The following is a 138069-nucleotide window of genomic DNA, read 5'->3' on the forward strand; positions in this document are numbered from 1 at the left end:
CCAGTAGCATGTATGCTTGGGATTTTCTCCTAGTGCTATCCCTGGAAATCAACATGCAGCATGCAATACTTGGAGACAGAGAGACAAGAAAAAAGAGAGAGAGGCTCACACAAACTGTTCATATGATCCAAAACTAAACTGATAAAAGCTATTGTACATGAAAACACTATATTAAGCCACATCTTATCAACTAATCTTCTGAGTAAACAGATCAAGCCCCATTAAGCAGACCTTTTTTTAATATATATAGCTGAACGTCCACTGTAGCTTTCATTGAATCTAAGATTTTGGTAAGGATTTGGTAACACTTGTAGTATGCAAAATGGAGACTCATATGGACAACACAAGAAACACACATCTTTCCTTGTCAGTTTGACTCTAGTTATAAGTTGGGTAAACTGACATGGAAAGACGTCCCTAATGTCAGGCATTGTATGGAGATTGTATGGTGATTTAAATGGACCCAGGTTTGATTCAAAAGCTAAAGGGCTACTTCTACCAGGCATAAAACTACTTTGTTACGATAAAAAAGTTTATACCTACTTACAGCCAGACTTACATTACACTTAAAGTGAGTTGATATCTACTGTCATTACATAAGTTACATTATAACACATTAAATGTACAGTAAATGTAAATAAACCATATCAGGGGACTTAATCTACTTCCACTTTGTTTCACTATGACTATAATACCGACCTAAAGCCAAACTCAATTGACACTACATGAGAGGGGAAGTACCTACCTACAGTCAGACTTTAGTTACACTTGCACTGCACTGGCGGCCTGGGAATGAGAATGAGTGTTAATGACAGAGGGAGAGGTGGATGGAGGGAACATGGAGAACAGAGAAGAAGTACAAATATTCAGACCAGATTTTTACCCCAAAATAAAGTTTTTCTGGCAAGTCTATACTACATTATACTTCTTTGCAACTGAAAACGCCTAGTAAGGACCCTGACACTAAACGGTAATAGAATGTTTTGATGTTTTTTTTACTGAATTACATGATCACATCTTAAAGTTGTCTAGGGCATTTCAGGATCACATGTCAATATTCATCAAAAGTTCCCTACAGTATGTAAGTGTCATGCTTGTATTGTGTAGAATTACAAGGAACATAGGTACTGTACTGTACATGCCTCATAGATCCTTAATACCAAGTCTATTCTGGACTCATGGCCTCGTATTGTATATTATACTTACATGAGATAAATACAGTGCATTCGGAATGTATTCAGACCCCTTGACTTTATCCACATTTTGTTAAGTTACAGCCGTATTCTAAAATGGATTAAATTGTTTTTTTCCCTCATCAATCAGTATGAAAATGTATGCACTCACTAACTGTAAGTCGCTCTGGATAAGAGCGTCTACTAAATGACTAAAATGTAAAATGTACACACACTACCCCATAATGACAAAGCAAAAACAGGTTCTTATAAACATTTGCAAATGTATTCAAAATAAAAACGGAAATATCACATTTACATAAGTATTCAGACCCTTTATTCAGTACTTTGTTGAAGCACCTTTGGCAGCGATTACAGCCTTGAGTCTTCTTGGTTATGATGCTACAAGCTTGGCACACTTGTCTTTGGAGAGTTTCTCCCATTCTCTGCAGATCCTCTCAAGCTCTGTCAGGTTGGATTGGGAGCGTCGCTGCACAGCTATTTACAGGTCTCTCCAGAGATGTTCGATCGGGTTCAAGCCTGGGTTCTGGCTGGGCCACTCAAGGACATTCAGAGACTTGGCTGTGTGCTTAGGGTCGTTGTCCTGTTGGAAGGGGAACCTTCTCCCCAGTCTGAGGTCCTGAGCGCTCTGGAGCAGGTTTTCATCAAGGATCGCTCTGTACTTTGCCCTGTTCATCTTTCCCTCGATCCTGACTAGTTTCCCAGTCCCTGCTGCTGAAAAACAGCCCCACAGCATGATGCTGCCACCACCATGCTTCACCGTAGGGATTGTGCCAGGTTTCCTCCAGACGTGACGCTTGGCATTCAGGCCAAAGAGTTCAATCTTGGTTTCATCAGACCAGAGAATCTTGTTTCTCATGGTCTGAGAGTCCTTTAAGTGTCCTTTGGAAAACTCCAAGTGGGCTGTCTTGTGCCTTTTACTGAGGAGTGGGTTCCGTCTGGCCACTCTACCACAAAGGCCTGATTGATGGAGTGCTGCAGAGATGGTTGTCCTTCTGGAAGGTTCTCCCATCTCCACAAAGGGACTCTGGAGCTCTGTCAGATTGACCATCCGGTCACCTCCCTGACCAAGGCCCTTTTCTCCCGATTGCTCAGTTTGGCCGGGCGGCCAGCTCTAGGAAGAGTCTTGGTGGTTCCAAACTTCTTCCATTTAAGAATGATGGAGGCCACTGTGTTCTTGGGGACCTTCAATGCTGCAGAACGTTTTTGGTAACCTTCCCCAGATCTGTGCCTCGACACAATCCTGTCTCGGAGCTCTATGGACAATTTGGTTTTTGTTCTGACATGCACTGTCAACTGTGGGACCTTATATAGACAGGTGTGTGCTTTCCAAATCATGTCCAATCAATTGAATTTAACACAGGTCGACTCCAATCAAGTAGTAGAAACATCTCAAGGATGATCAATGGAAACAGGTGGCACCTGAGCTCAATTTCGAGTCTCATAGCAAAGGGTCTGAATACTTATGTAAATAAGGTATTTCATTTTTTATTATTATTTTTTATAAATGTGCATACATTTCTACAAACCTGTTTTTGCTTTGTCATTATAGGGTATTGTGTGTAGATTGATGAGGAATTTTTATTTATTTAATCAATTTTAGATTAAGGCTGTAACGTAAGAAAATGTGGAAAAAGGGAAGAGGTCTGAATACTTTCCGAAGGCACTGTAGGTTGTTAAAGATGGTGTGGGTTTGTATTACCCATAATTAGATATATTGATCTGTTCTTGCAACATAACACAAGCCACAATGTGCTCAGCACTTGCCTAGGATGTTTTTGGGGAAAACACACCATATATTATGCTGACTTGTTACCCATATCTAGGTCATACTGTGTGTGCGTCAGCTATCCTCCTCCTACTCTCCAAGGAGATATATATTGTACAATTTATACATGCCATATATTTCTAATATTAGATTGGGTAAAAAGCTGTCATGGGTGAAAATATTAGCAGTGTTGTTATGGAGAGACATGAGTAACAGTGATATTTGACATAGAGAATAAGATGCATTTATGAAAACAAACAATTCATTTTTCATACATTCACATTTGAAAAATATTTTCAGAGAACAATGAATTAGGACAGGATGAAATTGACAGGTAACAGATAAAAAATAAAATAAAATAAAGATCTGCCTATTAGACGTGGCTTCATATTGAGGAGATTCTTGTTAAATGTTCCATCCGAAAGACAATGACTAATGGAAACCATTTGTCCGTGCAATAATCATACAATACTTTCTATTAGAAACTCCTGCAGTGACGTGCTGTTTACACAGTACACATATGTACAAACAGGACTATCTATCCTTAGTTAGAATATGTACAGTGGGGAAAAAAAGTATTTAGTCAGCCACCAATTGTGCAAGTTCTCCCACTTAAAAAGATGAGAGAGGCCTGTAATTTTCATCATAGGTACACGTCAACTATGACAGAAAAAAAATGAGAAAAAAAAATCCAGAAAATCACATTGTAGGATTTTTTATGAATTTATTTGCAAATTATGGTGGAAAATAAGTATTTGGTCAATAACAAAAGTTTCTCAATACTTTGTTATATACCCTTTGTTGGCAATGACACAGGTCAAACGTTTTCTGTAAGTTTTCACAAGGTTTTCACACACTGTTGCTGGTATTTTGGCCCATTCCTCCATGCTGATCTCCACTAGAGCAGTGATGTTTTGGGGCTGTCGCTGGGCAACACGGACTTTCAACTCCCTCCAAAGATTTTCTATGGGGTTGAGATCTGGAGACTGGCTAGGCCACTCCAGGACCTTGAAATGCTTCTTACGAAGCCACTCCTTCGTTGCCCGGGCGGTGTGTTTGGGATCATTGTCATGCTGAAAGACCCAGTCACGTTTCATCTTCAATGCCCTTGCTGATGGAAGGAGGTTTTCACTCAAAATCTCACGATACATGGCCCCATTCATTCTTTCTTTTACACGGATCAGTCGTCCTGGTCCCTTTGCAGAAAAACAGCCCCAAAGTATGATGTTTCCACCCCCATGCTTCACAGTAGGTATGGTGTTCTTTGGATGCAACTCAGCATTCTTTGTCCTCCAAACACGACGAGTTGAGTTTTTACCAAAAAGTTATATTTTGGTTTCATCTGACCATATGACATTCTCCCAATCCTCTTCTGGATCATCCAAATGCACTCTAGCAAACTTCAGACGGGCCTGGACATGTACTGGCTTAAGCAGGGGGACACGTCTGGCACTGCAGGATTTGAGTCCCTGGCGGCGTAGTGTGTTACTGATGGTAGGCTTTGTTACTTTGGTCCCAGCTCTCTGCAGGTCATTCACTAGGTCCCCCCGTGTGGTTCTGGGATTTTTGCTCACCGTTCTTGTGATCATTTTGACCCCACAGGGTGAGATCTTGCGTAGAGCCCCAGATCGAGGGAGATTATCAGTGGTCTTGTATGTCTTCCATTTCCTAATAATTGCTCCCACAGTTGATTTCTTCAAACCAAGCTGCTTACCTATTGCAGATTCAGTCTTCCCAGCCTGGTGCAGGTCTACAATTTTGTTTCTGGTGTCCTTTGACAGCTCTTTGGCCATAGTGGAGTTTGGAGTGTGACTGTTTGAGGTTGTGGACAGGTGTCTTTTATACTGATAACAAGTTCAAACAGGTGCCATTAATACAGGTAACGAGTGGAGGACAGAGGAGCCTCTTAAAGAAGAAGTTACAGGTCTGTGAGAGCCAGAAATCCTGCTTGTTTGTAGGTGACCAAATACTTATTTTCCACCATCATTTGCAAATAAATTCATTAAAAATCCTACAATGTGATTTTCTGGAAAAAAAAATCTCATTTTGTCTGTCATAGTTGACGTGTACCTATGATGAAAATTACAGGCCTCTCTCATCTTTTTAAGTGGGAGAACTTGCACAATTGGTGGCTGACTAAATACTTTTTTTCCCCACTGTAAATGTAAATGTAAAACAGGCATCGAAGAGAAAAGAGGAAAAAAAAGAGAGTAAAAAGAGAAAAAGTGAGAAAATCCCTGTTTATACCTGGTGCTAACATGCGTCCTTTGTCCTGATCCTGTCCACATTCTGATTGTGCCCACATATTAGCAGTTGGATCTACACATAGTATTAAAAAGTGTCTCTTACCCATCCATCCATCCACTGTGTCCATTATGACCAGATTTTTCTGTATGCAAATTATTTGACAGCTATTTTTTCAAAATACTATTTTTTCATTTATTTTAAGACAAATATTTATGCAATAAGTCAATGGTGCCTTAATATAACCTTATTCTAAACATATTTTCTGAAGGTCAAAGGTTTTTTGATTACTTAATGAATTTCAATTGAAACTAAGACTGAAATGCAATCAGATCCACACTGTGGATGTAACTTTTATTAAAATATTTGTTGTATTATTTATTGTATTATTTATTTTCAAATAAAAATACAATTTTATATATTTATTATTTATTTATGTATTTAATTTAATTAAATGAACCCAATTATTAAAAGAAGCATAGGTGATGGGAAGATTGAGAGGAGGGAAGGTAGATAGACAGTCTAAAGACAGACAGACTACAAAGCACACCAACATGTAGAGAAAAAAGTAACTGACATCTCACACCTGACACAGAAACAACAAAAACACACTAAAATGAACTCTAATTGACAATGGTCCTTGACAGACATTAAACACACCAAAATCAACTAATAGAATCTAGAGAAATAAATACATAAATTAACAGAAATCTCAGAGAGACACAAAACAATACACACATATATACACACAAGACAGAAATTAATCCACACACATATAGGCCATGTCCGAATACCCGTACTTGAGTTCTAATTATTAGGCTATTTGGGTATGCGAAAATAGAAAGTTTTATAGTATGTGAAATCAAAAAAATGTAGTATGCCCTAAATGCCAAGATGTACCACTCATTTCAGCTTTTCATCTAGTTACTAGATTCTAGTAGCATTCAATGCACACTATAGTGGAAGAGAACCGTCTTTTCAGACCACGTTTGACAACAGCTGATAATTCGATAAGGGGATGTGCTGCACCAAAATGAACGCATGGTGGGGAACAAGCGTGGTTGCATATTAGATGACTCCTTCTCAGTATGGATGAGCCTAATATGTTGATAGCTGTTGCTTACTGCATACGTTTTTACTTAACAGTATGTCTAAATAGTATGTAGTACGATTAGTACAAAGTGTGACGTTTTAGTAAGTAGTACTCAAGACAGATTTCTGACCTGGCCATAGACACAAACACATACACATAGAGAGAGAGGGAGAGGGTAAAGAGAAAGAAAGAAAGAAAGAAAGAAAGAAAGAAAGAAAGAAAGAAAGAAAGAAAGAAAGAAAGAAAGAAAGAAAGAAAGAAAGAAAGAAAGAAAGAAAGATAGATAGAAAGAAAGAAAGAAAGAAAGAAAGAAAGAAAGAAAGAAAGAAAGAAAGAAAGAAAGAAAGAAAGAAAGAAAGAAAGAAAGAAAGAAAGAAAAAAATAGAAGGAAAAAAATGAACAGATGAGAGGACAGTATTGAGGAGGAAAGGGGGGAGGAAAGGGAACGATTGCGAGTGAGCAATCAAAGAGGTAATTGACCCTTTGACCTTATTGAACCATGCATATTGCATTTTGGGCGGAGGAGGTCAAATGGACAAGTATCATATAGAGAGACTTAAAATACTACTAAAATAACTTAAGAAAGGACTGCATATACAAAGATCTAAGAAAGAAACCGTGTAAAAAGCACACAATACCAGTATGAGAGCACAATAGGGAATCCCACTTTCAAACCAAAAAGGGAACACATCGTTAAGCCATTATTATTTTCAGCTGGGGCAATTATGGCCATCAAACCTCCAGTTATTTTACAGTGTCCCCTTTGGGTTTCTTTACCTCATTCCTATCCGTTTGGCATTCAATTAGATTTTTGGTCAATATGAGATTGAATGGCAATGCTGCTCGGAGGCATTATATTTTTGTTCAGCTTCACTCGGATGCAATGATATTCCATTACTATCAAATGTTACATGTTTCAGGTTACAGAGGGAGGTCAAGTTTCTGTGATCCTCGAATCCCCCTACAGATACCAATATTTTCAGCAATGCTGAGAGCTGAAGGTTGGCATATAGAATTGGCACAAATATCGTAAAGTGTTCTGGGAGTTAAAGTGTTATAGCTTTCCCCCCACCAAACGCTTGTACCGTGATAATGAGAGGAGGATTCATTCAGTAAACATTGAATGTCATCCTAACACCCTCTAGTGCTTCTGGCTTCCTGCTTAAAATGGCCTCCTTTTTGGTTTTAAAGAGGGATTTGCAGCGTTAAGTTTAAGTTTTATACACAAAATGAACTGTTGAAAACACACAACACCAAAGCAGTCAGGGGCTTCCAAGAGAAGAGTTCAACAGCTCAAGGCTCGCTTACCTTAGATAGCACGTAGCCACTTGTAAGTCAATCAGTCTGTCATAGTGTCTGTCTGGCAGTGTGATGTCAGAGTCAGTCAGTGAGTCAGTATTTCAGTGTTTCAGTCACCAAGTGCAGCTAACTACACTCTTAGAAAAAGGGTTCCAAAAGGGTTATTCGGCTGTCCCCATAGGAGAACCCTTTTGGGTTCCAGGTAGAACCATCTGTGGAAAGGGTTCTACCTGGAACCAAAAAGGGTTCTTCAAAGGGTTCTCCTATGGGGACAGAGTGTACTCGGGTCACTACAGTACAGACAAGAAGTCCCATCTGACCTTTTTAACTACACTAGGCACTGAAAGCACACATTTTGAAGTCTAGGGAATAGTGTTTTCGAAACACGACACACTTATAACAAAACATTTTGTCAATCAGCATTGCGTTGATGTTAGTTAGTCGCATTTGACTATCAATGTGAGGACCGTACAATGTTGAGGAGAGCCATATGATGATATGGCTGAAAATGTTGTTCCCAGCAAGGCATGTATCGTAAGGTACTATTCCCGTGACCTCGGAGGCTCCGCTGACACCACTGACCATTGACCCTTGAAAGATGGCCACTGTACAACATCGCATTCAAAATGATCCATTATGTAAGCTCTAAATATAGCTAGAATATGTACATATCATATCATGAAAGAAATCTGTGAGACTCTGGAAATTTCGCACCGGTGCAAAGGGTGATTTCTTCAAAGAGCGATGTGTCTTTTGTTATCTGTCAGGGTGAATGTCAGTGAGGTAGAGAGGGCACCAGTGACACAAAAAAGAACACAGTAAAAGCCACACACGACAACAACACAAACACAAACACAACACTCGGACGGCATTGAGAGTAGGACAGATATACAGTGTAACGTGTAAGAATGAATAAGCCCACATACAAACGCGTGATATGACACAACCTGAAGAGAGAGACAGCAACACAGAGCACATCAGACAACACGTGACCCGTTGTTCCTGTTAAGTGTTACAGGGCTACTTCAGTGCAGCTGCCGCACGCGGCACACGTCGCCACACACGTACACACACAAATCGCACAGACCACACAGTCTCTCAAATACACAGCCTGGTACACACACAGTATCTTACACTATACATCCTACATATATGATCCTCTTATTTCATGATATGACTTTTGTTACTCTTTGTACATTTATGGGCAAATGTTTGGTGTATGTATATGACCAGTTCTTCTAAGAATGTCATTGAGTTTATAATTCATGGGATGGAATTGTGGTGCATTGGGCTGAGGTTAGGTTAACAATGAAAAAAGAAAGATCAGGTTATTCTGAATAATAGATTATTCTGATTGGATGATACTCTGAGCAATACAATGCAATTGGGCCTTGATATACAAATCACAGTTTTACCCAACCTTAGCTCAATAGCTTGGTGTTGTTGTTCCCTACCTATCTATTCCCTTACGGAAAGAACACATGAATTTTCATGTGATCACATGTGGTCTTATGTGAAGTTAATGTGATAACGTGACAATATGTGAAGAAACATGTGATAACATAAAACTACACATTTGAAATCATGTGGTTTTTCTGTAAGGGTTGATTTCACTATTTGAACTTACCTCCATTCACACAGAGGGCAATTCATGGGGGATACTTAAACTTTACCAAACATTCTGTACAGACCCAACAAAGTGAACACAGTTAGTACTAGTTGTGATTTGCAGTCATGCATAGTGTACTGTATGTGAGAGTGTGAGTGTGTTCTGTGTCCAAGTGTGTCTTTGGGTGGTATGTTTGAGTGTCAACTGCCAACATGCAATGTCATGTACATGAGAGAACCTAAAATGTTTGGCTGACGGAATAGGTAAAAAAAAAAATATGGTACCGCTAACGGGGTACCATTTTGGGTCACCATGATTTTAAGGTGTTACCTCTTGGCCTATGGTTTGATCCAGGAAGAGGTGGAGTTTGCATTGAGGTCCTGCTGTAGCAGAGACCCTTCCAGCTTATACCATTCCTCAGCCAAAGGGGAGTCTGGGCTGGCTGCCAGGCCTGCTGCCTCTAGTTTAGTGTCAACAGTGGCGTCGAGAGTTTGGGAGGAGTGTAAAGGAGAAGTGTTTGGTGCAGGTTTGGTGGTGGTTGTTGTAGGTGGTAAAAAAGGTTTGTTGCAGCCGTAAAGAAATGGATCGAGGTATTGCGTTTCAGAATCAGCACAAGAGTGTACATGGGGTAAGCAGGGGTAAATAAGGTGCGTTTCGAAGAGGAAAGGAAAGGAGGAGGGAAAAGAATGGGGATATGGAATCAAAGATGGGGGACAAGGAAAGGGGGTGGGTGGACAGGGCATGAAGTGGGAGTCAGCCACACAAGGGGAAGGAGGGGAGCCAGGAGAGAGAGAGAGAGAGAGAGAGAGAGAGAGAGAGAGAGAGAGAGAGAGAGAGAGAGAGAGAGAGAGAGAGAGAGAGAGAGAGAGAGAGAGAGAGAGAGAGAGAGAGAGAGAGAAGGTGGGGGGACAGGGCATCAAGTGGGAGTCAGCCAAACAAGGGGGAGGAGGGGAGCCAGGAGAGAGAGAGATAGAGAGAGGGAGAGAGAGAAAGAAACAGAAGTGACAAGAGGTAAATTAATGCATGGTCAACTATCTTGAGTACAAGAGACAGAGAAAGAGAGAGGATGAGCGTGAGAGATGATGAGGAGACAGAAATAAATACAAAGGACAAAATGGAGGATGAAAATTTGAGGCAGTGAAAGAAAGAGAGAGGGACAGAAAATACAGACAGGAAGAAAGAAAAGGTGAGACCAAGTGTGATGGAAGTGCACAAAGGTGAAGAGGTGGAAAAATACAGGCCAGAGCAGAGAAAAGCAGAAGAGTAAAGATCTTGTAGGTGGGTGTTGTTGTGTCCTGTCAGAACCTAGTGTTTGGAACCTCCCTGTCACACAAACATGGCTCTTCCCATGATGCTCTTGGCCATTGCTTGTGTCTGTCTGCTTGTTCTCTGTAACTACCCACAAATCAGTTCCCATATGTGCTGTATTTGATCATGTATACATCATTTGTGTACATATTTGTCCCCTGTGCACCTGCCCTATTGGCATCTTCTATATGCAGAGAATCTTTATCTGTATCAGTGCTTGTGCCTTATGGCATCTTGTGTGTAGCTCTGTTGACGTATGTGGTATATGTGGTTACGGTTCTGTCCCCTGTGGGAGTGACGTACCTTTCCGCACATTCCCATCTGTGGCGCGGAATTCCCTGGTGTTGAGCAGGAAGCAAGCGCGGTCCTGCTGGTAGCGTTCCCGGGTTACTCCGGTGCCCCCTCGCCCCGCGGGGCTCCGCTCGTCCGGGCTCAGCACCTGGTCGATGGTAGGGCAGTCCTCGTTCGCCAGGGCCGCAGTGGCCGCGTCACCGTTCTGCTTGGAATCTTTCGGAAAAGAAGGAGAGATGGGGAAAGGGGGCGGGAAGCAGAGTAAAGGAGACGGAAGGAAGAGGAGAGTAGGATAAAAGTGATGTATCTGGATAGTGGAGGAGGAAGGTTGTGATGGGAGACTGATTCCATATCCACACTAGCATACCACTTAGGATGCATGTCCATTACATTGCTTTATTCGACATAATATGTTAGTACGGACATTGGAACATAGTCCGAGGGGAGGAGTTGCATACTTGGTGATTCAATCGGCCCAATCAGAGAGCTTGCTGTTGCGAGCTGAGGGACTTTGATCGGCTGCTATATCGAAGGTTTTGGCATGGCACCTTGGCCCAACGATACAGAAATCATGAATCCCCAGTCTCCCATCACTGGAAAAAAGAATGTAAGAAAATAGCCAAAGGAATGGGGGGGAGGTGTTACTGCAAGCTACTGATCACAATGTAATACTGCAGATGAGATACATAAGCAGAGACAGATTCAGTAAAATGATGTATTGTGTATTTATTCCTTGTGTTATTATTTCTATTTTTTTCTCTCTGCATTGTTGGGAAGGGCCCGTAAGTAAGCATTTCACTGTTAGCCTACACCTGTTGTTTACGAAGCATGTGACAAATAACATTTGATTTGATTTGACTATGATATGTAATTGATCATGGCAAAGGTGTCAAAGGTCATGTCTATACAGGCTTAGCTAGACAGCATGGTCTACTAAAAACTGGTCATAGTAATAGATGAGGTGGGGTTGCGGGTGTGAGTTGATGCCGCAGTGTGACTGAGGCTTATATCCTCAGACCACAGGAGGTTGGTGGCACCTTAACTGGGAAGGACAGGCTCTTGGTAATGGCTGGAGCGGAATGAGTGATTTCCATGTGTTTGATGCCATTCCATTCGCTCCTTTCCAGCCATTATTATGAGCCGTCCTCCCTCAGCAGCCTCAACTGTCTCAGACACAGCTGTCAAATCTGATCTCAGATGAGTTCCTGCTCAACAACTTACTAACAACCTACAGCAAAATTCTCAACAAAAGAGAGCGTGAAAGACTGTAAGAGAGTGGTAGGGTACTATAGGCGCTTATGCAATAAAACATAATTATTATAATTACTATTATTATTATATTATTATATTATATATTATTATTATTATATTATTATTATTGCTGACACACTGATGATTTCTCAAGGGCTACAAAACACACGTGATCTATTGTCATGTGTGGACATTGGGTTCATGAAAAAGGAAGTACTGTAAGCATTACATACTAAGTACTACACTTCAGTAAAGAAAAAAAAAATGGTCGGACATTTGTAGTGTAATCTAAACCATTGAACCAAACGTAAGCATATTGGTCTGTTGCGAACAGATCCAAATCGGTAAATTTTTTATGTACTGTGTTTGTTCTACACAGGCAGATGGAGGCCTCTCGGCAAATGTGGACTCCCCAGTTGATCATAAATTACCTATAAGTTCTGATGGGCTAGCTATCTCTCAAGGGCAGATTCAGAATCAGCACCCCCCCTCTCCCCCTTCCCCCCCCCAAACTATCCCTATCAGGGACAGAGGCACTCTAAACCCCCACTCACACCCCATGGATCTGCAGGACTGTACTATTACTGAGATTACTGAGTCCCTGTAACTAGCTGTCAGATAACATTCTGATTCCTAAGTCTTATACAGCCCAGAATCCTCCACTTACTGTGCAAATCCCTGTTCTAAATTTGATTGGATATCTGTCAATGCTAAACTGTAAAGTTTGACAACCTCTTTGCCAAAAATACAATTTTTGACGGAGTAATTTGTGTTCTACGCCCTTGGGGAGGCTAGTGGTGGAATGCCCAGATGCTCAGCAAAGCTCCATGTTGATGAACTCGTGCAGATCTTACAAGTCAAGGTCGAAGACAGTTTGTTAACTTGCAGTCTGTCTCTTAAAATATGGTCCTGAAGAATGAAAATAGAAATGTCTCACCTCGGTTGATTTCTATGATCTCCTCTTGTGCAAGGGGGCAGTCGAAGCCTCCGGACCCGATCACCTCGCCGAGTACATTACCCAGGATCCTATGGGGCGAGGCGGTGGCCATGGCGAGGGCGTCAGGCTTGCAGTAGTTGGGCGAGCCTGGCATGGTGGGCCGGGGGATGTGCTTGCCCTTCTTTTTGGGCAGCTTCTGCTTAGCCATGGCCAGTGAGTAGTACATGCCAAAGTTGTTGACGATGACGGGAACAGGCATGGCGATGGTCAGTACCCCTGCCAGGGCACACAGCGCGCCCACCAGCATCCCCGACCACGTCTCAGGGTACATGTCCCCGTAGCCCAGAGTGGTCATGGTGACCACGGCCCACCAGAAGCCGATGGGGATGTTCTTGAAGTTTGTGTGTTTGGCGGCCGTAGGGTCGTCAGGGTCGGCGCCGATGCGCTCGGCGTAGTAGATCATGGTGGCGAAGATGAGCACTCCGAGAGCGAGGAAGATGATGAGCAGGAGGAACTCGTTGGTGCTGGCGCGGAGCGTGTGGCCCAGGACGCGAAGCCCCACAAAGTGGCGGGTCAGCTTGAAGATACGCAGGATGCGGACGAAGCGGACTACGCGCAGGAAGCCCAACACGTCCTTGGCGGCTTTGGAGGACAGGCCGCTCAGCCCCACCTCCAGGTAGAAAGGCATGATGGCAATGAAGTCGATGATGTTGAGGGTGCTCCTGAAGAACTCGACCTTGTCCGGGCAGAAGACCACGCGTGCCATCACCTCAATGGTGAACCAGATGACGCACATGCCCTCCACGTACGTAAGCCAGCTGTCGGTCACCACCTCGTAGACGATTACCTCGCGTGTCACGTTTCCCTCCGTCACGTTCTCCGTCTTGTTGTAGATGGTGTTGAAGGCCTCGTGCGTCTCCATGCAGAAGGTGGAGATGGAGATGAGGATGAACAGGAGGGAGAGGAACGCGCAGTACTGGAGGAGAAGAACAGAACGAACCAGAGAGAGGAGGGACAGAGAGAGCAGGGGAAAGGCAGGAAGACAGAAGGCAAAGGGAAAAAAATGAAGATAGAGTGAGAAAAGAGAGAGGAAGGAGAGAAGGGTTAAAGCCATATACAAACAACATAGCTAGCTAAACAGATGGTGTGTTGCTCAACAGTTAGTCAGCCCCTACAGGACACTGCATGGCATTACTCAGTCAGATGAGATCATGAGCCCAGATTATTAAACCTGACTAGACACCTAAATGGGATAATTGTTGACCTTGAGGGTGACTGCAGGGTCAAACTGGACCAAGCACTGAGGGATACTCTATCTGACACTTAGAAAAAAAGGCTGCAACGGTCATCGGCATGACAGCCCAAGGAGAAGTGGTGGAAAAAAATAGAAAACCTGGAGCCACATGTCATAAACCTGCAGAATGTAGGAAAGGGGGAGGGGACCTGGCTGGAATGAGAATACAGACTACTACTGTCTCATTGGCGCAGCACGGACACAGAGAAAAGGGCAAGAAAATAAAGTGATGGAGAAAGAGAGAGTTGTAAACGATAAAAGCTGATGAATTATAAATATCCATGTATCTCAGAGTGCACTGAATAGGTTTCAAAATCAGGATGGGACATGTGCTCACCCCCTCATACTGAATGTTCAACATAAAGGGTCTGAAACATGTGGCACTGAGCCTGTTTGTGGCCCAGCATGATGAAATGTGATCCCAACTTATGCTCCAATAACTAGCCAGTCTGATTATTTGAAAATATGTAATGTTGGGGAAATAACAATTCGCACATTAGTCAAAGTATTATACACAAAGTAAAAGGACTGACAGCCCTATTGTACATTATGTATTGACCAACATTTGGACCCTTACAACTACTATATTAATCATACAGTGGAAATCCCTAAAGCCCAAAGTGCTTGAGATGGCACTCTATTTTATCACCAACATAATCCATTACACTCCAGTGCAAGTTAACCGTAATGGGGAGCCAATACTCCCCATTAAGTCATGTTATTAACCCCCTACTTTTCAAAAAGTCTGTGAATGCAGAGTTACTTGCAAGAAACAACATTGCTAAAACATTATCATCCTCCAATTAACACACTTGATATTGTTGGGTTCTACCTTGAAATATACTTACTCCTGTTACTATATTGGACCTTATTGATTTTGTTATATGCATAATGAATGTACAGTATATGTTATGTGTCAATTAATGGTGAAGAGGAACTTCGTGTATGGAATTTTACTATCAGAGAAAAGGGACAGTCCAAAGTCTATTGAGTAAGGTGAACATATGGTCACTTGTAACCATCATGGAGAAGTGACCGAATGAAGAGGAACTGCTTCCAGACCGCTCGACCGTAAAGACAACAGTGCAACATTTAGGCAGTTTTAGGAAACAGATGGACAGTTCTGAGAAGTCATACGTCTAACCTTGTCATGACAGTTAAATGCCTGTTTGATCATGTGCAAAGTGTGTTTGCAGCTAAAGTATCCAGTGGCTTGAATAAACTTGGTTTGAGCTTTTTCTAGTCGTCCGTTTTGAGTTTTTACTCTGTTTGTCCAGAACCTAACACCATACTGTATTCCTTATACTACCACTACCACTATAATTGTGCTACTGTATAAACAGGGTTTCCCAAACTCAGTCCTCAGGACCCCAAGGGGTGCACGTTTAGTTTTTTGCCCTAGCGCTACACAGCTGATTCAAATAATCAACTAAACTGATCATTTGAATCAGCTGTGTAGTGCTAGGGCAAAAACCAAAACGTGCACCCCTTGGGGTCCCAAGTTTTGTAAACGCTGGTATAAAGCATTGTGAGAATGGTACCTGAGTAAATATCAAGTATAATGCACGGCATGGGTGCTAAAACCTGGTGCTTATGTATTAACAATTGATCAATTCAGACAGCACAACAGGAGTACAATCAGCCAGAGACTTCATGTCAATCAAAGTCCAACAAGACATTAAGCTGAATATTATCCTCTCGAAGGGTTCATTTGAGATATCCAAACTGCCAGGCTTAGCTTCAAACTCTATTAATAGAGTGAACTAATTGCACAAATGTATTATGGGTTGCCCTATAACTAAACAACAACATTCAGTCAATAACCATAGTCATGTAACCATATCTGGTTAGAGTGGTCCTAGTGGTCCTGTGTGGCTCAGTTGGTAAGAGTGTGGTGTTAGCAACGCAAAAAAATGTATGCAGGCAATGTCATTTTATTCGCTTTGGATAAAAGCATCTGTTAAATGATGTTCAGATACTGTCTTTCAGCTTGGGGATGGAAGTTAAACATTAGCCGCAAGCCTAAATAAGATGGATTCTCTGGACCATTTTGACAAAATGACATCCTACACACCACTGCCAAGAAAGCAATGGGATACACTAAAAAGCACTGAGTGTCATTAGTACTGTTTGGACACTGCTTCCCTTTCTCTCTGATTCTGGAGAATACCTCCATCTACAAACAGAACTATGTCCATATACTACAGCCTAGCTCATTTTTTCCCAAAACTTTCTCTGTCCTACGGGTGAATTTCTTGGACAGAGAGCAAAAACAAACAAAAAAATTGGCAAAGTTATAAGAGTGTCCGGGCGCTGAGACATGCAGTCTGCCCAGACTGCTTCTTGTAAAGAGATGGTGACTCAGTTTTGAAAAAGGGAGTCGCTTTATTTCCTTAACCGTGCTCCCTTTTTCTCACTAAAAGTATTCAAATGTGATATTTCAGGGTTTAAAAAAAATATAAATTAGCAAAAATGTCTAAAACCCAGTTTTTGCTTTGTCATTATGGGGTATTGTATGTAGATTGATGAGGGGAAAAAACGATTTAATCCATTTAAGATCAAGGCTGTAACGTAACAAAATGTGGAAAAAGTAAAGGGTTCTGAATACTTTCCGAATGCACTGTATGCTGTCTGTGTAGTCTGTACGTGTCCTGTTTGTCTGACTGACTGTGCTATACAAGTGAAGCTCATTACACTGGACCATTCAAATGTTCCTGAGTCAATTACACTGGACCATTCAAATGTTCCTGAGTCAATTACACTGGACCATTCAAATGTTCCTGAGTCAATTACACTGGACCATTCAAATGTTCCTGAGTCAATTACACTGGACCATTCAAATGTTCCTGAGTCAATTACACTGGACCATTCAAATGTTCCTGAGTCAATTACACTGGACAGATAATACTATGGTTGTGCATGGCCAGTAGCGTCATCTTTTCCAATGACATTCTTACAGTTACATGGCCTGCTGTTTATTTATAGACCCAGTATATATACTTTGTGCATTATCAAATAAATAATAAAACACAGATATGGCCGGAGGAAGAATAAAAAGGGATAAATTCATACTTGAGTGGAGCCCATCTACCTTACATCAAATGCCTGAGTGCAAATCTGCAAATACTGTACTATGCGTGTCTCCTATGTGTATTTTCTCTGATGTTCACATTTTTAATATATATATTTAGAACAGCATATATAGAAAGCTCATGAAACGGAAAAATGGAGGTGAAGGGCCATGTATTTTCTTTCTCATTGGGTCAATTTTTCATTATTACTCTCTTACTTCTCAACACCTATTGCAAGAGCCCTCTCTCCTTCTCTTTCTCTGTGAAAATCTTTTACTGCAGTGGGCTAAATCAGGGTCACACAGAGTGATTCTTGGTAGTCTTAAACAAATCTACTTTGAAACAAAAGTATACACCTCACACACATGGCTATGGGCTTACAAAAAAGAAGACACCTGTACCATGTCAGATATAGAGTTGAAATGTATAGAATTTTGAGTTTGCATCCCAGTATTACCCTTTATATGCATCACAGAAGACTGAAATATAACAAAACAGTTGGACATAGAAACATTGAATTTTCGGCAGTTTTTAAAAAATAATGTTGATTAATTATAAAATTATGAAAAATATTAATAACATTCCACCCATGAGGCCACTAGGTCATTTGACTGCAAGAAAGGGCTACACCTTTTTTTCACTGAACTCAAATCAATCCACATATAGAATCAGAAGATACATTACTGTACAGTGTACATAGAGAAAATCTGAAGAAAAGGAACTCAAGTAATGTTCTGTATATTAGAGATTAGCTGAAAGGCAGTAGCATCTCACAGTAGCGAGTGAACTTCTTGGAAAGCCATAAAACATAAAGGATATGCCAGTATCGCTGCGTTTGATTGGCACAGCAGTAGTAACAGATTACCATATAGGCAGACCATATGGATGGAGAGAAATGTGTATATTGTTTCTATGTCCCGAGTGGGGATCTGAAATGCAAGGCTTCCTGGTGTTCTTGAACCTTACACAGCCTGTGAAAGAGCAGTCTGGGATGGGTAACATTGAACACACCAATTCATTCAGGATGGGACCCAAGCAACAATAGTATTTGTATTCATCCCCCATTTCTCTCCATCCTCTTCTCTTCCTTTTCTCTCCCTCTTTACTCCTCTGCCATGTTTCTCTACACTGTCTGACCTACTTTTTCCAGATTGCTGCAGTGCTCTCCCCCTCTATAACATGCATACACACACAAACACACACAAACACGCGCACACACACGTACGGAGAGCTGTATTTCTCAAACATCTCCACCCGCCGCCCCCCATCGCATGGAACTAGGAGGAACCAGTGGGACCTGCACACAGCGCTCTCTCATTGGATGAGGACCGTACACACAGCACAGGTACTGAGCAGATTAGAGAGTTTTCATTTGATGGTGTTGGTGGTGGTGATGATGGTGGAGGCAAGATTTTCCTCTTGTTGGACGATAAACGTGATTCTGATTCTGAGATGATGATGGTGGTGATGATGATGATGGTGATGAGGATGGTGACGATGACGATGATGATGATGATGGTGATGACGAGGATGGTGAGGATGGTGATGACAATGATGATGATGGTGATGATGAGGATGGTGAGGATGGTGATGACAATGATGATGATGATGATGATGAATCTGGTGATGGTTGTTAGCAATACTACAGTCACCATCATAATCACGTATATGGAAAACATTACACAGTAGATTTACCATCAAGGTATACTAGCCTTGCCTGAGAAGCATTTTCCTTCTCGGATTGTTTGTCTCTTTATGTCCCTCTCTACTAATCTCTCTCATACACACACATGCACACAGTACACTTGGCTACACACACCACCCAAAAAAGCCTAACACAGTAAAACGGTAGTTAGGGAAAAAAGTATTTGATCCCCTGCTGATTTTGTACGTTTGCCCACTGACAAAGAAATGATCAGTCTATAATTTTAATGGTAGGTTTATTTGAACAGTGAGAGACAGAATAACAACAACAAAATCCAGAAAAACGCATGTCAAAAATGTTATGAATTGATTTGCATTTTAATGAGGGAAATAAGTATTTGACCCTTCTGCAAAACATGACTTAGTACTTGGTGGCAAAACCCTTGTTGGCAATCACAGAGGTCAGACATTTCTTGTAGTTGGCCACCAGGTTTGCACACATCTCAGGAGGGATTTTGTCCCACTCCTCTTTGCAGATCTTCTCCAAGTCATTAAGGTTTCGAGGCTGACGTTTGGCAACTCGAACCTTCAGCTCCCTCCACAGATTTTCTATGGGATTAAGGTCTGGAGACTGGCTAGGCCACTCCAGGACCTTAATGTGCTTCTTATTGAGCCACTCCTTTGTTGCCTTGGCCGTGTGTTTTGGGTCATTGTCATGCTGGAATACCCATCCATGACCCATTTTCAATGCCCTGGCTGAGGGAAGGAGGTTCTCACCCAAGATTTGACGGTACATGGCCCTGTCCATCATCCCTTTGATGCGGTGAAGTTGTCCTGTCTCCTTAGCAGAAAAACACGCACAAAGCATAATGTTTCCACCTCCATGTTTGACGGTGGGGATGGTGTTCTTGGGATCATAGGCAGCATTCCTCCTCCTCCAAACACGGCGAGTTGAGTTGATGCCAAAGAGCTCCATTTTGGTCTCATCTGACCACAACACTTTCACCCAGTTCTCCTCTGAACCATTCAGATGTTCATTGGCAAACTTCAGATGGGCATGTATTTGTGCTTTCTTGAGCAGGGGGACCTTGCGGGTGCTGCAGGATTTCAGACCTTCATGGCGTAGTGTGTTACCAATTGTTTTCTTGGTGACTATGGTCCCAGCTGCCTTGAGATCATTGACAAGATCCTCCCGTGTAGTTCTGGGCTGATTCCTCACCGTTCTCATGATCATTGCAACTCCACGAGGTGAGATCTTGCATGGAGCCCCAGGCCGAGGGAGATTGACAGTTATTTTGTGTTTCTTCCATTTGCGAATAATCGCACCAACTGTTGTCACCTTCTCACCAAGCTGCTTGGCGATGGTCTTGTAGCCCTTTCCAGCCTTGTGTAGGTCTACAATCTTGTCCCTGACATCCTTGGAGAGCTCTTTGGTCTTGGCCATGGTGGAGAGTTTGGAATCTGATTGATTGATTGCTTCTGTGGACAGGTGTCTTTTATACAGGTAACAAGCTCCCTTTAAGAGTGTGCTCCTAATCTCAGCTCGTTACCTGTATAAAAGACACCTGGGTGCCAGAAATCTTTCTGATTGAGAGGGGGTCAAATACTTATTTCCCTCATTAAAATGCAAATCAATTTATAACATTTTTGACATGCGTTTTTCTGGATTTTTTTGTTGTTATTCTGTCTCTCACTGTTCAAATAAACCTACCATTAAAATTATAGACTGATAATTTCTTTGTCAGTGGGCAAACGTACAAAATCAGCAGGGGATCAAATACTTTTTTCCCTCACTGTAGGCTGCACAGGTGGGGAGACAGAGGGGGGCAGACAAAATGGAGGGAGCGGGGGAACCAGTTGACGTAACAAGGACAGGAGAACATGAGAGGGGGGTTAAGAGGATATACATGGAATAGAGGACAACAAAGGATAAAACCATGACCAAAACACGCAAGATAAATGGATGCGTTACCAGAGGACAATAGCGGACAATCTGAACATTCTCTTGCGCCTGTACCACTTAAGCCGGGCAGGACGTGTTAGTGTAGGGTTAGGCTAGTATAAAGATAGTGCAGGGCTAGCATAGGTGAGGCTAGGCATTGGTCCAGGGCTAGGCTAGGCTAACCAGGCCTAGCGCAGGGGTAAGTTAGGCATCGGACAGCGCTAGGCTAGTGCAAAGGCTAGGATAGGATAGGCTAGGAATTAGTGCAGGCTAATGTAGGATACTGCCGCTCATCAGACTGATAATACTGGTGTGACCTGTCTATGTCAACCCAAGAGGGGAAAGAGAGAGAGAGAGGGAGAGAGAGAGGGAGAGAGAGAGAGAGAGAGAGAGAGAGAGAGGATAGCAAGCTAAATAACTGCATCGCAGTACTTGAGGCGTCACTACAGACCCGGATTCGATCCCAGGCTGTGTCACAGCCAGCCGTGACTGGGAGACCCATGAGGCGGCGCATAATTGGCCCGGCATCGTCCGGGTTGGGGGAGGGTTTGGCCGGCCGGGATTGCCTTGTCCCATCGCGCTGTGGCAGGCCTGCAAGCTGACTTCAGTAGCAAGCTGGACGGTGTTTCCTCTGACACATTGGTGTGGCTGGCTTCTGGGTTAAGCGAGCATTGTGTCACAAAGCAGCGCGGCTTGGCAGGGTCGTGTTTCAGAGGACGCATGGCTCTCGACCTTCACCTCTCCCGAGTCCGTAGGGGAGTTGCAGCGATGGAACAAGACTTTAACTACCAATTGGTGGGGTAAAAGTACACAACAACAAAATAAATCATAGGCAGGCCATAGTGGTAAAAAAAAAAACATGCAACACCAGGGAAGACAGGAAAATACAGAAAGAAAAAGAGGGAGGTTGGTTGACCAATTTCCTGTATAGCCTACGCCACAATTGTTTAAAAGGTAATGGGGTCTATTACAATACATAAATCCTATAGTAGTAACGTATGCCTTGAACAATTTTTTTACCACAACCAAAATAAATATAGCGAAATATTTCAAGGTCAAACAAAGGTTAGTATACTATGCAACAACCTGAACGTGTTTATAGTAAAGTTATACACTACAGTATACTGTATGTCATATAAACTAAGGTCGGATTTAAATAGTGTAAAAGCAACGCGTTTATCAGTCGTTTTGAAAAACGTGGTGTAAAACTTACACTGTCACAGTAGTAGCTGTATCAACTATAACGCTCATACCGTAGTAATAGTATACATTAGCAATGCATCATTTCCTCAATGAAGAAAATGTAGATCTGTACACCAGATCAATAGATAAATCCATCACTTCAGTCAATCCAGACTACATATAGTATGTTGTGCAGGTATTCTATTGTGCTTGTGGAGTGAAATGTACTGTACTTGAAGCTATTCATCAAGTGTGTATCTATGTAGGTTTAGGTGTGTGTGTGTGTGTGTGTGTGTGTGTGTGTGTGTGTGTGTGTGTGTGTGTGTGTGTGTGTGTGTGTGTGTGTGTGTGTGTGTGTGTGTGTGTGTGTGTGTGTGTGTGTGTGTGTGTAGCAGAAAAAGACTACAGCCTATGGGTGAGGAGGAGGAAGGTGTGTGCAACACTCGCAGATCGCAGATAGAGACTGGTAGCTACATGAACACTGCATTGAGGTAACCGTGAAGGATGGGCAGAGGGAGGAGAGAGAGATGGAGAGAGAGAATGGGAGAGGAGAAGAGAAGGAATAGAGTAGGAGTGGAATATGAAAGGCGGAGTAGCACTTCACACTTATTTATCTGCAGAGGCTCTTTCTCTCTGTCGTCTGCCTCATCCTTCCCTCTTCTTCTTCTCTCCTCATCCTTCTCTCTTCTTCTTCTCTCCTCATCCCTCTCTCTTCTTCTTCTCTCCTCATCCCTCTCTTTACTGCATCATAATGACATGGACCAAGGCATCCCCTTGATAGAGTGGAGGAAAGGAGTGGGGGTGGAGGATTCTGGACAGAACAGAAAGTCCATGCGGGACTCACACAGCAATCTATGGACGGACATTGAGAGAGCACAGTGAATTAGTATACTATGATCTACGGTTCCCTGTGGGAGTAGCACGTTATATACAGTGCATGTATGTAGTCCAATGACCTTCAAGCCTCAATAGAGTCTCTCTGCAAGGTCTGGAATTAGATTGGGAAAGAGCATCAACATAAATTGAAGACAGAGAGAGACGGAGAGTTAGAGAGAGAGAGACAGAGAGCGAGAGAAAGCGAGAGAGAGAGAGAGACAGAGAGAGACAGAGAGCTAGAGAGAGAGAGAGAGAGAGAGAGAGGGTGACAGAGAGAGACAGAGAGAGAGAGAGAGCGAGAGGCAGACAGACAGACAGACAGAGAGAGACAGAGAGAAAGCGAGAGAGAGAGAGAGAGAGAGAGAGAGAGAGAGAGAGAGAGAGAGACAGAGAGCTAGAAAGAGAGAGAGAGAGAGAGAGAGAGAGAGAGAGAGAGAGAGAGAGAGAGAGAGAGAGGGGAGAGAGAGAGAGAGAGAGAGAGAGAGAGAGAGAGAGAGAGAGAGAGAGAGAGAGAGACAGAGAGAGAGAGACAAATGAGAAATTGACAATGAAAAAGAGAAAGTGTTCGAGGGCGTTTATGAGAGAGATGTGATTGTGTGGGGGCAAATGGCTGTAACGAAGAAAAGAAAGGGTGGGTGAGAGAGAGGGAGAAAAAAAAGGGAAATGGTTAAATCAACCATTTCCCCAGTCAAGAGAGCGGGTGAGAAAAGAGGGGTGAATGACTGAGTCAAGCCAAGAACGATGAAGGAGTGAGTGACGGACAGAGAGAGAGGGAGAAAGAGATAGAAAAGAGAGACAGAAAGAGTGAACGAACGAACTAAGGAGTAAATTAATGAAGGTAAGGGATATACTCAGAGAGACTGGGGAGAGATAGGCAAGAGCCCATAGCTGTTAGCCGTTTTGCATTCAGCGCGTGTGGTGCTTTTTTAACGGGATCCTAGTGGCAGTGTTTACTGCGGCACAATCCAGAAGAGCTTTATCATTACAGTATTACCAGGGCCTGCCTGTGTCACCATGACAACCACTGCTTTAGCTAGACCTTCTTTCCTTTCAGCACGAAGGACAGGGATCAACAGCCAAATACTGCTCCTCCACTGCCTCACATGGCTGTGTTTTAGGAAGTGAGACTATTTGGGCTGGACAATCATGTCAAATGAACGTAAAAGTGATAAATTGATGAATTTTGAATGACCTTGAGTGTACAATAGATAAATGACTTAAATGAACATATCACCTGTGTTCCATTATTAACATAACACTGTGTTCCATTATTATGATATTGGATCATTGTTACTACGGTATAACTACCATCAATTAGATTTAGTGTGAGACCTTTTTTTCAGAGCACAGCATATCGGCAATGACACAACTGCAGTCGGCTATGATATCCGCTCGTCAAGGGCAACTTGTTACGATGGGTTACATTTTAGGGAAAGGAAAGGAGGATACCTAGTCAGTTGTACAACTAAATGCATTCAACTGAAATGTGTCTTCCACATTTAACCCAACCCCTCTGAATCAGAGAGGTGCGGGAGGCTACCCCAAGCAGTTGTTGTTGCTTTTACACCAAGAAGGTACTTCATATAACTCTTCATTTAAGGTTTCAGTCATACGCTCTTAAGATAATACATGAATCACTTGGCAGGTAGCTTAGCGGTTAAGGGCGTTGGGCCGGTAACCGCAAGGTTGCTGGTTTGAATCCCTGAGCTGGAAAAATCTGCCGTTCTGCCCTTGAGCACCATTCATAAGTCAGTATTACTGTCTTGCTCATGGGCAGAACAGCATATTTTTCCACCTTGCTGGCTCGGGAATTCAAACCAGCAACCTTTCGGTTACTGGCCCAACGCTCTTGCTAGGCTACCTGCCAAGTGATTAATTTATTAGGGAGTTATATGAAGTACCTTCTTGGTGTAAAAGCTTTGACTTTGGGTTTAACCTTGAGTCGGTGACAAGGATTTGAGTTAGACCAAGCGCATCATCATCATAATCATCATTATTATTATTAAAATATTATTCTTCATCATCATTACTAAAGTAACTGCTTAACAGCACGTTTTAAATTGGTCTTTCTATTTCAACCAGAGATTGAACAGAACCCCTTATTAATTTCTTGCCATTCAAGTGTTCCGACCAGCATAATAATGTTCTGAACCCAAAAAACTACAGGTTCATATAGTTCCTTATCGTAAAAATGTTTACCCGTGAAATCAACGTCGTTTTTACATTCAGCGTATTCATTTACTCCACCATTTAGACAGACAGAGCAGCTTGCTATGGAGTTATTTACACGTTTGATTGGTCAGATAAGTGCAGGCGTGACATGCGACTGAAATTTCAAAGGTGGGGAGAGAGTGGTGGACATGGAGGGGGTTTGGCTTGAAGCACTGAACATCATGACATGATGTGAATTGGAGTGTGTTTAGGCTATTACTTGCATCATAACTTCACTGACTTACGAATTATACACTAGACATTAGGAATACTTATTGAACAAAAAATACAATTATTAACTGGTTCTCGGAACACTAGAGATCACTTTCGTTCCCAGTTCTGTTTCCGATCCCACCCCCCCCCCCCCCACCCCCCCACACACAAAAAAAAAAATTCTGGTTTTCAATTCTGTTTCCCGCACCGGTTCCTTTCCCTGATTTCAGCTATGTAAAATTAAGGTATAACCTTACAAAACTTCTCACTTATTTTATGCTGAACAATGGACTGATGGGACTAGCACACGGTGAGTGTGAGAACTCAGCACCGTATGGTGAGGTAGTGTGTGAAATGGACAGAACCTGAAAGAGGGACAGAAAAAGAAGAGAGATAGAAAGGTGTGAGTTATTTTTTTCACCATGTTATTTGAATTAGAATTAGGAATTCTCACAGTAGATTTTAGTAACTCTGACTTCCCAAACCCAAGGTTTCTTAACAGTGTTATCATATAGGAGTTAAGAAATACAGTTGAAGTCTGAAGTTTACATACACCTTAGCCAAATACATTTAAGATCCGTTTTTTCACAATTGCTGACATTTAATCCTAGTAAAAATTCCCTGTTTTAGGTCAGTTAGGATCACCACTTTATTTTAAGAATCTGAAATGTCAGAATAACAGTAGAGAGAATTATTTCTTTCAGCTTTTATTTCTTTCATCACATTCCCAGTGGGTCAGAAGTTTACATACACTCAATTAGTATTTGGTAGCATTGCCTTTAAATTGTTTAACTTGGGTGAAACGTTTCGGGTAGCCTTCCACAAGCTTCCCACAATAAGTTGAGTGAATTTTGGCCCATTCCTCCTGACAGAGCTGGTGTAACTGAGTCAGGTTTGTAGGCCTCCTTGCTCACACACGCTTTTTCAGTTATGCCCACAATTTTCTATAGAATTGAGGTCAGGGCTTTGTGATGGCCACTCCAATACCTTGACTTTGTTGTCCTTAAGCCCTTTTGCCACAACTTTGGAAGTATGCTTGGGGTCATTGTCCATTTGGAAGACCCATTTGCGACCAAGCTTTAACTTCCTGACTGATGTCTTGAGATGTTGCTTCAATATATCCACATAATTTTCCTTCCTCATGATGCCATCTATGTTGTGAAGTGCACCAGTCCCTCCTGCAGCAAAGCACCCCCACAGCATGATGCTGCCACCCCCGTGCTTCACGGTTGGGATGGTGTTCTTCGGCTTGCAAGCCCCCCTTTTTTCTTTTTCCTCCAAACATAACGATGGTCATTATGGCCAAACAGTTATATTTTTGTTTCATCAGACCAGAGGACATTTCTCCAAAAAGTATGATCTTTGTCCCCATGTGCATTTGCAAACCGTACTCTGTCTTTTTTATGACGGTTTTGGAGCAGTGGCTTCTTCCTTGCCAAGCGGCCTTTCAGGTTATGTCGATATAGGACTTGTTTTACTGTGGATATAGATACTATTGTGCCTGTTTCCTCCAGCATCTTCACAAGGTCCTTTGCTGTTGTTCTGGGATTGATTTGCACTTTTCGCACCAAAGTACGTTCATCTCTAGGAGACAGAACGCGTCTCCTTCCTGAGCGTTATGACGGCTGCGTGGTCCCATGGTGTTTATACTTGCGTACTATTGTTTGTACAGATGAACGTGGTACCTTCAGGCGTTTGGAAATTGCTCCCAAGGATGAACCAGACTTGTGGAGGTCTACCATTTTTTTCTGAGGTCTTGGCTGATTTCTTTAGATTTTCCTTGATGTCAAGCAAAGAGGCACTGAGTTTGAAGGTAGGCCTTGAAATACATCCACAGGTACACCTCCAATTGACTCAAATTATGTCAATTAGCCTATCAGAACCTTCTAAAGGTCCTCTGTAGCTCAGCTGGTAGAGCACGGCGCTTGTAACGCCAAGGTAGTGGGTTCGATCCCCGGGACCACCCATACACAAAAATGTATGCACGCATGACTGTAAGTCGCTTTGGATAAAAGCGTCTGCTAAATGGCATATAATTATAAAGCCATGACATAATTTTCTGGAATTTTCCAAGCTGTTTAAAGGCACAGTCAACTTCTGACCCACTGGAATTGTGATACAGTGAATTATAAGTGAAATAATCTGTCTGTAAACAATTGTTTGAAAACTTTACTTGTGTCATGCACAAAGTAGATGTCCTAACTGACTTGCCAAAACTATAGTTTGTTAACAAGAAATGTGTGGAGTGGTTGAAAAACGAGTTTTAATGACTCCAACCTAAGTGTATTTAAACTTCCGACATCAAGTGTATATATTCAAGGTTTATTTCAATTGTACACATTTGCAGATAAAAGCTGAATTGCAGCATGCATATGCCTACATAAGTAAGTAAGTAAGTAAATAAAATAAAATAAAACATAAAAAATTTAAGTTAATGGTATTTTAGATCTAGTATACAATATTATGGCCATTCAGCATTAAGCAAGTTAAAGGCCCAGTGCAGTCAAAATGCAGTTTTTCTTGTGTTTTTTATCATATTGTACAACAGCTGATGTAAAATATTGTGAACTAGCACTGTAAAAGTGTGAAGAAAATGGATCAGTGTTATTTCATGATAGTTGCTGGTTGAAAATACAGTCTACACAGGACCTTCTAATCAGCAGGTTTGAAGGGGAGGGCGTTTCGGCTTTCCATGGTGACATCACCATGCGGTACATTGGTTAATAAGACCAATAACAAATAGAGTTACATACTTCTCTGCCAATAACAGCTAGTTTTCAGTTTTCTCTTCCCCACTCAGACTACTCCCAGACAATCCTAGCAAAATTCTTGCTTGAGAATTTTCTGTTGTTGCTAAAAAGCCATTATTGCCCATTTTAATGGTACTCTATTACAGTAAGGTATTTAATTCTTACCCAGAAAGGATTTGGTATTGATATAAAAACGGCTGCATTGGCCCTTATGCTTGCTTCAGTGTGACAGTCCATGAAATATGTCAATGAACATCATTGTAAGACACCAAATTATTACTTGTTCTACATTTAGCAATCACCAAGAAGCTTGTTATAGATATTATTAGTGTGCACTTTTCTCAATACCACAACGAAAGCAAACTTTCAAGCGCATTTATTCATTTGAATAGTAAATTAGCAAGAATGACAAAGTACCATAGCTCCTCAATACAAAGAGACAGGAAACCATAGACACGAGATCTGGCTACGTTCCAACATCCACACTAGCCACTTACCACTTAGAATGCATGCCAGATACATCTATTAACTGGAAGGCACACATTTGTTGTGTTGGTAAAACGCTGTAGTAAGCACAAAAACAAACTTCCCATTGGGTTTCATTCTACAGTGATATTGGAACGTAGCCAGAGACCACTCTGCCGCTAACCACACCCCCACCACCCCCGCCTCTCACTTTGGCGCTAAGGGGGATCAGGTGACAGCTACTTGAGGAGAAGTGAGGGAAAACGCAAGGCGAAGCAGCACCAGATACATATACTGGAGGAGGTGTGGAGGAAGGAACACCGGCCAAGTCAGCACCCCAGGGAGACTAGACCGGATAAGGGGAGAGGTGGGTAGGGAAGAACCTGGTGCACCAGAGCCAAGAAGACCCAGCGGTGGAGCGAGACAAACTGGAGCTCTAGACAGGGGTCACCCAACACGGGACACTGCGGGACAATGATGTGCATGGGGCTGGAGGGGTAAGGTGTGATTGAGCTGCATGGGTGTGTGTATGTGGCGCCTTGCGTACACACGTGAGTGCATGTCTGTTTCGTAAGTGTGTGTGTGTGTGTTTCTACATGCGTGTGTGTCCTACATGTGTGTGTGTACGTGTACTGTATATGTACTGTACATTAGAGACACACACCAAGGACGTGAGTAGAGAGAGAGAAGTAGACAGGATGGAAGCCACAGGATGTTACTAAAACCTAAGTCCTCTCACATGCTACAGTCTTAGAAAAAAGGGTTCCAAAAGGGTTCTTCAGCTGTCCCCATCGGAGAACCCTTTTTAGTTCCAGGTATAACCCTTTTGGGTTCCATGGAGAACCCTTTTGGGTTCCATGGAGAACCCTCTGTGGAAAGGGTTCTACATAGAACCCATAAAGGTTCTACCTGGAACCAAAAATAGTTATTCAAAGGGTTCTCCTATGGGGACAGCCGAAGAACTCTGTTAGGTTCTAGATAGCACCTTTTTTTCTAATAGTGTACCTTCTGCTATTTGGTCAAATGACTGAATCCTGGAGCACACTATTTTATTCACCACATGTCCATTTCATTTTCCACTGTGGTCCTGTCCAATGTGTTGCACTTTCCTCCTCCCCCTGTCTGCTTTGTATTCGATCCAGATCACTGCAGCGGACGATGTGTCGTTTGTCCTTGCGACACAACCCCCCTTGCCCCCTTGTCCCCCCCTCTCTTGTCCCAGCCCACCTCTCCCCACATCCTCCTGCTTACATTGTCTGAAAGCCTGAGCGATAGTCTGATTCAGAGGGGTTAGGTTCATTTCGGTTGAATGCAATCAGTTGTGCAACTGAATAGGTATCCCTCTTTCTCTTTTCTTAGTTTGGCAAAGCTGTCCCTGTTCTATAAACTGTGATGACTGAGTGCCTGCCTGTCTGCCTGTCACTCCCTCTCTTTATCCCCCCCCTTCTCTCTCTCTCTCTCTCTCTCTCTCTCTCTCTCTCTCTCTCTCTCTCTCTCTCTCTCTCTGTCACTGCTATCTCTATATCTCTCTCTGTCCTTAATCTAACTGAGGGCATTGTGATGAAAAAAACTGCTTTGTAAGAGAAACAGGAAAGACATGGGGCACACAGACAGACTGCAGATTCCCGCGGTTTACGAGCCACCAAGGACATTTCAGAGATCTAACCAGCATCAACCCACTCACTCGCCACCCCTAACTTTACCTGCCAAAGTTAAAAATAGGTGAATAATAATGTCCTCGTAGAGCTACCTATTGCCTACATTGTGAGGACACTCAGATTTGTGCATTGTGAGGACCTTGAGCCATTTAAACAGTGTTCCATCTGAGACCTTACATTTCAAATCCTTCTGGGGACATTTTAATAAACCCCTTCGATATGACATAATATTACATATTCTCTTAAACCGTTCATTCACTGGTGCTTTCAAACGTTCGCTCACTCGCTCGCTCTTCCCTTTCCAGTGACTTACAGGGTGGAACCATCGTGAGGTAGCAGATGGTCACACAGGAATTGTTCCAGTGTCGCACCCTCCCCACCAATGTCATTATTTTCCCATTGGAATGAGCAGTGATCCAGCATGACTGTTTAAGTGCCACAGGGCACAGGGAGCTACAGCGGAGCCGAACGTCACACGTTGTCAAACCAGGCATACTCACTCACAAACCTTATACCAGATGCACATAACCCTGCCGCGCGGAACTCACAACAACTCACGAGATGCTCTAGGACTAGTGTTTTAGAGCAGTCTATTTTTTTAATGATCTATTTTCAATCAAACATAAACTGTAGGCTATGTAATACTTAAAGGTACAATCTGCTATATTTACTGCTGTTCAATGGTCATTTCAATTGAAAACATACCATCATATATATGTACTCACTCCAACTATCAGTCCTTGCATCCATAGCTCCATCTATGAATTTGAGAGTGGTTACATTCCTCCAGCCCCATACCTCAGCTTTATGGCAAATCAAGGTGACATGGGGATGGGATACAGATGAATATGTCTCCGATATATTGGATGGATGTGTGTCTGTATTTGTATTTATGTGTGTGTGTGTGTGGATGTGTGTCTTTTCAGTGCATGGATGTAACACAATTAAGGGCTGGATTCAATCCGTAATGCAGAAGTATCGCGAAAAATCTGGTTACGGCGCGATTGAAATTTAAAGGCAATGTTCCCGCGTTCGCTGAGACTTCATTCATGGTAAACACTGCATATGTCAGCTCAATCGGAAATTACCTTTACATTTTAACGCCGATCTTCCATGATACTTCCACGATACGGATTGAATCCAGCCCTAATATACCTCGTATAAAAGCCAACAGGTCCACTCTCTGAGATTTTAACATTATGGGCTCGATTTAAACCGTAGCGCTGAAGACATTTTTTTAAATTTATTTTTTACATTTTTTGTCATTTAGCAGACGCTATTGTCCAGAGTGACTTACAGTAGTGAGTGCATACATTTTTGTACTGGTCCCCCAGTACAAAAATGCTACAACGCGGTAGAAATATAAAGGCAATGTTAACGCGTTCGCGGAAACTGCATTCACGGTAAACGCTGCACATGTCGGCTCAATCTAAAATTGACTCAGAGTGCCAGATAATTGCTACGATTTAATAGATCGTCTAAAGAACACCAACAGTTTTTAGTTTTTAGGCATTTAGGCTAATTGTTCCATTCTTCTCCATTCAAATTGCAGGTCCAGCAAATGGTTTATGTGCACCCTGCTATCCATTCTACTAGTTTATATGCATAGCTGTGGAAAAAAAAGTTGATGTGGAGCTCTGTGTTTAATGTTCTGATGTATGTGTGTGTAGCTACAGTGTACTGGTTAATGTGCATAGGTGAGTACAGTGTAAAAACGATAATGTGAAGTGCTGTATACAATGTAGCTTACTGACTTATTACGTACAGTGAGGGAAAAAAGTATTTGATCCCCTGCTGATTTTGTATGTTTGCCCGCTGACAAAGACATGATCAGTCTATAATTTTAATGGTAGGTTTATTTGAACAGTGAGAGACAGAATAACAACATAGAAATCCAGAAAAATGCATGTCAAAAATGTTATAAATGGATTTGCATTTTAATGAGGGAAATAAGTATTTGACCCCTCTGCAAAACATGACTTAGTACTTGGTGGCAAAACCCTTGTTGGCAATCACAGAGGTCAGACGTTTCTTGTAGTTGGCCACCAGGTTTGCACACATCTCAGGAGGGATTTTGTCCCACTCCTCTTTGCAGATCTTCTCCAAGTCATTAAGGTTTCGAGCCTGACGTTTGGCAACTCAAACCTCCCTCCACAGATTTTCTATGGGATTAAGGTCTGGAGACTGGCTAGGCCACTCCAGGACCTTAATGTGCTTCTTCTTGAGCCACTCCTTTGTTGCCTTGGCCGTGTGTTTTGGGTCATTGTCCTGCTGGAATACCCATCCACGACCCATTTTCAATGCCCTGGCTGAGGGAAGGAGGTTCTCACCCAAGATTTGACGGTACATGGCCCTGTCCATCGTCCCTTTGATGCGGTGAAGTTGTCCTGTCCCCTTAGCAGAAAAACACCCCCAAAGCATAATGTTTCCACCTCCATGTTTGACGGTGGGGATGGTGTTCTTGGGGTCATAGGCAGCATTCCTCCTCCTCCAAACACGGCGAGTTGAGTTGATGCCAAAGAGCTCGATTTTGGTCTCATCTGACCACAACACATTCACCCAGTTCTCCTCTGAATCATTCAGATGTTCATTGGCAAACTTCAGACGGGCCTGTATATGTGCTTTCTTGAGCAGGGGGACCTTGTGGGTGCTGCAGGATTTCAGTCCTTCACGGCGTAGTGTGTTATCAATTGTTTTCTTGGTGACTATGGTCCCAGCTGCCTTGTGATCATTGACAAGATCCTCCCGTGTAGTTCTGGGCTGATTCCTCACCGTTCTCATGATCATTGCAACTCCACGAGATGAGATCTTGCATGGAGCCCCAGGCCGAGGGAGATTGACAGTTATTTTGTGTTTCTTCTATTTGCGAATAATCGCACCAACTGTTGTCACCTTCTGACCAAGCTGCTTGGCGATGGTCTTGTAGCCCATTCCAGCCTTGTGTAGGTCTACAATCTTGTCCCTGACATCCTTGGAGAGCTCTTTGGTCTTGGCCATGGTGGAGAGTTTGGAATCTGATTGATTGATTGCTTCTGTGGACAGGTGTCTTTTATACAGGTAACAAGCTGAGATTAGGAGCACTCCCTTTAAGAGTGTGCTCCTAATCTCAGCTCGTTACCTGTATAAAAGACACCTGGGAGCCAGAAATCTTTCTGATTGAGAGGGGGTCAAATACTTATTTCCCTCATTAAAATGCAAATCAATGTATAACATTTCTGACATGCGTTTTTCTGGATTTTTTTGTTGTCATTCTGTCTCTCACTGTTCAAATAAACCTACCATTAAAATTATAGACTGACCATTTCTTTGTCAGTGGGCAAACTTACAAAATCAGCAGGGGATCAAATACTTTTTTCCCTCACTGTACATAGTGTGGGTGTGTACCTTCATTGTACTGGTTTATGTGCAAAGCGCTACACATTGTACTCCATGGTTTATTTGCATAGCTTAGTACAGTGGAAAAAGGTTTATGTGGACTCTGGTGGACTCTTATGTGGACTCTGAGTAAGTGATGTCTATGCTGTAGGTGTGTAACTACAGTGTGCTGGTTAATGTGCACTGACATTTACAGTGTAAAGGTTTATGGGCAGAGGTGTGTACTATGATTCATGATTTATGTGTACTTCATACTGCAGGCTGGTACAGAGTAATGGTAAATTAAGAGGTGTACGGGTCATGTTTTATGTGAACAGTGTAAAGGTGAATAAACAGTAGGAAGGTTTATGGGGAAAGTGTTAAGGTTAATGTGTTGAAGTGTGTGCAGATAAATTTTTTTTGCATGTATACAGGTGTGTACAGTGTTCAGGTATATAATCTAGTTCTAGTCGACTTAAGGTGCACTGTCTAAAGAGGTAAGCACTGCATCTATTTTCTGTCAAGTGTTTTCCCTGCCATTGAATAAGCGGGGCAGGCCATCCAGCCTAGCTTTTCAGCCCCCCATCTAAGATAATGTGGTTTCTATTGGCTTCTGTCCTTGAGGTTGCTTTGACTTAAATAATAGGATGGGGAAAGACTGGTTCTGCACCGAACACAACAGTATATATAGGTGTGTACAGTACTGAGTACTCTCTCTACCTCCCTGCCTCTCTCCCGTCTTTTGACTGGATTGTCCCCCATTGAAGGGATTCAGCTTAGCACCACTGTAACCTGTTCTGGCACCACCCGAACTCTCCAGCCTCGCCGGTGTCCAAACTGATTTCAGTTTGAGAAGTGCGATGGCGGAAAGTAACAAGGGGTTACAACTACGCCCCAACTAATTAACTGGCTGCACATAGTGTCGTTCTGAAAGGCTGAGGCAGGCCAATAAAGAAAGGGTGGAGAGAAATAGGGAGGAGGAGGACAGAGGGGGGGGGGAAAGAGGTTGTGAGGGAGGAAGGAAGTTATAGGGAATGGATGATGAAGGCCAGGAGGGAGGGATGGATGGGGGAGGGAGGGACGGAGGTAGGGAGGTTATGAGGGCGGTTGGGAGGGAGCGAGGGAGTGGGGGGCACTCCTGCAACAAGGTATTGTCATCACAAAATAGTTTATATGGTGTGAAACATAATACTTATTAGGATAGAACAGTTAAAGGTTGAAAAACAAAGACAATTCTTTTTTTCAAAGCACGTTTACAGTTTACAGTCAGTTTACAGTAATCGCGTGATTGTTGTGTCCACTTCTCTCCTTTGGCCTGATATCATCCACTAAAACAGCAACAACAGACAGAGATAGTATTACATTGACTCTACTCTAAATAGAGGGGTTCGGATTGCCGGGTTGATACAAACAATACAATATAATACCTCGTCAGGGAAAATAGAGACTGAACACGATGGTTTTCCCAAACACGTGCACCGAAAAAGGGAAGTTGGCTAATCGTTAGTCATGCCCTTCCCATGAATCCTCTCGTGACACGCCGTGTACCGTAATAAACTTGCTTAGCACTGAGAGTGGCTCCTAAATGAACAACCCTGTTCACCTGGCAGCCAAACAGTTGGCGTGGTGTCATGGCTATTTTCGGCATCAACCTGTTTGGTGTAAGCATTGTTTATATCAAATGGTCGTACGGGCCAGATCATATTCTGCAAGCAACAACCTGCCAAGAGACAATGGGATTAAAGACTCGTCTCCTTGCTACTCTCATTCTATTTTTAGAGGGATTTCATAGGGGGAAAAGCAAGAATGAACGTGAGAGGCCTTCGTTACAATCAGGTTTTGAATGAACACACTGGAGTATCAATCATAGTGTAGTGGAAGGTTAAGGATACTTATTTTATATTTTAAGAAACATATGTCCCAGTGCAGGTGATGATATTACTTAGAGATAAACCCTCCGCAGGTTGCCTTTGTAGTGTGTAGTGGTTTGCTGAATGTAACACTTTAAGGGGTGGTTTCCCGGACACAGATTAAGCCTGGTCCAGGACTAAAAAGCGTTCTCAATTGAGATTCTCTTAGTCCAGGACTAAGCTTAATCTGTGTCCGGGGAACCACCCATTAAAGTGTTACATTCAGCAAACCACTACACACTACAAAGGCAACCTGCGGAGGGTTTATCTCTAAGTAATATCATCACCTGCACTGGGACATTAATGGTGTGGTGGAAAGCTTTGAGTTTGACACATTAAGGACAAGTCATACAAACTATTCTTATGGTGAGAACCACATTATGATCTTGAGTGAGTGGTTCCCCTTTACTGAAAGAAACATTGGCTCTGGAGCCCCTTGATGATGTTGATGGTGATGTAATGGAGAGGACATCAGGAGTCCTTGGGGATCTCCTCCAATCACAAAGAAGCAAGGAGAGGAGAAGAACGAGATCCCACCATGATTGGCTGGGAGGCTCACCATGATTGGCTGACTCTCAGACAATCCACGGTCACCTACAGCACATTTCGCAACAAACCCAGACTGCACAGAGTAGGAGGTGGAGTTGCTTCAGGGCAAAATGGTGCGAAAAAACTCTCACAAGAATAAATGAGAACTGACCCAGTAAGAAATAGAGAGCCCACAAGCAGTCTACGCTAAAAGAAGACAGAAGGATGTTATTGTACATGCTGCGTGTGAAGTACGAGTACTTTCAGATTCTACGCCAATTTGGAAATCTACACCAATTATATTTTATTTGAAAACCTCCACTTCCGTCCCAAACATACCATCCGCTCATTCACTCCTTTGAAAATTCAAGCTTCCAAGTCTCAAGGTACCCAAAAAACGAACGCATTGTCCCAGCACCGGTAATGCAAATGTCACCCAAACCCTGCCCCAAGCATTTTGTCCAATAACTACTGTTCTATTTATAGGAACCCCTGTTGATAGGCTACCTTGTTATTTTCTGGTCAGCACAGTGTTTTCTACCCAGATACACCCTGTTCTGGTGCTGCGCTGGGTCACATTTGTGTTTATGACAGCAACGTTGCGCTCCGACACTGAACACAGTGGAAAAGAACAGCAAACAATGAACCACAAGACATGACCTTCAGGGGGTCTGAACACTCAACCAGGACGCAATGCTGCCCCAACAACACTGATACAGCCAACACAGTCACGTTCAATCATACTGTATTTGTGAGGCTTGAGAGAGGGCATCAGACAAGGCCTACTGAGCCGAACCAAGTTGTAGTGAGCTGGCCTGATTTTGCATCAAGCATTGTTGAATCGTGCTAAAAAGGACAATGTGATAGGAAAATATACGAGCCAGCATAGTTTGGGTTGGGTGGGCACGATAATGTGAAAAAGGTATGGGTGAGGTTCAAAATGTATATCATGTGCGTTATAAACAACATATGATATATGCCAGTAGATACGTTACTGACAGACAATCATACCATTCCACTGTAGAGGAAGAAAATAACTGGATGTCTCTATGAATCTCATAAGTGATGGTTTTTTTTGTAGCCCTTTCCTGCACTCAAATGACCTAGTGGCCTCATGGGTGGAATGTTATTAATATTTTTCATAATTTCATAATTAATCAACATTATTTCAGAAAACCCACCTAAAATCCGGTGTTTCTTTATCAAATGGTTTTGTTATTTTTCAGTCTTCTGTGATGTATATAAAGTGTAATATTGGGATGCAAAATCAAATTTTTAAACATTTCAACACTATATCTGACATGGTACAGGTGTTTCCTTTTTTTAAAGTCCATAACCATGTGTGTGAGGTGTATACTTTTGTTTCAAATTAGACACGTTTAAGACTACCAAGAAACACTCTGTGTGACCCGGTTTTAGCCCACTGTAGTAAAAGGTTAAATGGACCTGGTTCAAGTGATTTCTTGAATGAACAGGAAAAGGATCAAATATGTTCTATTCTATTCTGTTCTACTATATGTTCTTGTCTCAGTAGAGCAGGCACAAATATATGCCATGGTGATAGAACTGTAATACCATATCATAGTAAAGCATGTTCACCGCTTATAGTAAGTCCATGCCTCACCTTGTCTACTTTCAATTAATAGCCCAGGCTTTTATTTGCTTCAATCACCGAACTAGAGCTGGGACGATAAACCGAAAATTATCGCCACCAACCATACCGGTATCTTGCTGATATCGTTCATTACAATAAGTAGCCTATACTAGAGGAATGTGAAGTTTGAAATGAAATAAGTTTGCTAATATGGGTGATTGTTAATAGGAAAACAGAAAGGAAAACGTTGCACACTGCTGCTCATGCTCCCAGGTGATATTTATTTATAACAATGTTCGACCCTTAGGTCTTCATCAGGAAATGATTGTTGATAGGACAATAGATGGCTACAAACAGTAGTAGTTTAAAGGTTAATTTTTTTAAACTGTGGTGCACATTCATGTTATAAACTTAACGTCCTATTTATCATTATCGCATCAATTCAGGCAATTTACCCCAATATGGATTTTTGTCCATATCGCCCAGCTATACACAACCGGTGCTTATTGGAGCCAGGCCTCTATTTCCTTAATGCACACAGCTTTTGCTCAATTAAATGTTGAAAAGACTACCACACTGTTTATTGTGACCAGTATGACCAGTATGAACATAATAACAAATCCATTGCAGATCAGACTTGCAAAGACTAGGCTGCTTATCATACACCCCCGATTTCATGCTTCAGCACCATTCTCTCACTCCTTGCGCCTCTTGTATGCATCGTAGATGAGCCTACCATGTCAAACCACACTGCTGTCTCATTCATGGCAATGATGTTGCTCTCCTTAATCTTCTTTTGCACAATCTTTATGGTACTCACTGAAGTTCACTTGTAAACAACTCATTTAGACCTGCCGTTTATTTGAAAAAGGCGTTTATTTGCTGAAATGTGTGCCGATTCACGGCTATTAAAAGGGACAGGTGACTATTTGAGATTCAGCGTTTAATTTTAGTTTTACGCTATTAGAATATCTATAAACACTGCATTCCGTAGAAATCTATTGTGTATACATTACCACTATTCCATTGACCAACTTGATTGACAAGCAATACAATCTAATTAGACCACAAATGATTCCAATCGTTAAAACACAGGTTCATAAACATATCAATATCTCCTTTGTTGTTACAATTTGTTGTTGAAAATGAGTTAACTGGACAAATTGTGACAAAACAATACCGTTAACAAGAATTCTATTGAGGTTATATCGAGTTGGGATCAAGGAATGTCAATTATGTGATGACACCGTGATTAATCGCACTGTGAAACTCAATCTCGAGCCATTAGGGATCAATAGAAGATGCTAAGTAGAATAACACATCACATCTAAACAGAGCCATATGCCTTCAATATTCAAACGAGTGGTAAAATATTCATATAAAATCACTTAAAAACAAAGCCTTCATTCATATTTAAACATCTTTACATTTTAGAGGGGGCGAGAAGAAATACTGAATTGAAATGCAGACAAAAAGAGAAGATAATCAATCAAATATCGAGGCAGATTGTATTGCTAGAGCCTTCATTGAGGATGGAAGATAAATCCAGCACACACACACACACACACACACACACACACACACACACACACACACACACACACACACACATACACACACACACACACACACACACACACACACACACACACACACACACACACACACACACACACACACACACACACACACACACACAAACACACACACAAACACACACACCTCCTAACGTCTACTTCTCTCCAGTGCTTCCCCCATCTCTGTCTCTGCCCTCCTCCCACTATATCTCTCCTTCCTCTCTCTCTCTCTACCCCTCTCTTTCTCTATCCCTGTACCTATGTATTCCCTCTCCATCTCTGCTGCTCCACCTTTCCCTCTTTCATCCTCCCCTCTCTCTTTCCGGTGCTCCCCCTCCTTTCTTTCCCTGTGTCTACTGCAGCAGAAAAGGCAGCACAGACAGCAGCGTGTGTGTGTGTGTGTGTGTGTGTGTGTGTGTGTGTGTGTGTGTGTGTGTGTGTGTGTGTGTGTGTGTGTGTGTGTGTGTGTGTGTGTGTGTGTGTGTGTGTGTGTGTGTGTGTGGCGCTACGGTATATCCATGTGCCACATGCACTCATGAGCAATAAAAAAAACTGCATGTTGAATGGTAGTATGAATAATGGCTCTGATCACAACATTGATCGCTGATCATATGTAGCTCCGTAAGTTTAAGCATGTCACCCACATCTTCCGGTTTAAGAAACCCGGGAGTGCCGGTCGGGAATCCATCCCATTCATGTGGTCTCCGCCATCGGCGAGGGCGCCCAATAGCGAGGCACTTCCTGTTACCCTACATTAAAGCCAATGTGGCCAAAGGGAAAGATCAGGTGACCCAATCCAGATTATATATCTATCTAACCCTGACACACAGCTCTTCCTGTGGTGAGACCAGATACTGGACGTGGACAGCTGAGTTGTTTCTACAGCCAGGTTTGACTGTACTAGAGAGAGAGATGCAGTGTGTGTAGGATAGGGTGTGTGTGTGTGGGGGGGGGGGGGGGGGGGGGGGGGGGCATGTATGTAGCTGCCTGGCTACATACATGCATACAGTGTGTATGTGCCTAAAGAGGAGTGTTTTTGCAGTGTAATCAACCAGGAAATGTGTCCTGTACTCAACATCAATAGGAGTGTGCATGATTTTTACCATATGCATGATTTTAACATCTTTATACACAAAGCAAACTATATGGCCAGCTAATTAGGCATAGCCTACATGTTATTTCCTAAGGGCATGTGTGGATAAAGAAACATAGCCTATTCGATCCAATTATTCAATCCATACATCTTCATCAAAACCCTGTATCATGGGGAAAATAGAAGATCATTATTCTTGTTACCCGTATATTATGCTATGTGTGACTTCTGCACTATCAAAGAGAATCAATCATCAAACAGTAAAAGCATTTTTACATTCCGCACCTCAGCTCTCGTTACTATTCGCTTGAGAACCAACTGATTCGAAACGAACGCAGCTTCTAGGAAATGGTTCTGAAAAGCGTGCGTAAAGGGGCTTTATCATAGCCTCGGACTGTAATGTGGGACAGATAAGCTAGCCAAAAAAGAGAATCACCAAGGGCAAATGGGGAAAAACGAAAAGAGGACTTGTTTTATGTTCAAGTTTCAAGGTCGGGTTAAGGCTCAAATGAGCGCACAATAAATAAATGAAATACAGCATGCTTAGGCGCATCGACACAAACAGGCTAATGAATCATGTTTGAGTAGGCTCCCGGAGGGAGACGGAGAAAATAGTGCGCTTGGATGCAGGTATGGGACCTGTTACACCAGGCTAAAATATCTAGACAATATTAATATGAAAACATTAATTTGGAGAATTATGATTAAAATATATATGTTAGCAATATCACTGGCAACTCATTGATTTGGCAGCACCCTCATTACGAAACAATATCAACACGTAGGCTAGTTTATAGTCTACAATCTGAAATTAACATAGGAGCCATACCATCTTTCATTTTTTCACATGCTATCACAATTAATTATTCAGTATCCTTGAGTCAATATCCTGCCGTTTAACACAAGCAAACTGTCAAGGAAGTCATAGCCTACCGAAGTGACCTGCTCAATTATGATGGCTTATTGAACGAAAATCTAAGGTAGCATTATTCATGACAACTATGGTTGATCAAGGGAAGCTCATTTTATAAACTTTCAACAACTTATTGCGACTCAGATTTTAGTGGTCAAAGTTGGAATGACAAATGAAATATGACATTTAAAGCAATCAAATATAAAAAAGAGTCACTCACCCGGGCATATTTTGAGGAATAGGGGTCTTCAAAAAGGGCCCACATTCTGGGCCGCCAGATTTCCCACCAAGTCTTTTTCCTTCCGTCCTCATGCAAGCACAGTCTTTTCATGTCCCCATCTGCGCCTCCTGGTAGCGCTGGGTCGTCTTCTGGCAACTCCGGTTCGGGATTCTCAAAGCTGTCCAACGCCTCCTCTGCGTCCCTGTGCTGCCGGTAATTCATCCAGCAACAAGCTTCCACGTCCGTCTCATCGATGCCCCAGAATGCCAGCTCCTCTTCGAACAGCGGACCGCACACATCGTTCGGACAGTGCAACTTCCCTGTGCGGTAATAGTTGAGGATGAATGAAAAGACGGAAGGGTGGCGATCGAAGAAGAACTCGTCGTTTTTGTGGTCGTAATCGAAGTTGCTAAAGGCGTCCGGTTCGGTAAGCCAAGATAAGCGAGTACCGGGCAACGTTTTTAGGGTGCTTCGATAGGTTTCATGCCGCACCCCCCCGCAGTTTATCACGATTTTCTCGCTTTCCGACGGACAAGTCATGTCTGCAGTGTAACATGCTTTGTTGGACGACTTGTTCCCACCTTTGCGCCCTTTGAAAGAGGAGACGCAGACCGAACTGAGCATAGAAGAACTGGGGGAGGGAGAGGAGGAGAGAAAACGGAGGGAGGAGGAGGGAGGAGGAGTCTGCGGGGAGAGAAAGGGAAATCATTTTAGCAAAAAGGAAAGGTATCTATGTATAAAATATGAACATTAGTAATAGTAATAGTCTACAGTTATGCTATAATTCCTCATGTAATGTGCATAGAGTGTAGTAAATGACCTTGCAGCAGGTGCATTTGGCTGTAAGAAAGATTTCAATAGATAAAACAGGTTGCCTGTAAAGTTGGTTTATCAAGGCTGTTCAGATAAGCAGTATTCACCAGAAGACAGTAGAGATGTAGGCCTAGTTTGTATTCAGTCACTAACATACAGTAATACATGAGTGAAATGCGGGGAATGTCACATGTTTGATTCAACATTGATGATACTGTTGTTGTTGTTGTTTTTTAAACACTTAAAGTGGTAGGCTGAAATATGAGAATAATAAGATGAGTTTAAAGCAAGGCAAAAACGGAGACTACGGGACTACTGCTTGAACGTTAAAAATACATGTTGTGTTATGAATGTGCTATAAGCAAAATATCTTCCATTTCATATTTCAGCGCCTAGTATCACACTTATTCGACTGGTTCCATTTTGTGCCTCATGCTGCTGCTGTTACTGTAAGATTATGTGCACTGTACATGATACCAAAATGATTCTAATTTCTCCCAATTCATTGATATAGTATCTCTAATTAGGCCACTAAAGACACACACAGAGCCAACCCCATACCCTCCACTGCTATCTGCTTGCCTCGGTACCCAATAGCAGTGAGAGAGAGGAGCGGGAGGGAGCTTGTGTGTGTGTGTGTGTGTGTGTCACTGGGGAGAGAGAGAGGGAGAGCATCCAAGGAGGAATGAGAACCAGAGAAAGAGTGAAAGCGAGAGAGAGAGAGAGAAATTGAAGGAGGTATAACGTAACAAATCAGGGATACGTCTCGCTCCTTCGCTTCTCCTTTCTCTCCTCCCTAATGCTTTTCTGACGTTAGGTGACACAGCATTCAATACGTGCGTGTGTGTGTTAATTGCTTCCCAGGAGTGCAGTGTCCATACTAATGTTAGATCGACTCAATCAGTCTGCTACAGGCACCATGCTTCCCTCTAGCCCTCTACTGCTTTTACATTCAACTGAAGTGTGGCTATGTCATGCTGTTCCATAGTTTCTTATGCATTGTATGTGTCTGTGTGTGTGTACGTGTGTGTCCGTGTGTGTACGTGTGTCTGTGTCTGTGTCTGTGTCTGTGTCTGTGTCTGTGTGTGTGTCTGTGTCTGTGTCTGTGTGTGTGTGTGTGTGTGTCTGTGTGTGTGTGTGTGTGTGTGTGTGTGTGTGTGTGTGTGTGTGTGTGTGTGTGTGTGTGTGTAAGAGAGAGGGGGAGAGAGAAAGATAGAGAGGAGTGGGGAGTGAGAGACAGATCAGAAATCAGCTTTTTAATGGAGTGATCTGAAAGGACAGAAATAATCTAGATCGGGAAAAACAAGTGATGCTCAACAAATACCTGAGGACGGGAAAGCTAGAGGGAATGGAAGAGAGAGAGAGAGAGAGAGAGAGAGAGAGAGAGAGAGAGAGAGAGAGAGAGAGAGAGAGAGAGAGAGAGAGAGAGAGAGAGAGAGAGAGAGAGAGAGAGAGAGAGAGAGGGGGGGGGGGGGTAGGGAGAGAGAGATGATGAGAGCCAGAGAGAGAGAGAGAGAGATAAAGCCAGAGAGAGACAGAGAGAGATAGATTGAGAGGCAGGGAGAGAGGGAGAGAGAGACAGAGGGAGAGCGGGAGAGACAGACAGCGAGAGAGAGAGAGAGGGAATGAGAGCCAGGCAGAGGGAGAGAGAGACAGCGAGAGAGAGAGAGAGAGAGAGAGAGAGAGAGAGAGAGAGAGAGAGAGAGAGAGAGAGAGAGAGAGAGAGAGAGAGAGAGAGAGAGAGAGAGAGAGAGAGAGAGAGAGAGAGAGAGAGGATGAGAGCCAGGCAGAGGGAGAGAGAGACAGCGAGAGAGAGAGAGAGAGAGAGAGAGAGAGAGAGGATGAGACCCAGTCAGAGGAGAGAGAGAGAGAGAGAGGATGAGAGCCAGGCAGAGAGAGAGAGTGCGCTATAAAAGTGAATGAATTCCACTGCAGTAAAAGCCAGAATTATTTGCTTTCTCTCCTTCCCCTCGCTAGGTCAGCACGTCCCCATTGCAGTGTATTGTCAGTGTAGAGTCCTTTTGCTTCTGAAAAGGAGGCGTTCTTCAATGCAAAACCTCTGCATACTGTGTACCGTAAGTATGTTGTTTACCTCCTTTTCTATTCTATTGGAATACGCCCCTTTCCTCCCCCTCTACCTCGTCCTACCCCCTCTCCAGCGCTCTCTCAATCTCTAGCCCTCCCTTCCCCTCTCTTGTGCTCTCTCTCTCTCCCTTGTTAACTCGATCTCATATTCCGCATAAGGGGCTCACATTTCATTCAAGGGGAATCTTGACTTCAGTTTCCTCCTCCTCTCACACTCTCTCTTTCCTTTCTCAGTGTCCCTCTCTCATCCCATCTCTGCACGCTTCATCTCTTTTCCTTATTTTTTACTGCATTTTACTTGAGCGTTCTCGTTCTTCCTCACTCTTACTTTCCTTCCCCCCTTTTTTACAAGTGTCCCCTCATTTTGTTATTTCTTTCTCAAAGTAAGCTTCTCTCACTTTGCTCTTTAATATTTTATCACCTGTTCGTTTTTAGACTTTTTCTCAAACCATTTACATTTAGCTTAATGCATTTTCTTCTCTTCAACAACATTGTCAATGTCTTGTCTTCAGCATGTATGTATACTTTCTCAACCGCACAAACAACTTTTAAGACATTTCCAAAGTGCATCTTTAACTTGGAACATATTTTCAATACTCTTTTCTATTTGGACTGTTTTCTGCTAATTTCTTTCTAGTTTTGTGTTTTGTATGAAACATTATCTATATATGAAGATTCCAGAATTCAAGAGAGCCTCCACTCAGGTAAGGTTTACCAACTATCAGAGGCTGCTGCATGGGATGGACTGGCGTCATATGGGACAGAGATAAGCACAGGTCTGAGAACAGTACTTAGAGGGATTTGAGACAGACAGGACATTATATACTTAAGGGACACTGATTTGGGGACAGTTGATGTATGTATACATCACATAACTCTAATAATAAGTAGTAGTAGAGTAATAAAGTAACAGAGTAGGTAAGACAGGATTCCAGTTCCTTAGTCTTGACTGCCCAAGTAAAACTTGGCAGTAGTCTTCACTGCAGTACTCCTGATATTGCTTGCTCAACAAAAAATGCCAGGAGCACTTTGAATTTAGGAACACTGCAATATCATATCAGTGTTTGTTTGTTTTGTTTACTGCATGTCTTGCAGTTGGAAATGAACTATTTCAAATGACGATGTAAAGATAAAGGAGAGTTGAAGCAAAAAAGAAAGAGAAATGAAATAACTTGAAATAGCTTATTTTGACAAATGAGCCTGAAAAGAAACCCAGTAATGAGTTCTAACCAATGGTCAGCTTAGAACTGAGGAAGATTCCAGCAGAGAAGCGCTTGTATTGTTAAGTAAGCGATCAGATGTCAGCACCATGGACAGCAGCACTGCATGGGATGGGATAGAGTCTCTACTGCACCCACAGGGGGGGAAATAGAGAATCTTAAACTATCTGCATGGAATAGATAGACCCATGTATTGTTGAGGGATCGCATTTTAGCACCATGGACAGCAGACACTGCTGTTTTCCTATGCATGGGACGGGATAGGGGTTCTAGTTGACTCTAGTGCACCCAAAGTCCAAGGGGGGAAACAACATTTTTTTAAACTATCTGCATAGATAGACCAATGTGTTGTTGAGGGATACAATTTCAGCACCATGGACAGCAGACACTTCTGTTTTCCTATGCATGGGACGGAATAGTGGCTCTACTGCACCCAAACCCCAAGGTAGGGAGAGTATAAATCTTGAACTATCTGCGTAGTCCAAGGTATTATTGAGAGATCACATTTCAGCACCATGGACAGCGGACACTGCTGTTTCCTACGCATGGGATCGGATAGGGACTCTACTCAACTATAGTACACCCAAAGTCCAAGGGGGGAATAAAGAATCTTGAACTATCTGCATAGAGCAATGATTACTTTTTAAATCCCTATTCCTCAAAATGCAGTAACATTTTTTTTACTTTATGTAGAGTTGGGGTTTATTTGGTTACTATTTGGTCATAATTAATAGCCTACATGAACAACAGCAAGTATTCAACATTGCTAAATGCTAAACCCTATCCAGCCAATATGTTTTCTCCGCAATAGAACCATATAGGGAGAATATATTGCTTTTAGCATTGTAATTAAAGTAATGTAACCATTCAAGAGAATGAATGACAGAATAGAATGCAACTTTACTAGAATATCAATAAACCCGTCCTGTGGAAGTGAGTACCTACTTTTAAACATTATAAGTACTTGAGATAATTGCTCAATGCTCATTTTCAAAGGAACATGTATATACTAGGTCTGGGCTTAGTGTTAACAAGATAATTGGGTGCCTTTGGGTGAGTTTCGTCTCAAGATGCTGGCCAGTGTTTGGAGCGCAGTATTGAAGTAGCTACGCACATCTCAACTGCTAAAACAAGGGGGCTATGGGGAGGAAGGAAAGAGCGCGTTAAGGTGTAAAATGGAGGAAGAAGAACTTGTGTTTGGATGGGGAGAGAAAAGCGAGGGAGAGAGAAGGACAGACAACAAAATTGAGAGAAAGAGTGATACAGATGAAAGTGATCAAGTGTTAAGCGAAGGAGGAACCGTACCCCCTCTTTCTCTCTCTCAGAGCTATACCCGCCCTGACCACCATGTCCTGCGCTCCACAGCTACTGCTCCCCTTCACAAACGCACACACACACACACACACAGGCTCACCTGGCTGTGTGTGAGCGCTGCATACAAAAACAATCCAAAATATTAGGAAAACAATTGAAGGGAAAAACACTGCTTAATCATAATGAACTTGGAATGAGAGAGAAGGGGAGGTCAACCATAAGGTAAAAATGGAGAGAAAGAAAGAGGTAGAGAAAGAGAGAGTGCTCTGCTCGTGCACGATGGCTGCACTGACGCTAATATATATTAGCAGAAACACTGCAGCAAGAGGGGGAGGGAGCGCGGGATTATGGGCCGCATCGACTGTGAGGTACCAGCAGAAAGGAACAGGGGGAGGGGAGGAGAGTGTGAAAGAGAGGGAGAACAGAGCGCAAAGGAGAGAAGCAGGGAGGAATTTGGTAGGAGTGCTGACTGCACGGAACATGCGAATCGTGGCTGGCGGAAAAAGCAAAACCCTTTCCCAATTCACAGAGAGAGAGAGAGAGAGAGAGCAAGAGAGATAGAAGGAGGAGGAGGGGGATGGTAGAAAAAGGAATGGAAGGAGAGGAAAGGGAAAGTGAGGATAAGGCATGGGGAGGTAGAGCTGGCGTGAGAGGGAGGGATGGATGGAGGAGAGAGAGGGATGAATGGAAGAGAATTCTATGAACAATGATGGGAAACATGAAAGACAGGCAATAAAAAGAGGGAATGAGAGAGAGATGATAAAGGGGATGAGAAGAGCGGAGGATGAGAAGAGCGGAGGATGAGGGAGAGGAGGAGGAGGAGAGAAAAGGTGATGAGATAGAAGAGGGAGCAATCTTGCAGGGGTTTGGTAATGCCTGTAAAGCACCTGAATGGAAGTGAGGGAGGAAAGGGGGGGGGGGGGGGGGGGGGGGAACAACATTTAGAGGTGATATACAGCAGGGTGGGAGGAGGGGGGTGACAGACAGAGTGCATTAAGGGAGGGAGGGAGGGAGGGAGGGAGGGAGGGAGGGAGGGAGGGACAATGAGGGGAGAGTAAGACAGACATGTATGTGTACAGCTATGCTGAAGTGCAAGGGAGAAGGTGGGCTGTGGGCTGGTGTATGTGGATTTTCTTTCTCCATCTCCTCATCAAATGATGTACCACAAGGTTTCTCGCTGTTCCCTCTCTACATCTTTACCCTCCCCCACTTTTCCATCTCCCCCACTCTCTCTCTCTCTCTCTCTCTCTCTCACCTTCCCTCCACCCTCTCTCTCTATTCCTTTCCCTCACACTCCCCAGTACTGGTGAGACACCATCAGGAGAAACAGAGGCACTGCAGCAAGAGGAAAGTACTGCAGTCACCTCCCCTTTTAGTGCAGTGTCACCGTATGATGTCCTCTCCCTCCGACTGTCTTTGTGTTTAATGGTGGAACTCTACATTCTGCTATTCTACTATCAGAAGCAAGAGAGAGGTGTGTGGGTAGTATTTGGGGGAAACATGAGAGCAGTGATAGTATGAATGAATGTGTAAGGACAAGAAAGCAGGTGGGGGAGAGAGAGGGATGTGAGCAGACAGAGAGAGAGACAGAGAGAGAGAGATACAGAGAGACACAGAGAGAGAGAGAGAGCAAGAGAGAGAGAGTGAGACAGAGAGAGTAATATACACTTAGAAAAAATGAGTCTTTGACAGGGACAAGGGCTATGGATGAAAGAAAAAAAGGTTTATTTGTTGGGTGAAAAGATACAGGGACAAGCCAAAGAACCCTTTATCGTTTAAGGTAGAACCTTTATCAAAGAGAATACAATGGGCCACTGGATTAGCAAAGAAACACAAAGCCAAGGTACACTGAGACAAGGGCTTTGTAAGGAATAATCAAGCTAGTTTATACCAACGACCAATTCCCTAACCAACTGTGCATAAAAAAATACAATCAATTAACCGCGCATGAGGGAAATGGACTCTGGGAAATCTCCCAGAGGCCCCAGCTTATCTACCCAGCGATACCAGTGCAGCAACCTCGGGGGTGTGCCACTCATGACCAATCCCCATATAGAACCACAGCATCCGAGGGCCCCCAAACCCCTGGGGCAGTGGTTCTAGTGCATATTGATAAAACTAAAACACCCTCCAAAGGATAACTCCTCTCCAACCCTTCAGGCTTTGTTTTGGAATGAAAGACTCCATTTTGAAAGGCACCCTGAACAGTGGTTATCTATCTCCTTTTTAGCAGGCTGGAAATGAATTATTAATATATGAGCTTGATTCAGGAATAGACCCAGGAACAAAGGACGGAGAAGCTGAAATAGAGGATTGGACATTTAGAAACAGAGCTGAGCAAAGCCCTTTGGGTGCTGAGCCAAATGTCCTTCAGAAAGGGTGTGGTGACTTAGTCATGTGTGGGAGGTTCGACGTAAACAAACAAGCAGTAATAGCAGCAATTAGAGAATCAGCACTATTCAAGCGGACAGCATCGGAATCCAAATTCGGAAGTCCAAACTCTGCATTAAGATGGTGCTGACCAAATGTCCTTCAGATATAGTGCTGCCCAAAGCTAGGGGTCAAGTCTACAATGTCTAGCCCATAGAAATATAATCTAGCCTTCTGTAGTGCCTTAATAACTGTGTCACAAATAATTCTGTCACTAGTTCCTCATTGTGTACTTTGTATTGTTTGCGGCTCTTTGTGAAGCAGGGCTCCCTTGCAAAAGATACATTGGTCTCAATGGGACTTCCCTGCATAAGTAAAGGTTAAATCAAATAAATAACGGCAAGGTCTAGTGGGTGGCAGTCAGACACCTTTAGCATCCCATAGCAAATGTGTAGGGACTAGGGAGTAAGAATACCGAAGCATTCTATAAAGGACGTTATAGCACCCCTTGGTGGGTAAGAGGATAACACACCAGTAACAGTCCAAAGCCTTGGTCATGTTCAGTAGGCTCGAAACTGAAGAAAATGCTCTGAAACTGAGAAAAACTGGGTGGTACTATCTGAACGTATCCAATAAGAAACACTTGTCTTCGTTTCCCTACGGTGTGCCCCAATGAACACAACCCAGGTGTGACAGAGAGAATAGGGAGAAAGATACAGTACTATCACCAGCTTAACCAATAACCGTCGTCATTTCGCAAGTGCTTTTATCCAAAGCAACTTACAGAACTGTGGACATTGACGGTGACATGTATATTCTGTATATTTGGCCCATGCAGGAATAAAACCCACAAGTGTTGTCAGCTCCATGCACTTACAAACCCACTGAGCCATTGTCTCACTAACCCACTGCTCAAAAACAAGGGATACTATTGGAGGATCATGTGAACCGGAGTCATATCCAACCAAAACATTAAATGACCCCCCCCCCCCCCCCCCACATGCTAAGAAATTAGTATCCTGACCATAGAGCTTGAACATTGAACCCTATACCTCATCTGTCCCTCACGTCATTAAATCTGGTCCGTTCTTAATTAATGACACTGGCCTTCATGGCTCATCACAACCATTAGAAGCTTAAAGTGGGACACAGTGTGAGTCACATTTAGGGATGGAATGAGGAGTAGTACATTACCGCTCGGAGCACTGGGTCTGTATTTAAAAAATGTCTGGGAGTAGGAGTGCTGATCTAGGATTATGTCCCCCCCCCCCGTCCATATAAATTGTATTAATTATGGTTTAAAAGGCCAAACTGATCCTACATCAGCACTACTACTCTGAGGCTCTTAATGAATATGGGCCCTGACCTTTGAACCGGCTGATGATTATAGGCTACTAAAGAGAGGGGAGGTGAAATAATTAGAAATGAGATGTGAAGTGTAACCATTGAAGTCAGGGATGGGAAAAGCGGTAAAGGAGTAAAGTAGCGAGAAGTTAACGGAGAGAATTATGGGAGAGAAATTTCACATGTTAAGAGTTAAAGGTGAGGGGTAAAGTCATGATTTAATGAAAACGAGATAGATTTGAGTTAGGAGGAGATATGTGGGGTTATGTGATGGTTTCGGGATTGAGTTAGAGAGACATTTGAGATAGATTTGGGTCATGTTCATTAGGCACCAAATGGCAGAAAACTACCTGGATTTGTCCAGTGAGAAACCCACATTTTCTGTTGTGAATGAACACGACCCCGGTTAGAGCTGGAGATGAGACATATGTAGGAGGGGTGAAGAAATGTGGGAAAGATGGAGGTCTATGGTTTAAGTCGGATATAGATAAGAGTTGAAGAGGTTGTTAGTGATAACATAGCCTAGAGTAATAGATGTAATAAGATGTAATAACACAGTTAGTTTATGGATTATACTTCTGGTCTGTTATGTACTGTTGGATCTATTATCTATCCGCCTAGTATATTTATTAAAAATTGTATAACAGAGTATATAAATTGGGTATACCAAGTTATACAGTATTATACCAAGTTGTATATATACCAATATAAACCTTTGATGCATGTTGTCACATCTGAAACGGTGCGTTTCTTCTAAAAGTAGAATACGTTTTTCTGGGTTATCCTGTATATCTATAAATAGATACAGCTGTAGTTTGATAATACATGGGAGAAAAGCAGAGGAAGCAACAAGAAGAGGCCAGAAAGTGCATAAGTCAGATGGTAGCCTAAGCACAAAAAGAGCCTACATATGCTCATGGATCAAAGAGAGCGAAATGCAGAACTGAGGACAGACTTTGTGCACACAAAAATAATGGAGTGAAATGTGGATGGATCGTTGGCTAGTCAACTTGACAAAATGATCAACTATTGATGATGTGACAGGATAGGACAAAGAGTGTTTAAAGAAGAGAGAGCATCTAGTCTAGACATCAAACTGCCACTATCGACTTCCTGTATTAGGTGGTCCCTTAGATGCCTTCCACATCCCCCCCCCCCCTCCCCCCCCCCCTCCCCCCCTCCCCCCAACAGAGCTATATCAAACCTCCATTTCAAGCCTTGACACTTCCCCTGTGCTGCCCATTTATACATGCACACACACTGAATGAAACACACACTCAAACACACTGGACAGACAGGCACACCCACACTCAGACAAACACACATCCCTTTAAGAGACATGTAACTATAAAGACCTACTTACTGGTCTAGGTGGGGAAACGCCCACCCCATATGTGCAATGTTAGGTTTTATAATATGACATATATCAAAGTGTAAGTAAGAGTGTGGGCTATATAACACTATGACCAAGGTAGCTGAATATGAATATGATAACCCAATAGAGAGCTTTATGTTTATCTATTTGAACACATAGTACTGATGTATTGATTGCTCACCTTATTATTGAATAAAAACACCCCTCGTTTGCATTAGGTCTGACAGTGGAGAAAACAATACTTGTTGAACGTAGACTCTTTGCCTTTATTTTGGCCTGTAAGGCTAGATGATTTGTTAATAAATCGTGTTTAATATATGACATCAATTCACAAATACACACACACGATCAATACTCACTTGCTTTTGGTTCAGGTTCGTTTCGTGTGCCTGCGTGCGTGCAAGAACACGCACATTAACCCACAAGATCAATCAAAATGTAGTTTTCTTTGTAAGATCGTTTTTTGTATGATTTCAGAGAAAATATCCATGCAGTGTCTTGTCGGCTTTCAGACGACAGCGTCTCTTTCCGAATAATAATAATGAGACAAAATAGGAGTGCCTGTTGTTGAAAATGACGTTTAGTTATCGTTATTGTCGCTTATTACCTCTACCTAAGAAAACTGTCTCAGGCTATTTTTTCTCGATTTCGATGCCCCTCTCCCACCTCTGTTATTGCCAAAAAATAATTCCCAGTCTTTCCTATAGTGCCTCTACGCTTCTACGCGCAGGGTGTAGCTACCATTCAATTCTTTCTATATCTCCCCCTCCCAATGTCACAATGGAGATATTGTATAGCCTGTAGACAACTCCTCTCCCTATTTCTTCGCGCGCACGTTTCCCTGTCTCTGTCTCTCTGTTTGCTTGGAAGAGCGTCACCTTCTGCACTGTTTTTTTCCCCCTTCTATATGACACATGTGGGCGGATTAGAGAATACGGGAGAGGGTTGGGGGGACCCAAATTAATATAGAGGCTAATTTGTGATATGATTACAATTACCTTTCTTTGAAAAAAAATTTAACCAAGAAGAAAACAATGGGCTCACGACTATGAAAGCTTTCTTGTAAATAGGCCTATAGCCGAAAAGTATCCTGTATTTTACATTTTACTCACACACACATACACATGTTCGCTGGAACGAACACACACACAGCCTTTTGACTACAGGTCCCCATCCTTGAATCAAGCATAGCTGACATCACAACAGTCGTGATATGAGGGAGGAAAGTGTATAGCTGAAAGCCGCACGAAGACCATGGAGAAAGAAAGAGAGGTAAGGGGGAGTGGAGGGGGATCTAAAAAAGGAAACATATAACCTACAGTAGTTTATTACATAACAGCACAATAACACTGAATGTCTCTGATTAGAATTGAATATATTTTATTTGTATTATCCTATAGGTTTTGTCAATACTGTAAACTAACCTATGAATTTCTAAATGCTTTTGAAAATGTATGAATCAATGATATCTTAATAAAACGTGTTTACTCCCTCTCTTTGATTGGCATATTATATATCCTATTTACCTACAGAGTATGTGACTAATTCAAAGTTGTGTTATATCATTTAGGTACAGTATACACTTGACTTCTTGGCATAAGTAGACTGTAAAATATAAGTATGCAAAATCTATGACACATCCTACCCATTGGCACACCTCATAACCAGAAGAAAACGTTTTCTGCATCAAATATCTCACCTGGTTGCATTTGGTTACAGTTCAACTAATTGAACAATGTATATAAACATTGAAGGACCTATCTACAATATATTTTCTGATGTGTTATGGGTGGAGAATACACTTGTTCATCTCTCTGTCAGCATCTCAAAGGTATGCTGAATGGCACTGCAGAAATATTATTGAAATAAATCTATCATCCATGCTTCTCTGCTCTACTTGACTACTGTCACCATGAGGGCTGATACCATTCGATGTGATTCAACCACTGTATCTGTGGAGGACTGTCTACGATGAGCGATATACCATCTGGCTCATGGAGACACCATCTGGCCAAGTTAAGCACTGCATGTAGATGTGGACTGAAGCAAAACGTTTGTCACATCATGGTTGATACATACAGTATGTGGATGATACTTCAGACAGTGTTTATAGCGGATGAGGGACCTCATGTCCCCATACGGAGGACCATAACTTGGGTGCTGAAGACCTCAGATCGGCCAGCACAATGTATTTGGTTTCTAGTATAATAGAATAGAATATAATTATATCATTTATATTCTATAAATCTATTCTATTCCATTTGGTTCTATTCTATGTTAATCTAATCTATTAGTATCTGATCTGTTACATTATATTTGATTCAATTATTTTCTATACTGTTATATTCTATCATAATGTTCCCAAGTGTAAATAACAGGCATGATATTCAATCAATCAATCAATCAAATTTTATTTATAAAGCCCTTTTTTCATCAGTAGATGTCACAAAGTGCTATACAGAAACCCAGCCTAAAACCCCAAACAGCAAGCAATGCAGATTTAGAAGCACGGTGGCTAGGAAAAACTCCCTAGAAAGGCAGAAACCTAGGAAAAGACCTAGAGAGGAACCAGGCTCTGAGAGGTGGCCAGTCCCCTTATGGCTGTGCCGGGTGGAGATTATAACAGTAGATGGCCATTAAGGCCAGATTTTTCTCCAAGATGTTCAAACGTTCATAGATGACCAGCAGGGTAAAATAATAATCACAGTGGTTGTAGAGGTTGCAATAGGTCAGTACATCAGGAGTAAATGTCACTTGGCTTTTCATAGCCGGGCATTTAGAGGTTGAAATAGCAGGTGCGGTAGAGAGAGAGAGTTGAAAACAGCAGGTCTGGGACAAGATAGCACGTCCGGTGAACAGGTCAGGGTTTCATAGCTGCAGGCAGAAGAGTGGAAACTGGAGCAGCAGCACGACCAGGTGGACTGGGGACAGCAAGGAGTCATCAGGCCAGATAGTCCTGAGGAATGGTCCTAGGGCTCACGTCCTCCGGGATGGGAGGGAGAGAGGAAGGGAGAGAGAATTAGAGGGAGCATACTTAAATTCACACAGGACACCGGATAAGACAGGAGAATAACTCCAGATATAACAGACTGACCCTAGCCCCCCGGCACATAGACTATTGCAGCATATAATAATAATATAATATGCCATTTAGCAGACGCTTTTATCCAAAGCGACTTACAGTCATGCGTGCATACATTTTTGTGTATGGGTGGTCCCGGGGATCGAACCCACTACCTTGGCGTTACAAGCGCCGTGCTCTACCAGCTGAGCTACAGAGGACCATGATAGCATAGATGCTATCATGAATAAAGCAATGCTTTGGGCTGAATTCTGTTTATCGTGTAAAGTACATTTTGGAGAGGACCAACAAGCTGATGAAGAAAGCTGTGAAGTATTGCTCTTATTAAAGACCAAAAAACGATTACAGTGCCTATCATAAGTATTCACCCCCTTAGACTTCTTCACATATTTTTGGGTTACAGTTACAAAGTGGGATTAAAATGGATTTAATTGGGATTTTACTCTGTTATGGCAAATTGGAGGATGGGAATCTGAACAAAATAAAAATCATGAAAAATAAAACACTAATATATCTTAATTAGATAGATATTGGGATATTGGGACCCATTTCATCCAGAAAGTTATACTTTTGACTCATCTGTCCATAGAACATTCTTTCAAGCCTTGATGAACATCCAGGTGCTTCCAGGTGCTTTTAGGGCAAACTTGAGTCAACCTTTAGGACGAGATCGGTCCCATTATGTCAGACTGGGGTGATGTGTATGCGGCAGTGAAGTCAAGCGCAGGACACAGAGGATCAGGAATGACTACTTTACTTCCAGTAATACGCACAAAAACAAAAGTCTCCAACACTAGAGGAGTAACACGCGGAGTGCGTAAAATAACGAGCTAGCAATGCCAAACATACGACAGGACAAAAGGACAATAACACACAAAGGCAAACATAAAACAAGGGAACTTATATGTTACATAATCAATACAAAATAAGAAACAGGTGTACAAACTAGCCAACACAAGACACACACCAAAACATCGATCGGCAGTAGCTAGTACTCCGTGGACGACGAACGCCGAAGCCTGCCCGAGCAAGGAGGAGGAGCAGCCTCGGCGGCATCCGTGACAGTACCCCCCCCTTGACGCGCGGCTCCAGCCGTGCGCCGACCCCGGCCTCGGGGATGGCCAGGAGGATGCGGAGCAGGGTGAGTGGGATGACTCCGGTGGAACTCCGTCAGGAGGGAGGGATCTAAGATGTCCCTCCTAGGCACCCAGCACCGTTCCTCCGGACCGTACCCCTCCCACTCCACGAGATACTGCAGACCCCCCAGCCGACGTCTCGAATCCACGATGGACCGGACTGAGTACGCCGGAGCCCCCTCGATGTCCAGTGGGGGCGGAGGAGTCTCCCGTATCTCATTGTCCTGGAGTGGACCAGATACCACCGGCCTGAGGAGAGACACATGGAACGAGGGGTTAATGCGATAATCATTAGGCAGTTGTAATCTGTAACATACCTCGTTCAATCTCCTCAGGACTTTAAATGGCCCCACAAACCGCCGACCCAGCTTCCGGCAGGGCAGGCGAAGGGGCAGGTTTCGAGTCGAGAGCCAGACTCGATCTCCAGGTGCAGACACTGGACCCTCACTGCGGTGGCGATCGGCGCTCGCCTTCTGCCTACGGATAGCCCGCTGCAGATGGACATGCGCAGCGTTCCATGTCTCCTCCGAGCGTCGAAACCATTCATCCACCGCAGGAGCCTCGATCTGGCTCTGATGCCATGGTGCCAGAACCGGCTGATACCCCAACACACACTGGAAAGGGGTCAGATTCGTAGATGAGTGGTGAAGGGAGTTCTGAGCAACTTCTGCCCAGGGGATATACCCCGACCACTCCTCCTGCCGGTCCTGGCAATAAGACCTCAGAAACCTACCCACATCCTGGTTCACTCTCTCCACCTGCCCATTACTCTCAGGGTGGAAACCCGAGGTAAGGCTAACCGAGACCCCCAAGCGTTCCATGAACGCCCTCCAGACTCTAGAGGTGAACTGGGGACCCCGATCAGACACTATATCCTCAGGTACCCCGTAGTGCCGGAAGATGTGGGTAAACAAGGCCTTTGCAGTCTGTAGGGCAGTAGGGAGACCCGGCATTGGGATGAGACGACAGGCCTTAGAGAACCGATCCACAACGACCAGAATAGTGGTATTCCCCTGGGAGGGGGGAAGGTCCGTAACAAAGTCTACCGATAGGTGAGACCACGGCCGTTGTGGAACGGGTAGGGGTTGTAACTTCCCCCTGGGCAAGTGTCTAGGCGCCTTACACTGAGCGCACACCGAGCAGGAAGAGACATAAACCCTCACGTCCTTAGCCAATGTTGGCCACCAGTACTTCTCACTAAGGCAGTGCACTGTCCGGCCAATACCAGGATGTCCAGAGGAGGGTGACATATGAGCCCAATAAATTAGTCGATCACGAATCTCGAGTGGCACGTACTTCCGCCCCGCTGGACACTCTGGAGGAGTAGGGTCGGTACGTAACGCCCGCTCGATCTCCGCATCGACCTCCCACACCACCGGTGCCACCAGACAAGACTCCGGCAGTATGGGAGTGGGCTCAATGGACCTCTCCTCTGTGTCATATCGCCGGGACAGGGCGTCTGCCTTAACGTTCTGTGACCCTGGTATGTAGGTGAGCTTAAAAACAAACCGGGCCAGAAACATGGCCCACCTAGCCTGACGAGGGTTCAGTCTCCTAGCTGCCCGGATGTACTGCTGCACCTCCTTAACCGTGGTGGGAGTCTGCCAATTACGCACGGCTGAAACGCGGTCAACCTCCATCTCCACCCCTGACGCGGACAACCGATGGCCCAGGAAGAAGATGGACTCCTGGAAAAACAGGCATTTCTCTGCCTTCACATACAAGTCATGCTCCAACAGCCTACCCAACACCCGACGCACCAGGGCCACATGCTCGGCTCGTGTAGAAGAGTATACTAGAATGTCGTCAATATACACCACTACACCCTGCCCATGCAAATCCCGGAAGATCTCGTCCACAAATGATTGGAAGACTGAAGGAGCATTCATTAACCCGTATGGCATGACGAGATACTCATAGTGACCCGAGGTGGTACTAAATGCTGTTTTCCATTCATCTCCCTCCCTAATGCGCACCAGGTTGTAGGCGCTCCTGAGATCCAATTTTGTGAAGAAGCCCGCTCCGTGTAATGACTCCATCATACTCGCAATCAGAGGGAGAGGATAACTGTATTTAACAGTGATCTGATTGAGACTACGGTAATCAATACACGGGCGCAAACCTCCATCCTTCTTCTTCACAAAAAAGAAACTAGAGGACGCAGGAAAGTGGAGGGCCGTATGTATCCCTGTCTCAGAGACTCGGCGATGTATGTCTCCATCGCCGCCGTCTCCTCTTGAGACAGAGGATACACATGACTGCGCGGAAGTGCAGCACCTGCCTGGAGGTCTATCGCACAATCCCCCTGTCTATGAGGTGGCAATCTGTCACGATCGTCGAACACAGAGGACCAAGGCGCAGCGTGGAATGCGAACATACTTTTATTTTAATTACCAACACGAACAAAACGATAACGTGACGTCCTTGGTTACAAACACTAACCATACACGGAACAAGATCCCACAAACACTGTGGCAAAACAGGCTACCTAAGTATGGTTCCCAATCAGAGACAACAAGCAACATCTGATTCACGTTGCCTCTGATTGAGAACCACAACGGCCAACATAGAAACAAATGAACTAGATAAACAACCTAGCACACAAAACACATAGAAACAACCCACCCTGGCTCAACATAACAGAGTCCCAGAGCCAGGGCGTGACACAATTGCGTCGCCCTCTTCTTACTGAACACGAGTGCCAAATCATCATACTCAGGAGGAATGTGCAGTGCGGGCATTTGGTTCGGACTTTCCACCGTGGTCTTGGTGAGAAGGCAACAACTGTTGGCGCAATTATTAGAAAATTGAAGAAGTTCAAGATGACGGTCAATCACCCTCGGTCTGGGGCTCCATGCAAGATCTCACCTCGTGGGGCATCAATGATCATGAGGAAGGTGAGGGATCAGCCCAGAACGACACGGCAGGACCTGGTCAATGACCTGAAGAGAGCTGGGACCACAGTCTCAAAGAAAACCATTAGTAACACACTACGCCGTCATGGATTAAAATCCTGCAGCGCACGCAAGGTCCCCCTGCTCAAGCCAGCGCATGTCCAGGCCCGTCTGAAGTTTGCCAATGACCATCTGGATGATCCAGAGGAGGAATGGGAGAAGGTCATGTGGTCTGATGAGACAAAAATAGAGCTTTTTGGTCTAAACTCCACTCGCCGTGTTTGGAGGAAGAACAAGGCTGAGTACAACCCCAAGAACACCATCCCAACCGTGAAGCATGGAGGTGGAAACATCATTCTTTGGGGATGCTTTTCTGCAAAGGGGACAGGACGACTGCACCGTATTGAGGGGAGGATGGATGGGGCCATGTATCGCGAGATCTTGGCCAACAACCTCCTTCCCTCAGTAAGAGCATTGAAGATGGGTCGTGGCTGGGTCTTCCAGCATGACAACGACCCAAAACATACAGCCAGGGCAACTAAGGAGTGGCTCCGTAAGAAGCATCTCAAGGTCCTGGAGTGGCCTAGCCAGTCTCCAGACCTGAACCCAATAGAAAATCTTTGGAGGGAGCTGAAAGTCCGTATTGCCCCGCGACAGCCCCGAAACCTGAAGGATCTGGAGAAGGTCTGTATGGAGGAGTGGGCCAAAATCCCTGCTGCAGTGTGTGCAAAGCTGGTCAAGACCTACAGGAAACATATGATCTCTGTAATTGCAAACAAAGGTTTCTGTACCAAATATTAAGTTCTGCTTTTCTGATGTATCAAATTCTTATGTCATGCAATAAAATGCAAATTAATTACTTAAAAATCATACAATGTGATTTTCTGGATTTTTGTTTTAGATTCCGTCTCTCACAGTTGAAGTGTACCTATGATAAAAAATTACAGACCTCTACATGCTTTGTAAGTAGGAAAACCTGCAAAATTGGCAGTTTATAAAATACTTGTTCTCCCCACTGTACATGCCCGTCTGATGTTTGCCAATGAACATCTGAATGATTCAGAGGAGAACTGGGTGAAAGTGTTGTGGTCAGATGAGACCAAAATTGAGCTCTTTGGCATCAACTCAACTCGCCGTGTTTGGAGGAGGAGGAATGCTGCCTATGACCCCAAGAACACCATCCCCACTGTCAAACATGGAGGTGGAATCATTATGCTTTGGGGGTGTTTTTCTGCTAAGGGGACAGGACAACTTCACCGCATCAAAGGGACTATGGACAGGGCTATGTACCGTCAAATCTTGGGTGAGAACCTCCTTCCCTCAGCCAGGGCATTGAAAATGGGTTGTGGATGGGTATTCCAGCATGACAATGACCCAAAACACCCGGCCAAGGCAACAAAGGAGTGGCTCAATAAGAAGCACATTAAGGTCCTGGAGTGGCCTAGCCAGTCTCCAGACCTTAATTCCATAGAAAATCTGTGGAGAGAGCTGAAGGTTCGAGTTGCCAAAAGTCAGCCTTGAAACCTTAATGACTTGGAGAAGATCTGCAAAGAGGAGTGGGACAAAATCCCTCCTGAGATGTGTGCAAACCTGGTGGCCAACTAAAAGAAACGTCTGACCTCTGTGATTGCCAACAAGGGTTTTGCCATCAAGTACTAAGTAATGTTTTGCAGAGGGGTCAAATACTTATTTCCCTCATTAAAATGCAAATCAATTTATAACATTTTTGACATGCGTGTTTCTGGATTTGAATCACTGTTCAAATAAACCTACCATTAAAATTATAGACTGATCATTTCTTTGTCATTGGGCAAACGTACAAAATCAACAGGGATCAAATACTTTTTTCCCTCACTGTATAGTGTATTTGCTCCTTAGAAATAAATTATTGTAATTGAAAATAATCCATAGGATTTACTACACTCCTACCGGAATGCATGTAATGCACCCAGAAATGTGTGTCTCTGTTGGAGATTTTTTTTAAACTATAAAAATACAATCCCTATTACATATGCTGTGGTCATGTGACAAACTGACACCATTTTGGGATTATGTCTGTGCTACCAAATCCTTGTGTCTAGGAATTTATAACCATCCATCTCCATGATTATGCATGTTGGGAAATGTAAAGATTGGTGACCAATATCAAAGAACGTTTTGTAACTTAGGTCTAATTGCTGCAAATAAATGTATAGCTATCAATTGGAACTATGTAGTTACATTCCATTAGATTCTGTGTTTTATCAAATTAACCACAAAAAAAAGACGTTTAAGCAGTTCTTCCTACTTAACCAGAGTCAGATGAACTCATGGATACCATTTTTATGTCTCTGCGTGCAGTTTGGAGGAAGTTGAAGGTAGCTTAACGTTAGCTTAGCGCAATTGCTGGAATTTCAGTTATGGATCAAGGTGACCCTTAGGCCTATACAGTATTTAGTCAGCCACCAATTGTGCAAGTTCTCCCACTTAAAAAGATGAGAGAGGCCTGTAATTTTCATCATAGGTACACGTCAACTATGACAGACAAATTGAGAAAAAAAAATCCAGAAAATCACATTGTAGGATTTTTGATGAATTTATTTGCAAATTATGGTGGAAAATTAGTATTTGGTCACCTACAAACAAGCAAGATTTCTGGCTCTCACAGACCTGTAACTTCTTATTTAAGAGGGTCCTCTGTCCTCCACTCGTTACCTGTATTAATGGCACCTGTTTGAACTTGTTATCAGTATAAAAGACACCTGTCCACAACCTCAAACAGTCACACTTCAAACTCCACTTTGGCCAAGACCAAAGAGCTGTCAAAGGACACCAGAAACAAAATTGTAGACCTGCACCAGGCTGGGAAGACTGAATCTGCAATAGGTAAGCAGCTTGGTTTGAAGAAATCAACTGTGGGAGCAATTATTAGGAAATGGAAGACATACAAGACCACAGATAATCTCCCTCGATCTGGGGCTCCACGCAAGATCTCACACCGTGAGGTCAAAATGATCACAAGAACGGTGAGCAAAAATCCCAGAACCACACGGGGGGACCTAGTGAATGACCTGCAGAGAGCTGGGACCAAAGTAACAAAGCCTACCATCAGTAACACACTACGCCGCCAGGGACTCAAATCCTGCAGTGCAAGACGTGTCCCCCTGCTTAAGCCAGTGCATGTCCAGGCCCGTCTGAAGTTTGCTAGAGTGCATTTGGATGATCCAGAAGAGGATTGGGAGAATGTCATATGGTCAGATGAAACCAAAATAGAACTTTTTGGTAAAAACTCAACTCGTCGTGTTTGGAGGACAAAGAATGCTGAGTTGCATCCAAAGAACACCATACCTACTGTGAAGCATGGGGGTGGAAACATCATGCTTTGGGGCTGTTTTTCTGCAAAGGGACCAGGACGACTGATCCGTGTAAAGGAAAGAATGAATGGGGCCATGTATCGTGAGATTTTGAGTGAAAACCTCCTTCCATCAGCAAGGGCATTGAAGATGAAACGTGGCTGGGTCTTTCAGCATGACAATGATCCCAAACACATCGCCCGGGCAACGAAGGAGTGGCTTCGTAAGAAGCATTTCAAGGTCCTGGAGTGGCCTAGACAGTCTCCAGATCTCAACCCCATAGAAAATCTTTGGAGGGAGTTGAAAGTCCGTGTTGCCCAGCGACAGCCCCAAAACATCACTGCTCTAGAGGAGATCTGCATGGAGGAATGGGCCAAAATACCAGCAACAGTGTGTGAAAACCTTGTGAAGACTTACAGAAAACGTTTGACCTGTGTCGTTGCCAACAAAGGGTATATAACAAAGTATTGAGAAACTTTTGTTATTGACCAAATACTTATTTTCCACCATAATTTGCAAATAAATTCATAAAAAATCCTACAATGTGATTTTCTGGATTTTTCTTTCTCATTTTGTCTGTCATAGTTGACGTGTACCTATGATGAAAATGACAGGCCTCCCTCATCTTTTTAAGTGGGAGAACTTGCACAATTGGTGGCTGACTAAATACTTTTTTTCCCCACTGTATATATTAGGCACATTTTTTTAAAGGCCCTGTGCAGATAAAATTCAGTTTTTCCTGTGTTTTATACCAGTGTTATTTCCTGATAGTTGCTGGTAAAAAATACAATCTACACAGGACCTTCTAATCAGCAGGTTTGCATGGGCGAGAGATTCGACTTTCCATGGTGACATCACCATGCAGTAAATTGGTAATAGCCCAATAACAAAGAATAACAGCTAGAACAGCTAGTTTTCCATGTCCCCTCCCCACTCAGACCACTCCCAGACATTCCTAGCGAAATTCTTGCTTGAGAAATAGATTTTTTTGCTAAAAAGCTATTTTTGCCCATTTTAATGGAAATCTATTACAGTAGCTAGGTTTCCATCTAACTGGTGACAGATTGTAATGCAAATGGTCTAAAATCTGCATAAAGAAATGTGCAGTTACATTCCACCAAACGGACCTTTTGCAGATAAAAATATGTGCGTGATGACGTAGTGCCCACAAAATTTACTTTTTCACTTAAGTTTTCATGTACCATCGCATTTTTAACTCTACGGATAGTTTTGTCCCAAAAAAAACTGTTGCGTTATATAGTACATGTGCCTACTCTAGTGTTGGTGCGTGCGCCCTAGCCAACAGCTCGCAGATACTGTGTTGGTGCGGGTAGGCTGTGTGGGTAGGCTAGTGTACACGATGAGATTATTATAGATATGAGCGAGAATATTTTTAATTATCAAACCAGCATCGATCATCATGTCACCAGAATAAGACCCTCGATATTTATTGGAAAGGAGCATCAAGATCACGTGCACTTCACCACCCTGTGAAGTTCATCATAACTTATTTCATTTGTAGCCTAATAAACTGCATGGTTTCCTGAGTCTTATTGGGAGGACCACACACCATGTCATCGCGTGACTCCAAGTTAACTTCGATATCATGGTTATTATATCAATATTTGGCATTAAGGCGAATCCACCGCCATTTTTCGCATAATACATTTTACTGACACAAAAAGATCCCAACATGTCGAACAAACAAATGATCTGTCAGAATTTATAACATTGTACCGAAACTTCCTGTATCCATCACGTCTGTTGTGATTTTTTTTATACAGTAAAAACTGTGGATGGAAATGTGGTGGGTAAGGTACTTAATTGTTACCCAGAAATTATTAGATGTTAATATAAAAACATCTGCACTGGGCCTTTAACCAAGCATTTCTGAGGGTATCATGCATACCTTAATAAGGTAGGCTACTGGTCAATATTTGAGTATGTAGTTATATTAGGCCATCTAATGAAAACAATGAGCTAATAATATAAGATTTACGGTATTGGAACTTTTTGAGATTCATAATGCAGGTGATTTATGTGTCTTTGTAATGAAATGGCAGGGGCCAAATCTGATCCAGACCTTTAGGTGGCATATATAGACCCCTTTCTGTGTTTGCAAACATTGCCGCATGAGGGCGATACGCGCAAGTTGGTGGCAGAACAAGGGGGAGTTCTTAAAGAACGGCAGCAGAAGAAAGCTTCTATTTACATTTGCTTATGAGTGCATTTCACACTACTTTTGGATTAGAATAAAATTTTAAGGCTCGTCTGAATGTCCTGCTTAATATAATGTTTGTGTCATCATCGCAAATCAACTGCATTATACTTTAAAAAACACTTCAACTTCAACCAGTAAAATGGTTATTTGGCTAGTTTTTGCTACAGCCTATATCAATGAGCGTTCTAGCTAACAAATGCTGCATCCAAAATAGTTATTTTTGCAAAGATCACAACCAAATATAATCTTAGGGACTGTTCAAGCAAGAATCAAAACATAATTGTAAGCGTATGAGAACCCAAAAAAGTTATTTTGTTTAGGAGTAATATAAACGTAAATCTAGGCTATGTTGAATGGGCGCAGATGGCGATGGCTTTCTTACTGCCGCCAAGAGTTGCGCGCATCAGTGCATGATGTCAGTGTGCCATGTACTGGAAAAGGGTCTATACCCACTCAAAAGGGTGAGGCATGCTACATCTCATTATTACATATTGATATTAGTTTGATTTATTGAGAGGAAAATGATAAGGTTTGCCATACTTTCCTTTAAATTTGATATTCTGAATTTGGGAATACAATATATTTTTTCTAGTGGTGTAAAGTAACTAAGTAAAGAAAGTATGTACTTTTTACTCCCATTATACATTTTCCCTGACACCCAAAAGTACTCGTTACATTTCAAATGCTCAGGCAGGACATTAATATGGTCCAGTTCACGCACCTATCAATATACCGCGTTGTCATCCGTACGGCCTCTGATCTGGTGGACTCACTAAAAAGAAATACTGCATTTGTAAATTAAGTGTTGGAGTGTGCCCCTGGCAGTCCGTAAATGTAAAAAACAAGAAAATCATGTCATCTGCTTTGTTTGATATAAGGAATTTGATGTATAGCATTTACTTTTACTTAAGTATGACAAATTAGTACTTTTTCCACCACTGTACTTAAGTACATTTAAAACCAGATACGTATAAACTTTTACTCAAATGTTATTTTACTGGGTGACTTTTACTTGAGTCATTTTCTATTAACGTATCTTTACTTTTACTCAAGTATGACAATTGAGTACTTTTTCTACCACTGATTTTATCAATACATTATTTTCAGAGTCTGTAAATACTGCACATTTGTAGCAAAAGCTTCTCGAGCCCTCCAGCCCATAGATGGCAGTGTAGCAATTGGGTGTACCCCTTTTAATTGGTTTACAGACCATGTCCACCAATGAAGAAGATTTACTTCCTTCATCCCACCCGTTAGAGACGTCTGGAAACTGTGTATCAGGATTTTGTGCCCATTTACACAGATGGTTCAAAAGATCCAAGTACAGGACATACTGGGTCAGCATTTGTAGTGCAGGAATGTGGGGTGGAAGTAAGGAGACATATTACAGATCATCTGGCTGTATATACGGCGGAGCTGATGGCCATACTGTTGGCCTTGCAGTGGGTGGAGGAAGTCAAACAAGACATAGTAGTTATATGCTCTGATTCATGTGCAGTGTTAATGAGTCTCCAGTCCTTTAGCTCACGTAGCAGACAAGACCTGCTTTATGAGGTGCTACAAACCCATGGCAGGATTAAACAGATGGGTATTCAGATAAGATTTACTTGGGTCCCAGCCCCTGTGGGGGTGGAAGGGAACGAGGCAGTAGATGAACAGGCTAAACAAGCACTTAGTAGTGGGGATGTTGATGTTGAAGTTTCAATAAGCAAGGCAGAGGCAAAAATACTGATATATACAGTGATGGTGCAGAGATGGCAGGAGCAGTGGAATAGAGATAATAAGGGAAGGCATTTATTTCAAGTACAGAGGAAAGTCGGGGAGGGGAGGACGGCAGGAAGGGACAGAAGAGAGGAGGCTATTTTTACAAGATTAAGGGTGGGACACAGCCAGTTGAATAAGATATTAAATGTGATAGGAAAGCATCCATCAGGAAAGTGTGATTATTGTCAGGAAATAGCAGTATCAGAGGGAAAGAGAGAGGATGAGATCTAGTATGAGGGAGAAGTGGATACAGGAAATGAGTTTAAAGAGTGTATTGAGTAGAACGTCATTAGATATAGTCTCAAATATTGTATCTATTTTAAGAGAAACGGGGCTGGCAGGTAGGATTTAGTTTCCCCCTGTCTCTGGCCCACACTCCAGTACAGTAGGTGGCGGTAATGCACCATAACGTTGGATGCCAACCGCCAATAAATCCCACTGAAGAAGAAGAATCCCACCAGTTTTTCATTGTTTACAATCGTTCTGTGCAATGAAACGTGTGTCTTTGATGCTTAAAGTGACTGAAATGTGACATTTTAGGACTTAGCTAAGTAGCTAGCTAGTCGGAATGTTCTAATTCCCTGCCGAGCATCGCATCCAAGACGGGTTATTTATCTGCAAACATTTGTTTGTTAGTCTAGCCTTGACATGGCTTTTGCTCCCGCTGTGTGGTTAGCTGCTCAAGCAGAACTCTACGAAGATGACGAAGAGGCCGAGGCAAACAACTTCCCCGAGCCACAGAAAAACTACTTGGGTGATTACGATGATGATTCTTTATTTGAGAGGTTTCATTTAACTAGACCTTGCATAAGTTTCATCACGGATTGCGTCAGGCTCCGAATGAAAGCCACGCTCCAGCAAATGAATGGACCTTCTGTCGATGAAATGGTGATAGTGGCACTGGACTACTACGTAAATGGTATTTTGTCGACCAAAGTCGTAGATATGATTCAAATGGAGCAAATGGAGATTCACGAAGTCATCAACAATGTCTCCAAAGTGTTGTCAGGTATGGTCAGAGAGTTTATCACTTTCCCGGCGAATGGTGAGGAACGAGCAAATGTGGCGCATGAGATCAAGAAAATATGCGGGATTCCGACCTCCATGGGCTTGGTGGGATGCATGCATATCAAGGTGAGACCCCCTCAGCACGACAAGGATGCTTTTCGGAACACAATGGATAACCACACCGTCATGACCCAAGTCATATGCGACTGTGAAGGGAATTTCATGAGTGTTGAAAACTGCTGTGTTGGCAGCACACCAGAGCAAACCATTTGGGATATGTCGGATATTTCCCAGCAACTAAAGCATGGAGCACACGGGACGCATTGGATCATTGGTAAGCTAATTCTACACAGGAATAAGTTTTATACATTTCTTATGACTAGAAATACTGTGCAGACCCACTAGCCACCCCAGTTATGGCTAAGGGTCTCCTGGTCTTGGAGTGCTATTAGGTGTGCATGCTGTTGTTTCAGCCCAATACTAACACCTGTTTTAAACAATCAACTAGCTGAATCAGGTAAGTTGGTGTTGGTCTTGAACAGTTCTGAGTGAGTTTGACCAAAAACAGTGGTCTAACTTTAGGTGGGTCACTCAGTCACAGTGTAAAAAAGTCTGTCGTGATTCACCAATGTTCATACTTGCCACTTTTTTGATCCCACAAAGCTGGAAAAGGCTATGCGTTGAGCAGACACCTCCTGACGGCCGTTTCGCCAGCCAAAGAGAAGGCAGATCGGCGGTTCAATGCAGCCCACGGCATGATCCACTCGGTCCTCCAGAGGACCATCACCTTGGTCAAGAGGCGCTTCAGGTGCCTGGCCAATCTGGGCCACGTGCAGCAGAACAGTCTGGACAAGAAGGCTGAGATCATCAAGGCCTGCTGCGTCCTGCATAACATCGCTAAGAAGTTTTCGGTGCCTGCGCTCAACGATACCGTGCTGGAGACCATGCACCCGGCCGAGAATCACCAGGTGCCGGTGGTGGAGGTGCCTAGCTACGCCGAGAAATCCAGAGCCGCCATTATCGGCATTTATTTCTCGCATTCCTCCGGGAATGACGGCGTTTCAGACTGAGGATGGTGAAAATGTTTATAAAATGGTTGTTGACGGTTGGGTTTAATAGGGGGATGGTTTGGCCTCTTATTATAACAGTATTTGTGAAAATGGGTGCTACTGGATTGACAATTTTTGTTTTTTACGCTTTGTGATACATGAAAACCAAGTGACAATACTTTGGATTGATCTATTTACATGTTTTTATACATTGTCAATAAATGTCAAGTAAAAATCTAATCCTCCATGAATCATTTCAATTGCAATTTTGAAATTGATAGGCTATAACTGAAATGTATTGAAAACACAAGCAGCATTGAGTATTCTAACACAATGATAAAAAACCAAAGTACATAGGTTAATGTGAAGTGTGCTGAATTCTCCTGATTATATCCAGTGAATGATTACATACAATATAGGCTAAAACATTATGTACATGTGATGTGAAAATATTTAAATAAAAAATCTCAACATACAGAAGAAATTAGCAAGAGATTGCCATTGTTTGTCAGATGTTATCTTGGGCTCATAGATGGGCCTCTTAACCACAAAGACTAAACTTTTTTTTAATCAATCACATTGGTGCAATTTTCACAACTCAAAACAGATCATCAAAAACTCTTAAGCACATTTTCAATTGACTGAGTACAACAAACATTGTTCACTGCACCAAATCACTCTTAATTTGGATACATATTCAATCTACACTGAACAAAAATATAAACATGTAAAGTGTTGGTCCCATGTTTCATGAGCTGAAATAAAAAATCCCAGAAATGTTCCTTACCCACAAAAGTCTTATTTCTCTCAAATGCTGTGCACAAATTTGTTTACATCCGTTAGTGAGCATTTCTCCTTTGCCAAGATAATCCATCCACCTGACGGGTGGCATATCAAGAAGCTGATTAAACAGCATGATCATTACACAGGTGCACCTTGTGCTGGGGACAATAAAAGGTCACTTGGCACAATTGGCCCAGGGTAGGGGAGGGAATGGCCGGCAGGGATGTAGCTCAGTTGATAGAGCATGGCGTTTGCAACGCCAGGGTTGTGGGTTCGTTTCCCACGGGGGGCCAGTATAAAAAAATATGTATTCACTAACTGTAAGTCGCTCTGGATAAGAGCGTCTGCTAAATGACTAAAATGTAAATGTAAAATGTGGGGGGGTGCTTTTTCCCTCATTCTGATTGGTTGGGCCTGGCTCCCCAGTGGGTGGGCCTGGCTGCACCCCTGCCCAGTCATGTGAAATCCAAAGATTAGGGCCTAATGAATTTATTTCAATTGACTGATTTCCTTATATGAACTGTAACGCCGTAAAATTGTGGCATGTTGCTTTTATATATCTGCTTTCCGAAATTTAAAATTCACTTTACTTTTGATAGATTTTCTTGTCATTTGTTAACAATACAATTAACTCAATAAAACTGCTCAAAACTAATAACCACTGAACCAAAATTATGTAGTGCCTAGTTACATTTACATATGAGTTATTTAGCAGACGCTCTTATCCAGAGCGACTTACAGGAGCAATTAGGGTTAAATGCCTTGCTCAAGGGCAGATCGACAGATATTTTTACCTCATAAATGTATCAATTTGATGTTGGAAGGTAAAAACAAATTATATATGGATGTGGCTGTAAATACTTCATCATCATCCTCCATCAGCCAGTGTGCTTCAAAGGACAAAGTGGAAAGAGTCACTATGTGCTACCATTTGGAGTTATAGTGTAGTGTACCATGCACTGCTGAAATACCTGGGTTGTATATAACATATTCCACTCATCTGAATTTCAGCTTACAGCTTTCACTGTAAACGGATGAATTTCAAGCAGAGAGACAGGCGATACTGTATCAATCACGTAGAAAAGGTGATCTTGTTCAATGTTGCATGGGGCAGAAATGGGATACAACAATGTGCTACGTTTTTACAGTAGCCAACTGCTTTACAATACCCTTATTTCTGATGATTTGTCCTACGTATGTACTGTATAAGGATAATTAAACTAAGACTTATATATTTCTCAACATCCTCACAACCTACCATTGGATACAAATCATAAAAATAATTGTGCATGTCAAGTAGTCATACTATATGAAACATTATATTTACATCTATTATTCTTTCTATTCAGCACTTCAAAAAGAACAGTTTTGAAATGTGTATCTTGCATTTTTTGCTATTGGATTTAATTGTAGTTAAAATGACAAAATGGTGAGCCTATCATTATCTGATGTATTAGTGACTAAACTGACTAAACGGTATTTCACGGAAAACATTGATTTTGCATGAATGACTCGGGTGAAAGATGTGTGAAACCCCATTGAATGCACAATCAAAGGTTCTGAACATAAGATAGGGGGCATTACAATTGTTATCAGTTTAGAGTTTTGTACTTCGAGAATTTTGAAAATATACCATTTACATCTGAAAAATGTGCCAAAGTGAATGAAAAAACGAACTCACAGCAGACAATCCATGGCCTTATCTTAAGACCTTTGGATTGCCAGCTTGAAACTCCCTCAGTGCTGTGGCGTTGGCGTAGATCAGGTCCGAGTTCTCATACAGGGCCTCTTGTATCATCTTCTCTTTGGGCTCCAGAGAATCCATGATGCATTGGTGCAGGAAAATATACTGCGACTGAAAGAATGTAAATGGCAATGATAAGCCACAAATATAGCCTCATAAGTCATGTATACATTTTTTAAATCAAACCTTTAGTCATTATACCCAAAGAGGGCGGGGCTGTGTGCTACACCACTGCTTATAACTATAAGTTAAGTATAACTATAAGAAATCTAAGATGTGTCAAATAAATGATATCCAGCTCAGGCCTCCAGCTATGCATTTGGTTTGCTAACTTGCTAGCTAAGTGGCTAGATGTCAAGATCAAGCTTCTTGGTTACAGCAGATACATTCAATCCCCTCCTGGATCAACATCCTTGTTGCCTAAATTGTTTTGTGCACATTCGGTAATACCATATACCCCGGTATGGTACAGAAACGGTATGACGGTATGAAAATCTAGATATCGCCCAACCCTAATCAATAGATATTGCCATGTTTTAGGGTAGTATCTGGTGTGAATGTGGTGATCGTCTGCATTAGGCTAACTCAGACCTTACCTCTGTCTGAACCATGAGCGGTCGACTCAGCCTCATCTTGTGCAAAAAGGCAGCGATGCCCACCGCCTTCTCCCTCTCCAGTTGTTGTAGCATCACGTCCAGAGCAATGATGGTGCCCGTCCTCCCCACCCCAGCACTGAGAAACAGGGAGATTAATATAAACATAACGTTTACAGATAGAGCACAGAATAATCCAGTTCAAGGAAGAGACAACCTAAAACTAGGCCTATACTTCTATAAGGAAAATTGCACTGTCACCACCAGTCATTGTACACACACCTCACTTGTTGGTTAACGGTGCGTTCTTGGAACACCTCAATAGGGTTGCCACATTGTACATCCCTATTTAGCATTTTTCTCTGTATAAAGTAATGGCTGGGTGTTGTCAGTACTGTAACATTACCTGCAGTGCACCACAGTGGGTCCGGTGTTCTCACGGCTCTCTATGTGCTGTCGGACCAGCCCTCTGAACTGGATCAGAGCCGCCGTTCCCTCTGGGACTCCGTGGTCGGGCCAGGCCGTGAAGTGGAAGTGTTTCACAGGGCGTTCCTCGGATGTGTCCTTCTGGAAGACAGAAGTATTTACAGTTGAATTCGGAAGTTTACATACACTTAGGTTGGAGTCATTAAAACACGTTTTTCAACCACTCCACAAATTTCTTGTTAACAAACTATAGTTTTGGCAAGTCGGTTAGGACAACTACTTTGTGCATGACACAAGTCATTTTTCCAACAATTGTTTACAGACAGATTATTTAACTTATAATTCACTGTATCACAATTCCAGGGGGTCAGAAGTTTACATACACTAAGTTGACTGTGCCTTTAAACAGCTTGGAAAATTCCAGAAAATGATGTCATGGCTTTAGAGCAGGGGTGTCAAACGTCCGTGAAAAAATAAAAAATAATAATAATAATAATAATAATTTTGTAAAGTATAAAAATGCGCTGCAATTTTTCAATAAAATAAACTGCTGTTCCAATTGCGTCCACTGGATGGCGCAATAGCAATTGTGTTAAGCAAGCAAACTGTTTATACCGGGGCAGAGCAAGTAGGTCAAGCACGTGCAGCCAATGAGCTACTTTGTTTTGCCCGCGATATTTATTATGGCTTCTACTTTTAACATTATGTGCTTTGGCACCCTCATTGCCCCAATATGTCTCTGTCAAAAAAGAGAAAAGTGGACGCAGAGTGCAGAGTGTTCCAAGAAAAATGGTCATCCTATTTATTCACGGAATTGAATGGGAAAGCTGTATGTTTGGTGTGTTCAGAGCATGTTGCAGTGCTGAAAGAATATAACCTTCGTCGCCACTATGTGAGTCTTCATGCCGACAAATATGACAACTTTCAAGGACAGCGGAGATGAGAGAAGGTGAATGAACTGTTGGCGGGTCTGAAGAAACAGCAGTCTGTGTTTACTCACAGCCGAGACATCAGTGACGCTGCAGTGAAAGCTAGCTACCTCATTGCTAATGAAATCGCAGTTGCTTCAAAACCATTTAGTGAGGGTGAATTTGTAAAAACATGCATGATGAAGGCAGCGGAGATCGTGTGCCCTGAAAAGCGGCAGGCTTTTGCAAATATCAGCCTGACAAGAAACACAGTTGCAGACAGGATTTCCGATCTTTCAGTGGATTTGGACAGCCAGTTGAAGCAAAAAGTAAAGTCATTTATTGCGTTTTCGGTTGCAATTGATGAAAGCACGGACATTACAGATGTTGCACAACTGGCCATTTTCATCCGCGGAGTTGATGACACATTGACCGTCACCGAGGAGTTCGTGGAGTTGGTGCCGATGACAGATACAACGACAGCAGCTGATATTTTTACCGCACTCGTCGGCGCGCTGGACAGGGTCGGAGTGGACTGGTCCCGCGCTGTCAGCCTGGCTACAGATGGTGCGCCCTCAATGATCGGGAAAAAAGCAGGCGTTGTGACAAAGTTCAGAGAGAAAGTGCAATCTGCAAATGGAGGACGTGATTTTTTGACTTTTCACTGTATTTTGCACCAGGAGGCTTTGTGTTGCAAGTCATTAAAGATGGATAACGTCATGAAGGTGGTCATCCAAACTGTTAATTTCATCCGATCCAGAAGCCTGAATCACCGTCAGTTTGACAGCCTTCTCAGAGAGAAAGACCACATCTATGGCCTGCCATACCACACTGAGGTAAGATGGTTAAGCCGAGGTGCTGTGCTGAGGCGTTTCTTTGATTTACGAGAAGAAATTGAACAGTTCATGGAAGAAAAGGGCAAACCAGTGTTAGAATTTCATTCCGCAGAATGGATGCAGGACCTTGCATTTATGGTGGATGTTACAGAGCACCTGAATAACTTGAACAAACAGCTGCAAGGGCGCAACAAAGTTGTCACGCAGTATTATGACAGCATACGTTCTTTCAAGTTGAAGCTGTCATTGTGGGAGACGCAACTTGCCGGTGGTGATGCAGCTCACTTCCCCTGTCTGAAAAACGTGTGCGCGACCCAACATGTGGCAGACATGAAGCGGTTCAAAGATAAAATAACGGGACTGTTACGGGAGTTTGAGCAACGCTTTCAGATTTATGTTTATATGTTTTTATGTTGATGTGCTATTGTTTTTAATTGTTTTTATTTTATTTGTATATTTAACCTATTCTTGACTCTGTGGTTCTTGCACTTGTTTGGGGAACAGGATTTCATTATTTTTATCTACATTTCTGCCTGAGAAATGACACCCTGATATAGTTCTGTGATCTGTGATATACTTCTGTGAATCACTGAGGCATTGTGTGTTTGTGTGTTCTTTGTCCTCAGAACTTTCAAATAACTTGAGGTGTTTTATGATTAATAGTGATGTTGTGCTTTTGGACACTGTCCTCAGGCTCCAGCTTTATGTTTATATGTTTTTATGTTGATATGCTATTGTTTTTAATTGTTTTTATTTTATTTGTATATTTAACCTATTCTTGACTCTGTGGTTCTTGCACTTGTTTGGGGAACAGGATTTCATTATTTTTATCTACATTTCTGCCTGAGAAATGACACCCTGATATAGTTCTGTGATCTGTGAAACAGTTCTGTTAATCACTGAGGCAATGTGTGTTTGTGTGTTCTTTGTCCTCAGAACTTTCAAATAACTTGAGGTGTTTTATGATTAATAGTGATGTTGTGCTTTTGGACACTGTCCTCAGGCTCCAGCTTTATGTTTATATGTTTTTATGTTGATGTGCTATTGTTTTTAATTGATTTTATTTTATTTGTATATTTAACCTATTCTTGACTCTGTGGTTCTTGCACTTGTTTGGGGAACAGGATTTCATTATTTTTATCTACATTTCTGCCTGAGAAATTACACCCTGATATAGTTCTGTGATCTGTGAAACAGTTCTGTTAATCACTGAGGCATTGTGCGTTTGTGTGTTCTTTGTCCTCAGAACTTTCAAATAACTTGACGTGTTTTATGATTAATAGTGATGTTGTGCTTGTACTATTTTGGACACACTGTCCTCAGGCTCCAGCTTTATGTTGTATGTTGATCGTATTAAAACAAAGAAAACAATCTGAAGTTGTTGTTTTTAAGTTATATATACCATGATTTTTCCAGTCCGGCCCACTTGGGAATAGATTTTCCTGAGCTAAAATGAGTTTGACACCCCTGGTTTAGAGGCCTCTGATAGGCTAATTGACATCATTTGAGTCAATTGGAGGTATACCTGTAGATGTATTTCAAGGCCTACCTTCAAACTCAGTGCCTCTTTGCTTGACATCATGGGAAAATCAAAAGAAATCAGCCAAGACCTCAGAAAAAAAATTGTAGACCTCCACAAGTCTGGTTCATCCTTGGGAGCAATTTCCAAACGCCTGAAGGTACCACGTTCATCTGTACAAACAATAGTACGCAACTATAAACACCATGGGACCACGCAGCCGTCATACCACTCAGGAAGGAGACGCGGTCTGTCTCCTACAGATGAACGTACTTTGGTGCGAAAAGTGAAAATCAATCCCAGAACAACAGCAAAGGACCTTGTGAAGATGCTGGAGGAAACGGTTACAAAAGTATCTATATCCACAGTAAAACGAGTCCTATATCGACATAACCTGAAAGGCCGCTCAGCAAGGAAGAAGCCACTGCTCCAAAACCACCATAAAAAAGCCAGACTACGATTTGCAACTGCACATGGGGACAAAGATCGTACTTTTTGGAGAAATGTCCTCTGGACTGATGAAACAAAAATAGAACTGTTTGGCCATAATGACCATCGTTACGTTTGGAGGAAAAAGGGGGGGCTTGCAAGCCAAAGAACACCATCCCAACCGTGAAGCACGGGGGTGGCAGCATCATGCCATGGGGGTGCTTTGCTGCAGGAGGGACTGGGGCACTTCACAAAATAGATGGCATCATGAGGAAGGAAAATTATGTGGATATATTGAAGCAACATCTCAAGACATCAATCAGGAAGTTAAAGTTTGGTCGCAAATGGGTCTTCCAAATGGAGAATGACCCCAAGCATACTTCCAAAGTTGTGGCAAAATGGCTTAAGGACAACAAAGTAAAGGTATTGGAGTGGCCATCACAAAGCCCTGACCTCAATCCTATAGAACATTTGTGGGCAGAACTGAAAAAGCATGTGCGAGCAAGGAGGCCTACAAACCTGACTCAGTTACACCAGCTCTGTCAGGACGAATGGGTCAAAATTCACCCAACTTATTGTGGGAATCTTGTGGAAGGCTACCCAAAACGTTTGACCCAAGTTAAACAATTTAAAGGCAATGCTACCAAATACTAATAGAGTGTATGTAAACTTCTGACCCACTGGGAATGTGATGAAATAAATAAAAGCTGAAATAAGTCATTCTCTCTACTATTATTCTGACATTTCACATTCTTAAAATAAAGTGGTGATCCTAACTGACCTAAGACAGGGAATTTTTACTAGGATTAAATGTCAGGAATTGTGAAAAACTGAGTTTAAATGTATTTGGCTAAGGTGTATGTAAACTTCCGACTTCAACTGTGATGTCTGCTAAATGACTCAAATGTAATGTAAATGTAGATGCAGAGGCGACATTCACACAGGTAGTAAGCAGAGCATGCACTGAAAACCTTGTCCAGGGTGGTGATCAGTAGGGAGAAAACATTTTGAAACAGAGTACTACCGAAAGGAACAATCTGATCTTCTCCAATAAGATCAGAGATTTTCATTTTTTGTAGCAGAAAGTTCTGCAACTGTGTGCCCTACTGAACACGATGACCCAGGTTCCATAAGTAGAACAAGCACTATACTTACATTTTTCACTACAAACTCCCGCAGTGTCCAGTTGGTTTCCCTCTTCTCGGACCGGACTGTTACCAACAGGTCTCCGTACAGGCAAGGGGTGTAGTCCAAAGGCCAGTACTGCTCACATTTACTCTAGGGAGACACAGACAGAATAGGTCAATGTATCTATATAAATACAGTACATAGAATCTAATCTGTCAAATTGCCATGTTCTGAGGGTCTTCGCCCGTTCTAGTGATTCTATTTCTATGACTGTTTATCTGTGATGTCACCACATTCTCCACACACCCAATGCAAAGCAAACACATTAACTCGGACTCCAACAGGACTCACCCTCCCTCCTTCGGTGCAGTTGGTTACCATGACCACACCCTTTACCCTTTGCTCCCAGATCATTCTCCAGAAGTCGTTGACGGTGGTGGGCAGGGGACCCTGTGCAGCGATGTACTGTCTGCTGTTACCGTAGCCCTGCGACAAAAAGCATCAGGGTTAACAAAACACACCTATTCTATTTATAGTCATTTTTAATGCCTCAGATGTGTAAACATTTATAGGTGTAAGAAGTTCCTCTAAGGCATCATATGATTCAGCGATATTGTAACGTGACACTAGAATATTATTACATTATGACATTTTATAACTTACATAAAGGGTTGTGTGGCGATGTATTGAAGAACGTGTACCGGCAAATAACTTAAAGTTGACCTTTGTTTCAAGCCAAGCCTTTACCGTAAGTGGGCCTTTTACAGTAGGCTATCAAGGTTCAGATCAGTATAGTAGATAATTCTAGTACTGATCTACTTACTGCAGTCAGAGTAAGAATACCTATATAGGATATCTAGGACTGATATGGACATTGCTCTTTATTAGGAAATCAGTGACTGACATGCTGCTGTACCTACAGGCATGTAATTGGCATTTACGTAGTCAGAGCTCATGTTTTGGTTTAGCTTGGTTAGCTTCACCCGACACCAGTCATCTGGAGAGAGAGAGAAAGGATTTAAAACGCTTGATGATTTAACAACTTCACTTTGAGGATTATAACCATTTAAAACTATAACCTCTAACTGTATAAAATCTGCAAGTGGGGTGATTAAGCCAAAACTCCGCCTGGAATCTGAGGGATATCTGATCCACCCTATTATACTTGGTCAATTGGCTGACACAAAGTTAAATTATTGCAATAACAAGTGGTGACGTCAATTCAACAACTGTATGTTGTTCATATGTGCAGAAATAGCAGCCAGAATACACTTACATGGCAGTACATTGGTGAAGCGGTTCTTGTTCTTGTTCTCCTCCAGAAGGGCTGCTTTTCTAGTCTGCTCTGTGCCAACAGGGATGAAGTCCTGCATAGAGATATAAACCATAGATCATAATGTAAAGAAAAACTCATTTATGTTTACATACTCAGAAGGGTCAGCTAAAGGCTTATGAACAGACAAACGGATGGATGACAAAGATGACAAAATAATTACAAGATGACAAAATAAAAACACAGGGAATACAACGTTGGACGATCGCCCAACTACTTTGCATTACCAACACCATGATGAAAACAAACAGAGAAAGCATGTTATCCTTATAGCTACCTCATACTCCTCACTGAATCCTCTGTTCGTGTCAGCGCTCATTCTGTGGAAGTGGTCTGGAAACTTCCCCATGGGAATAGCTCTGGGAAAAGAGAAGATAGTAAGTTCTCAGTTGAATAGTTCAAAGTCGTTACGGTTATTAACAGCTGTGATGTCGAATGCACGTGTCATTGGCCTTGCTATACATAGTTGCTAAAGGGTTGAGTTTAAGGCTAAACCTGACTCGTAAATACTGAAAATGAACTGTATACTGTACATACTTTAATTTATTGCTGGCTAGTTTGGATTCCACAAACAACGACTTGGGCCGGCTATTGGAAAAGGAAAAAGAAAAGCATTGATTATTGATTCCAAATGGTTTCCCTATCTAACACCATTGTGAAGGCAGCAGCACCAACCTGAACATGTCTGGCTTCTGACGCCATATGAAGAAAACCAGACAAACCAGAAGGCAGAGTAGCAGCACAGCCATGACTGACCCTGCAATGACCCCTATAGGGAAGAAACCTGGGCTTAGTATGAGAGTTTAGGGCATGACATGTTAATAAATAGGTTATAGGCCTACTTCTAAACATGTAAGAGTAATCATCATAATAACAATGGTCTGTTCTTCCACGGATACTGAGCAACATAAGCCTACTGACCAACACACATTTAGTATCAAAATATCATATAAAACAAGATATAAAAGCTCTCCATTTTGAATACAGGAAGCAGGTGAGATCCCATGGTTTTCTGCCAGCAGAAGGCATGGCAGCTATATCACATCATGCTGTGTGTAGATACTGTTATCGGTGGTAATACAGATATCATTGACCAATCGTTGAACCTTTTAACATGAGTTAAAGATAAATGCCAGGCTCACTCACCTCTTGGGTCTGTATTACAGCTGAAAGAGACAGCCTTACTCATCCGAGGCCCAGAGATTAATGCCAAAGACACTGGATAGGTCTGGGCAGGTTGAACCCCATCGATGTCTGCCTTCATCACACACATTCCCTTCACCGTCTGAGGGCTTTTCCCAGTCACATTCACCTCCACACTTGTCCATATTCCCTCCGGCACATCCCAGGCCAGAGAGAAAGCGTAGCCACCAGACAAATAGTCACATCTTGGACTTATCAGCGCTGGAGGAACTGATTAAAACAAAAAAGGAAGATGTCACATTAACTCCCTGCTAAAGTCACTATCCTACAGGTGTACCATAATAAATCAATGCTAGACTACTAATATAATTAGTGGAAAAGTGGACTAAACAAAATAGGTCACCTTGACAAAGTAAAAGACTGACTCACCCACAGTCTCCATGTGTTCACACATAAGAAGTTTTTTAGAATCCTGTCTAAACCAAAGAGTCACGTTGTAAACTGCGCCAGGGTAAAGGTGAATGAATGACAGATTGCCATTGTTAGGTCTGACGTGTTCTCCAGTTTGACTTCCATTATTTGCCTGTCCATAGGAGACTTCACTGGACTGGAGCACAGTCTGAATGGATGAGTTGGTGACCTCCCAGTGTAAAGCAGAACAAAATATTTCTGCAGGGAAAAGCAAGGGACTTCTGTTAATAGCTTTCACATTTAAGGATTCAATTATGTTTTTATGTGTGAAATGAGTGTGTTATTCAGGCAATACTTTTGCTGAGTTTAGATTCAACCCTTCTAAATAGTATATAAAACTCTAGACCACTATCCAAATAAAGTGGGACCAACTTGAAGAGCTAACTATCACTGTAGCCACATAAAACAACTGATTGGATAATTGTAGGGTAAGAACTGTGAGATTGTAATTGGAAATCAAGGTAAAAAAATCACATTTACTTGTTACTGTGAAGTTGCTTTCTCCACTGCTCTTGATGCCTTCAAACACAGTGAAGAGGGTGAAGGCATATCTTTTCCCAGCATCGAGAGATGAAACTTGATGTGTCACTGTTTCTCCTAATTTATTAATTGGTATATTTCCCTTATCGCCGAACTGCAGCACATAACTGGAGACTCCATTCGCCGGCTTTTTCCACTCCAGAGTTATGCTGGTCTCAGTGCGGTCTGACTCTGTTACAGTCACAGCCTCAACATTGAGGGGAGCTAATACAGAGAGACAGAGAGAAGACACATAACCAATCAACACAGTCAATGGACCACTTCAAAAATGACTACTGTACATGTCTGATTTTATACAATCCCAATAACTATTCAGTATCAGACGATTCCAGAGTTATAATGCATGAATCCAAATCTAAAATGTCAATATTTTATTTAATCAAAATATTTGTGTGAAGATAAACCATATATATTTTTTAAGGCTATAGATATATCAGTATTTAATGTATCTCACACGAGTGATCCATGAAAATACTAAAAGACAATCCAGTATCACCCCCCCCCCCCCCCCCAAAAAAAAAAACAACAACAACAACTTACCAGTGACTGCAGATAATTTACTTCCATCAATACTCCTGACACCTTCAAACAAAGTGAAGAGAGTGAACTCATATTTTGTCCCAGCAGTGAGAGGTGATACTATGTATGTAACTATTTCACTTTTATCAGATACAAGGATGATAGTATTAGTCCCAGTGGTGTTCTGCAGTTCATAAGTGATCCCTGTTCCATTCACTTTGTTCCACTGCAAAGTTATACTGGTCTCATTTTGCCCTGTCACATTGACACCATCTACACTGAGGGGACCTAAGATAGAAAGACAGGAAGATAACAATGACAATTAATGGATCACAATGTATTTATAATGTATTCACAATGTATTCACAATGTATTTACAATGAATTCACAATGTATTTACAATGTATTTACAATGTATTTACAATGTATTCACAATGTATTTACAATGTATTTACAATGTATTCACAATGCATTCACAACTCATGTCACTCACTTTGTAGATTTTAGAAAGTGTAGATGTAATGTTATCTAAGACATCATTAGCATGATATTATATGCCATTTAGGAGACGCTTTTATCCAAAGCGACTTACAGTCATGAGTGCATACATTGACATAATATAGAGTCATTTAAGCATGCAAGAAATAACACAGAATCCATTCTTAGGACACTCACGGGTGACTGCGATGAAATTGTATGCTCTGCTTGGTACTTCTTTGAACATAGTGAAGAGAGTGAAGTTGTATTCTGTCCCAGCAGTGAGAGGGGAGACTGTGTATGTCACTGTTCCATTTCCATCAGATACAGGGATGGTAGTATTAGACCCATTGTTGAACTTCAGTTCATAAGTGATCCCTGTTCCATTCACTTTGTTCCACTGCAAAGTTATACTGGTCTCATTTTGCCCTGTCACATTGACACCATCTACACTGAGGGGACCTAAGATAGAAAGACAGGAAGATAACAATGACAATTAATGGATCACAATGTATTTACAATGTATTTACAATGCATTCACAATGTATTTACATACATTGTAAATACATTGTGAATACATTGTAAATACATTGTGAATACATTGTGAATACATTGTAAATACATTGTAAATACATTGTGAATTCATTGTAAATACATTGTGAATACATTGTAAATACATTGTAAATACATTGTGAATACATTGTGAATACATTGTAAATACATTGTGAATACATTGTGAATACATTGTAAATACATTGTGAATACATTATAAATACATTGTATATACATTGTGAATTCATTGTAAATACATTTTATTTACAATTAATTCACAATGTATTTACAATGAATTCACAATGCATTCACAACTCATGTCACTCACTTTGTAGATTTTAGAAAGTGTAGATGTAATGTTATCTAAGACATCATTAGCATGATATTATATGCCATTTAGCAGATGCTTTTATCCAAAGCGACTTACAGTCATGAGTGCATACATTGACATAATATAGAGTCATTTAAGCATGCAAGAAATAACACAGAATCCATTCTTAGGACACTCACGGGTGACTGCGATGAAATTGTATGCTCTGCTTGGTACTTCTTTGAACATAGTGAAGAGAGTGAAGTTGTATTCTGTCCCAGCAGTGAGAGGGGAGACTGTGTATGTCACTGTTCCATTTCCATCAGATACAGGGTTGGTAGTATTAGACCCATTGCTGAACTTCAGTTCATAAGTGATCCCTGTTCCATTCACTTCGTTCCACTGCAAAGTTATACTGGTCTCATTTTGCCCTATCACACTGACATTTCCTACATTGGCGGGAGCTGAGACACAAAACAGAAAAATTCAGTCAGTAAAATGTTAGCTACCGGTATGGGAGCTGAAAAATAAGTAGAGAGGCAAATCAAATATGACCCTTCAACCAGTATGCAAATGTTTCACTGTACAGGTACAGTATGCACTTTCATATATTAACAGCTTAAAGACATACAGTTGAAGTCGGAAGTTTACATACACCTTAGCCAAATACATTTAAACTCAGTTTTTCACAATTCCTGACATTTCATCCTAGTAAAAATTCCCTGTCTTATGTCAGTTAGGATCACCACTTTATTTTAAGAATGTGAAATGTCAGAATAATAGTAGAGAGAATGATTTATTTCAGCTTTTATTTCTTTCATCACATTCCCAGTGGGTCAGAAGTTTACATACACTCAATTAGTATTTGGTAGCATTGCCTTTAAATTGTGTAACTTGGGTCAAACGTTTCGGGTAGCCTTCCACAAGCTTCCCACAATAAGTTGGGTGAATTTTGGCCAATTCCTCCTGACAGAGCTGGTGTAACTGAATCAGGTTTGTAGGCCTCCTTGCTCGCACATGCCTTTTCAGTTCTGCCCACAAGTTTTCTATAGGACTGAGGTCAGGGCTTTGTGATGGCCACTCCAATACATTGACTTTGTTGTCCTTAAGCCATTTTGCCACAACTTTGGAAGTATGCTTGGGGTCTGTCACGCCCTGACATAGAGTTCGCTAGTTGGTTTGGTCAGGGTGTGAGGATCTATGTAATGTGTATATCTATGTGTAGATCTAGTATGTTTAGATCTATGTTGGCCGGGTGTGTTTCCCAATCAGAGGCAGCTGTCGATCGTTGTCTCTGATTGGGGATCATACTTAGGTAGCCATTTTGCCTACCTATGTTGTGGGATCTTGACTCTTGTTTGGCTTGTAGCCATTGTGAGCTTCACGTTATGTTGCTTTTGTTGTTTTGTCGTGTGTTAACTTAGTGAATAAACATGTATGCATTCCACGCTGCACCTTGGTCCAATCCTGTACTCAACGAACGTGACAGGGTCCGTAGTCTGGCTTTTTTATGGCGGTTTTGGAGCAGTGGCTTCTTCCTTGCTGAGCAGCCTTTCAGGTTATGTCGATATAGGACTCGTTTTACTGTGGATATAGATACTTTTGTACCTGTTTCCTCCAGCATCTTCACAAGGCCCTTTGCTGTTTTTCTGGGATTGATTTGCACTTTTCGCACCAAAGTACGTTAATCTCTAGGAGACAGAACGCGTCTCCTTCCTGAGTGGTATGACGGCTGCGTGGTCCCATGATGTTTATACTTGCGTATGTGACAGGTTAAAGGAAATATTCATAGCCTGTTATACACTAAAAAGTATCAGTAAGTTCACTGTATGTGAGGATCTTAAAATATCTAAGGTTAAAAAGATCATGCATTCAGTACTAGTTCATAGAGATTGATAAAATTCATATAATTGTGTTAAAAGGTTAAAATCCGTCAAGTGTACAAAGGGTAAAAATTGGAAGAGGAATGTGTAAACGTTATATTGATTACTTTATTTTGTGGTGCCTAATTTAAGGGTAAAAGTGTTAATCTGTGATCTACTAAATGCTCTTAATCTATGAGCCTGAGATCGATTGCTCTGGTCTCCACCCAAGTTCCCGGGGAAATCGTGGTCTTTTCCTCATTTCACTAAAGTTTTCAGTGAGGAAACATAACTGCATCGCTCTCGTGATTATTTCTCCCCTTTTTCAGGGGCGTAACATTTTGGAGGCTCCGCTGAGATAGCTGCTCAGATGTCCGGTTTCCACATCCTGGTCGCTGAATTCCGAGCCAGCTAAATCCCCACATAACAACCCAGGCAGGCTGTAGTGAGGAAAGTGTTGCTGTTCGAGGGGAGCTGGAAGTTGGTGGTTAAGTACGTGTCAACTGAGGCCATTGAGAGACCATCAGAGACAGTAAGGACCATCTAATTCAGAGTCAACTCCTGCACAGTAAAAGTTCCTCCTGTCAACATGACAACCTCCTTGGAAGAACTACAGGAAGAGGTAGTAGGAGAATTGCACACCCTGACTAAAGACAAGTTACTAGACATATGTGATTTCCTTGACATAACAGGCGAACAGAGAAGAGATGTTCAAGACAAATCCCACATATCATTGATGACTCACATTATGATTTTCCTTGAAAGAGAGGAAGTTGCAGAGTTAGAAGATGGCGGCATGTCGGAATTGTTGCTACTTAAAGACAAAATGACAGAGATGATCAGTGGCATAGATAACAAAACAGGGCAAACTGACCATGATATTGAAACAGCCGGAACACATCACAGAATAGAGGAACTGAGAACTGTAACCCCAAAACTAGGGGTGGGAACTGAGCAGAGTACTGCAGCCAAAGCCAGTGATTCTCTGCACCAGCCCCAACCCCCTGCCCATCTTCAGGGGAGCATGCAGCTCTCACCCAGTGCACAGCCCGGCTCATACTGGCGCAAAGAGTTAAACATTTCTGGTCAGATAGGTGAACCGGGCCAGAAAGATAAACTGACTTTTTCCAGCCTTGCTCATCAGATTGAGAATGGACTTAACAGAGGCTATCCTGAGGTAGAAATAGTAGATGCAGTAATCAGGGCTATTTCTCCAGGCTCACAGCTACGTAGCTACTCGGAAGGTAAACCTCAGCTAACTCTTCCCACACTTAGATGCATCCTGCGTTCCCACTTCCAAGAGAAGAGTGCAACAGAGCTTTACAAACAGCTAGCTTCAGAAGCACAGCATAGCAAGGAGACCCCTCAAAGCTTCCTGATGCGCGTCTTAGATTTGAGGCAGAAAGTACTATTTGCATCCCAGGACTCAGAATCAGGGCTTAAGTATGACCCTGCTCTAGTCCAGCGCATGTGTTTACACACAGTCCTTACAGGTCTCCAGAGTAACAGTATCAGGACAGACATGCAACCTCTCCTGCTAGATAGCAAAACATCAGATGAGGTTTTGCTAGAGAAACTTAACATTGCTTGTGCTAATGAGATAGAAAGACGAAACAAAAAGCGGTTAAATGCCCCACAGCCTGCTACAACTGTAAGTGTAGTCCAGTTAGAAGATACGCCATCTGCAAAGTGTCCTGTGAAGGAAGCCAAAGCTAAGATACCTGCAGAACTGTTAACAGAGTTAGCTGAACTTAAGACAGGTGTAGCTTCCCTAAAAGGTCTCAGTGCAGAGATTGCTCAGATTAAGGAGACATTACAGCAACCTGTGTTTCAGTCACCGCCTTATGCCTATGCCCCATCTCCAATTAGGAGGCCAGATAGGGACCCCCAGCCACCTGTTTCCCAGCAGCAGTATTACAGCAACTACAGTCAGCCCCAAGCACCTGACCCTGCGCAGCATCAATATGCACCTAACCTGTATACCAACCGCTCTGCTCAAGCTCCAAGGAGGTGTTTTGTCTGCCAGCAGGCCAGAACAGATGCACGCTGCACACACTGCCTCCGATGTGGGAGTGGAGAACATTTTCAAGCTGGATGTAAAATCCGGGGAGTCAGACCATCAAAAGAGGCCACTTTAAACGGGGAAGGGTTACCGCTGAGGGACGAGTGTTAACCGTAGCTACCATAAAGTCCCAGAAATGTGCAAATTGTGCCAGACAAGATTCATTTGAGAACCTGAAACATTGTTCATCATGTAAAGAGACACTGTACTGTTCCAAAGGATGTCAAAACCAACATTGGACTAAAGATAAGGAAAAATGCACTCACCTGAAAATTGACTCTACCAGTGAAAAGTTTTCCTGTACAAAGGAAAATGCCCACTCTTTACCATCCCTAGCTCAAGTTTGCCACCCCCATAAGGTCACCTCGCTAGTCGGCAGACAGTGCCTTGTTGAGTGTCACCTGAATCGCCACCACCTCCAAGCCCTATGGGACACAGGCTCTCAGGTATCGGTCATTGATGAACAATGGAAAGAGGAATCTCTCCCAAACGCAAGGCTGAGGGATGTTTCAGAAATTCTGGACTCACCTGATGATCTAAGATTGACGGCAGCAAATGGGACTGAAATGCCGTACCTGGGATGGATTGAAACAACTTTTCGGCTAGCCTCTCAAACTGACCAAACAAAGGAACTGGTCATCCCAGTGCTGGTAATGAAAGGCTGTCACCTATCTCATCCCATCATTGGTTTCAATGTTATTGAGCACATCCTGACAATGACCGAAAAGACTAAACGGTACAGTACAGTGAAAAAAGCTTTCCCAAGCCTCCAAAGAAACAAGGTGAGAGCTTTTATACAGGCTGTTAGCGCAGAACAGACAGATGAATACGCAGTGAAAACCAAGAAAGAGAAGGTTGCTGTACCAAAACACAGTAGCATTCAGATTGAGTGTCGTGTAGCTTCCCAGCCTTTCAAAGAGGACATGACAATGCTTTTCCAGCCAGACCTGAACCCGCAGTGGCCAGGTGTTTTTCCAGTTATCATGCTTGATGTCTCTAACCCCACTGACCACGACATTGCCCTGCTAGGACACACAATAATCGGTACAGTACAAACCATTATGACTGTGTTACCTGCCCAAGTCTTTGAAAAAGCTGTCACCCCAGCCACAGTGAATCACACCAGCGTTCGAACCCCATGTACTGCTACTGAACAGTGGGAACCACCAGTAGGTTTAAGTCACCTAACCGAAGAGCAGAGAGAGGTTGTTAGGCAAATGCTTAGAGAAGAGTGTCACTCCTTCTCCAGATCAGACAATGACATTGGCTGCATTGAACGATTGAAAATGACCATTCCTCTAAAGGACTCTGAACCAGTCAAGCGCACATACATGTCAGTGCCCAGGCCACTGTATCAGGAGATGAAGGGTTACCTTCATGACCTCATAGTCCAGGGCTGGGTTAGGAAGTCAAACTCTTCATATTCTTACCTGTCGTGTGCGTTAGAAAGAAGGACGGGACCCTCCGGTTGTGTATAGATTACAGAGATCTGAACAGAAAGACACATCCCGACGCCAGCCCATCCCTCGGGTCCAGGACATCATGGACAGTTTAGGTGGTAATTCCTGGTTCTCCCTCTTAGATCAGGGAAAAGCGTATCACCAGGGGTTCATCAGTGAAGAAAGCAGATCACGACAGCATTTGTGACCCCGTGGGGACTCTATGAGTATGCCATTCGGCCTCATGAACGCTCCTGCAGCTTTTCAGCGTTGTATGGAGGAATGTTTGGAAGGGCTCCGGGATAACATCTGCATTCCTTATCTGGACGACACGCTAGTTTTCAGTAAAACTTTCGACAGCCATGTGAATGATGTGCGAAAAGTTTTGCAGCGTCTCAGAGAGGATGGCATCAAACTCAAGCCAAGTAAGTGTGATCTCTTTAAACCCCAGGTCCGTTATTTGGGCAGAATAGTGTCTGCAGAGGGCAGCAGAGTTGACCCAGCTGATTTTGAAGCAGTAAGAGCATTGAAGGAAATCAGACCAGAGACTGTGGGCCAGCTCAGAAAAATGCTTGGTTTACTCACTTACTACAGACAGTACATCAAATACTTTTCTAGGAGGGCCAGCTGTCTGTATGACCTCCTGAAAGCAGATTCAGAGAAATTACCTGACCACCCACGGAAAGCAAAAACAAAGAAAGTAAGTCATGTGGTGCCCTCAAACAAGTCAATCCTGTGGACTGACCAGCATCAACAGGCACTTGAACAGCTGATTGAGTGTTTGCTTCACCCACCAGTCTTAGGTTTCCCTGATTTCACTCAGCCATTTGTTGTACACACTGATGCGTCACACCAAGGCTTGGGAGCAGTTCTTTATCAAGAGCAAGATGGGAAGCTTAGGGTCATTGCTTATGGTTCTCGAACCTTAACAGCAGCTGAGAAGAACTATCACTACCACTCTGGCAAGCTAGAATTTCTAGCTCTAAAATGGGAAATCACTGATAAGTTCCACGATTATTTGTACTATGCTCCGACCTTCACTGTATACAGCAATAACAACCCGCTCAGCTACATTCTGTCTACTGCAAAACTGAACGCAACCACTTCCAGGTGGGTTGCAGAATTGGCTGATTTCCACTTTACAATAAAGTACAGGCCAGGCAGAGAGAACAGTGATGCAGATGCTTTGTGGAGGATGCCACTGGATGTAGAGTCACTGATGAGAGAATGTTCTGAGGAGCTTCCACCAGACACCATTGCCGCCACGATACAAGCAGTTGAGGTACAGAAAGAGTCTGTTGTGCCTTGGTCACTTTCAGCTGCATCTATGTCAGTATCAGCTGAAGGTGAGACAACCACTGCAACAATCAGCTCGATCCCAAAAGATGGGATAAGAGAAGCACAAGAATCTGATCCGGTCATCCGTCCTGTGCTCGATTTCAAACTGTCTGGTTCCAAGCAGCCAGTTAAAGAGCAAAAGGAAGCCTATGCATAATAACATGGGACACCAAGGTACTGACCGCATGGTATCACTAGTACGTGACCGCTTCTTCTGGCCATATATGCAATCTGACATCGAGCACTATGTGACTAAAACTTATAGCTGTGTCAAGCAGAAAAAGCCAGGCCATGAAACAAGAGCTCCTCTGACAAACATTGAGATAACACAGCCATTTGAACTGGTATGTATAGATTTCCTCCATCTCGACAGATGCAAAGGGTGATATGAGTACATCCTTGTGATTGTTGATCATTTTACACGTTTCACTCAAGCCTACGCCACCACATCAAAGTCAGGAAAAACTACTGCAAATCTCATCTTCAATAACTTTGCCCTGAAGTTTGGGTTCCCCTCCCGCATCCACCATGACCAAGGGGGAGAATTTGAAAATCAGTTGTTCCATCAGTTAAAGAAACTCAGTGGCAACACCCTACCACCCGATGGGGAACGGTCAAGTGGAACGAATGAACAGAACATTGTTGCAAATGCTAAAGACACTAACTGAGACACAAAAGTCAAATTGGAAGGAGTCTCTGAACAAACTGGTTTATGCCTATAACTGCACCTGTTGCGAAGTGACTGGCTATTCACCATTTTATCTTCTGTTTGGGAGATCACCCAGGCTTCCAGTTGATATGCTCTTTGGATTGTGCACAGAGGCAGATTCCAGTAACCAGCGAGATTACGTGAAGAACTGGAAACGAGCAATGGAAGAAGCATACGCCATTGCAAATGAAAATGTTCAGAAAGCTGCTGAAAGAAGTAAGAAGTACTATGACACTAAAGTTAGGAGATCAGTGCTACAGCCTGGCGAGCGAGTCCTGATTAAAAACCTGACACCAAGAGGAGGACCAGGCAAACTCCGTAACTATTGGGAAGATCAGATTCACACAGTAGTGAGACAAATGGGTTCAGACCTGCCAATTTATGAGTTGAGACCAGAAAAGGGTAGGGGACGCTCCCGGGTCCTGCACAGAAACCTGCTCATGTCCTGTGACCACTTACCTTTTGAGACACAACCAGAAATTACTAAAGATGACAAAAGTAAGAAAAAAAAAGAGACATCAGCCTGCATCACAGCCTCTAGATAGTCCTCCCGAGTGGCGCAGTGGTCTAAGGTACTGCTTCGCAGTGCTAGCTGTGCCACTATAGATCCTGGTTCGAATCCAGGCTCTGTCGTAGCCGGCCGCGACCGGGAGACCCATGGGGCGGCGCACAATTGGTCCAGGGTAGGGGAGGGAATGGCCGGCAGGGATGTAGCTCAGTTGGTAGAGCATGGCATTTGCAACGCCAGGGTTGTGGGTTCGATTCCAGTATAAAAAATAAAAATGTATGCACTAACTGTAAGTCGCTCTGGATAAGAGCGTCTGCTAAATGACTAAAATGTAAATGTAGATTCTGATGAAGACAGCAGGGATGAGTATGACCTTCATCATGAGCCGCTACAGGTCCCCACATCTCTTACAGTACCTGAGGAGAGGTATGCTGAACCAGCAAGAGAGTCGGAACACAGGCCCCCACCAGTGAAACAGACAGTTGCAGTGCCAGTTCCTGATACGCTACCAGCACAGCCTCTTGTTGAAAAGCAGCTGGAGGAGACAACAACAGTTAAAGATCTGCCTGCTGAGGAGATGAACTTGCCTGCTGAAAATTTGCCTGATGATCGTTCCCTAAGTGCCTTTCCTTCATTAACTGCTGCTGCTGAACCTGAGGAACCAGCCTACCAGCTGCCACAAAGAGAGAGACACCCTCCAAGACGTATCACCTATGATCAGCTTGGTATCCCTTCCTGCTACAGTATCCAGCCACAGCCACAGTTGTTCCCTGTCTACCCTGCACCAGGACTGGTTCCATGGCTGCCATCACTACAGCGATATTACCTTCAGCCACCCTACATGTATGGACTTCAGCAAACTTGAGGCTACAGAGTTGACATGTTTGACCATGGACTACTGACTGATTTCAGAGACTGTCACAAGAGACAATTAGCAGACTATGCATATAGATCATTAAAACTGATGGACTGTTGACAATAGTATGAGAAGACTGCTTATGGACTGTTTATACAGCTGGTCAACAGATATGGACTGTGAATATAACTTCTTGGTTCTATTTGAACTGTGAACTTTGACCTCTGCTCAAGTACTAGCTTACAGAAGAGGATTTTCTACGTCCAGTGCATATAGACTGTTTAAGAAGACAATGTTGGTAATGTTGGGACAACATTTATTTTGTCGGGGAGAGTGTGACAGGTTAAAGGAAATATTCATAGCCTGTTATACACTAAAAAGTATCAGTAAGTTCATGGTACAGTGAGGGAAAAAAGTATTTGATCCCCTGCTGATTTTGTACGTTTGCCCACTGACAAAGAAATGATCAGTCTATCATTTTAATGGTAGGTTTATTTAAACAGTGAGAGACAGAATAACAAAACAAAAATGCAGAACAACGCACGTCAAAAATGTTATACATTTATTTGCATTTTAATGAGGGAAATAAGTATTTGATCCCCTCTCAATCAGAAAGATTTCTGGCTCCCAGGTGTCTTTTATACAGGTAACGAGCTGAGATTAGGAGCACACTCTTAAAGGGAGTGCTCCTAATCTCAGCTTGTTACCTGTATAAAAGACACCTGTCCACAGAAGCAATCAATCAATCAGATTCCAAACTCTCCACCATGGCCAAGACCAAAGAGCTCTCCAAGGATGTCAGGCACAAGATTGTAGACCTACACAAGGCTGGAATGGGCTACAAGACCATCGCCAAGCAGCTTGGTGAGAAGGTGACAACAGTTGGTGCGATTATTCACAAATGGAAGAAATACAAAATAACTGTCAATCTCCCTCGGCCTGGGCCTCCATGCAAGATCTCACCTCGTGGAGTTGCAATGATCATGAGAACGGTGAGGAATCATCCCAGAACTACACGGGAGGATCTTGTCAATGATCTCAAGGCAGCTGGGACCATAGTCACCAAGAAAACAATTGGTAACACACTACGCCGTGAAGGACTGAAATCCTGCAGGGCCTGCAAGGTCCCCCTGCTCAAGAAAGTACATATACAGGCCCGTCTGAAGTTTGCCAATGAACATCTGAATGATTTAGAGGAGAACTGGGTGAAAGTGTTGTGTCAGATGAGACCAAAATCGAGCTCTTTGGCGTCAACTCAACTCGCCGTGTTTGGAGGAGGAGGAATGCTGCCTATGACCCCAAGAACACCTTCCCCACCGTCAAACATGGAGGTGGAAACATTATGCTTTGGGGGTGTTTTTCTGCTAAGGGGACAGGACAACTTCACCACATCAAAGGGACGATGGACGGGGCCATGTACTGTCAAATCTTGGGTGAGAACCTCCTTCCCTCAGCCAGGGCATTGAAAATGGGTCGTGGATGGGTATTTCAGCATGACAATGACCCAAAACACACGGCCAAGGCAACAAAGGAGTGGCTCAAGAAGAAGCACATTAAAGGTCCTGGAGTGGCCTAGCCAGTCTCCAGACCTTAATCCCATAGAAAATCTGTTGCTAAACGTCAGCCTCGAAACCTTAATGACTTGGAGAAGATCTGCAAAGAGAAGTGGGACAAAATCCCTCCTGAGATGTGTGCAAACCTGGTGGTCAACTACAAGAAATGTCTGACCTCTGTGATTGCCAACAAGGGTTTTGCCACAAAGTACTAAGTCATGTTTTGCAGAGGGGTCAAATACTTATTTCCCTCATTAAAATGCAAATCCATTTATAACATTTTTGACATGTGTTTTTCTGGATTTTTTTGTTGTAATTCTGTCTCTCACTGTTCAAATAAACCTACCATTAAAATTATAGACTGATCATGTCTTTGTCAGTGGGCAAATGTACAAAATCAGCAGGGGATCAAATACTTTTTTCCCTCACTGTATGTGAGGATCTTAAAATATCTAAGGTTAAAAAGATCATGCATTCATTACTAGTTCATAGAGATTGGTAAAATTCATATAATTGTGTTAAAAGGTTAAAATCCGTCAAGTGTACAAAGGGTAAAAATTGGAAGAGGAATGTGTAAACGTTATATTGATTACTTTATTTTGTGGTGCCTAATTTAAGGGTAAAAGTGTTAATCTGTGATTTACTAAATGCTCTTAATCTATGAGCCTGAGATCGATTGCTCTGGTCTCCACCCAAGTTCCCGGGGAAATTGCGGTCTTTTCCTCATTACACTAAAGTTTTCAGTGAGGAAACATAACTGCATCACTCTCGTGATTATTTCCCCCCTTTTTCAGGGGCGTAACACGTACTATTGTTTGTACAGATGAACGTGGTACCTTCAGGCGTTTGGAAATTGCTCCCAAGGATGAACCAGACTTGTGGAGGTCTACAAAAAATGTTCTGAGGTCTTGGCTGATTTCTTTTGATTTCACCATGATGTCAAGCAAGGTTTGAAGGTAGGCCTTGAAATACATCCACAGGTACACCTCCAATTGACTCAAATGATGTCAATTAGCCTATCAGAAGCTTCTCTAAGGCCATGACATCATTTTCCAAGCTGTTTAAAGGCACAGTCAACTTAGTGTATGTAAACTTCTGACCCACTGGAATTGTGATACAGTGAATTATAAATGAAATAATCTGTCTGTAAACAATTGTTGGAAAAATGACTTGTGTCATGCACAAAGTAGATGTCCTAACCGACTTGCCAAAACTATAGTTTGTTAACAAGAAATTTGTGGAGTGGTTAAAAAATGAGTTTTAATGACTCCAACCTAATTGTATGTAAACTTCTGACTTCAACTGTATATTAACAGCTTAAAGACATATTAACAACTTAAAGACCTATATTAATAGCTTAAATACCTATATTAAGAGCTTAAATACCTATATTAAGAGCTTAGAGACATATTAATAGCTTATAGACCTATATAAATAGCTTAAAGACATATATTAATAGCTTAAAATGTATCCGATGACCACCTACCAGTAACAGCTAGAAAGTTGTATCCAATGCTGCTGCCACCCTCAGACATAGTGAAGAGAGTGAAGTTGTATTCTGTCCCAGCAGTGAGAGGGGAGACTGTGTATGTCACTGTTCCATTTCCATCAGATACAGGGTTGGTAGTATTAGACCCATTGTTGAACTTCAGTTCATAAGTGATCCCTGTTCCATTCACTTCGTTCCACTGCAAAGTTATACTGGTCTCATTTCGCCCTATCACAGTGACATGTCCTACATTGGCGGGAGCTGAGACACAAAACAGATAAATTCAGTCAGTAAAATGTTTTGCAATATCATTGTTCTCCTAAAAAGGACTTAGTCACATCTGCTATGACTAGGGCCCTGTGTTTTGTTTAATCATGTCACATGACCTGGATTTTAAACATTATTTTCAGCCTTTTCCATAAATGAGACCAAATATGAAAGCGATTATCTGAGGATGGTGCTGGATCATCTGACATAAAAAGAAAAGGGGGGCAGGTTGATGTTAAAGCTTGAAATAAAGGTTAAAATCCAATTAATGTTACATGATTAACCAAAACACAGGGCCCTAGCATATGGCATGCAATATAACTCAAATATCATGTACATGAAGTTAAAGCATAACTCAATCACCTGTCAAATGATGTAGGGTATGAGATTGAACACTTACTTGGTTTAGGGGTTGTAGGCGAGATTGTAGTTGTAGTGTTTAGTGACAAAGGAGTTACTTGACACTGAAAGCAGAATTATAGCTATGTTAGAAAAACCTACAATAAGATGGGACAACGTTGACAACACACACACACACACACAATAACATAGCTTTAGTAGAACTATATTTAGTAGGTGGATTATAGCAGCAGCAAAATAAACTACAAATCTGACCGATTCTCCAAAGTGTGCTCTCACACACACCTTCTGCTCCCACTTCCTGCTTTTACATTTCATACAGCTGTTATCATTTCTGCTTTTGCTCTTCTCCATTACCGAAAGTTGTAAATCAAGCCATGTGAATGATCTGAAATGACCCTCCCTCCCTTCTCAAAATCCAAAACTGTAAGCATACATTTTGCTATACTTCACCAATAGCGACCAATAGACATTTGCCCAAATGATTTGCAATGTTATCATTTGTTTTCACCTTGTATGAGTCTCTCCTATTACTAATATTACTTGTATAAAGCAGTTTAGTTGATTAGTGTCTTACTAGTACTACAGTATCATGGGGAACCAAAGTACAACTGTACAGTATTTGTACAATATCTGCAGGACAGAGGAGTCTATCACTTACAACATCAGTTCTCTGGAAATGATTGTGTATTTACCCAAATTGTGACATAAACCTCAGAGGTCCAAAAAGAACTCACGGTATCTAAGGGGATCTTATTCAGCCTTAATTACATACAATATGTTATAATTCAATTGACCATTCCAATAGGCCTATTCCTAATTCCAATGTAAACTTACCAAACCAGTTACAGCTAACTACCAGTAGCTAACAATGTTTAATGCCATCACTGTATGTCCAATAAATCACTGTGTGTGTTTATTTCATGAGAATAACTCAAAATAAACATTTTGTATCATTTATTTCCCTGAGCCTCCTTTTGCCATTGAAATGCTCAGCCTGATCGTGCGAGCGTGTTGATACAAATGTAAATATATTTACATACACAGCCCTGATTGGTGGATAGGATCATCTAGACTCTAGAGCCTACCCCGTGTACCCCTTTAAATTAGGAGGATACATATGCAAATATAAATTGGTCAGAATAATCAGATCAGATTGTGATGTCATGCTATGGTCCAAAAACTCCATCCCACGTGAACAGGCTGAAATTCCAACCATTTTTACAATTTATTTTTAAGCTTTCACAGTGTTATTTCGACCTCATAGTGTGTAAATATCATTTAAAAAAGGAAAATCGCGTTTTTGACTGCACTGCCCCTTTAAAGCTTTAGGCACATTGAAGTAAGTGTATGATGGTTGCATTTCATAAGGTTTGCATTTTATCTCCCCCAAACTCTTTCAACTATATCCAGTTAATATGTGTTATAATCCAATAAATCAATCTACAGTAAATGTCAAATTTCCAGCTGATGTCCTACAGTAGCTAGAGTTATAGAGTATATCAGTTTCCAATCATCTGGTTGAGGGGGTATCTGCCTTTTGATAAGAAAATCATTTCAGGGCTAACTCTACAACAAGATGCATTACTTAGGCTGCGTTTACACAAGCAGCCCAATTCTGATCTTTTGCCCAATTATTGGCAAAAGATCTGATCTGATTGTTCAAAAGACTAATTAGTGGCAAAAGATCAGAATTGGGCTGCCTGTGTAAATGCAGCCATAGAAGCAAATTTGTATTGAATTACTTTGTATAACAAAAATATATATTGTTTGCTGCTTTTAACAAATAGTCAGTCATAAAATGTTACTGTACAATATCTACATTTAACAGTACACCTGTTAGAGTCAATTCCATTTGAATTCAGTCATTTCAGGGAAAAAACTGGAATTCCAACTCAATAATTGAGGTGTTTATTTTTAACTTCTTGAATTGGAATTTCAATAAAATAGACCCAAAACCTGCCTAACGCAGCAATTAATGTGCACCGTACTGATTCAAGTGTTGTTGCCGTTTCATTTAAGCTTGAATCGATTTAGGCATATTTTCTGCTCTAAACAAACTTCTTTTAAGCAGACAATTACAGTAAAAAACGATCAAATCAAACTACAAGCATACGTGAAACCCCAGAGGCCCAGTCTATTCAAGTGACACAAGAAGCAAAGTGAAAATGACTTACCCACACTCCTGTCACACAGAGGCACATTATAACGTGAGATAATCCCATTGCTAGTGATGAAGACCAAACCATGCCAAGGCACAGGGTTCTCACTGTACAAATTGCACTAACACCAATTACTATTTTCCATTGAAGTTCTTAAATACTAAAAGCAACAGTATGTTGGCCTGCCTAGGTTGTCGTCGTGCCCTGAGTAGCCTATGCCAATCCTTTATTTGCTTAATTCCACCAGTGTTTGCTTTTAATTTTCTCATACGTCCTCCTCTCGGTCACCTCTGATCTCATATCATGGCTGTTTGCAACTTGTTTTTTTGTTACTTCTCTTTTTTCTGCTTGAAACAACCACACACACAGAGACCTTTGCCCCGCCTATTACTTCCTTATTACCTCGTCACCTCATGTCAAGTCTTGGAGAGTATCTCTATCATGTAAATGTAAAAGGTGTATGCAAATTGCTAACTGCTTACCAGTTGGGTGATTGAATGACGTCTATGAACAACTAATTGGAAAACGTGTTGGTGTGTTTTTGTGTGTGTGTGGGGAGTTAGGAAATTAAGCAACAGAAATATGTAGCACTAGGTGTTGAATATATGATCTAAGTAGAGTAGTTTCTGTTTTCATAGATGTGGTTGGGTGGCTTTGTTGCACTTGCTGATTGAGTGACAGGAACAAAATGGATATTTATGGTTTTACAGAGAAAGTGAAAATCAAAGTACTTTCACCTTGTGGTTTTCAGCAATAGAACAATAAGGAAATGGGCCCAGAAACTACTGATAACACATTTGCATTATAGTGACACATTAACAGGCCAAATATGACTTTATAATACTTCAATAAAACATTAACGAATCAAAGATGACTTTGACACACATTGAGAAAATAGAAAGAGAGCATGAGGTAATACAGCAGTGCAGTGGAACCTAAATGTTCAGGTTTGAAAGAGCTCATTCACCTCAATGATAAGGTGGCACTATTTGAATGTGTTATACATTGAACTCTACAAACAAATGATACTTTCCCAAAAGACACACATCCGCATGACATGTACACCCTTTAGAAAAGCACAGAAAAGCATGGCAGCATACAGTATTTGATTAATGACTTGTTTTGTCAGGGGCTTTTTCAAGAAAATGTATTGTGAATGAGCTGGGTGATATCGTGCAATGTCACAATAACTGCTGTTTTCTCTCTATTTACTAAAACTATTAAGATGAGGGTTCGAGGTGGGTGCGAGCAGGAGGGGATGTTTTGGGCTTTATTTGGAAGCCCCTATTGACACCATCAGTCTATTATTCCACTCTCAAGTAGTAATTCAGGTTTGCCCCGTTCTCTGCGCTCACATCAACACTTTCTGAGGCAGCATATTCTCTCTACTTGCCTACAGATGCAAATAAAAACAGGTTCACTCTCATCTGTAGAGTCCCAAATCAGGTGATTAAAAAGTATGGGACTGTATGACGGTATGCCTAACCAGAGATCTGTATACAAAACATTAGGAACAGCTTCCTAATACTGAGTTGCACCCCCCCCCCCCCCCTTTGCCCCCCATTTGCCCCCAGAACAGCCTCAATTTGTCAGGGCATGGACTCTATAAGGTGTCGAAACCGTTCCACATGGAGGCTGGCCCACGTTAACTCCAATGCTTCCTACAGTTGTTTCAAGTTGGCTGGATGTCCTTTGGGTGGTGGACCATTCTTCATACACACGGGAAACTGTGAAAAACGTGCAGCATTGCGGTTCTTGACACAAACCGGTTCTACCATACCCCGTTCAGAGGCACTTAAATCTTTTGTATTGCCCATTCACTCTCTGAATGGCACACATACACAATCCATGTCTCAAGGCTTAAAATTCCTTCTCTAACCTGTCTCCTCCCCTACACTGATTGAAGTGGATTTAACAAGTGACATCAATAAGGGATCATAGCTTTCACCCAGATTCACCTGGTCAGTCTATGTCATGGAAAGAGCACGTGTTCTTAATGTTTTGTATACTCTGTGTATAATGATGAGATGCTCATGTCTCCGCCCTAACAATGGGAGTCGTTGTCCCAAAGGTGGGAAGGCAGGCGACAACCTTAGGTCCAAAATAAGCCCATAGAAACACATTGGGCTTATTTTGGACAGATTTAGTGGCCTCTTACTCTCTGGCCGAACTAATAGTGAACAATGGCAACTTGGCGACAGAGAGGCCACTATTGTGCAACATACTGTATGAAGAAAGGAATGCAGCTGTTATGTAGCCTACCACATGAACGGGTCAATTTTTAGCCCTCTAAGAAGAAGAAGACCCTCTATCTTGAGCCATAAGAGGTCATTAACATTGTGACCTTACTGGTGGGGGCCTTCAAAGACTTGGTCACTGGTCAAGAGAACTATCTCCATAATGACTTTTAAATTCAGTTCCCCCCTGGAACATATTGGTAACGAGGGACAATTAGTGGCTAAGGAAGTATTGAGAAGAGTCCAGGTAATATGGATCTTGGATGGCCCTTACTGTTCTCAAAGACATCATGATTTCATGGCATGCATCCATTCAACCTTGGATACATTTTTGCCATTTATTAGAACCATGCACTTTTAAGTTGAGTTTATTTCCTTCATTGCTAGCTACAGTATCATTTTCATTTAAATGTTGGACGCCTAAGTTATTAGTAAAAATGAAAGTATTGTGAATGAGGATGGAAGGCTAGTAGGCCTACCGTTGCACTTCTCACTTTTAAGTCAGCAGCACAAGGCTGCAGTGACCACCCCACTGCGAAAGATGAAGGTGGTGTAGTATTCAAAGCAAATGCAACTGATAGAGGAGCATGTTTTATGCACTGAGGTATAACAGATATTTTGATATAATGAAGAGATACCTATGTCTTCAACCTAACAATGGGATTCGTTGTCCACAGAGCAGAACAGCAGGCTGTCAAGTTCCCGCCTATTCCTCTCATTAGTATTTTTTTGTCTCATTTAAATTTTTTGGTGTGTTTTAGATCGGCTTTAATATTGCATATTTATTGTAGGTTCTATTCATTTAATTGTTTTCATAATATACTTTTTTTCCTCTACCCTACCATCCCTACTCTAATTGGAGTAAACTAACAGACAACAATTATTCTACTGCTACTTACAGCTATTTCACTCACATCTACGGTACCTGTAATTAAATAATTATACAAACAGTATATTCCTAATTTCCTCTTTCTTCAAGTGTTGGATTTTCACCCACAGCGCCAATCCACCATTCATTCTGATCTTAACTCCAACCCTCCCATGTCCACAGATTAACCCATATTTCCCAGTATAATGCCATTTTGCTATTTCCTTTTGCAATACATCCCTCCATTTTACTATGATGTCTTATGAGGGTCCTGAACCTCCCTATTTGTAACATTTCTACTGATGTTGCCCTAAAAAAAATTAACTTTACCCAAGAGTATAATGATATTTCCAATTGACTGATCATCGTAGTTTTTCAGATCCCCTAACAATACAGTTTCCAGGTCCATCTGAACCCTCATATTATGACATAACCTTTCCTGAACCTGACTCCAAAAGAGACACTGATGGACAGTACTAGAAAATCAGTGGAGGCTGCTGAGGGGAGGACAGACCATAATAATGGCTCAAACTGAGCAAATGGAATGGCATTTGATACCATTCCACCTATTCTGCTCCAGCCATTACCAAGCGCCTGTCCTCCCCAATTAAAGTGCCAGCAACCTCCTGTGCAGAAAATATGTTCTATTGATTCTGTTTCGTCGTGGCAGAGTCTGCAGAAGGCTGACTGTTCAATGCCCCATATATTGAGCAATCTTTTGTGGCTAAACTTTTATATAATAGCTTAAATTGAATCTCATTATTTGGATACTTTTTTGAATTTCAATGAGAGGTGTTGACGTCAACCGCCTAGTGTTCAATGGAGAGAGACGCTATGCTACAAGCCTCTTTCCATGAACATGCATAGCCATCTCGAGACAACTCCGATATAAAGTACACTCGTAACAACCTAAGCATTTCGAAACGTATATTTGATCAAATAGTAGTAGTAAATAAGCCATAAGAAAATATGATATCTGTGCTTCTGTAACTTTCTCACTCACCATTTTTATTTGTCAAATGGCGGTCAAGCATCGATCACCAGAATAAGACCCTTGATATTATTTTGAAAGGAGCATCAAGATCACTGTGCACTTTCACCACCCTGTGAAGTTCATCATAATTTATTTAATCTGTAGCCTAATAAACGGCATGCTTTCCTGAGTGGTAGTGGGAGGACCACACACCATATCATCGCATGACTCCAAGTTTACTTCGATGTGAGTGTTATTATTCAATATTTGCGCATAAAGGCGTTTCTACCGCCATTTCTCGCGTAATTGATTTTACAGACACAAAAAGATCATACAGTGTAACTTTACTCGCATAAAAACTGTGGATGGACCATTCAAACATGCCCAATATCTTCTGCTGTGAGTGATGAAAAAAATAATCCGCGAAAATTATTTGAATAATTCAATGGATGTTTTGTGCACAACGGTGATGACTAAAGTGTTTTAATAGGAATGTTCTAATCTGATTTGTGGCCGTGTACGGAAATTGTCTTTCTGGACCGGGTGTCAGTTAAACTGAAGTTTGACCAGTGGAGGCTGGTGGGAGCTATAAAAGGATGGGATCATTGTAATGACTGTAATGGAATTAATGGAACGGAGTCAAACAATAGCTCCTCCCACCAACCTCCACTAGTTAAACTTCAGTACCATGTAGGAGCAGTCTGACCGGAACCCTGGCCCCTCGGTTTTAATCAATGTCATATATAAACCCTGGATTGCCAATTTTATGTATTGGCCATTGAGAGGCTTTGAAGCCACCGGTCAGCCATATTGGTACTCTCTAGTAGGAGCAGTCCTCCATAAATATAAATGGAATTCTACAGTATTTCAATTAAATGTTTCAAAGACAAAATTACATATATTTAAGTATGTATTTTGTTTTAGTAGGGACAGTAACATTAGTATTCTCTAAAAAAATACTTTAAGAAAAATGTTTTTATATATTTTCTCATTTTTATGTTTAGCTCACATAATGTAATTTAAAAGTATGCATTAAGGTGTCTGTAATAGAATAAACGTGTCAAAAACGAATGTAGACATTAATAAATGCATTTCTATGGCTTCCAAAATATGTTTTACAACTGAGGAGTTCAAGATGGCTGCGCGGTGGCTTCAATACAGTGACCCATATTAGTCATCCAGGGTTTATACCTATCAATGTTTTTTATCACGTAATCGACAAGGAAAAAAACCTCACCAGCTGGAGCCTTTAAGACTACCGGTTTTCAGATTTTGCCTTCAAAATAAAAGTCTGCGGTAAAACGCTATGTGTATGATAAACTAATCTGTAAAATGTAAATGTAAATGTAATCCATATTTTTTGCAGCTTTGCATAGCGCATAATGTTAACATTTTGTACAAAAACAAATCAATTATAACTACATGGAGGAAAAATCTAAACTAAAGAGAAGGTGGAGCACATTGAGAAATGGTAGGAGCTTAAGTAAATGAACGTCAAGAACATAATAATAATATACTGGGGTTTTTTTTGTACATCATTATTTTAATGGTATGATTCTTGTTTATTTACTGGTGCTATTTTTCAATGATGCAATTTTGAAACGTAATGTTTAAGAAAAGTCTTACTGTATTTTTGTTATATTGCACAAACAAATTGCACTGTACAGGAAAAACAATCGATTGTGTGTCCATAAAACTAGGTTCCAGTCTACTCACTAGAGTCCCTAGAATACAAAACAGGTGAGTTTGAATAAAAAGCTAGGTCATGCTGGACTTTTACTGTGGTCAAACAGCTTAAAATGGGGTGCCTGGACACTATACGGTTCAAATATAGCAGGGGTGTCAAACTCATTTTAGCTCAGGGGCCACATGGAGGAAAATCTATTCCCAAGTGGGCCGGACCGGAAAAATCATGGTATATATAACTTAAAAACAACAACTTCAGATTGTTTTCTTTGTTTTAATACGATCAACATACAACATAAAGCTGGAGCCTGAGGACAGTGTGTCCAGAATAGTACAAGCACAACATCACTATTAATCATAAAACACGTCAAGTTTATTTGAAAATTCTAAAGAAAAAGAACACACAAACACACAATGCCTCAGTGATTAACAGAACTGTTTCACAGATCACAGAACTATATCAGGGTGTCATTTCTCAGGCAGAAATGTAGATAAAAATAATGAAATCCTGTTCCCCAAACAAGTGCAAGAACCACAGAGTCAAGAATAGGTTAAATATACAAATAAAATAAAAGCAATTAAAAACAATAGCACATCAACATAAAAACATATAAACATAAAGATGGAGCCTGAGGACAGTGTCCAAAAGCACAACATCACTATTAATCATAAAACACCTCAAGTTATTTTAAAGTTCTGAGGACAAAGAACACACAAACACACAATGCCTCAGTGATTAACAGAACTGTTTCACAGATCACAGAACTATATCAGGGTGTCATTTCTCAGGCAGAAATGTAGATAAAAATAATGAAATCCTGTTCCCCAAACAAGTGCAAGAACCACAGAGTCAAGAATAGGTTAAATATACAAATAAAATAAAATCAATTAAAAACAATAGCACATCAACATAAAAACATATAAACATAAATCTGAAAGCGTTGCTCAAACTCCCGTAACAGTCCCGTTATTTTATCTTTGAACCGCTTCATGTCTGCCACATGTTGGGTCGCGCACACATTTTTCAGACAGGGGAAGTGAGCTGCATCACCACCGGCAAGTTGCGTCTCCCACAATGACAGCTTCAACTTGAAAGAACGTATGCTGTCATAATACTGCGTGACAACTTTGTTGCGCCCTTGCAGCTGTTTGTTCAAGTTATTCAGGTGCTCTGTTACATCCACCATAAATGCAAGGTCCTGCATCCATTCTGCGGAATGAAATTCTAACACTGGTTTGCCCTTTTCTTCCATGAACTGTTCAATTTCTTCTCGTAAATCAAAGAAACGCCTCAGCACAGCACCTCGGCTTAACCATCTTACCTCAGTGTGGTATGGCAGGCCATAGATGTGGTCTTTCTCTCTGAGAAGGCTGTCAAACTGACGGTGATTCAGGCTTCTGGATCGGATGAAATTAACAGTTTGGATGACCACCTTCATGACGTTATCCATCTTTAATGACTTGCAACACAAAGCCTCCTGGTGCAAAATACAGTGAAAAGTCAAAAAATCACATCCTCCATTTGCAGATTGCACTTTCTCTCTGAACTTTGTCACAACGCCTGCTTTTTTCCCGATCATTGAGGGCGCACCATCTGTAGCCAGGCTGACAGCGCGGGACCAGTCCCCTCCGACCCTGTCCAGCGCGCCGACGAGTGCGGTAAAAATATCAGCTGCTGTCGTTGTATCTGTCATCGGCACCAACTCCACGAACTCCTCGGTGACGGTCAATGTGTCATCAACTCCGCGGATGAAAATGGGCAGTTGTGCAACATCTGTAATGTCCGTACTTTCATCAATTGCAACCGAAAACGCAATAAATGACTTTACTTTTTGCTTCAACTGGCTGTCCAAATCCACTGAAAGATCGGAAATCCTGTCTGCAACTGTGTTTCTTGTCAGGCTGATATTTGCAAAAGCCTGCCGCTTTTCAGGGCACACAATCTCCGCTGCCTTCATCATGCATGTTTTTACAAATTTACCCTCACTAAATGGTTTTGAAGCCACTGCAATTTCATTAGCAATGAGGTAGCTAGCTTTCACTGCAGCATCACTGATGTCTCGGCTGTGAGTAAACACAGACTGCTGTTTCTTCAGACCCGCCAACAGTTCATTCACCTTCTCTCATCTCCGCTGTCCTTGAAAGTTGTCATATTTGTCGGCATGAAGACTCACATAGTGGCGACGAAGGTTATATTCTTTCAGCACTGCAACATGCTCTGAACACACCAAACATACAGCTTTCCCATTCAATTCTGTGAATAAATAGGATGACCATTTTTCTTGGAACACTCTGCACTCTGCGTCCACTTTTCTCTTTTTTGACAGAGACATATTGGGGCAATGAGGGTGCCAAAGCACATAATGTTAAAAGTAGAAGCCGTAATAAATATCGCGGGCAAAACAAAGTAGCTCATTGGCTGCACGTGCTTGACCTACTTGCTCTGCCCCGGTATAAACAGTTTGCTTGCTTAACACAATTGCTATTGCGCCATCCAGTGGACGCAATTGGAACAGCAGTTTATTTTATTGAAAAATTGCAGCGCATTTTTATACTTTACAAAAGTATTATTATTTTTTATTTATTTTTTTATCATCTCGCGGGCCGGATTAAACCCGTTTGCGGGCCTGATCCGGCCCGCGGGCCGGACGTTTGACACCCCTGAAATATAGCAATGTGTCATAGGACACATTGTCATACCAAAAATATACAACATAGTACAATATGTTTATTCAAAAAGTCAAGAGAGATGCAATTAAATTTGGCCCAAAAAGCATACTTTATTCATAACAAATATCACAATGAAGTTAATTAATCAAATTGATCATCAACAGTTACACAGAAGTTTCAAATTATATGCATGATCAGGGTTCAGGATATCAGCTCATGAAATACACCAAACAATCTCAGCACCATAGTACATGTGCAGGTTACACCAATTAATCACATCATTGCAGATTTATCTTCTTTTGACAATGTACAATGGTGAACACCTTATTTCAAGGTGTTCACCATTATACTCATTGAATCTGATCTACAGTGCCTTCAGAAAGTATTCAAACTGCTTTCTTTTTTCCACGTTTTGTTGTGTTACAGCCTACATTTAAAAGTGATTAAATTGAGATTCTGTGCCACTGATCTACACACAATACCCCATAATGTCAAAGTGGAATTTTGTTTGTATTTTTATTTAATTTTTTATTAATACAAAATGAAAAGCTGAAATGTCTTGAACCAATAAGTATTCAACCCCTTTTTTATGGCAAGCCTAAATAATTTGCTTAACAAATTGTATAAAAAGTTGCAATAATAGTGGTTAACATGATTTTTAAATGACTACACCATCTCTGTACCCTACACATATTGGACAGTAGAGAGAAAAACATGCTACCCGTCTCTGCTAAAGTCCTCAATCGAATATTGAATTTCAAGCACAGATTCAACCACAAAGACCAGGGAGGTTTTTCAATGCCTCGCAAAGAAGGGCACTGATTGGTAGATGGGTAAAAAAATTAAAAAGCAGAAACCTTTGAGCATGGTGAAGTTATTAATTAGGCTTTGGATGGTGTATTAATACACACAGTCACTACAAAGATATAGGTGTCCTTCCATCTCAGATGCAGGAGAGGAAGGAAACTGCTCAGGGATTTCACCATGAGGCCAATGGTGAACAGTTACATAGTTTAATTGTTGTGATATGAGAAAACTGAGGATGGATCAACAACATTGTAGTTACTCTACAATACTAACCTAAATGACACAGTGAAAAGAAGGAAGCCTGTACAGAATAAAATATTTCAAAACATGCATCCTGTTTGCAACAAGGCACTTAAGTAATTCTGCAAGAAATGTGGCAAAGAAATGAACTTTTGGTCCTGAATACAAAGTCTTATGTTTGGGACAAATCCAACACAACACATCACTGAGTACCACACTTCATATTTTCAAGCATGGTGGTGGCTGCATCATGTTATGGGTATGCTTGTCATCAGCTAGGGATATTTGGGGGGGATAAAAATAAACTGAATACAGCTATAAGCACAGGCAAAATCCTAGAGGAAAACCTGGTTCAGTCTACTTTCCAACAGACACTGGGAGACAAATTCACCTTTCAGCAAGACAACAACCTAAAACACAAGGCCAAATCTACACTGGAGTTGCATAATGTTCCTGGATGGCCTAGTTACAGTTTTGACCTAAATCGGCTAGAAAATATATGGCAAGATTTGAAAACGTCTGTCTAGCAATATCAACAATCAACTTGACAGAGCTTGAAGAATTCTAAAAATAATATTTGGCAAATATTGTACAATCCAGGTGTTCAAAGCTCTTAGAGACTTACTCAAAAAGACGCCGCCAATGGTGCTTCTACAAAGTATTGACTCAGGAGTGTGAATACTTACAGTACCAGTAAATAGTTTGGACACACCTACTCATTCAAGGGTTTTTCTTTATTTTTACATTGTAGAATAATAGTGAAGACATCAAAACTATGAAATAACACATCCTGTAGTAACCAAAGAAGTGTTAAACAAATCAAAATATATTTTATATTTGAGATTCTTCAAATAGTCACCCTTTGCCTTGATGACAGCTTTGCACACTCTTGGCATTCTCTCAACCTTGAATGAGTAAGTGTGTCAAAACTTTTGACTGGTAGATATTTCTGTATTTCATTTTCAATAAATTTACAAAAATGTATAAAAACATGTTTCCATTTTTTCATTATGGGGTATTGTGTGTAGATGGGTGAATTTTTTATATATTTAATCCATTTTGAATTCAGGCTGTAACACAACAAAATGTTGAATAAGTCAAGGGGTATGAATACATTCTGAAGGCACTGTAATGTCCAGGCACCTCACTTTAAGTTGTTTGAACACAGTAAAAGTCCAGCAACACTTCTTATGACCTAGCTTTTTGTTCAAACCCATCTGTTTTGTATTCTAGGGACTCAAGTGAGTAGACTGGACACAGGTTTTATATACACACAATGGATTGTTTTTCCTGTACAGTGCTATATTTGTACCATATAGTGTCCAGGCACCCATTTTTAAGCTGTTTGACCAGGCCAGCAACACTCCATATTATTCAGAGCCCCATGAAATGACACCATATATAGATTCTACAGACCTTACTGAGTACACTCCAGCCCACTTTTACATTGGCACAAATAATAGTTTTTTCTCTATAAGCCAATATGTAATGGCAATACAGCAGTGGAGGCTGCTGAGGGGAGGACGGCTCATAATAATGGCTGGAACGGAGTGTTCTTTCCAGACAGAACACTCTGTTCCAGCCTATATTATGAGCAGTCCTCCCGCCAGCAGCCTCCACTGATATACAGTGATTTGCATTGGGGGCATTTATTTGACCTCGGAACATGTTTTAAAACCAAACATTTATGCAAATGTCACCTAAATATGAAAAAATATGAATAATTGTTCATGTTTAGACAATTATTTTTCATACATCATTAATAAATACAGGTTAATGACTTTTATTAGGAAAATGTATGACATAATGTGACCCAGAAGTACATCTTAAGTGTTGTTGACAAGTAACTGATAGCCCAGTAAGGCTGTTGGCATGAAGTAGGAATAAATATATTTAAATAGTGGAGTATGGTAGTTATTATTATTATTATAGTTATGTTTTCTTTTTTTTAGTGTAGTGTAAGATGGTATGGTATTTAAAATAAAAAAATTAAGCAAAGTATAAGGGAGTTATACTCCAGTCTAGTAGGTGGCGGTAATGTAACATTTATTGGATGCCAACCGCCGTAAAACCTAATCGAAGAGGAAAGCGCTGTTTCTCAGGTCAACTAACTAGCTGCTCTGGTAGTGATTAACAAAAGGGAGAAAGTAAGTACAACATTCTGGTACTTCAGTATTTGATACGTCAATGCAATTAGCTGGAGGTTTACAAGCTAACGTTAGCTGTGAGACATTATTTAAGTTGTTTACTGTGGATAGCTAATATTGATTTGGGTAACACCAACAAGCTAGCTAGGTAGCTAACGACTATCTCTAACGTTCCTTATCAGAGAAGTACACCCGTGTTGGTGACCTAGCCAGTTAGAAAGCTAGTTTGTCTTGATCTGCATTCCTCATTTTTGTCTGTTAGCGAGCTACCGTTACTATACTGTAGGTCACTACACTCACTGTCGCGCATTACTTAGACTGCTTGGCAAGTGCCAACCTGCCAAACTTTGCAATGTATGGGCATGCCTTTATTTGTTAAGTCCAGGATTCGAGATATGTTAGACCAGGGGTACTTAAGTACTATTTTAGAAGGCCCGGTCACTCTTATCCTAGCTAAGTGGTAGCCCAAAGGCCGGCAGATATCGAGACGTTTAATCTAACCGTCCAAAGGGAATAGATGCAGCCGGCTATACACTCGCATCCCCCGTGTACCGGTTTTCGTTCTCCATAGAGCCTGCAAATGCGTCGACTTCCTCCTTAACTCGATTTAATGGCAAGAATGCGGGAAATATGCGTATTTTCTTTGCGAAACACGATTTTCCACCACCATGCTAAATCCTGATTTTGCGCCCCACATTCAGCCTGGGGTAAACAGGTTCCTGCAACCTGATTGGCTGAACGCAATAGCAACATCCGGGACTAGCATTCCTAGGCATAACCCATTATCCATGGTGGTGGAATGGTAGGCTTATTTCCCGCTTTTTTTCTGCCTTCTCGCCATTAACGAGGAAATCGTCGGATTTGCAGCCTGAATGGAGAATGCTTTTTCAATACGAACCGGTCCACGTTGATACATGTATAGCTAGCTGCATGCATTCTCTGTGGACGGTAAGATGAAACGACTCAATGTGGCCATCTGCCGGCCTTTGGGTTAGCTAGATGGCAAAGGTCCAGATGGATATTTTAATTTATCAGTGTAGTAAGAAACCCCTACCTCGCAACAATGCGACCCCAAACTGTTCACTATTAACACATCTTGTTGGCTGATTTTATTTTTATGCAGTTTCAAAACTAATTTCCTGCAGTTTCACATTTTGCCATGGGGCTGAGAGAACATTTAGCAACTTTAAAGCACATTTCCTGCCATGTCTTGTGTATTGATATACTTGAGTAACCCCCCCCCCCCCCCCCCCAAAAAAAAAAAACAACATCAATAGGCCCCTGGGTATTTGACTTGGCAATGAGAACCACACGATTTAGATAGCTGCTTAGCCTAACTTACCTACCTAGCTAATATTGGTTAGTGGATCAGCTGGACATTTCTGACCGGTTATAATCAGTTCTGTCTGTCAGTGAATGACATAACAAAATAAAAACTGCCCTGCACTACCACATTTGTTCCTTTTTTTTGTCTGGACCCGCGGTCCGTTCTGGGTCAGAATACGGACCGCGATCCACCTATCAGAGTATGTGAGCGAAGCTGGAGCGGAGTGTGCCCAATTTCACTGTAGCATGGAGCGAGATTCCCAAAGGCTGGAACGTCGGTCTTCTCACCCTTTCCAATTTCGCTCCAGTAGCGCTCACTTCATGGCTCAGGGCATGCTCGGCCCAGCATGCATTTGTAGTCTACTTGTGTGCTGCTATAGCCCCTTGCTTTAGCTACTGTCATGGAGTTCGCTAAATGTTTTCATAAAGAAACTGATAAAACACACAGGTGCAACATCAAGGTGACTTACAAAGATGAGGACCAAGAGAGGTAGTGCAGTGATCTAGTGTCCACAACTAAAAAATCATTGTGGAATGTGAAAAGACATGTTTCCCAAAAGCATGATGGTGTACTTACTACATGCACATGCTAAAATAAAGGAATGAGGTGGGTAGATAACTAAGTGTGTCATTGTAGCAAATTATTTATAGACAAATCAGAGCTCTTAACGTTTCATTCATTTTTGTTCTATCTATACAATAGGCCATCATTGATTTTGGCCCAATTGGCCTGGCATATTCCCACGTTCAAGGAGCTTTCTGTTTTGATTGGGTTATTTAGCCTAAAAACCTTTTTAGGCCTACCTAAAAATAAAAAAACAACTCTACATCTCTGCCCAGCCTGGCAATAGTGGCCAAAGGGGTGTTTAGCATTCCCAGTGGCTCTGCAAGTGTGGCGAGGATATTCTCCGCTGCGGGCCTGCTCTCAAGGCACCATTGCATGAGCCTGAAGCCACAGACTGGCCAAACTCGTGTTTCTAAAAATGAATTCATAAGTCATTTTTAGTTTAATTTCTATTTAATTCTTAGTAAGTCACAGCCTATATGCACAATTTATAGACTATAATGATTTAATACAACAAAATGTTTAAATACTGAGCCCTTTATGTCCCTACCAGCCTAGTGTGTCGCACTCGCAAATGTATTTCTTTGTAGGCTATGGCCTTGAAATAATTGAAATAATATAGCCTAAATAATTCCTTCTTTTTTTCTCTGCCTCCCTGTGTGGCTCCTGACCTACTTAGTGTTTATATGCTATTTAATATGACATGTAGCCTATTTGAAATGATGAGCACTTCTTACATTCAACTTTTCATGTTTATTAAAATACTTTTCATTCAAATCATATGGTTTGGTTTCAATACTTAAAAACCAAATGGTAGGTCCAGGTAGTCACAATAATAGTTGGGTGTTGGTTCAATTGTGATTTTATTGAATGGAGCGAATTTTGAGCTTCATTTTTTTAAACCTGTGAGCGCGGAGCGGTTGGAAAGGACGTGGAGCACCCTTGCGCACTGCTCCATGAGCGATGAGCGGCATTTCTAACCTCTCAACTCTGCTCACAAACTCTGCCACCTATTGAGTATGGCTTGCGTTAGACAGCTGTGTCTGCCACCTTAGCTGAATAAAACCTTTTAATTTGATCTCCCCTTACCCCACGACACATGATATGCAGGGTTTCCATTAGCCGGTAATAGCAGTCTTTTGGCCACTTTTTTTTGGGGAAAAGCCGATTAAATAAATCGCCAGCCAATTGTCCGAAAAAAAGAAGAAGAAAAAAAACAGTTGATGGAAATACATTTAGCTGGTCTATTGGTCAATTTGCATCATTTAGTGGAATTCAATTGGTGGATGAGTATTTTCATTAATCGTTACGTTTATCACACGAGCACAGCATATAGAGCGGACAGTCTGTCAGACAGCGCAAGAGCTGCTGCTACAACTTCTCAAACAGCTCATTAGTTGCTGCTGGAGTGAAACGTGCTGTTATAAGCCCAATCATTAGGTAACAATTCTAAATGCAATCACGTGTTAACCTCTACGGGATCGGTGTCATGTATATGGGACAGTTGAGCTAACGTGTGCTAATGTGATTAGCATGACTGTTGTAAGTAACAGCTAACCTTCCAGGACATAGTCATGTCTTATATGGGCAGAAAGCTTACATTCTTGTTAATCTAACTGCACTGTCCAATTTACAGTAGCTATTACAGTGAAAAAATACCATGCTATTGTTTGAGGAGAGTGCACAACAACAAAAACTTATCACGGCAACTGGTTTGATACATTCACCTCTGAAGGTAAATAATGTACTTACATTCAGCAATCTTGCTCTGATTTGTCATCCTAAGGGTCCCAGAGATTATCATTATTATATGCCATTTAGCAGATGCTTTTATCCAAAGCGACTTACAGTCATGCGTGCATACATTTTTGTGTATGGGTGGTCCCGGGGATCGAACCCACTACCTTGGCGTTACAAGCGCCGTGCTCTAACAGCTGAGCTACAGAGGACCACCAGAGATAAAATGTAGCATAGTTTTGTTGGATAAAATCAATTTTTATATTCAAATGTAGGAACTGGGTTGTACAGTTGAACCCCTGCTGTCTCTGGCTCCCCACCCACCCCGCACGGCCATCTAGATGTGTGAAAGTTAGTGTATAAGCTAATGATCCATCATGTATGACATTCCTGGGAGTGTGTAAACGTACATTTTCTATTACCATATCACTTTTCTATGTTCTCTATAGTTGTGTACATATATGTATAATTTGACCAATTCGGCACATTTTGGCAGACTTGTTACAAAATAGTCCAGTATTGCAATGGTTCACTGAATCAATCTGAAACTTTGCACACACACTGCTGCCATCTAGTGGCCAAAATCTAAATTCCGCCTAAACTGCAATATTATATTGTGGCCTTTCTCTTGCATTTCAAAGATGACGGAACAAAAAAATAAATAGAAAACACTTTTTTCTTTTACCAGATCTAATGTGTTATATTCTCCTACATTAGTTTCACATTTCCACAAACTTCAAAGTGTTTCCTTTCAAATGGTATCAAGAATATGCATATCCTTGCTTCAGGTCCTGAGCTACAGGCAGTTAGATTTGGGTATGTCATTTTAGGCAAATAGAGAAAAAAAAGGGTCAGATCCATAAGAGGTTAAAAACAGTTTTGATGGCAACAATTAAAAAGGGCTAGGCCTACTATTTATTTCTCAACTGGTAATTGAAGTGTGCTTCCCATTCAAGTGCATGTAATAGTCATATTAGCAACCCACGCTAGTTGTTGCATCTTTAGATCTCCCCTCTTTCAAAATTTCTAACGGATATTTTCATCTCTGTCACATGAAACCGCTCGCAGTGCGGTGCGCTTTTGACAATGTGTTGGTGCGCTTATGCCCGGTGTTTTCCCGCCAATTGTATTATGGAACAAACATTTGCACGTCGCCTACTGCCTGTGCTCATTGCTGCGCTTATAACGTGAAGAAATAAATTGATCAACATTTTAAGTTAATCTTCTGATCTATTGCATCAGCCTTATTGCTTTTATCGTCCCACAACTGTCCCAGAGTCTGTTTGGAATAGGCCATTTCTTTCTCGCACAAAACGACAAGCTGACCAATAGAATGTCAACTTTTCTACTATAGGGGATATTAGATTGACATAGGCTAGTGATTTTGCTGTTCGTTACTCGTCTTGTTGGCTGAGGAAAAGTAAATGTGGCAGTTATTCTATCGTCAAAGTGCGCATCGGAATTCGGTAAGAAGGACACACACCGTTGCATGTTCTGTTAAGATGAATAACCATAATGTAAATGTGATTTCTGTCATTCTGAGCACCGTGGGTGCGACCCTAATTGGGTTATGGGTCCAGTAAATTCCTCAAATGCCCATTAAATTAAAATGCTGCCGGAAACCCTGATATGATATATAAATACTAGGGCTGCCTAGTGTAATTGCAACATTTACAATGAGTAGGCTATACATACAGCTGCACGGACTCCGCTTCATGTAGACATGAGTTATATTAGCTATGATTTCATAACTCCAAAGACTACGCTTATTATTTAAAATCGATGCCTTTGTTTCATTGCAGAAAAGAAAGTTGCTAGTTACTAGTAATGGTGTGGGTGAACATATGGTTTATTAAATTAGTCAATATATATTTCATACCAGTGACCTATTTATCTTTTAGTTAATTTCATGTCTATTTTGCCATTTCAGAGATGCAGTCGCAGGTAAATCACAACTTCCACCCAGAGAGTGAGGTGAACATCAACAAGCTGGTGAACATCAAGCTGACTGCATCCTACACATACCTCTCCCTGGTATGATCTATATAATATGTATATACAAAATATTAAGAACACCTGCTCTTTCCATGACAGACTGACCAGGTGAATCCAGGTGAAAGCGATGATCCCTTATTGATGTCACTGGCTATTTTCTCCTCTGTGCTCCTGCATGTTATAAAAACATGTGATCTGTTGATGTTACTGACCTGTTTTTATCCAATGTGTATTTCATGTTTTATTTCTCTGTTCTCTCCTAGGGGATGTATTTCGACAGGGACGACGTGGCTTTGCCCAGCTTCTCTAGTTTTTTCCTGGAGTGCTCTGTGAAGGAGAGGGTGCAAGCAGAGAAATTGCTGGAATACCAGAATATGAGAGGTGGTCGCGTTCTCCTTCAGACCATCGCTGTAAGTCACTATTTCTCCCCGGTTAACTACAAAACATGCTCACTCCTATTTTGCTTTTAAGGCCTTTGTACCTGAGACTGGCAGCTGAATTTACTGTCCTGGAATTGCCCTCTCCCTCACTATCATCATTTACCCATGTATAGGGCCCTATAAAATCAGTTAAATGTTTGGCCTGATTCAGTTTTTCCCCAAATTCCGATTTTCTCCATTTTTGTTTTCCCAGGACCATTTTTTCAATTTTTGTTTTCAGGTTTGATCGCAAAATCATTTTTTTTTTTCTAGAACATCCAGTTTTGTTGTTTTTCTAAGTCTACAACAATGCTTAAATCACATCAGGGGACCACTTTTGAGATCTGAGAAAAATGTAAGAAATGTAGTTACCCAGGTAGGCATTGGCCTTGCTCTGGCACCCCAATGGTGGAACAAGCTCCCTCACGACGCTAGGACAGCGGAGTCACTCACCACCTTCCGGAGACACTTGAAACCCCACCTCTTTAAGGAATACCTGGGATAGGATAAAGTAATCCTTCTACCCCCACCCCCCCCCCCCCCCCCCCAAAAAAAAAAAAAAAAAAAAAACATTTTGTAAAGTGGTTATCCCACTGGCTATAAGGTGAATGCACCAATTTGTAAGTCGCTCTGGATAAGAGCGTCTGCTAAATGACGTAAATGCAATGCCCACCAGCCAGAGACCATTGTTTGGTTACCAGTGTTTCTGTAGTGCTCATGTGATTGCAGGGTTTGCAGAACAAATGGCCACGGGATTAATGAAAATAATCATGATATCCTTCTGCCAGGTAGGCATTGGCAACTTTGTAGTTAACATTTAATTGATAAGGTTTTTGGGAAAGCCTTTCCATCCACCAGCAGACAATTAGCGTTATCGCTAATGGCTATGAAAAGCGTAGACTAGGCATATGCTCGCACCGCACACAACACACAGAATCACATGCTTTCTGTTCATGTCTTATTAACCGAACGAGTCCCACCGTGACGCTGGCACGATTTTGACTTCTAACCCCTTTTAAACATCTTCTGCATCCATTGGTACCAACCATTAGTTCGTGTAAATAACGGGGGCTGAGCTAGAGCGGTGTTTGTAAAACAAGGGTGGATCCCGAAGGGGCCCAGGGCCAGGTATTTTTACAAAAACGTCTACAGAGTCCGAATGGTTTGTGCTTTTAGTAGTTTGTAGCTATGTATGAAAAACTGAGACTGTCACAAACACGCACATGTAACATGTTTTGCTCTGACGTTCACAAGCTACACAAGAAACGTTAGAAGATCATAGGAAATCCAAGGACATAGTGTCTATAATACTGTAATAAGCTCACTTAGTTGCTGTCACAAACTCCACACAGTTGTCACTGACTAGTTGGATATTCATTTTCCAGTGAGCAAACAATTTCAATACATACAGCACTCAAATAAATTCATTTTTTTCGTGTTTTTGCTTTGGCGGACCTTGTTTTTTTAAATTGACATTTGTCAATTAAAACTCATGAATGCAAATGTTTGTCATTGTTTTGTGTTCTACTTGTAGCCCAGGTTGTCCTGAAAATAAATGTTAAAACACTTCATTGTGAGGCTCCCGAGTGGCGCAGTGGTCTAAGGCACTGCATCTCGGTGCTTGAGGCGTCACTACAGACCCCCTGGTTCGATTCCAGGCTGTATCACAACCGGCCGTGATTGGGAGTCCCATAGGGCGGCGCACAATTGGCCAGCGTCGTCCGGGTTTGGCCGGTGTAGGCCGTCATTGTAAATAATACTTTTTTCTTAACTGACTTGCCTAGTTAAATAAAGGTAAAATAAAAAATATATAAGGGCTGGACATGCAAATAAATGAAAGTCAGATAAATCAAAAGCCAATTTTGCTGGGGTCTCGGGACTGATAGGGTTAACTTGGGCAAATTTAATGATTTATTATATATACATTTAGTTGATTTCCTACTAAGTTCAATACATTTTTGAATATTGTCGAGATCCCTCAATGCAAATTTCACGCTCTAATGTTCCAAGCCCTCTTCTTATCAGGGGAGCCATTTCCAGTGCGTTGTCAGGCATTGCCAACAGGGAGATCTCGTTAAATATGGATAGAATTCGTTAAAATTACTAAATGGCATTCACAGAATTTAAACGCTACAGCAATGCTCTTGTGAAAATTTAGAAATTTGAAAACTAGTGTTTCAGCATATATTATAACCACTACAAAGATGATGCTAGATAGCTAGCTTCTTCAAAAGACTTGACTGGTTAGCTAGCTAGCAGCAGAGCCTTCTGGCTAATATCATAGACTTTGTCTAACATTGTTTTACAAAGAAATAGGTCTATGTACTTGTCATGTTAGTTGAAGCTAACATTAGTTTACAAAATGATTGTTTGCTAAGGTGTATATTCGGTTGGCTTTGCTATCTAGCAAGCTGAGATCTTATTGCTCAAGTTGGTAATCCCGTTGTTTTGAAAACCGCTTGCTAGCCCTCGTCCAGTACATAACATGCAAATATCTAATGTTATCCTAGCTAGCTTAGTGTTACTTCTCTGTAGGGCTTTCCCTGACCCAAAAATATATTGGTTGTACGAAAGTAGTCTGTTCTTTCGACCAATCGATTGGTCTACATTTTAAAACGTGTATTTTTCCATATACAGTGCATTCGGAAAGTATTCAGACCCCTTCCCTTTTTCCACATTTTGTTACGTTAAAGCCTTATTCTAAAATGGATTCAATCAAAATGTCCTCAATCTACACACAATACCCCATAATGACAAAGCCAAAACCGTTTTTTAGAAATGTGTGCAAATGTATAAAAATAAATAAATACCTTATTAACATAATTATTCAGACCCTTTGCTATGAGACTCGAAATTTAGTTCAGGTGCATCCTGTTTCCAATTATCATCCTTGAGATGTTTCTACAACTTGAAGTCCACCTGTGGTAAATTAAATTGATTGGACATGATTTGGAAAGGCACACACCTGTCTATATCAGGTCCCACAGTTGACAGTACATGTCAGAACAAAAACCAAACCATGAGGTCGAAGGAATTGTCCGTAGAGCTCCGAGACAGGATTGTGTCGAGGCACAGATCTGGGGAAGGGTTTCAAAACATTTCTGCAGCATTGAAGGTCCCCAAGAACACAGTGGCCTCCATCATTCTTAAATGGAAGAAGTTTGAACCACCAAGACTCTTCCTATAGCTGTCCGCCCGGCCAAACTGAGCAATCGGGGGAGAAGGGCCTTGGTCAGGGAGGTGACCAAGAACCCGATGGTCACTGACAGAGCTCCAGGGTTCCTCTGTGGCGATGGGAGAATCTTTCAAAAGGACAACCATCTTTGCAGCATTTTACCAATCAGGCCTTTATGGTAGATTGGCCAGACGGAAGCCACTCCTCAGTAAAAGGCACATGACAGCCCACTTGGAGTTTGCCAAAAGGCAGCTAAAGGACTCTCAGACCATGAGAAACAAGATTCTTTGGTCTGATGAAACCAAGATTGAACTCTTTGGCCTGAATGCAAAGCGTCACATCTGGAGGAAACCTGGCACCATCCCTACGGTGAAGCATGGTGGTGGCAGAATCATGTTGTGGGGATGTTTTTCAGCATCAGGGACTGGGAGACTAGTCAGGATCTAGGGAAAGATTAACCGAGCAAAGTACAGAGAGATCCTTGATGAAAACCTGCTCAAGAGCGCTCAGGACCTCAGACTGGGGCAAAGGTTCACCTTCTAACAGGACAATGACCCTAAGCACACAGCCAAGACAACACAGGAGTGGCTTCGGGACAAGTCTCTGAATGTCCTTGAGTGGCCCAGCCAGAGCCCGGACTTGAACCTGATCGAACATCTCTGGAGAGACCTGAAAATAGCTGTGCAGCGACTGGATTTCTGCATGTATGTCAATACCACAGGAGTCCTCTTACATTTTGGGAACTTTAGTCCTGTTGATCAGTGCATCCCAAATGGAGGCAGCAAACAAGGTACCAGGCCAGCTGGGATTTACAACCTGATAGCAATATTTTTGGGACTATCAAGAAATGTATTGAGCTGCATCCATCTATTCTGCCAACAATGCCTTAATGTATGTAATGGAATGTTGAGTCAAATATAACCTATTTTTAAAACCTCTTATAAAGTGGAATGGAATGTGGAAGGTGCTAGAATGCATTGACTGTATTCCGTTTTAATGTTTGGATTCCGTTATTTCGTCAGCGTGTTCCTCAACGCGGATTTGTCAGGGCCCTACATGCAATTGTGATACCCAAGTCACTGTGCCTGTTTGACTACATTGCAGGAGAACTGTGAAGAATCACTAATATACAAATAACTTTGCTTGATGCATCCCAAATAACTACTCTGTGATCTAGATTAGCGGTTCTGGGCCTTGCCTTGCTCAAACTGATTCCTTGAAATGCGCTGTCTGTCTCTCTGTTTCAGAAACCCAGCAGGGAGGACTGGCGAAGTGGCCTGGAGGCCATCACCTTCTCCCTGGAGTTTCAGAAAACCCTCAACACGTCCCTCCTCGAGGTGCACCGTGGTGCCAATACTCACACTGACCCCCATGTAAGTCCATGATAATTATCCCATTGTGATTAATTGCTGTGCATATTTTAATGGATGTTTACAGTGTTATTAGATCAGATGTATATGATAGCTATGTATAACTGAAGCTCATAACAGCTATGTTGGTCTGTTAGTGATTTGAACAGATCAAATATGGAGAAGGAGGAACAGATCGAATGTTGAAGGAATACCTGCAGGATGCATCTACCAGTATGATATCAATGCTGTGCTGTGTCTGTTGCAACCGGGCATTACAATACAATCTTACTTCTAATTTACTTCCTCATTAGCTGTCTGACTTCCTAGAGCAGCACTTCCTGTCCGACAGCCACGACACCATCAAGAAGCTGGGCGACCATCTGGGCAGCCTGACCCGCCTCACTTCCTCTGAGACCCATGGCTCCATGGGAGAATACCTGTTTGACAAACACACCCTGTAAGACCCACAGCAAGAAGAGAGCACAGCTTTCAAACAGGGACTGGAGTCTGGAGAGTTGTGCTGGGCAGAACGTCCTAACTGTGCATGCATTTCCGTTACAAGTAGCACTAAAGTGTGATTTAGCAACAGAACCACATACCTCTTTTACAATACGTACAGAGAACAATGCAAGATAATGGAACAGTTGAATACCTCAATAACACCCATTTACCACTTCTGATGTGAACAGTGGTTACCACTGACAAAAGGTGTAATGGGTTCGCACTCAAATCTTTTTCACATAAAGCTTACTATTTGATGTTCTAAATTATTTTCACTGCATCAGGGATAGCGTACACAGACGTTTCGGCTTTACATCCTTCAGTGTGTAGGTACAGTTTTCTTTTAATTCAAAACAGCATTTTTAAAGAACAAACGATGAGCAGCAGGTGCTTCTAATCAGGGTTGCCACTCATCTGCCAATCAGGGATGTGTCTTTTCTGGCCTACTTGTATACAAATGAGTCACAAAGAAATACAGAATTATAGGGTATGGGAGCAGGCATGAAGGGCAACTCACAAATCAACCGCCCCAGGTGTCTGTTCACCTAAACAACCCTGGTGCTATAAGTCAACTTGGTTTCTGCCGTAGTTGATCAAGCATTCCAGCAATATATATGCTTCATTGTGTTGTGCATTCCTACATATTTATGAATCAATGCTGTGTTACACCTAGTTTCATTTTTAAAAAGCAGAATATCATTAAATATGTTCTGAAGGATTTAATCTAGTTGAATTTGAATAAAAGTAACACTACTGGTATAGATGGCGTTGTCTTATTTTGGGGGGGTCCTGGTATTCCTGGGTCACTGTCGAGCGAAGGTTTGTTTTACTTGCGACTGCCATACAGCCTGTGGTAGATTGTTATAAAAAAATGTTTAAGTATAACCGCAAAGAAAATATATACTACCAGTCAAAAGTTTGGACACACTTACTCATTCAAGGGTTTTTCTTTATTTTAAATTTTTTTGACATTATAGAATAATAGTGAAGACATCAAAACTATGAAATAACACATGGAATCATGTAGTAACCAAAAAAGTGTTAAACAAATCAAAATATATTTGAGATTCTTCAAATAGCCACCCTTTGCCTTGATGACAGCTTTGCACACTCTTGGCATTCTCTCAACCAGCTTCATGAGGTAGTCACCTGGAATGCATTTCAATTAACAGGTGTGTCTTCTTAAAAGTTAATTTGTGGAATTTCTTTCCTTAATGCGTTTGAGCCAATCAGTTGTGTTGTGACAAGGTAGGGGTGGTATACAGAAGATAGCCCTATTTGGTAAAAGACCAAGTCCATATTAGGGCAAGAACAGCTCAAATAAGCAAAGAGAAACGTCCATCATTACTTTAAGACATGAAGGGCAGTCAATATGGAACATTTCAATTTCAGTCACAAAAACCATCAAGCGCTATGATGAAACTGGCTGTCATGAGGACCGCCACAGGAATGGAAGACCGAGAGTTACCTCTGCTGCAGAGGATAAGTTCATTAGAGTTACCAGCCTCAGAAATCGCAGCCCAAATAAATGCTTCACAGATTTCAAGTAACAGACACATCTCAACATCAACTGTTCAGAGGAGACTGTGTGAATCAGGCCTTCATGGTCGAGTTGCTGCAAAGAAACCACTACTAAAGGACACCAATAATAGGAAAATACTTGCTTGGGCCAAGAAACACGAGCAATGGACATTAGACCGGTGGAGAGATTTTTGGTTCCAACCGCCGTGTCTTTGTGAGACGTGGTGTGGGTGAACGGATGATCTCTGCATGTGTATTTCCTATCGTGAAGCATGGAGGAGGTGGTGTTATGGTGTGGGGGTGCTTTGCTGGTGACACTGTGATTCATTTAGAATTCAAGGCACACTTAACCAGCATGGCTACCACAGCATTCTGCAGTGATACGCCATCCCATCTGGTTTGGGCTTAGTGGGACTATCATTTGTTTTTCAACAGGACATTGACCCAACACACCTCCAGGCTGTGTAAGGGCTATTTTACCAAGAAGGAGAGTGATGGAGTGCTGCATCAGATGACCTGGCCTGCACAATCCCCCGACCTCTATCCCAATTGAGATGGTTTGGGATGAGTCGGAACGCAGAGTGAAGGAAAAGCAGCCAACAAGTGCTAATATATGTGGGAACTCCTTCAAGACTGTTGGAAAAGCATTCCAAGTGAAGCTGGTTAAGAGAATGGCAAGAGTGCCAACACTTTTTTGGTTACGACATGATTCCATATGTGTTATTTCATAGTTTTGATGTCTTCACTATTATTCTACAATGTAGAAAATAGTAAAAATAAAGAAAAACCCTGGAATGAATAGGTTTGTCCAAACATTTGACTGGTACTGTAGGTCTGGAAAATTGTGAGTCAAAACCTATTCAGCACAATTTTTGACAAGAAGATCACCTTAAGTTCCAACTATGCACTAATCTCGTTCCCAGCTAATTCTGCCCAAATGCCCGAAAGGTCTGGTGGACCAACGTGTCAAACTTGGCCTTCGTTAGCCAATAAAAAAGATTGTGAGGATCTACCCGACGCATAGGCAGTGAGGGGATTCTATTAATGCCCCCGGTGAACAGAGTTAGCGTTGATTGTATTCTATTTCGAACCGGGCTGCCTCCCGGGCGTGAGTCAGGTGCCTGTTCTGGCTGACAGCAGTCGTCCCAAAACAAAAGTGACGTAGGAATCTGTGTTTTCACATGCAAAAGTGATCGCTTTCTGCCTCCCTAATGAAAACTATTTTGAAAATTCAAACATGTTTTATGGAAAAGAGATGTTTCTGAATGATGCACCATGATGCATTGTTGACGATGGTCTTGTCCCATGCATCAACCAATGGTTGCGTGCCACATAATCCTCATTGCTATAACATGTTGTTAGCTGATACGTAAAATACAAATCCAAACGTTGTAACATCTGGCATGCGTCAGCAACGTCTGAGCAGGGGAACACGACCAATATGAACGAGCGGCGCTCATTACAGTTCGATTTGAGCAGGGCGCGCCTCCCTCATTGACTTCGCCTGGTCACGTGACAGGCCATAGCCCGGTTCAACCCAGGGCAGCTTAATAGAATTCCCTCATTGGCTTAATCTACCAACCAATCATCTCCCACAACACCTTCCCCCTAAAACCCAAATTACACGGGGAGGAGACATCAGTGTGAAATGTGCGTATGAGCGTTAATTTACATACACTGCATTTCGTATGCCAATTTAATACGCCATGCAAGTGACTCGGCAAGTAGCCTTGTAGTTTAACTTTTGTAGGCTTTTAATGGCAAAAACGTAATAAAAGGCATCTGGCAGAAGTAAATTCAAACACAAACATAATTGTGTATATCTTATGAGGGCATTTTCATGAATTTGAAATAATCTTGAAGCCCATCCAAAAGACCAGGAACATAAACACTGAAATATGACGTAGGAGCGTGTAACTTGCCATATGGTGCTTTCAAGACAACTCGGAACATCTGAGTTAAAATTTACATACGTTTTTTGCATAGAGCTTCCTATTGGTAATTTCTGATATTTTCCAAGTGGGCAACTGAGCTCATTTTCCTACAACGAGTTTTCAAGTCGGAAATGACCCTCCCCGTACATGTCTTGTGCACCTCTGTTTACGTTCCTCCTGTATGCCCGTTGTGAGGGAGCACCTCGTCTGTCGTATTTTCGGCACAGTATTGGCTCTCTCCCGAAATAAACTCCCAAGTCTTGCCACTACTTTTGTAGTGCCTTGTTAAAAGTGTGCAACACTTTTCACAGACTGATTTAGCGAGATCATCCACCTCAGCGATGGGACCAGTTATCTCCTTTAGTGCCCTATAGTATAATCGTATCAGGCCGACGTCTTGGCAACAATAAAGAGATGGCGTTTGTACTTCTTATGGGCTAGTTTTCACCAAAAGGGCGACACACATCGACCACAGATTTTACAGGTGTATCAGGCTTTTTTCTTCTCGGGAAGCCATTAGCTAGCTGGAAGGTATTGTTTTTTCTCTCCCTTTGAGGTCAGGAAGAATGTTTTTGCTAGCACACAACAAGTTCTTGCCCGGGTCCTGCCTCCATTTGGAGCCACGCCTCTCATTCGTGTGATTTGCTCAAATTAAATGATGGCCAATAGGGCTCCGACGGGCCGCGCCCATCTTCCCACAGTTATGGTTCCGTAACTGACACCCCACTCAGTTTTAGCATACACATTTCTGCAACATGCTGGTAGGGTCGATTTTTCTAGGAGGTATTTGTCTGTCTGAAAAACAGCACAGCTAACCAGACAGTCTGGCTGTTGACAAGGTCGTAACTTCAGGTTCAGGCTAGCTTGCGCGGTCGAGGAAGGTTGTGTTTGGAGAAGGTTACAAGAGTAGGTGGGATAAATCGTTGAAAAACAAACTAACTTTACTCTGTGGCGGTGGTTCGGCACGGCTGTGCTGTGAATGGGTCAGAGATGGTAGGATATAGTGATGGAGAAGAAAGTGAAGCAAGTATGGAACATAGCGGTACAAATAAAGGAGGGAGTAAGAAAGAGAAAAAGAAAGCGGGAGAGAACGGGAGTAGGGGTATGAAGGGGAGCGAGAGGTCTATGGAGGCAGAAAAGGATGTTTGAGGAGCGCAACTTAGCTTCCAACGCTAGCGGAAGTTCGGAGGTAGAATGTGCAGAGGAATGGCAAGATAAGATGCAAGGGGAGCATGGAGGTGAGGAGGAGCATAAAGTGATTCTGAAGTTTAGGGAGGAAGGTGGAGTTGGGGCGATGAGTCCGATTAGGTTGACGGCTGTGATAAAAGAGTTGATTGGGGAAGTTGTCAATGCTAAAGTGTTAAGAGATGGGAGCTTGTTGGTGTTCTGTAAGGACATGGCGCAGAGGGAAAAAGCTCTGAGTGAAGCAAATAGGGAAGTGTAAGGTCGAGCAGCTGGACTGATCAAGCAGGGAATCAGTGGATTAAAGGGGTGATAACAGGATGGTCTGTGAGTGTTAGCACTAAAGAGGTAAGGGACAATTTGAGAGGAGGCGTTCTAGTGAATGTACAAAGATTGCAAGCAACAAGGGGTGGAGTTAGGGTAGATAGCACGTCTATTCTGTTACATTTCAAGGACCGGGTACTGCCAAATAAAGTAACAATAGGATATATTAGTTATTATGTGAGGGCTTATGTACAGAAGCCTTTAAGATGTTATAAATGCCAGAGGTTTGGGCATGTGGCACCAGTCTGTAAAGAGAAAAAGAGGTGTGCCAGGTGTGGAGGGGAGCATGAGTATGGGAAGTGTGGAGATGGTGTACAACCAAAGTGCTTCAACTGTGGGGGTGCTCATAGTGTGGCATATAGTGTGTGTGAGGCTATGAAGCAGGCAGTGGAGGTGCAACAAGTGAGAGTGGAGAGAAGGGTGTCATATGCTGAGGCAGTGAGGGTGGTCCAGGTCCAGGGAGATACAGGTTCAAGGGAGAGATGGGTAGGAGCATCTAGACCGGGGATTACGGGGCAGGTGGGCAGCGATATGGTATAGAAAGAAAAGAGAAAGCTGGTGACGTTCAAAGCAGGAACTATCAGTAGCACTGATAAAGTAGTCTAAAACAGAGGATTAAGCTAATAGTGAAAGCTGCTGGGAGACATTTGAGTATGACAGGGTTGACATGGGAAGAGGTTCGTGATGACCTCAATCAGCCGATGGTGGAGTCATGTACAGTTGAAGTCGGAAGTTTACATACACCTTAGCCAAATACATTTAAACTAAGTTTTTCACAATTCCTGACATTTAATCCTAGTGAAAATACCCTGTTTTAGGTCAGTTAGGATCACCACTTTATTTTAAGAATGTGAAATGTCAGAATAATACTAGAGAGTGATTTATTTAAGCTTTTATTTATTTCATCACATTTCCAGTGGGTCAGAAGTTTACATACACTCAATTAGTATTTGGTAGCATTGCCTTTAAATTGTTTAACTTGGGTCAAACGTTTCGGGTAGCCTTCCACAAGCTTCCCACAATAAGTTGGGTGAATTTTGGCACATTCCTCCTGGCAGAGCTGGTGTAACTGAGTAAGGTTTGAAGGCCTCCTTGATCGCACACGCTTTTTCAGTTCTGCCCACAAATTTGCTATAGGATTGAGGTCAGGGCTTTGTGATGGCCACTCCAATACCTTGACATTGTTGTCCTTAAGCCATTTTGCCACAACATTGGAAGTATGCTTGGGGTCATTGTCCATTTGGAAGACCCATTTGCGACCAAGCTTTAACTTCCTGACTGATGTCTTGAGATGTTGCTTCATATATCCACATAATTTTCCTTCCTCATGATGCCATCTATTCTGTGAAGTGCACCAGTCCCTCCTGCAGCAAAGCACCCCCACAGCATGATGCTGCCACCCCCGTGTTTCACGGTTGGGATGGTGTTCTTCTGCTTGCAAGCAACCCCCTTTTTCCCCTTGGATATAGATACTTTAGTACCTGTTTCCTCCAGCATCTTCACAAGGTCCTTTGCTGTTGTTCTGAGATTGATTTGCACTTTTCGCACCAAAGTACGTTCATCTCTAGGAGACTGAACGCGTCTCCTTCCTGAGCGTATGACGGCTGCATGGTCCCATGGTGTTTATACTTGCATACTATTGTTTGTACAGATGAACGTGGTACCTTCAGGCATTTGGAAATTGCTCCCAAGGATGAACCAGACTTGGTTCTGAACCAGACTTGTGGAGGTCGACGGATAGTTCTCCTCACTATGGCCTGGGCCTGCTTATACTGAATCAGATGTTGGAAGTTATGTGTCCTTTTCAGTACTCTAAATGCCCTGTTCCTACTCCTCACCATTGCCCCACATTCCTCCATCCACCATGGGACTGCTTTCCTCCTCCTCCCTGAACTCTTAGGTATAGCCTCAGTAGCTGCCCCCACTAACGCTGTTCTCACCCAGTTATTCATACTATCCGCATCCCCTCTTATATCCACCCAAGCCATCACCTGCTCACTCAGCTCCTGAAACTGATCCCACTTTGCCCTTCCAAACACCCACCTGCCTACTCCATCCACTGACACCTCCTCCTCCCTCCAGCATACTGTGCATACTATGGGGTAATGATCACTCCCTACTTTCGACTCCTCTCATACCTCCCACACACATTTCCTGCCATCGCACTAGATACCAAAGTGAGGTCCAGGGCAGACTCTTTCCCTGTGGCTACATCAATCCTGGTCCCTCTGCCATCATTCAGGCACACCAGATCTTTATTTTCTATCAAATTTTCCATCACTTGGCCATTTCCATCCACCCATTTCCACCCCCAAAGCGTGTTGTGGGCGTTAAAATACCCACACCACATTACCTTACTTCTTTCCTGGCCCTCCACCCTCTCCAGCACTTCCATGTCCAATATCTGACACGGATTATAGTAGTTCACAACCACTAGCACCCCTCCTCTCAGCCACACCTCCACCATCATATATTCCTGTTCAATACCTTTGCCTATCATCTTGTAGGGAATTCCTTGCTTCCTTGCTTCCTTGCTTTCCATCCTCTCTCACTTTCCATCCTTAACTAAATATACTTTCCTGCAACCCGCCTCACCCAATGTGGAACAGATTCTATTATTTCTTCATACCTTTTATCAAGAACCCACGGCTGAAACTAGCCAGCTAACTAGCTACTTGCTATTAGCTATTGCTATTAGCCACCGTTAGCGGTCTTCACCACTGTCCGTGGCCTGCACTACCTACCAGCCAGCTTTAGCCTGGACAATTATCGGCCAGTCTGCACAGCGTGCTATCGACCCAGAGCATTTAGGATTTTCTGCCGGAATCACTGAATCTAGAATCTCCAGTTGAAAATAGCTAGCCAGCTAACTAGATAACTAGCTACTTGCTATTAGCCACTGTTGGCGGTTTTCACCCAGAACATCGGATTTTCTGCCGGAATAACTGAATCACTGGACATCAACTAGCTCACCGGATCGCAACTAGCTAGCCGCAACCGAATGGATGTTGCTGTAGGCTAATCACCACTGCCCCCGAAGCAAGCACCAGTTAGCCTTGAGCTAGCCTCGAGCCAGGCCCATATCCCGGCTATCTACCTCTTTGTCTACCGGACGGGAGTAGCCAGCTAACTAGCTACTTGCTATTAGCTACCGTTAGCGGTTTTTCACCATTGTCCGTGGCCTGCACTACCTACCAGCCAGCTCTAGCCTGGACTATTATCGGCCAGTCTGCACTGTCTGCACAGCGCGTTATCGACCCAGAACATATCGGATTTTCTGCCGGAATCACTGAATCACTGGACCTTTAACACTGGATCATCGCAACTAGCTAGCTGCAACCAAATGGATGTTGTTGTTGGCTAATCAGCCTTGAGCTAGCCTCGAGTCAGGCACATCTCCCGGCTATCTACCTCTCTGTCAACCGGACAGGACCTCCTAGAGTCGACACGGAGCCCCGCGGATCCATCACGACTGGTCTGCCGACGTAATCGTCTGTGGTTTCAACAGGCTTCCCGTTGCGACGACCACGAAGATCCATCTGCTAGCCCCAGACCGCTAGCACACGCAAACAACAGCCGTACTTCCTGCTCGCTGTGCTGTAGCACCAATTCGAACTGCTCTCGGACTCACATATTGCTGTTCACTGGACCTTATGATCACTCAGCTGCACAGCTGATGCCTGCTGGACTGTTCCTTTACACGGTACCCTGTCCTGTTTATCTGTTTAGCCTCAGCCCAAACTTTCATCGCCATTACCAGTTGTTGTCTTAGCTCTCTCTAATCACACCTGTGATTGCTTTATGCCTCTCTCCTATGTCAATATGCCTTGCCTATTGCTGTTCCAGTTAGTTCTTATTATACAATTTCACTGTAGAACCCCAAGTCCCTCTCAAACTGCCTCAAATAGCTCCTTTGTTCCACCCCCCATACACACCGAGACCGGCTCAATCGGTGCCTCCAGTGATGCTATCTCTTTCAATGTTGCCCATCGCTTAGGTTTACCTCCACTGTACTCATATCCTTCCATATTATAAAAGCGTCTGCTAAATGGCTTATTATTATTATTATTATTATATCCCTGAATCTATTCTACAATGCCCGGAAATCTGCCCCCTTTATTCTCTGTACCCAACGCACTAGAAGACCAGTTCTTAAAGCCTTTAGCCGTATCCTTATTCTAGTCCTCCTCTGTTCCTCTGGTGATGTAGAGGCTAACCCAGGCCCTGCAGCCCCCAGTATCACTCCTACTCCCCAGGAGCTATCATTTGTTGACTTCTGTAACCGTAAAAGCCTTGGTTTTCTGAACGTTAACATCAAAAGCCTCCTTCCTAAGTTTTAGTTATTCACTGCGTTAGCACACTCCGCCAACCCTGATGTTCTAGCAGTGTCTGAATCCTGGCTTAGGAAGGCCACCAAAAATTCAGAAATGTCCATACCCAACTACAACTTTTTTCCGTCTAGATAGAACTGCCAAAGGGGGTGGAGTTGCAATCTACTGTAGAGAGCCTGCAGAGCTCTATCATACTATCCAGGTCTGTGCCCAAACAGTTTGAGCTCCTACTTCTAAAAATCCACCTTTCCAGAAATAAGTCTCTCACTGTTGCCGCTTGCTACAGCCCCCCCTCAGCCCCCAGCTGTGCCCTGGACACCATATGTGAATTGATTGCTCCCCATCTATCCTCAGATTTCGTACTGCTTGGTGACCTAAACTGGGATATGCTTAACACCCCGGCCATCCTACAATCCAAACTAGATGCCCTCAATCTCACACAAATTATCAAGGAACCTACCAGGTACAACCCTAAATCCGTAAACATGGGCACCCTCATAGATATCATCCTGACTAACATACCCTCTAAATACACCTCCGCTGTCTTCAACTAGGATCTCAGCGATCACTGCCTTATTGCCTGTGTCCGTAACGGGTCCGCGGTCAAACGACCACCCCTCATCACTGTCAAACGCTCCCTAAAACACTTTAGAGAGCAGGCCTTCCTAATTGACCTGGCCCAGGTATCCTGGATGGATATCGATCTCATTCCGTCAGTAGAGGATGCCTGGTTGTTCTTTAAAAGTGCTTTCCTCTCAATCTTAAATAAGCATGCCCCATTCAAAAAATTCAGAACTAAGAACAGATATAGCCCCTGGTTCTCCTCAGACTTGACTGCCCTTGACCAGCACAAAAACATCCTGTGGCGTACTGCATTAGCATCGAATAGCCCCCGCGATATGCAACTTTTCAGGGAAGTTAGGAACCAATTTACACAAGCAGTTAGGAAAGCAAAGGCTAGCTTTTTCAAACAGAAATGTGCATCCTGTAGCACTAACTCCAAAAAGTTTTGGGACACTGTAAAGTCCATGGAGAATAAGAGCACCTCCTCCCAGCTGCCCACTGCAATGAGGCTGGGAAACACTATCACCACCGATAAATCTACAATAATCAAGAATTTCAACAAGCATTTTGCTACGGCTGGCCATGCTTTCCACCTGGCTACCACTACCCCAGCCACCAGCTCTGCACCCTCCGCTGCAACTTGCCCATGCCCCCCCCCCCCCCCCTCCCCCTCCCCCCCGCTTCTCCTTCACACAAATTCAGACAGCTGATGTTCTGAAAGAGCTGCAAAATCTGGACCCCTACAAATCATCTGGGCTAGACAATCTGGACCCTTTCTTTCTAAAAATAGCCGCCGAAATTGTCGCAACCCCTATTACTAGCCTGTTCAACATCTCTTTCGGAACGTCTGAGATCCCCAGAGATTGGAAAGCTGCCGCGGTCATCCCCCTCTTCAAAGGGGGTGACACTCTAGATCCAAACTGTTACAAACCTATATCCATCCTGCCCTGCCTTTCGAAAGTATTTGAAAGCCAAGTTAACCAACAGATCACTGACCATTTTGAATCACACCGTACCTTCTCCGCTATGCAATCCGGTTTCCGAGCTGGTCATGCGTGCACCTCAGCCACGCTCAAGGTCCTAAACGATATTATAACCGCGATCGATAAAAGACAGGACTGTGCAGCCGTCTTCATCGACCTGGCCAAGGCATTCGACTCTGTCAACCACCGCATTCTTATTGGCAGACTAAATAGCCTTGCTTTCTCAAATGACTGCCTCGCCTGGTTCACCAACTACTTCTCAGATAGAGTTCAATGTGTCAAATCGGAGGGCCTGTTGTCTGGACCTATGGCAGTCTCTATGGGGGTGCCACAGGGTTCAATTCTTGGGCCAACTCTTTTCTCCGTGTATATCAATGATGTCGCTCTTGCTGCTGGTGACTTTCAGATCCACCTCTACGCAGACGACACCATTTTGTATACATCTGGCCCTTCATTGGACACTGTGTTAACAAACCTCCAAACAAGTTTCAATGCCATACAACACTCCTTCCGTAGCCTCCAACTGCTCTTAAACACTAGTAAAGCTAAATGCATGCTCTTCAATCGAACGCTGCTGGCACCCGCCCACCCGACTAGAATCACTACTCTCCACGGGTCTGACCTAGAGTATGTGGACAACTACAAATACCTAGGTGTCTGGTTAGACTGTAAACTCTCCTTCCAGACTCACATTAAGCATCTCCAATCCAAAGTTAAATCTAGAATCTGCTTCCTATTTCGCAACAAAGCCTCCTTCACTCATGCTGCCAAACATGCCCTCGTAAAACTGACTATCCTACCGATCCTTGACTTCGGCGATGTCATTTACAAAATAGCCTCCAACACTCTACTCAGCAAATTGGATGTAGTCTATCACAGTGCCATCCGTTTTGTCACCAAAGCCCCATATACTACCCACCACTGTGACCTGTACGCTCTTGTTGGCTGGTCCTCACTACATATTCGTCGCCAAACCCACTGGCTCCAGGCCATCTATAAATCACTGCTAGGCAAATCCCCGCCTTATCTTAGCTCATTGGTCACCATAGCAACACCCACCCGTAGTATGCGCTCCAGCGGGTATATCTCACTGGTCATCCCCAAAGCCAACACCACCTTTGGCCGCCATTCCTTCCAGTTCTCTGCTGTCAATGACTGGAACGAACTGCAAAAATCTCTGAAGCTGGAGACTCTTATCTCCCTCACTAACTTTAAGTGTCAGTTGTCAGAGCACCTTACTGATCACTGCACCTGTACACAGCCCATCTGAAATTAGCCCACCCAACTACCTCATCCCCATATTGTTATTTGCTCATTTGCACCCCAGTATCTCTATTTGCACATCATCTCTTGCACATCTATCATTCCAGTGTTAATACTAATTGTAATTATTTTTTACTATGGCCTATTTATTGCCTTACCTCCATAACTTGCTACATTTGCACACACTGTATATTTATTTTCTGTTGTATTTTTGACTTTGTTTTGTTTTACCCCATATGTAACTCTGTGTTGTTTTTATCGCACTGCTTTGCTTTATCTTGGCCAGGTCGTAGTTGTAAATGAGAACTTGTTCTCAACTGGCTTACCTGGTTAAATAAAGGTGAAATAAAAAATAAATAAAAAGAAGAGAGGAGGCTATTTTTACAAGATTAAGGGTGGGACACAGCCAGTTGAATAAAACATTAAATGTGATAGGAAAGCATCCAACAGGAAAGTGTGATTATTGTCAGGAAACAGAGACCGTGGAGCATGTATTGCTACAGTGTGGGCAGTATCAGAGGGAAAGAGAGAGGATGAGATCGAGTATGAGGGAGAAGGGGATACAGGCAATTAGTTTAAAGAGTATATTGAGTAAAACGTCAAATATTTTGTTATTTTTTAAGAGAAACGGGGCTGGCAGGTAGGATTTAGTTTCTCCCTGTCTCTGGCCCACACTCCAGTACAGTAGGTGGCGGTAATGCACCATAACGTTGGATGCCAACCGCCGATAAACCTCACTGAAGACAAAGAAGAACACGCTGGTAATCGGAGGCTGCATCCCAATATGGCGACCGGGGTGTGTCGTAAGGAAAGTAGTAGGCGTGTGGAAAGGAGTGGGTGTGTCGAAAGCGCTCTGCTGTAGGTTAGGCAGTTTTTATTGAGTGGTGTTGTTTTTCTTCAATTTCTTACCTGGCAACTACCGTACATTGAGCTACCATACCGCGAGAGTTTGTACTTCTGTTTTTAAGCGAGAGGATGAATCTTGAGTCAAATTTCACTGTTAGTTTTACACAAATAATTGTACATTTTCTGTTATAAAACTGACGATTGTTTGTTTTGATTAAAAGTATTTATGATGGGTGTACTGTTGCTTCATGCGTTGTATGCGTATGCTTACTGTGACTGTCACCCTGATATTGGCTACTAGGTAGCTATTTCCCACGCCGTTGCCGGACAGTAGTGCTTGTCAAGCGTGAGCGAAGGGCACAGTGTCCTGGTGTTGTTGCCTTTCATGCCCTCCCCATTGAGTAGTAGACTGTATGGATCAAGGTGACTATCACCTTGGTTACCAATATTAGTTATTTATTGTGTAGGCTGCTATCCTACTTGAAATAAAATCATGTGAGAGAAAAATAAATGGCCACGTTAGCTACCGCCAGCGACACGACCCTGATACCCAGTAAGAAGCACTTCAAGTCGGCAGGCACGTCTATACAACACCAGTGCACTGGTCACCGGCTTATTTCGTCGTGCAGCCCAATCAGCCACGCCAAACTGTCTTGAGTGGCAACAAACCTGCCCAATTGTCTGATTCGCTTTCCATACACCCACTCCTTTCGACACACCCACTCGCCCATACTCCAGTTGCCATATTGGGCTGCAGCTACCCACTTGGAGAATCGTGGTTCCAAACATTGAATAGGTACAAAGATCTCCGGGGTGAACCATTCATTCAAAAGATTAGAAATGGATTTTAAAAAACTGTGAAAGATTTAAAAAGAGTCAAGGGTACAAGACTGTGGGCAAAAAAACTACTCATCCCATACAGCAGGGTTCTTCAATTCCGGTCCTGGAGGGCCGAAACACCTCTGTTTTTCATCCTCTCATTCTAATCAGGGGCTAATTCAGACCTGGGACACCAGGTGAGTGCAATTAACTACCAGGTAGAAATAAAAAACAGAAGTGTTTCGGCCCTCCAGGACCAGAATTGAAGAACCCTGCCGTACAGCATTGCAGTCTGTATTGTCCAATCACAGAGCAGATACAAGTCACGTAACCACTGGACTAGTTCCTTTGAAATTTTGAGAAACATGGTGGTTGGTGGTTAGGCGAGGTGTTGCATTTCCAATTTCTGTCAGCTAGCTAATTAAGTAATAATGCCTGAGAAGCCGGTGTTTGGAGGATATATTGCCACGGGTGTTGTTAGGCCCGAGACGAACAACACAGCCATGGTCCAGTATTTTGTCCCAGACTGTAACCACAGACATGTCACAGGGGCTATAAAGCTGAAGCATCCGTTTAGAACGTTTTCTCACCACAGAATATGGTAGTCGAGGGTAGTGGGAGAGGATGGAACTAGGTGAAACTGTGCCGACATTCTGCTAATTTTCTCAACAATGAAACATCTGATCTCAATATATGTTTCTGTTCCCAAAACTAGAATCTGTTACGAACACAGTGCATTATGTTTTATAGACTTGCTGCCTTGCCAAAGTAAAATAAAATACAAGAAAAACATTGTTTAGAAGGAGTGCAAGGTCGAATTGCGTTTCAGAGAGGAGGCGTTCCCTAACAGAAATATGCTACAACGTGCCAATAGGATATTGCTAGCTCATGCTTGGCTTTGCCCACCTCCATGCTTGTTAAGCCCACTATGCTTAATTTGCTCCCACTGTAAACGACACTGATTAACTATCTTGGGTTAGTTATAAATATCTTTGCTGTAACCATCGCTCCGGAGTCCATGACTGCACTGCATTTTACAGTTTTTACACGTTTAGTGTAGCCAATATCAGGGTGACACAGTAAGCACACGCATACAAGCAAATGTTCACCCAACATTATTAGTACTTAATTCCAAACTCTTGCGGTAGTTCCGTGTCATGGTAACTTGTCGCTTAGAACCGAACTAGAGAGGAAGAGGCAAAGCGAGAGGTTTTAGTCCACCCAAAATCTGTCCACGCCCAGCAAAAAATGTAATTGATAATTTGCTACGTGAGGCTTATTTGATCGAATAGAAGTTTTGTAATAGTTAGGTTGTTACAAATGAAGAAGAAGAAAATTGACTTCTTTAAAATGGAGATAGCCTCAATGGCGCTGCCTATGCGGTCACATACTCTTTAATGGAACAGATACAAAGATGAGTCCTCTATCTATGTCTATGGCCTGTTGTTCACACACTTATCTGCCCTCTCATTGGACCTGATCTCGCCTCCTCCCGCCTGCCTTCCATCTTTGAGGACATGTATTTCCATTGTTAGAGCGGCCACTCGAATATCTTGTCAATATAATAGACAATCTTTGACCGAACAGACCATAGACTGTAAAAATGGTCTGTTTCTGTGGCGGCAGAAACGCTAAGGCTCATGGTTAGTGTAGTTTTTGGTGCTCCTTGAAACCAGGAACATATGGTAAAAACAAGCAGTGGCGATTTTATCATGTAAATCTTGGTGGGGCAAACTCAAATCATTTTTTTAAATGCATGCCAGCAAAGCCACTATACAACACCTGATAACCAGGTAGCGAATCGCATCTCTGCATGTCTGGCAGACATATCAGTGTGGATGTCGGATCACCACCTCAAGCTGAACCTCGGCAAGACGGAGCTGCTCTTCCTCCCATGATCTCGCCATCACGGTTGACAACTCCATTGTGTCCTCCTCCCAGAGTGCAAAGAACCTTGGTGTGACCCTGGACAACACCCTGTCGTTCTCCGCTAACATCAAAGCGGTGACCCAATCCTGCAGGTTCATGCTCTAGAGGCTTACCTAGAAAGACTCACACCTGTAATTGCTGCCAAAGGTGATTATAACATGTATTGACTCAGGGGTGTGAATACTTATGCAAATTAGATATTTCTGTATGTTGTGTAGATGGGTGAGAAAAAATCTATTTAATCCATTTTGAATTCAGGCTGTAACACAACAAAATGTGGATTAAGTCAAGGGGTATGAATACATTCTGAAGGCACTGTATCTGCACATATGTGACGTAGTACGCAATTCTCGGGGAACACTTTTGGCTCGTGAGTGCTACATTCAGAACTACTGGCAAAAAGTATAAAAAAGTACAGAAGAATCTCTTTAATGTTTAACTATTTTTTTTCTCTGAAAAATATATTATTTTATCAATTAAATAATGTTGCATATTGCATTTACAACACAACAGTACAACAACAAATCAAAATACCCCAAAAATAACTTGAAACATATGTTTTAAATGCAATATATTTTTATTACTATTCTAAAGACATTAAATTACAAACAGAAAATGGAAGTCTTCAAAGGTGGCAGTCTCCATGTGTTCTCATTTGGAGATTTAATATCTGCAGCTTTTATTCAATATCACTTGGTTTAAGAAGTAGTCCTCAGTCTTAATTGACGCAAACCTCAGTGAGCCCAGACTGTGTGTAGCAGGGCTTCTCGGTTGCCTCGTAGTTGGATGCCTCAGCATTTTCAGATACAACTTTCGCTAGCTTAGTTTCGAATGGGTTCAATGCCACCTGGATGGCAGGCTCAGAGTCAGGCACAAGGAAGTTATCTGGGATGCTAGGCAGAGGCGGCTCACACTCTCTCAGGCTGACAGCACTCTTTCCAGGTCTCTTTTCCGACTCAGATTTGTCCTTAGTGGAGATGAACTCCTTTGACTTCTGCAACTCTTTTGCAGAATCGTCAGAAATGGGGGCACACTGTGGTGTGGATGATGCTTGTTTCAAACCAAACCGTGAAGAGATGCTCTCCCGAACTCTGGATGCCAGTGTCTGTGGTTCAGCGGTGGCTGGTTCCCTCTTCTTCAACCTGGCAGTGGCAATAGCATCAGATCGCCTTCTAGCCTCCTTGGAGATTCTCACAGCATCATAGAGAACCACTATTACGATGAAGCCATAGAAAACGAGCCCCAAAATCAGGTTCACCTTCACAAGTGGCTCGGAGTAAGAAGGGTCAGTCAATATGTTGACTCTGGGTTTGATCTTCAGGGTGCTCTTCTGAGCTTTTGGAGCTGGAGCCTGAAGATTTTCTTTGAAGACGTTGTTGTCACCTTGCAATGCTTTTTGCTTGTAAGCCTGTAGATAAGGAATACGTTTCTCCACAATCATCTGTGGGACTTTAGCTTTACCTGGGAAAGTATCATCTTTCATCCTCTGAAGTTGTTCCAGCATCTGGTCCACTTGCACCATTTTGGTCCATTTTGCAACATTGGGGATGTCCTGAACAGGGTGGTCCTTCACTGGCATCAAAGGCTTGTGCTCTGGAACAGAAATCAGGGGCTCTACAAGCTCCGAGGGCTCTTTGACATTTTTTGAGGAATATCCTTTTGTCAACTGGCCCACGTTACCTGGAGAAGAATCGTCTTTCACCCGTAAACTCTCAAGTTGTTCCAGCAATTACTTAAAATTGGTCTCTTTTGTAGCATCATGGTTGTTCTGAACAGAGTGGTCTTTCACTGGCATCAACGGCTTGTGCTCTGGAACATAAATCAGGGGCAGGGACTCTACAAAGTCCGGGGGGTCTTTGACATTATTTGAGGAATATCCTTTTGTCGACTGGCCCACGTTACCTGGAGAAGAATCGTCTTTCACTCGTAAACTCTCAAGTTGTTCCAGCAATGACTTAAAATTGGTCTCTTTTGTAGCATCAGGGTTGTTCTGAACAGAGTGGTCCTTCACTGGCATCAACGGCTTGTGCTCTGGAACAGAAATCAGGGGCTCTTCAAAGTCCGGGGGGTCTTTGACATTTTTTGAGGAATATCCTTTTGTCAACTGGCCCACATTACCTGGAGAAGAATCGTCTTTCACCCGTAAACTATCAACTTGTTCTTTTGTAGCATCAGGGTTGTTCAGAATAGGGTGGTCCTTCACTGGCATCAAAGTCTTGTGCTCTGAAGACACCAACACATTTGCAGCAACAGGCGAAAGGAGACAGAAAATAACAGCCAACAATAACATCTTCATGTTGCACAGCCCACCCTTCTGGGAGAGCTGTGCCATTTTGATTAAAGAAATTGTCTTTCAAAAGTAGGCAGTACAAATTACAAGTCAAACTACTAGTTGGCTAGCTGTGCTTTGTAAAAGTGAATTGGGTTTACTGTTTACTGTCAAACATACACAAGATATGGACCCAACATGATGTAATAGAAGAATTTGATTATAACATCACGAGTTCCTGAATGATGTAACCTGCTCCTCATTGTATTCATTAATTCAGATAATTCATTAATTCATCTCTTTGGATACATTTGGCAATTAGTTTGACGTGCAGTCCCTGTCCCTAAACTGCTTTCTCCTACGACTTTGGCAAATGCCCCCGTGACCTACAGCTCCTCATATACTACCAGGTCATGGTAGTATCTACACTGGTGCTGGTGCTTGCGATGACCCAGCTAATTATGAGCTTTCTGACCCAGGGAGTGAGACACTTTTTGGCCTTCCTCATGGCCCGCACTGCCCCCCTGGAAACCAAATGTTTAAAGACATGGTACTTTGGTGACTAAGAAAGTATTTTTTAAACCTCTCACTTTGG

General features: G+C 42.3%; 4 protein-coding genes across 5 annotated transcripts; 2 read left to right on the forward strand and 2 right to left on the reverse strand.

The window, feature by feature from the left end:
- Positions 1-8353: 8353 nt before the first annotated feature.
- Positions 8354-42127, reverse strand: kcnc3b (potassium voltage-gated channel, Shaw-related subfamily, member 3b; the record flags this gene model as incomplete). Of its 2 annotated transcripts, none has more annotated exons than XM_084164695.1 (4): positions 41489-42127; positions 12994-13969; positions 10818-11021; positions 8354-8544 (listed from the first exon to the last, which is right to left on the reverse strand). In XM_084164695.1, the coding sequence occupies exons 1-4, from the start codon at positions 42110-42112 to the stop codon at positions 8354-8356; spliced, it is 1995 nt and encodes a 664-aa protein (XP_084020821.1). In that variant the 5' UTR covers positions 42113-42127. The 2 variants fall into 2 exon arrangements, with proteins under 2 accessions (XP_084020821.1, XP_084020822.1); XM_084164696.1 differs by lacking the exon at positions 8354-8544 and adding an exon at positions 9545-9666.
- Positions 42128-66878: 24751 nt separating this feature from the next.
- LOC311138849 (putative nuclease HARBI1) lies at positions 66879-70858 on the forward strand. The gene is made up of 2 exons (XM_084173650.1): positions 66879-67780; positions 68110-70858. The coding sequence occupies exons 1-2, from the start codon at positions 67087-67089 to the stop codon at positions 68514-68516; spliced, it is 1101 nt and encodes a 366-aa protein (XP_084029776.1). The 5' UTR covers positions 66879-67086; the 3' UTR covers positions 68517-70858.
- A 119-nt stretch (positions 70859-70977) lies between these two features.
- Positions 70978-96898, reverse strand: LOC311133789 (receptor-type tyrosine-protein phosphatase H-like; the record flags this gene model as incomplete). Its single annotated transcript, XM_084167361.1, has 19 exons — positions 70978-71133; positions 71619-71754; positions 72022-72182; positions 76889-77011; positions 77213-77347; positions 77782-77858; positions 78138-78228; positions 78472-78553; positions 78732-78782; positions 78870-78963; positions 79341-79607; positions 79767-80006; positions 80289-80552; positions 80889-81155; positions 81543-81806; positions 82407-82670; positions 94020-94283; positions 94690-94753; positions 96827-96898. 19 exons carry the CDS (start codon positions 96896-96898, stop codon positions 70978-70980), a joined length of 3072 nt encoding a protein of 1023 aa, XP_084023487.1.
- Positions 96899-108352: 11454 nt separating this feature from the next.
- LOC311138945 (ferritin, lower subunit-like) lies at positions 108353-120269 on the forward strand. The gene is made up of 5 exons (XM_084173762.1): positions 108353-108439; positions 113998-114101; positions 114326-114472; positions 118904-119029; positions 119320-120269. Exons 2-5 carry the CDS (start codon positions 114000-114002, stop codon positions 119467-119469), a joined length of 525 nt encoding a protein of 174 aa, XP_084029888.1. The 5' UTR covers positions 108353-108439; positions 113998-113999; the 3' UTR covers positions 119470-120269.
- Positions 120270-138069: the final 17800 nt, after the last annotated feature.

The sequence above is a fragment of the Coregonus lavaretus genome, assembly GCF_964263955.1.
Source record: "Coregonus lavaretus genome assembly, chromosome: 1".
NCBI classification, from domain to species: Eukaryota; Metazoa; Chordata; class Actinopteri; order Salmoniformes; family Salmonidae; genus Coregonus; species Coregonus lavaretus.

Bases quoted from the DNA above. Each gene is read 5' to 3' on its own strand.
- LOC311138945 (XM_084173762.1), top strand. From the start codon at position 114,000: ATGCAGTCGCAGGTAAATCACAACTTCCACCCAGAGAGTGAGGTGAAC. The intron at 114,102-114,325 runs GTATGATCTATA...GTTCTCTCCTAG, and splicing joins CCTACACATACCTCTCCCTG to GGGATGTATTTCGACAGGGA. The intron at 119,030-119,319 runs GTAAGTCCATGA...CTTCCTCATTAG, and splicing joins ATACTCACACTGACCCCCAT to CTGTCTGACTTCCTAGAGCA.
- LOC311138849 (XM_084173650.1), top strand. From the start codon at position 67,087: ATGGCTTTTGCTCCCGCTGTGTGGTTAGCTGCTCAAGCAGAACTCTAC. The intron at 67,781-68,109 runs GTAAGCTAATTC...GATCCCACAAAG, and splicing joins CGGGACGCATTGGATCATTG to CTGGAAAAGGCTATGCGTTG.